Genomic DNA, 144179 nt, shown 5'->3' with positions numbered 1-144179 from the left:
ATTGCGCCAACGAGAATATGAAACGTACTTAAAAAGTGCTACATATGGCTAGCAAATGTGGTTTTCATAAACCGATCTCCGAGTGCCATTTCCGGTTCGTTATGTGACCACTTTCGTATCGATTCTCGCAATGCGGTTTCAGATGCCGGTTTTGCTACCGTATATTGAAAGTGAAAGTCGATACCAGAGCAATCCATCATTTTGCGGTTTTGAAGCATATTACATTTTATCAAAGACTAAGTATTGAACTGCTGAAAATGCGGTTAGTACTCCTGTCACGTCATGTCCGGCATATGTAACGGTACTCGATGGCAAACCTTGCTCAATCTGCACAGCTGAAGTTACTCCTATTTTTGACATGCGTTACACATACATCGCTTAACAACTTCCAAACGCGTCGTCGGCCAGTGTTCCGCCACAAGCACGAAATAGTAAAACCATCTTCGGTTTCGCATATTGACGGTGTATTGATTCTGAAACGTTTAATGGGACCTTCAGATCGCAGTAATGGAGAATGTGACTTTATGTTTCCGTTATTCCTCCGTCTCCTGCAGTCCACGGAGCTCCGTCCGTACAGCGATTCATTGTTGGTGCCAGCGCTCCAACATGTCGGCAGTTTATCGCGAGTAATGGCTGTCTGCTGACGTAAGTCGAAACAGGAAAAAATGATAATCAACGCACAACCACCAGCCAGACTATGGATTTAGCACAGTAACAAGCGAGTAAACTTGTACACGATAAATTACGTCAATGGGGCGCACATAACTGGGACTACGCTACATAAACCCACATTTAGAGTTATGCCTTCAGAGACAAACTCGCAAAAGTTATCTTTCTTCCCAAACGAAATTAGGTATCGTTTTCTTCGCTGAAAACGACACTGACTTCCACTAACCATTGCTGGCGTCATGTTTGCATGTGCTTCTTTATGCCCTCTGTCCGCATGTAAAAATAGTTCAATAATTGTAACGCCCCCCCCCCCCCCCATGAACCTTGGACCTTGCCGTTGGTGGGGAGGCTTGCGTGCCTCAGCGATACAGATGGCCGTACCGTAGGTGCAACCACAACGGAGGGGTATCTGTTGAGAGGCCAGACAAACATGTGGTTCCTGAAGAGGGGCAACAGCCTTTTCAGTAGTTGCAGGGGCAACAGTCTGGATGATTGACTCATCTGGCCTTGTAACATTAACCAAAACGGCCTTGCTGTGCTGGTACTGCGAACGGCTGAAAGCAAGGGAAAACTACAGCCGCAATTTTTCCCGAGGACATGCAGCTCTACTGTATGATTAAATGATGATGGCGTCCTCTTGGGTAAAATATTCCGGAGGTAAAATAGTCCCCCATTCGGATCTCCGGGCGGGGACTACTCAGGAGGACGTCGTTATCAGGAGAAAGAAAACTGGCGTTCTACGGATCGGAGCGTGGAATGTCAGATCCCTTAATCGGGCAGGTAGGTTAGAAAATTTAAAAAGGGAAATGGATAGGATAAAGTTAGATATGATGGGAATTAGTGAAGTTCGGTGGCAGGAGGAACAAGACTTTTGGCCAGGTGATTACAGGGTTATAAATACAAAATCAAATAGGGGTAATGCAGGAGTAGGTTTAATAATGAATAAAAAAATAGGAGTGCGGGTTAGCTACTACAAACAGTATAGTGAACGCATTATTGTAGCCAAGATAGACACAAAACCCTTGCCTACTACAGTAGTACAAGTTTATATGCCAACTAGCTCTGCAGATGATGAAGAAATAGGTGAAATGTATGACGAGATAAAAGAAATTATTCAGGTAGTGAAGGGAGACGAAAATTTAATAGTCATGGGTGACTGGAATTCGTCAGTAGGAAAAGGGAGATAAGGAAATATAGTAGGTGAATATGGATTGGGGGGAAGGAATGACAGAGGAAGCCGCCTTGTAGAATTTTGCACAGAACATTACTTAATCATAGCTAACACTTGGTTCAAGAATCATAAAAGAAGGTTGTATAACTGGAAGAATCCTGGAGATACTAAAAGGTATCAGATAGATTATATAATGGTAAGACAGAGATTTAGGAACCAGATTTTAAATTGTAAGACATTTCCTGGGGCAGATGTGGATTCTGACCACAATCTATTGGTTATGAACTGCAGATTGAAACTGAAGAAACTGCAAAAAGGTGGGAATTTAAGGAGATGGGACCTGGATAAACTGAAAGAACCAGAGGTTTTAGAGAGTTTCAGGGAGAGCATAAGGGAACAATTGACAGGAATGGGGGAAAGAAATACAGTAGAAGAAGAATGGGTAGCTCTGAGGGATGAATTAGTGAAGGCAGCAGACGATCAAGTAGGTAAAAAGACGAGGGCTAGTAGAAATCCTTGGGTAACAGAAGAAATATTGAATTTAATTGATGAAAGGAGAAAATATAAAAATGCAGTAAATGAAGCAGGCAAAAAGGAATACAAACTTCTCAAAAATGATATCAACAGGAAGTGCAAAATGGCTAAGCAGGGATGGCTAGAGGACAAATGTAAGGATGTAGAGGCTTGTCTCACTAGGGGTAAGATAGATACTGCCTACAGGAAAATTAAAGAGACCTTTGGAGAGAAGAGAACCACTTGTATGAATATCAAGAGCTCAGATGGCAAAGCAAAGAAGGGAAGGCAGAAAGGTGGAAGGAGTATATAGAGGATTTATACAAGGGCGATGTACTTGAGGACAATATTATGGAAATGGAAGAGGATGTAGATGAAGACGAAACGGGAGATAAGATACTGCGTGAAGAGTTTGACAGAGCACTGAAAGACCTGAGTCGAAACAAGTCCCCGGCAGTAGACAACATTCCATGAGAACTACTGATGGCCTAGGGAGAGCCAGTCATGACAAAACTCTACCATCTGGTGAGCACGATGTATGAGACAGGCGAAATACCCTCAGACTTCAAGAAGAATATAATAATTCCAACCCCAAAGAAAGCAGGTGTTTACAGATGTGAAAATTACCGAACTATCAGTTTAATAAGTCACAGCTGCAAAATACTAACGCGAATTCTTTACAGACGAATGGAAAAACTGATAGAAGCCGACCTCGGGGAAGATCAGTTTGGATTCTGTAGAAATGTTGGAACACGTGAGGCAATACTGACCTTACGAATTATCTTAGAAGAAAGATTAAGAAAAGGCAAACCTACGTTTCTAGCATTTGTAGACTTAGAGAAAGCTTTTGACAATGTTAACTTGAATACTCTCTTTCAAATTCTGAAGGTGGCAGGGGTAAAATACAGGGAGCGAAAGGCTATTTATAATTTGTACAGAAACCAGATGGCAGTTATAAGAGTCGAGGGGCATGAAAGGGAAGCAGTGGTTGGGAAAGGAGTGAGACAGGGTTGTAGCCTCTCCCCGATGTTATTCAATCTGTATATTGAGCAAGCAGTGAAGGAAACAAAAGAAAAATTCGGAGTAGGTATTAAAATTCATGGAGAAGAAGTATAAACTTTGAGGTTCGCCGATGACATTGTAATTCTGTCAGAGACAGCAAAGGACTTGGAAGAGCAGTTGAACGGAATGGACAGTGTCTTGAAAGGAGGATATAAGATGAACATCAACAAAAGCAAATCGAGGATAATGGAATGTAGTCAAATTAAGTCGGGTGATGCTGAAGGAATTAGGTTACGAAATGAGACACTTAAAGTAGTAAAGGAGTTTTGCTATTTAGGGAGTAAAATAACCGATGATGGTCGAAGTAGAGAGGATATAAAATGTAGACTGGCAATAGCAAGGAAAGCGTTTCTCAAGAAGAGAAATTTGTTAACATCAAGTATAGATTTAAGTGTCAGGAAGTCGTTTCTGAAAGTATTTGTATGGAGTGTAGCCATGTATGGAAGTGAAACATGGACGATAACTAGTTTGGACAAGAAGAGAATAGAAGCTTTCGAAATGTGGTGCTACAGAAGAATGCTGAAGATAAGGTGGGTGGATCACGTAACTAATGAGGAGGTACTGAATAGGATTGGGGAGAAGAGAAGTTTGTGGCACAACTTGACTAGAAGAGGGGATCGGTTGGTAGGACATGTTTTGAGGCATCAAGGGATCACAAATTTAGCATTGGAGGGCAGCGTGGAGGGTGAAAATCGTAGAGGGAGACCAAGAGATGAATACACTAAGCAGATTCAGAAGGATGTAGGTTGCAGTAGGTACTGGGAGATGAAGAAGCTTGCACAAGATAGATTAGCATGGAGAGCTGCATCAAACCAGTCTCAGGACTGAAGACCACAACAACAACAATTGTAACGGTAGAGATATAAAAAATATCAGCCTCTGGCTTCATAATTATCATGTCTGTATGCACACATGTCATGTGACGGTCGACCACCGGTTTCTTCACATGGCAGCGAAAACGATTTATTGCCATGAGACAGTGTGTAAATCTTGTACGGAGACATGGAAAGCGAATCGCGAAGGTGACCATTCATCTCTACAGAAAGTAACCGTCGTATTCGTCACTGAAAAATGATATAAGTGATAATATTTTCCATAATCGATCATTCTCGGAAGCTAAACGTTTTGTCGACCCATCACCGGAACTACATTTCTCCTCAGTTCTTAGGTTTTCAGGCCACCAGCGAAATATATGCGTACAATTACAAAGACGTGCAATTTATAAAATGCTGCGAAAAGAGTTGTGGACCGAACGTTCCGTTACAACTGGGAACGGAGTTTCTCACAGCGAAATTCTTGTGACACACGCTCTCGGTGTTCTTGCCGCGTTAGATCTGAATAGCAAATTTATCCAGCCGACTGCAACCGTGCTGCGAAAGAAGGTGTCGATGTCGGCATGCCGAAAACGTAAACAAATGTCCGATATCCTCCGCGGTCTCTCAACGCTAAGACAACAGCCGCCGTGCCGGTACAAGTTACTGCTGGACGTTCTCGTCTCTACGGCCTGTCTTCTGACAGAACTGATGTCCCTTAGTTTTAAGTGAATACACATAATGTAGCTAATTTTGGCTAGTAGCGATCGTAGTTTATTTACGACGCTATGGCAGCATGAAAGCGGTGGTCAGATTCAACAGTAACTACGACATACTTACCTTAATTAAGAGGTAGCTCATTTTCGTTTACTTTGACGTTTTTAACACATGAAACATGATCATGTGATTGTTTTCATTTCGAAAGAAGTGCAGTCTGGTACGTCAGTTAAGTACGATACATGGAAATGAGATGCTTTAAGTTTATCTTGTTCTCACCGTGAAGACTGGTTGGTCCAAAGACTGTGTTTAGGTATTCATTTTCTGTGAATTACCTTTCATTTTGAGTAAAGACGTCCATATGACAGATTTCGGTTACGTTCCTGTAGAGCCTATAATACGCTGTTGCGACCCTCAGTTGCTAAAATTCCTATGTTTCACACTATCTATTCGTCCTACACCTTTGGTCAAACGCTTTTTCCTAATCCTGTATAACGCTGCTGGATGGCAAACCTCGCTCAACCAGCACTGCTCAAATTATTCATTTTTTTACGTACGTTACATATACGTTGTTGGATGACTCCCAACCCGGTCGTCCGCCTACATTCGGCGATGTCACTGAAGGCCAGCACGCTATCCACAAAATCACGAAACTAGTACCATAGTTGCATATTGGCGCATTACTGATTGTGAGTACATTCACAAATCCAGATGGTAGTGACGTAGAAGCTGCGTTGACTTTTACGTTAATTCTCCGTCTCTTGCAGCCGTAAGACCTTTGTCGCTCCCTCAGCGAATGATTGTTGCCGCTAGCGCCGTGGAAAGCTGGAATTTTAAACTCTCCCGCGAATAATGGCGGTGGTGTGAAGTGAATGTGAACGATTAAAAAATTTACACGCAAGAGTTCGTTATCAAAATAAGAGTGAATCCTTGCTTGGCTCAGCGACGTAATGTTTAAAATTTTCTCATAGCAGAACCTCGCATAGTCCTCCAGTTGCGAAGTGCGTGTCCATTCAAACACGTGAATCACAGCCCTAGTCGCTGGCCAGTTGTACCACTGTAACGCATCTGGACTGTGCTGTTTCGCACTCCACACATTCACGGGTGGCCTTCTGTCACAGTTGCCTCCAGCTGATGTTATCCTAAACTCCTGAGAATCAGGATATTGTGTGAGAAAATCTTCCGGAAAACAGGTACAGAAATCGTAAAAGCATAACGCCAAAACTTTTTTTATCCACGCCAGTTAACCCATGTGATACTGTTATATTATGCTCACCTGGGTCACACGCATTGTGGAGAATGGGCGAAGCGATAAGACGACGTGGAACGTATGTACACTCCAGGGCTCCTAACACATAGAAGGGCTACAATAATTCCTATCGCATCAAGGTAAAACCTTAATCATATACGTAAAACTGGCGGATACGTTGTCACCAGCCATCGATTGTGAAGATGTAATAAAGGAAGTTGACAGCATTGTCTGTTCCGTATTGATGGGGATTTTAAGAACAGTGTGAGACACGGTTTCGCTTCCTGCCAATGTTTTCAACTGTTGGCCTTCTGTTTCGACAGATTGCATTCGCGCCTCCAAACAGACAAAAAGAAAAGATCTAGCGAGGGCCTTTACACACTGCACGTGAGAGGAAGAGGACCGCATTAATGTTAACAATTAATTGATTGGAAAAGGCTATAAAAAGATAAAAAACCATGTGTCACCGTTAATATTCTGTCGTCCATCTGGGCAGCATCGATCGCGGGAACGAAAGCCACCAAAGCATTATTTTACGGTGCCTGACTGCGTTATAACCCGCTCGTTTGCGTGGTGAAACTGTGGACACACATCTCCCTTACCTTTGACCGTAGAGACACACATATAGACGGCGCATGCCTCTATCACTGCCGTGTTGATGTTTGCAAACAAATGGATTAGACAATTAAGTATCTGTAGCTGGAATTAAGCACTCCTTTTTACAACTGAAGTACTAGTTCTGCTAGTGTCACACATGAAGTAATTCAGTTAACCTTAGTTCCCTAAGACTCGCATTCTTAATGCGATACGTATCCCTGTCCATTTGGCTACGCGAAATGACAGCAAGCGTCTCAAACACTGTCCCGACAATTCCGTATTTTGAAGAACGACAGAATTACTCATTCGATGAATTCCTGCTCTTGTTGGACTTGGCTCATGAACCTGGCCGCTTCCACGAAAGATCAAATGTTTCCTGGTCATTTCCTCATCAGTATGCGTGATAAGTTTTACAGTACTTTATAGATGAAATAACATCCGTAATGTCTGCTTAATCCAGTACAGATACCGACAGCATATCGAGATAAGAGGCGTGATGTACCAGAAAATGTTACTGGTGGAGGACACTAATATAGTGAGTTACAGATTAAGATAATGTCGACCGACGTTCATCCCCTCTTTCAACGCTTGAAAGGATTTTTAACAATTTTGCTCCGTAGCTTGTGCAAGCAGTAATTTGGCTTGAAATTCTCCCTTTTGAAAGAACGTGTCCAAACATTCCTCAGTACTCCGTCACTGTGTATAATGTAACGACTTTGGTTTCATGTGTGTTTGTAATGGTCGGCAAGTACCTGCTTCTTAAGCAGTGCCGACAACTCACCGCCGTCTACCCAGCCCTGAAAACGCACATTCAGATGTAGACACCTACTTTAGAAAATTTTCTAACGTTCTATACACCGCGGCAGACCTCGTTCCATGATACACAATCGTGTCGTCATAACATGGGCACTCGCGTCTTACTCTGCAACGCCACATATGCCGCCCCTACGATCGACAAGAGCTTAGGCCTTATACTCTTCTATCTAGCATGATACATTTAGTATTCCAAAAGAATCGTCCTATTATCAAGTTTATGAATTTAAACAGAGTACCTTTTTGTCCTGCTACAGCTGTAAAAACTCTTAAAACATAACAGTGGCGTAGAACTAACCAATCTTTTGGCGCACCAATTACCATCGCTTTGTTTTCTGCCCCCACAATCGAATTGTGCAACCTCTGTCACCAAAGTGTTAACGTTGTAGTTCCAGCCATCTGGGCAAAGAAGTGCTGTGATTTCTTAAACGTCCGACCACGTATCAAATCCGTATCAGAGTTGCCTTGATAATGACAGAGAAGAAATTTGCGATTAATAGGTACTTGTACGAAATTTGGTGTCCGGTCTCCGACATGTCTGAATAGTCCATACTAGAAAGCTGTATTAGAAATTTGCGCGAATCGTATCTGTACCTAGTCTTTGAAACCATGTTCCAATTATGGCAAACAAATTCGGCCGATTGTTCTGTGGTCTTTCGGCGCTAAGACAACAGTCGCTGTTGCGACATCTGATCTGTGAGGCCTCTCTGATGACAGAAAATGTAAAACCTTTTTATGATGCAAAAAAATATCTGTATTCCTCGGTTTTGCGTAGATAACAGTATTGTAAATATTTTCGTCAAAAACACTGGTTTGAAATATTATAGTTATATGAGCCATGTACAAAACGAGGGAAAATGTTGGAAATATGGCGCGCTTCTCAGAATTAACTGTTCCCTTCGCTTCAGTTGCGTAACATATATTCAAGTCTCGGGGGCGTCCCTTGCTGATACACTGTGGTGACGTCACAACAACGACACTCGCGACTCATTCACTGCGAAAGATCCTGCACTGTCGCATATGCTTCCCCTGTAACCGAGTGTGTCTGGCCTGACATTCTTCTTACTACACTAATACACTGAGTACTCGTAAGTCTCGTGCGTTTATGATGAAACATTTTTTTTTTTTTACGTTTTGTTGTAATGTATGTCTAATACACTTTGAAAACGCAAACGGCGGAGATCTTTGCGATCGGTTTTATCTCTCTTGGTTATGGCGTCCAAGTATATAATTATTTATCGCTTTATCTCCTGATTCAGCAAAAGGATCGCACGAGTCGTGTAGTCGACATGTTTACGTCGCTGTGACATCTTCTTTCCCGAAATGGTGCTGTGGTCTCCTCCACATTACGGTCATATATAAGAACAGGCCCGTACTCGTATTGTTGACAATGTGGAAACGCGTAAAGTTATCATTTTTATAGCCCCCTGTCAAGGATGCTGTGCATTCTCCATCGAATTTGAATAGTGCATACCAAGAAGCTGTGTGAGAAATAGGTGCGCAACCTATATCTACACTCTTATCAAAACCAAGCCCCAAAAAGGCTTCCAAAAATGTAACTTAATGTGAACAACGTTATTTCATGCGGTCTGAAGCTATCGGTATGAAGGTATATGACTGTTGCATTGGACAGGGAGTTATTTTTTGTATGCATTCAACCAAAAGAATTTCGCTTAATGTTTTATTAAATGGAAAAATACAGACACGGTTATGTCTACATCTATATCTACATCCATACTGCGCAAGCCACCTGACGGTATGTGGGGGAGGGCACCTTGAGTACCTCTATCGGTTCTCCCTTCTATTCCAGGCTCGTATTGTTCACGGAAAGAAAGATTGTCGGTATGCCTCTGTGTGGGCTCTAATCTCTCTGATTTTATCCTCATGGTCTGCTTGACTCCTTGGTGAGCTGGCCAGATTGGCCGAGAGGATCTACGCGCTTCAGTCTGGAACCGCGCGACCGCTACGGTCTCAAGTTCGAATCCTGCATCGGGCATGGATGTGTGTGATGTCCTTAGGTTAGTTAGGTTTAAGTAGTTTTGTCTAGGGGACTGATGACCTGAGATGTTAAGTCCCATAGTGCTCAGAGCCATTTGACTCCTTGGTGAAGGTATATTCTCGAAACTTCAACAAAAGCCCGTACCGAGCTAATGAGTTTATCTATCATCTCCGTAACGCTTTCGCGATTACTAAATGATCCTGTAACGAAGAGCGCTGCTCTCCGTTGGATCTTCTCTATATCTTCTATCAACACTATCTGGTACGGATCCCACACCAGTTAGCAGTATTCAAGCAGTGGGCGAACAAGTGTACTGTAACCTACTTCGCCGGCCGTTGGTGGCCAAGCGGTTCTAGGCGCTTCAGTCCGGAACCGCGCGGCTGCTACGGTTGCAGGTTCGAATCCTACCTCGGGCATGGATGTGTGTGATGTCCTTAGGTTAGTTAGGTTTAAGTAGTTCTAAGTTCTAGGGGACTGATGACCTGAGATGTTAAATCCCGTAGTGCTCAGAGCCATTTGAACCATCTGTAACCTACTTCCTTTGTTTTCGGACTGCATTTTCTTAGGATTCTTCCAATGAATCTCAGTCTGGCATCTGCTTTACCGACGATTCATTTTATATGGTCATTCCATTTTACATTAAACTAATTAACCTAAGGACATCACACACATTCATGCCCGAGGCAGTATTCGAACCTGTGACCGTAGCGGTCGCTCGGTTCCAGACTGTAGCGTCCTGAACCGTACGGCCACTCCGGCAGCTCGCACCGGCCAGACCGACGTCGTGGGTTGACTCCTGTTGGTCTCGTGTCGGCTGCGAAGCCACTACCCCTCGCTATACGGCGCGGCCCACTGGACTCGCGTGGCGACCTCACATGCGCCGACGCTCAAGACGGACAAGTCATCTTGGAGCTCATAGCGCCCTTTAAATCCACATGAACAGGCAACTTTTCCCCTTTCCCACCAGAGGGAGACACAAAAGCTACGATTGCCACAGCGGCGCCACCGCTAGAAAAGGACGGAGACTGCTTTACACTACTCGCTGCGGCGCGCTCTTCAAACCAGCAATTTTTTTCCACGGCTTGTACATGTTGAGCACTTCACGTCTTACAACATCTTTGTCGAATTTATCTCAATTGGTTACAGCCCTCTCACGAGTGCGATATTTCCCTGGCGATCTGAAAAGTGGGCTTCCACCGGTCTCAGTGGATAATTTTCCTTCATTGGCAATCCGCTCAACGGTTCTCAAGCCAACGCCTGTCGCTTCTGCAGTGCGTTCCTGAGATCTGGCGACGTCTGTGATAGGTCTACCGCTCTCAGCTCCGCGCTTGAAAAAAACATGTATCCTGTGCATAACGTCCCTCACCTGTTTATGGAGAGTTTGTCGTTTACCACCATCATCAGCCATGACAAGTTGCAACAACGCACTCGCCAAGACATTCACAGCAGACCGCTCAGAAAACTGCTGAACACACATTGGCTGTGAGCGGATGCGTGACGTCAGGTGCGTAGAACGAGCCATAAATAGACCGCAGTCGTTCATGGTTCCAACTATACAGAGTGTTCATTTATATTGGAGACATTGAAATATCCGAAAATCTACACATCGGATCAAACATGTTGTTGTTGTTGTTGTTGTTGTGGTCTTCAGTCCTGAGACTGGTTTGATGCAGCTCTCCATGCTAATCTATCCTGTGCAAGCTTCTTCATCTCCCAGTACCTACTGCAACCTACATCCTTCTGAAACTGCTTAGTGTATTCATCTCTTGGTCTCCCTCTACGATTTTTACCCTCCACGCTCCCCTCCAATACAAAATTGGTGATCCCTTGATGCCTCAGAACATGCCCTACCAACCGATCCCTTCTTCTGGTCAAGTTGCGCCACAAACTTCTCTTCTCCCCAATCCTATTCAATACTTCCTCATTAGTTATGTGATCTACCCATGTAATCTTCAGCATTCTTCTGTAGCACCACATTTCGAAAGCTTCTATTCTCTTCTTGTCCAAACTATTTACCATCCATGTTTCACTTCCATACATGGCTACACTCCATACAAATACTTTCAGAAATGACTTCCTGACACTTAAATCTATACTCGATGTTAACAAATTTCTCTTCTTGAGAAACGCTTTCCTTGCCATTGCCAGTCTACATTTTATATCTTCTCTACTACTCCCCAAATAGCAAAACTCCTTTACTACTTTAAGTGTCTCATTTACTAATCTAATACCCTTAACATCACCCGACTTAATTCGACTACATTCCATTATCCTCGTTTTGCTTTTGTTGATCTTCATCTTATATCCTCCCTTCAAGACACCATCCATTCCGTTCAACTGCTCTTCCAAGTCCTTTGCTGTCTCTGACAGAATTACAATGTCATCGGCGAACCTCAAAGTTTTTATTTCTTCTCCATGGATTTTAATACCTACTCCGAATTTTTCTTTTGTTTCCTTCACTGCTTGCTCAATATACAGATTGAATAGCATCGGGGAGAGGCTACAACCCTGTCTCACTCCCTTCCCAACCACTGCTTCCCTTTCATGTCCCTCGACTCTTATAACTGCCATCTGGTTTCTGTACAAATTGTAAATAGCCTTTCGCTCCCTGTATTTTACCCCTGCCACCTTTAGAATTTGAAAGAGCGTATTCCAATCAACATTGTCAAAAGCTTTCTCTAAGTCTACAAATGTTAGAAACATAGGTTTGCCTTTCCTTAATCTTTCTTCTAAGATAAGTCGTAAGGTCAGTATTGCCTCACGTGTTCCAGTATTTCTAGGGAATCCAAACTGATCTTCCCCGAGGTCGGCTTCTACTAGTTTTTCCATTCGTCTGTAAAGAATTCGTGTTAGTATTTTGCAGCTGTGGCTTATTAAACTGATTGTTCGGTAATTTTCACATCTGTCGACAACTGCTTTCTTTGGGATTGGAATTATTATATTCTTCTTGAAGTATGAGGGTATTTCGCCTGTCTCATACATCTTGCTCACCAGATGGTAGAGTTTTGTCAGGACTGGCTCTCCCAAGGCTGTCAGTAGTTCCAATGGAATGTTGTCGACTCAGGTCTTTCAGTGACTGGTTTGTAAGACTGGTTTGTAAGGTTGAAGAAATTCACAGAATTGCATCCAGTACGGTAATAGATTTTCCAAGTTCATATCCAGGTTCAACGCCGTGGATTCGAGACGAAATGTGTCTCAGCACTTTCTGCCTGGAAAACGCTTTGAAGTTCTGAACAATCCCCTGGTCCAGTGGCTGGCTACGTGCACTTGGATTTGGCGGCAAGGAGATTGTATTCATATTTTTTAGTGCAGCATTTCAGTGGGAAGTGGCATTATCCAAAAACTTGCTTACCTTCTTTGTCTGTCCATCCTCCCATCAAATGCCAGCAACCAGTCAGTCAGTTATTGCTCAAATCATCCGAGAGCATGTTGAGTTTACTCAAGTCAGTACCCTTAGCGGTGTCGGCAGTAATTAAAGGCTCGTCACATTCGCCTGTTTCATTAACACGCAGTAGAGCAGTGAGTCGTTCTTTTGAAATTTTACTTCCTGAACAGTTTTCACCTTTAGCAGCCACGTTTTACTCTGTAGAGTTCTGAAGGAAAGACCAATCTTGTCACAGTTGAAAACACCTCTTTCTTCATAACCCTCACAAATTCCTGTTATCCTTTTTTGCCAGTCTGACGCGGTGTTTTCGTCCACTGGACTGGACTCGCCACACACGGTTAGAGAAGAGATGATGTGTCTACTCCTAAATTTGTCAAGGCACCCTACAGATGCCTTAAAATCGTTAAGACCCAACTCCTTGGCGATTCCGAGTGCTTTTTCGCGGATCAGAAGTCCACAAACTTGAGAGGTATTGCTGCGAGCGCGTCAGAACCATTCGGCTGCCGACTTTTAAGCCTGCTGTGTCGGGGAAACCGCGCTTACTGGTGAGGTCATCGTTGCCAGTCCACGATTCCAGAATGCCACTTTTGTATCTTAAAATGTCACTAATCGGTGTTTTTCCAGGTCTGGGTGGACTTTTAAGTGCGCTTTTGGCCGCTATTGGGTACTACTTTTAAGTCTCTTTTGAATGAAGTGTTACAGGGTAGAGTAGTGCAGACCTCGTTCAAAATGCGAAAAATTGTTTTAATCTAGAAACGCCCTGGACCGGCTTCCCCTGATAGCTTTCGCCCAATTACTTTGTTAAACTTTGATTATAAGACTGAAGTGAGGATGTCGGCTCTGATGGAGATGATCGTTGCCAAACATCAAGCTGCGTATCTGGTCGTACCATTCTTACTCCTATAGTCGAGTGTCGTGACCTGGTTTCGGTTGCTGCTGTAACGTTCGTCCCTCGTGTCCTTGATTTCCTAGGCATTGATAAGGCATTTGGTCGTGTTAATCACGACCTCCTGCTTCGGATTCTGGAGGCAGTTGGTTTTACTGCTGACACACGGCGAGTGCTCTCAACTTTGTTTACAGGTATTTCAGCGTCGGTGGTTGTTAATGGCCAACTGACACCCCCCATAAATATCCGTCGGGGAGTGCCCCAAGGAAGCCCGCTTTCAATGACTTTGTGTTGTCTCTGGAGCCCCTACTTCGGAGCTTAGCATCCCAGTTGAAAGGTTGGACGCTTTCCGGAGGGACTATAGGTGTTGGTGCATACGTAGATGATGTGATGGTTCTACTCCGCAATTCTGCAGAGATATCTCGACGGAAGGCTGTAAGGGAAGATTATTGTCGGAGTTCAGGTGCACTACTTAATGAAGGTAAATGCAGGCTTCTTACTTTGCGAGGTTTTGATGACGCAGTTGTTGCATGTGCTACTGCGGTGGATCGGCATACGTCTCTCGTTATCATAATTGATCGTTGTCCACTCAAAGTGGCGACGCTCAACCTGTAGTCTGATACGGGAAAAATTCAGGGCGCGATACTAGAGCATGAAAGGCGTTCTCTTACTCTGCTCCAGAAAGTCCGAATACTGGATACATACGTTTTATGCAAAACTTATTGCGTGGCACAAGTTTATCCGCTTCCCTCGATGATGGCGAAGAAACTACAGCTACTGTCTGGTCGTTTCTTATGCAACAGACAATCTTTCGCCTACGGTATGAAATGGTTACAAAGCCTCGTTCTTTTGGGGGGGGGTTGGGCCTGGCTGACATACGACGGAAGACGCACATGCTATATGTGCGACGCACTGTTTTAACGATAACTCAAGAAACTCACGCATTCACGTCTCGTTTGTAAAAGTTAAACGAATAATTTAATAACAAGGGTTCTGTTCTCAAGCCTGTAATTGATGTAGACGACAGAGAATTGTACTGAATAACTGTTATTCAAGAAAGAACATCTCAGGTAAACGGGAAGTGGTCCAACGATATGCACTTGAAATACAGACAAAAATTACCCTCATCAAATGCAGTATTGTTTTTTTTTTAGAGCGTTACGATAATGGTAGCCACATCCACGAACTAAACTGTAATCAAAGATAAGCGATACAGGATATACTCACCAGCTCAAAACAGTTCAGAGTCCAAGATGATGATCTACAGATTATCAGGCACGATTCAAAGGATAGTAACTCATACTCTGTCTATCCTCAGTTACGTAAACGAGTGGAAAAAGCAGCAGTCCCACTCTGGAGCACGTTCAGACCTCTCGACACATAAAGTCCGTTGAGAAGTTTAAGTATGGGAGGGGCCATACAGCGCCCAGAATCAAACACCTGCATCATCGAATACCGCTCGTTACCACATCCACGTCTCTCTCCTTCCAGAACTCGCTCCATTAAGCTCTTCGCTCGAAATGTCCCGATCTCCACTTGACTCCCGTAGTGCTCCGCAACTGTCCCCTCTTCGATTGGCCGAAAGATGTACAAAAATACATCATTATTTGACTCAAATTCGCCACTTCCCGGACTAAAGTAATACACTGTAGCGCCAAAGAAACTGGTGTAGGTACGTGTATTCAAATATAGAGATATGTAAACGGGTACAATACGGCGCTTCGGTCGGCAACGTCCGTATAAGAAAACAAGTATCTGGCGGAGTTGTTACATCGGTTACTGCCGCTACAACGGCAGGTTATCAAGATTTAAGTGAGTTAGGACGTGGTGTTATAGATGGCGCACGAGCGATGGGACACAGCATATCCGATGTAGCGATGAAGTGGGGCTTTTCCCGTACGACCATTTCACGAGTTTACCGTGATAATCAGGAATCCAGTAAAGCATCAAATCTCCGACATGGACGAGTCCGGAAAAAAGATTTTGCAAGAACGGGACCAACGACGACTGAAAAGAATCGTTCAACGCGATAGAATTGCAAGGCTTCCGCAAATTGCTGCAGATTTCAATGCTGGGCCAGCAACAACTGTCAACGTGCGAACCATTGAACGAAACATCATCGATGTGAGCTTTCAGAATCGAAAGCCCACTCGAGTACCCCTGATGACTGCACGACACAATGATTTACGCCTCGCCTGGGCCCGTCAACACCGACTTGGTCAATTCCAGCAGCACAATGCGGCACCCCACACGTCCGGAATTGCTACAGAGTGGCTCGAGGAGCACTCTTCTGAGTTTAAACACTTCCGCTGGCCACCAGATTGACGAGACACGAACATCACTGAGCATATGCTGGATGCCTTGCAACGTACTGTTCAGAAGAGATCTCAACCCGTCGTACTGTTAAGAATTTATGGACAGCCCAGCAAGTTTCAGCCGGCCGGAGTGGCCGAGCGGTTCTAGGCGCTACAGTCTGGAACCGCGCGACCGCTACGGTCGCAGGTTCGAATCCTGCCTCGGGCATGAATGTGTGTGGTGTCCTTAGGTTAGTTAGGTTTAGGTAGTTCTAAGTTCTAGGTGACTGATGACGTCAGAAGTTAAGTCTCATAGTCCTCAGAGCCATTTGAACCATTTTTTGCCAGATTCATGATTTCAGTTCCCTCCAGCACTACTTGAGACATTAGTCCAGTCAATGCCACGTCGTGCTGCGGTTCTTCTGCGTGTTACCAGTTTGGCTCTTCAGTGTATATTACAACAATATTCGATATAGAAATGTAATAAACATTCGGTCACACTCAGACCATTCACAATGCCCGGGATTATCCGAGCGGTCTAAGGCGCTGCAGTCATGGACTGTGCGGCTGGTCCCGGCGGAGGTTCGAGTCCTCCCTCGGGCATGGGTGTGTGTGTGTTTGTCCTTAGGATAATTTAGTTTAAGTACTGTGTAAGCTTAGGGACTGATGACCTTAGCAGATAAGTCCCATAAGATTTCACACACATTTGGACCATTCAATATAAACAAAGGTTTGTAGAGACATAAGTAATCCAGTGTTGTTGCGCAAGTACTTTCCCGATAAATGACAACAGATTGTCGTTGGATATTTTTGAAACAATTATTTAGACCTCTTTGTGAGAAGAGTCTTTTGGCAGCATTTTACAAAGTTGATGCCAGCTAACACATCCGTCTGATCACTTCCTACATTACCACTGTGTTGTATTTGTTATTGTAGCTCCGTTACGGAATACGAGGCGAGAATCGGTGACGTACCTCGGATTACCTGCACGTGTGGGGAATTTCATCTGTGAGGGGACGGATGTTTTTTTTTCCTCAGTCTGCGTTTCGGTCGCTTTTAAGCGGCGGCTGCACTCGGCCGAGACAGGGCAAGTCTGGGACCTTCCCGGAAGGAGGCGAGGGCAGTGAGTGAGAGCGGCAGAGGGCCCCACGGTCGCACACGGTCCGCCTCTTTAAGTTTCCCCCGCTCCGCGACGGCCAGACCGCTTCACAGGCCTCTCCCCGCGTTGCTGGCGGCCTCTGTGTGTCTCGGCGGGGCGGAGCGCCGGGCTGCGCTGCTGGCTGTGCCAGAGTTGGCAGAAACCGCCCGCCGGAGGCGCACCCGCAGACCCACTCGTCCAGGGCGACACCGGCTGGCGGCCTGCCACGCCTGCCCACGTCCGGGGCCGCCTCTCGGTTTTGGAGGGAACAGTGCCGCTTTTCAGAATGAGATTTTCACTCTGCAGCGGAGTGTGCGCTGATATGAAACTTCCTGGCAGATTAAAACTGTGTGCCGGACCGAGACTCGAACTCGGGACCTTTGCCTTTTGCGGGCAAGTGCTCTGCCAACTGAGCTAACCAAGCACGACTCACGTCCCGTCCTCACAGCTTTACTTGTGCAAGTACCTCGTCTCCTACCTTCCAAACTTTACACAAGCTCTCCTGCGAACCTTGCAGAACTAGCACTCCTGAAAGTAAGGATATTGTGGAGACGTGGCTTAGCCACAGCCTGGAGGACGTTTCCAGAATGAGATTTTCACTCTGGAGCGGAGTGTGCGCTTCTGTAAAGTTTGGAAGATAGGAGACGAGATACTGGCAGAAGTAAAGCTGTGAGAACGGGGTGTGTCGTGCTTTGGGAGCTCAGTTGGTAGAGCACTTGCCCGCAAAAGGCAAAGGTCCCGAGTTCGAGTCTCCGTCCGGTAGACAGTTTTAATCTGCTACAAAGTTTCGTGCCGGTTTTGTTGCTACGGCAGGACTGGCCATTTGCGAGTCAAACCTGGCGTTCTAGTATCCTGTGTCAAGATCCTAGTTTTAATTTTGTCCTGACACCAACACTGAAGTGTCAAAGAAAGTTGTATTCCTACGTAACATCGTATAGGGTGGCTCAGAGCACGCAGAAGTGCCGCAACACGACGTGCCGTGGACTCGACTAACGTCGTAAGTAGTGCTGGAGGGAATTGACGCCGTCAATCCTGCTGGGCTCTCCGTAAATCCGTAAGAGGTGGCGATCCCTTGTGAACAGCACGTCGCAAGGCATCCCTGATAGTTTCGATAATGATCATGTGTGGGAAGTTTGGTGGCCAGCGGAAGTGCTTAAACTCAGAAGAGTCGCTCTGTAGCAATTCTGGACGTGTGGGGTGCCGCATTATCCTTATGGAATTGGCCAAGTCCGTCGGAATGCACCATGGACACGAATGGGTGCAGGTGATCAGACAGGGTGCTTACAGACGTGTCAGGGTCGTATGTAGACGTATCAGGGGTCCCATATTACTCCATCAGGACCCCCCCCCCCCCCACGGTATTACAGAACCTCCATCAGCTTGCACAATCTCCTGACGACATGTACAAACGTCTCTTCCAGCCTTCAACAGTCAAATGTCGGTGTCGACGGGCCCAGATGAGGCCCAAAGTTTTGTGTCGTGCAGTCATCAAGGGCACACGCGTCGTCCTTCGGCCCCAAAAGCCCATATCCATGATTTTCCGTTGAATGGTTCGCACACTGACACTTGTTGATGACCTAGTTTTGAAATCTGCAGCAATTTCCCGGGTGGTTGCACTTCTGTCACGATGAACGATTCTGTTCAATCGTCGTCGGTCCTGTCCTTGCAGAATCTTTTGCCAGATGCAGTGATGTCGGAGATTTGATGTTTTACTGCATTCCTGATATTCACGGTACACTCGCGAAATGGTCGAAGGGGAAAATCTGCACTTCATCGCTACCTCGGAGATGCTGTGTCTCATCGATCGTGGGCCGACTATAACACCACGTTCATACTCACTTAAATCTTGATAACCTGCCATTGTGGCAGCAGTAACCGGTTCAAATGGCTCTGAGCACTATGGGACTCAACTGCTGTGGTCATGAGTCCCCTAGAACTTAGAACTACTTAAACCTAACTAACCTAAGGACATCACACACATCCATGCCCGAGGCAGGATTCGAACCTGCGACCGTAGCGGTCGTGCGGTTCCAGACTGTAGCGCCTTTAACCGCTCGGCCACTCCGGCCAGCTAGCAGTAACCGGTGTAAGAACTGCACCGGGTATTTGTTGTCTTATGTAGGCGTTACCGATAGCTGCGCCGTATTCTGCCTGTTTGCATATCGCTGTATTTGAATACGCATCCGTGTACCAGTTTCTTTTGCGCTTCAGTGTATTTTGGAGGGATTGTCTCACAATTTCTGTAGCAATTGTATTTATGAGAAATTTGTCACCTCATCAGTGTATGTACGACAGCCAGAGAAACTATCGTTCGGCGCTCCTTGTGCCTCCGTATCAGCGTGCATCCTCTCGAGGGTGGTGGATATCACAATTGTTCCCTTTTTAATAATGACGGATATAAGTAAGTCAGCGCCAAATAAGACGCACCACATGCTAACTTCCGACTTCTAAACAAAATATTCCGTGACAGGCGGATACATACAGGTGGACCGGTTCCTCGGCGTGCACGCTCTCCAGACGTACCCCCACAAGTCTTTCAGCTGTGGGGGCATTGGAAAGCTCTTCTGTACGGCACCCCGGTACGAGACGTACAGAGTCTCCGTGAACGTACTGTGCACGGCTGTGAAACAATTTGGAGTTGTCTGGGGCAGCGTCAGCGTTTCAGGGATTGCGCGCGACAGCGGGTTGATGAATGTATCCCTGTTCACGGTGGGCATTTTGAACACTTAATTTAGGAGAGTGCTTCATACTGTGGCAGTGTGTTCTTTTTGCGAGTGTTTCGAATAATTAATGTGCTGAAAAGCTCTATAAACTGAGCTCTGACTTGAAGCGCTTCCGGGCCAACGTGTGAGGAAAGCTTCCTGAAAGTTTGGCCATGCGATTCTGCGACGCCCTGCAGAGTTGGGCGTCGTCGCCACCTGCCGGAACGAGACGACAGCTGTGGCCGCCAGAGCGCCGCCCCGCTGCTCCCCCGAGCTGCGCCACTGAGGGCCGCCGCTGGCCCCGCCCCCAACCCAAGTCTGCTGTCGTTTGAGACGCAGCACAACTCGAGCAATATCGGAGATACACAACCAATACACGCTGACATGATATACACGATGAGTATAATTTTTATTAAACACTAAACGTATGTTCGTAAGTGCTGTGTATACAATCGCACTGCACGTTGTACGAGATAATACCGGTGGAATTCGAGTGAACGGTTGTTCTCGGCTTATTTGGTTGAATAAGAGTGCGCAGTGCTATACGAACGTCTATCCTCGAGGACTATCTTGGGCTGCGTCTCGGGTGCAGTGTTATCCTGTTTTATGGTGCCTGTAAACATTCGAGGAAATTATACAGACTGCGACATGTCACTGCACAGATAGCGTGAATTGTCCCCACGCAGAGGACATGAACATAAATACTACTTACCGTAATACAGAGTCTGCAAATGCTTCATTTGTTGGGCAAAAGCCAGTGCTCGTCATTTGGATTTTTGGTGCCTACTCTTACCGTGGAAACAATAAACTACTGAGATAAGTTTGTTACTACAAGTTAGAGAATATGAAATTTGATTACTTAGTTTCCAGTATTAAAATTGATAACATTGTTTTTTTACCAAATTGCGGGAAGACAGCTTTCCTAATTACTGAACTGACACTGAAAGTAAAATTTCCTGCCTCCAGTATGCAATTTTTTTCCCAGCACATTTTCTGCGTTCACATTCCTGCTCTCCACACACATTTCGCACGTTTTCATTCAGAATCTATTTAGGTTGAGATAGCTACAAATGTAACATTTATAAATGTATAGGTCAAAGTAAACAGCGGCTTCAGTTATTGTCATCGCTTCTCAGTTTTGGTTATTGATAACTTGATACCAGTGTCTGAGTTTAATTTGTACATATTAGGTATGTTCTTTCCAACACTTGGTTTATACTCAGGTGTATTTGAGGTTTTTTTGATTTTACTCACTGATCGCTATGTAAAAAATTTTTAACTTCCAGAAATGAAGATGATCACTATGTGATCGAAAATCGATTCTGCCATCAATAAAACATCAATATTACGGCCAACACTGACCTTCCTTTTAATTTATAAATGTGGTTGCAATTTTCTTTATATTTAAATATAATGGCGGGAAAAATCAGAACATAATTAATGTAGAGTAATGAAACTTCGAAATCAGATGGCTCTGAGCACTATGGGACTTAGCTTCTGAGGTCATCAGTCGCCTAGAACTTAGAACTAATTAAACCTAACTAACCTAAGGACATCACACACATCCATGCCCGAGGCAGGATTCGAACCTGCGACAGTAGCAGTCCCGCGGTTCCGGACTGAAGCGCCTAGAACCGCTCGGCCACTCTGGCCTGCAATGAAATTTCGGGAATACGTTTGTCTGGGTAAGATATTTAAGTGATTAATCCTGCAAGCTCACAGGTTGATGTAAGTGCGAGATAAGCCATTGCGAATGTGGAGTGCTGATACATCAATGACCGGTGTAACCGCCAGAATGTTAAATGCAAGCGTGAAAACGTGCATTCGTTGTGTTGTACAGGTGCGGGACGCCAGTTTGTGGGCTGGAGTTGCATGCCTGCTGCACCTGCTCGGTCAGTGCAGGGACGGTTGATGCTATCTGTGGATAACGCCGCCGTCGGATCCTGCAGGTGTAGGTCCGGTGTGTTGAGCACGCAGACGAGCTGGTCGGAGGTGCTCGACTGCCGCCTCCTAAGCAGCACCCAGCCGTCAGCAGTGCAGGGGCAGAACCAGCCGTCACAGGGAAACGGAACAGTCCTCCATCTTGCTCTCGCTCCAGGCCTCTGAAGTCGCAAATGGCGGTGGTTTGTGGAACGTGCCGTACAGGGCGTCTGGCTCGGAGCTGTCCTCGAAGTAGCCGACGTCTGACGGTTAGGCTGGCCGCAAGGTGAGACGCAGGCCCGTGAGGTGACGCAGGGTGACTCACGGTGAGTTTTTGCGAACCACACAAGTGAATGGTGCTGCCTCCGCAAGTTAGAGCGCAGCGTGACGTGACGCAGTTGCTGCGCTCGGTGACCCTGCGGACCGCAGTCTCCTGTACGCAGTTTACTGCGAGGCTCACGGTGCTTCTGGCTGTTGGTAGTTCGAAATGGAGGAAAAGCTAACTGAAGCCGTACGTGTTCGCAAAGTTCTGTATGATACAAGCCATGAAGATTACTTGAAAACGAAGCTGAAAGAAAGCTGAGAAGTGGGAGGAAGTGGCCAAGGAAACGGACACACGAAATGGCAAGTTGCATTGTAATTCGTTGTTAACATTCGACATTGACATTGTTAAAACTCTGTAGCAATTTTTCGTGATGTGCTCTGTCCTGGTTAAATGTTTATCCAAAAAAAAAAAAATGCCTAGGTTCCTCACAATATCATTCCTTACTAGCGTGTAGCCCTCCATATCTACCAGTGAAAACGGAATAGATGGATTTAACCACGTTTTTGATATCAATATAGAACGAAACTATCGTCCGAGTACATTTCTATATATACAAATTTTATAATGGGGAAACATAGTTACGAAAAATCGTCAAAAATTACATGCATATAGGATATATAAAATATATTAAAGAAATAGGTACCTAAAAACCATCCTGTATTAGAATGCAACGTTGTGTCAAAATTTCAGAGCAATCGGTCAAGAGCTTTCGGAGGTTAGTACCTATACACAAACGAACAGAACATTTTTATATATAGAGATACATGTTCATCATAATAGCTTACCTTAAAAACCCATCTAGTTTCTCCTTGGTTCCAATGGGCCTTGTAGCGTTGCATCCATGTCTGTCAATTTCAGTCTTGATGAGACCATGCACTTATTGGAATTGATCACGTTTTAATCTAAAATAGTTCGTGAATTTTTCATCATCAAGTTCCTTAGTTAAAGTGAATTCCCCATGACCTAGTCTTCTTTTCATGTACGCACTTTTTTCTGCGTTTTGTTTCATCAATACGATGATGATGATGATGAGCGTTTGGCGTCATTGGCCGGGAGGCCCCTCGCGGGGCAGGTCCGGCCGCCATATCGCAGGTCTTATTACATTCGGCGCCACATTGGGCGACCTGCACGCCGGATGGGGATGAAATGATGATGAACACAACACAACACCCAGTCCCTGAGCGGAGAAAATCTCCGACCCAGCCGGGAATCGAACCCGGGCCCAGAGGACGGCAATCCGTCACGCTGACCACTCAGCTACTGGGGCGGACATCAATACGATGTAACACACCGTTTCGAACTCAAACTCAGAATCGGAATCCGATTCTGAACTTACATCTATTAACACAGCAGAAGTAGTCGCCATCTCTGCCAGAGCCAAAGTTCCTCAGCAAACTGCGTATTGAAACTGCGATCCAGCTTGCCATGACTGTCGCCGTGACTCACGCTGCCGTGAGGAATTCGGCGTGAGCCCCCCTGCGCCACCTCACGGGCCTGCGCCTCTCCTCAGCGCCAGCTGCTGCTCAGATTATTGCCGCAGCTGCAGTGCGAGCCAGCAGAGCCGCACGCCGAACGGCGAGTCTAATACGGCCGCCCGGAGCGCCGTCTTCCTCCAGCCGCACATTCCCGTGGCCGCCGCTGCCAGCAGTCAGCCACGCACAGTGGCTGCATCCCCGGCACGCTTTTCTGCAGCATCGCAGCTTCTCGCCGTCCTCTTACGAGACCTCGTACAAACTCACTGACGTGTCGATAATGGCGCCTTTATCGCCTTAAAAGCATTCTTCCCTGACGTCGACCCACCACCTCTTGTATGGACGACACTAAACCAAACCTGACTCACATCCTCATAGTGGGCTACTACCGCCCCTCTTATGCGATTGGCGTGGAATTTGAACAGACGTCATCTTTCAAATGTATAAACACTCGCACTAACTTTTCTTTCTGTCCCACAACTCCTTCTCGGCGTTGGGACTTTTTCGTTCTGTGTACAGTAATTTCGCAGTAAGAAAGCAGTTTGCAGCACACATGCGTGACTCGCCGTCGCCAAGATCGCGCTCTGAACTCCACACTTGTTCTGCAGGAGAAGACCTTCCAGCACTTTTATTACGACGTACAGTTTCATTCGTCCCAGTACAAGTTCCAATCGACGCATTACTGGACATTGCTTTATCAAGAAAAATGTTTAATTCCACGCCGTCTGTTATTTCTGAAAATTATAAATAGTTGTCACGATACACCTCGCGTAACGTTCTATTACAATTAAAATCAATTGGACTGTAGAGAAACAAAACTTGTCGTAATCCATGTCTCCAATATCCCACGCATCCACACCAATCAGGCGAATCACGAGTGAGTGTGCCAAAGTTAAATACGAGTATATCGAGAAAGAATACCAGCGCCGTGACTCTTTCGTGGAGAACGAGACTGAATCAGTAGTGATAGGTACTGATTTGAAAAGTAGTGATGAAGACAATTATCTGGAATCAAAGAACACCACAGCTAGGGAAGTGGATGGCAGCTCGACGGAAACCTGCACAGCAACAGAAAAAGCTGATACGGTTGATGAACTTCCGACTTTGACTTGAGCAGCTACACAGTAACGAATTACTGTAATACGTTCGTACCCCTCATTTAATTTTATTTCTTAGATTGCTATAACTTACTTTGGCTTCACTTTACAACAAGAGGCTGAGTATTACACATTGAGGAAATGTGCGGTGCCAGTGTGTCTGCCGTGTGGAGTGCTGTGTGCCCGCTCGCTCCCTGGCATGCCCACACATTTCAGTAAACAGACGGACACCAGCGCACTCGCCGTGTGTTGTGCAGCAGGCAGCTCACTGTAGCGCACTCGCCTGTAGCACTGTCAGTGGCGCTTTGCGAGCCTTTCGTTCAGCACATATTTGAATCACCCTATCAAAGTCTAGCGGCCTTGCCAAAGTATGTTCAGTTGGCGCGGTCCCCAGATCTGAGAGACGTTGCTGGTGTGTGGTGGGTCTGACACAGTCTTTAACACGAGCCAGAGTGCTCACAGACTTTAATGCTTCAGCTGCAGCCATGGAAGAGGGTACGAGATGCGCACAGCTACACATACATTCGGAAATGAACTTGGAATTTTAAGCTCGTGCAACTTATTCGAGAGGTGTAATTGTTTCAAAGGAAGTATAAGCAGTTGGCACTCTGATAGTTTTCAAATATTTAACTTCTTCCTCTACATCTGTCCTGACATCGTTATGGTATTCATTGATAAATAACTTGCATGCCTCGGTGAACTGATCATCAGCCACCTTTGCGTATTTCTATAAAAACCCAAATGCTTCATCTGTAATCTTCACTGTTTCACATTGGGTTTTCAAGTTATACTCTAGACTGTCAATTACGACATGAAAACGTTTTATCCTGAATAAATCTTCTGAATTTTCACCTGTCACTTCGTACCTGGCTTCATCACGAGATGAGTTTCTGTTCTTAGTGCGTACCTCCGAAAATTTAGGACCGGTATTAATTGCGCTGGTAACAACTTTAGATTCGGGGAGAATGGTGTCCCAATTAAAGGTTACGTAATAAGCTGCCAAGGCGTAGTGTCTCAATGTCCGTGGTAGTATTTCGAGCTCGTAGTAATTTGAGTCTGTAGTCAACTCGATGTCACGATTAATCACTTGAAAGATGTTCCGTAACCTAAAGAACCCTCTGCCACAGAGTGTGTTTCAGCTGACAGATTCAACTCGACTTTCCGGGGTTTCAGCAGCAACGGCAGCCTCGCCCACGTCAGCTGCAGCCGGCGCCACAGCTTCAAGCCGAGCACGCCAGACGTGGAGTACGGACAAGTCCCAGCACTCTGTTCCGGAGTGTCCCATCGTCGTGGACAGCAACTGAACAGCTCGTATAGAAGCTGAACCACTGCGAGAAACGTATCTGCTTCGTGACAGCTCTCACTTGCAATAGCAACTCCTGTTTTCTGGTTACAATCTACGAATTCCAAAGCCGTTCATTTATTTCTTGTACATACTCGTAAATTTCCTTACTGAAGCAAATATAACGCAGGATGAATGTCGCCTGCTCCCCATCATTTGAATCAGGAGCTGCATCGACAATAATTGAGTAATACTTCACATTTCTCCTCTGTTTCAAGATGACAGTTCTGACGCAATGGGCACAACTACACTCCTGGAAATGGAAAAAAGAACACATTGATACCGGTGTGTCAGACCCACCATACTTGCTCCGGACACTGCGAGAGGGCTGTACAAGCAATGATCACACGCACGGCACAGCGGACACACCAGTAACCGCGGTGTTGGCCGTCGAATGGCGCTAGCTGCGCAGCATTTGTGCACCGCCGCCGTCAGTGTCAGCCAGTTTGCCGTGGCATACGGAGCTCCATCGCAGTCTTTAACACTGGTAGCATGCCGCGACAGCGTGGACGTGAACCGTATGTGCAGTTGACGGACTTTGAGCGAGGGCGTATAGTGGGCATGCGGGAGGCCGGGTGGACGTACCGCCGAATTGCTCAACACGTGGGGCGTGAGGTCTCCACAGTACATCGATGTTGTCGCCAGTGGTCGGCGGAAGGTGCACGTGCCCGTTGACCTGGGACCGGACCGCAGCGACGCACGGATGCACGCCAAGACCGTAGGATCCTACGCAGTGCCGTAGGGGACCGCACCGCCACTTCCCAGCAAATTAGGGACACTGTTGCTCCTGGGGTATCGGCGAGGACCATTCGCAACCGTCTCCATGAAGCTGGGCTACGGTCCCGCACACCGTTAGGCCGTCTTCCGCTCACGCCCCAACATCGTGCAGCCCGCCTCCAGTGGTGTCGCGACAGGCGTGAATGGAGGGACGAATGGAGACGTGTCGTCTTCAGCGATGAGAGTCGCTTCTGCCTTGGTGCCAATGATGGTCGTATGCGTGTTTGGCGCCGTGCAGGTGAGCGCCACAATCAGGACTGCATACGACCGAGGCACACAGGGCCAACACCCGGCATCATGGTGTGGGGAGCGATCTCCTACACTGGCCGTACACCACTGATGATCGTCGAGGGGACACTGAATAGTGTACGGTACATCCAAACCGTCATCGAACCCATCGTTCTACCATTCCTAGACCGGCATGGGAACTTGCTGTTCCAACAGGACAATGCACGTCCGCATGTATCCCGTGCCACCCAACGTGCTCTAGAAGGTGTAAGTCAACTACCCTGGCCAGCAAGATCTCCGGATCTGTCCCCCATTGAGCATGTTTGGGACTGGATGAAGCGTCGTCTCACGCGGTCTGCACGTCCAGCACGAACGCTGGTCCAACTGAGGCGCCAGGTGGAAATGGCATGGCAAGCCGTTCCACAGGACTACATCCAGCATCTCTACGATCGTCTCCATGGGAGAATAGCAGCCTGCATTGCTGCGAAAGGTGGATATACACTGTACTAGTGCCGAGATTGTGCATGCTCTGTTGCCTGTGTCTATGTGCCTGTGGTTCTGTCAGTGTGATCATGTGATGTATCTGACCCCAGGAATGTGTCAATAAAGTTTCCCCTTCCTTGGACAATGAATTCACGGTGTTCTTATTTCAATTTCCAGGAGTGTAGAAATAAATTCATTTTGAGTATCATTTGACAGATAACGCACTTGTAGCGCTTTCCAGCTCTTGTGGTCTCTGACCTGCCAATGTATTTCCGATAAATGAATCGTAGTAGTGACTCAAGAACACTAATATTCCGAGGAAATTTCCATTATGTGGACCTCCAATTTTCTGTGATCAATCTCTGAAAGCCAAACTTCTTTGACCAAGAAATAGTTTCACATCAAGTAACGCAAAGCTTCCCATGTAAGACGGCTCTTCTGCAAACGAACAAAAGAAGAACATTACCCCTTTACTTCCCACCATTAGCTTGGTCACTGTACCTGTTTTATTTCATTTCATTTCTTCACTTTTAGGGTTCTTCCAGGAGGACAGATATACAGTAAAAATCGCTCAAAACGGAATCACGTGGGACTAAAATACTTTTCCAAATTGGGCAAGTTTCCGGATTACACAAAACTCACTAGGCTACATAAAATTTGTCACGTATCATGCACAAAGGTATAAATTTATGAACTTATTTACGCAGTACGTGCACTCCTGCACAATAGATGTTTGTTTACTGTATATTGTACAACAGAACAGTAGACTATTACACTAATTGATAAATTATACGGCATTTTGGTATTTTTACTCCGACTTTCGGGTGGCAGGTTGCATTGTCTGGGAAAAGGAAAACTTGGCAATTTCGTGTTTTCACTATAGCGTTGAAGATCCCAACCATTCTTCCGTAAGGTCGCACATTATCCATGCCTTTATATTGCTTTGCCCTGTGACTAGAAGGCTACTGGGGCTATAGTTTCGAAACAACGCAGTTTTGCTTCCTTTCCAGTCACAGCTGGCGTCTCCTTTTCACGTAATATATTTCCACATAGTAGTACAGTGAGTCTTTCCTGGGACATTTTTCCACCGGTGCACTTTTCACCTCAAATTGCTAGAGATTCTGAAGGCAGTGCGCGACGAAACAGACCCGTTTTATCGGCTCCGAACACGTCTTTCCGATAATAATCCGCAGTTAGGTCGCACAATATTGCCTTCCGTTCTGTTGCTACACTTTGCTGCACATCCTTAGCTTCCCTACACACTTCATTCCACACGATGTTGTGCCTAGCTCTGGAACTGTACAGCCTTCCCGTGTATGCATAAACCCGGTGTTTCCAAGCTCTTTGGCTCACTATGCAACGTGGGTCCAGAAAAAGGTAAGTTATTTTCCCACGCACTTACGAACCATACCCACATTATTCCGTTAATTTCTTCATCTCCCGTCTTCTTCGCCTTTCTTTTCATGTGCCCCATCCCAATCATCCATTCATCCAGTATCTTCTTCTTGTTTCTGCACCGTAAATTTGTTTTTTACCGCATTTGAAACGCAGCATTATTTCGTGTACAGAGAGTTGTCTTTCTCACTCGCCTCGATTATCTTAATGTTTTCATTAAGTGTAAGTGTTTGCGACTTGTCTTTGTCCTTCGAATCATTTTATCACTTACGGCGCTATTGCTCAAATGAAACGGATAGAAAATAATGCAGTTAGTGCGTCATCGGAACAACACTCGTCTCCTTCACTGCACCGACTGCAGCAGCGTCCATAGCTGCGCTACAGTGTTCCAGCGTGCGCCTCCCCCCCCCCCTCCCCCCCTTTGCATCAATAATAATGGAAAACCAGAGACCCCGCCAAACCGAGCGCTCACGAACGAAACATTTCCTTTGATGCACCGACACTACTCGCTAACCTGTTCGTTGTTGCACAGAGCGATGCAATCTGGTGTCCACGCCCGCAGCACATATGCTCTTTTCTCGTTTTGCGCCGCCGAGCAGACAGTCAGGCATGTATTGTCTTTGTGTCAAAATTAACTTTCGGCATTACACACTAAATTCTTAATAAAGTCGTAGAATTAGCGATCCGCTTTAGACACGTTCCGCTGTGTATATTTAAAAAAAAAAGTTAGCTTGTAGAAGTGTATTGAATGTTTCGGGACTGAAATACATCTACGGTTTGGGCAGTTCTGCATTGATCAAATTTTACTGTACTTTATTTTGTGTCCATTCTCGAATGAAAATATTTTCTGCATATTTCGTGTAAAATCACCTTGTGATGCAATCAGATTACCTTAGATTTTAATGTTGCTGGCAATCGTAACAGATCATAGCGACATTCTACAGCTGTTGCTATGTACATTTGTTACGCACATGCCTTGGCAGTTTTTCCGACAGCATTTAAAGGAAGCACACTTCAGATTCCATCACAAGTAGCGCGGTTTCAATGTACAGTGTCTAAAGGAAAAGTCGTGCTTTCAAGATCAAGCAAGAAATAGAATTGCGTGCAATTCACCTGCAAGAATGGTAAAAGTGACAAGAAAGAGCTGGATGGGGCACGCTGTTGCAGGATGAAGAAATTGTTTTACAAAAGCAGCGTCATATTTGCCAGCTTTGTATTCTAGGGCCGCCGAAGCCTTGAGAGACGTGGGGCCCCCATGACGCCTGATGCCCGGGGTTTATGCCCACACCCTGTTCCCCCCGCCTTCTATCTCTTCTGGCTTTCCCTTCACCTCTTCTGCGGTAGTGCTTCTCTCCATAGTTTTGAAAGTTTGCTAGTTTCATAATTAAAAATTGCTTTCCCCGTAATAATGAACCCATCTTAAAACCGTTTTACTTGCAGCACGGGTAATCTACTGAAGTTATATTTCCCGAAACTTTTACACAGCAAATCGTGGCCAAATCTGTACACTTTGGGGAGATCTCTGATTCTGCCCGTGAGTTACGCTGCACGTTTTCGTATGGCGTACGTATAACTGCTGAGACTATCAGATTCGCAATTCATCCTTAAAAGCACCTAAAGGCCCGCTACACAATCAAATAGTGGCACCAAATTTTACTCTGTGTGCCAAATATTTGAACGTGTAGGGTTTTGTTTGACACGGGGCGTGTTTGACGCGTTTGAGCGAAATTTTGATTGATGGAAAATTTGAAAACGTGGCTGACTTGTGTGCTGATGTTTTGCCACACATGCTTAGTGAAATACTTTTGTTAGAATTTATATATGAGTGTATCGTGAGTCACCACAACCCGTGCAAGCTACGATCAAGCAAGAAAGCAAAATAGCACTGGCAGTTACCAAAACAGTAGACGTGTCGCATCATTCCCAGCCATAGTTTATGCAGGATAAGGTTAAGAAGAAAATCACCATTCTACGCACAACACGCAGTAAAATAAAAAGTCGAAATTCTTCCAAGGGCGATGTACGCTTCATGTTCCCACATTGTGGTACCTTAATAATCTGTCATAGAATACCAAGTAGAAGAGAATAAATTTTCTCATACTTGTGTCTTCTTTTTAAATGTGAGTGGGAAGGTGCTCCAAACAAGTTATTCGAAGTTTCCCTGTCCATTCGCAGAAAGCTGACGTAGCCGTCACGTTCCGAGTGTAACATTTCCCTTTAACGGGTTACAGCTCGTGTATTTCTCATTCTAAATCACCTCTGGACCAGCACCTTGTTTTCGTCTTCTTTAAAGACAGTGCCAGGGTATGTTAGAAATGTTTTACCTGCATTTGGAGCATAGACAAACAGCGTCTGCTCCAAAAGCGAGGTTAAATTAACAGACTCGTTGGTTCACGATTGACAAATAAGTGCGCGGACCTTATATCGACACGGCAGCCGCTTCCTGTTCTCCTGTCGGCCGGTCACAGCACGGGACACGTGACGCCACACGGACGTGCTTCTGGCGGTACGACACGGCACCGAGGACGCTCACCGCAGTATTCGTGCGGTATTATTTTCACTGTTCTGTCAAATGAAGTTTCTGGTGACGGCCTGATGTGTGGCAAACCGCGGCTGGCTGAAAGAAGCAAAGCGACGAGCCGCCACGTTTGTTTACGTGTTTGCAAAGGTAAAGTACCTTATTTGGTGGACCTATACGTGCATACTACGAAAATATGCAGTTTAATTAATGCACCGCACTAGAGACCTGTCCAGAACGCGACGTTTTTTCTGCGATTTGTCGTACAGTAGAGTGAGGAAAGTTTGTTCAGCAGTTGTCGCCACATCACTTTTTTAAACAGAAAATGAAAATCACTTTAATCGCAAAATTTAAAGTGTTCGTCTTATGATCCATCAAATTCGAATGACGTGGGACCACTACGGAACGTTTAGACTCGCTCTCAATTTTAAATATGCAACAGTCTTGTAGTAATAAAGTAGACACTGTTGACTAACGTGCGGTGTTGTGTGCACTGCTTACTATTATTGTCGAGAAAAATGTGCGAAAAGTCCGCACCTTGACGTTTTAGCGGGCCGCTATCAACTTTTCTGTCACGTCTGCTATGCATTGACGCATTTCATAATATTTTCTTTTATAAGGTGTAATCTGTTAATTATAATGTCTCAAACAGAAAACCGTCCCCAGTTGTCGGAAGAGAGCGCAGGTAAGGTGGGCAGCAGAAGTCATTCATAAAACTGCCGCCAACTATCCTCCACATCGATTTGTTGTGCAATTTTAGCAGATAATCTGTGTTAAAACATAGTGAGGTGCCTCGAACAGAATGAGGTCCTCTATGTCAAGTAGCACGCATTTCGGAAACGTCAATCTCGTGAAACCCAACTCACTTATTTCTCTCACGGCATACTAAAAGCTACGAGTGGAGGCAGTCAGGTAGACCCAGTACTTCTCGATTTCCGAAAGTCATTTGAATCAGTACCACATCTACGCTTATTATCAAAAGTAGAATTGTACGGTGTATCGAGCGAAATTTGTGACCTGATCGAGCATTTTTTGATAGGGAAGACGAAGAAAATTGTCACGCATCGAAGATTCATCGGCGGATGTAGAAGTAACTTCTTGCCTTAGGGAACTGTGTTGAGATCGTAGCTGTTCGTGTTGGTGATGTCCCGTTAATGACCATGCAGACAGTATTAATAGTAACCTCAAACATTTTGCAGATGATGCAATTCTCTGTATGGAAGTAGTGTTTGACAAAAGATGCATAAAATACTCAGTCAGGTTTTTAAAAGATTTCAAGGTGTACAAAAATCGGTAACTTGCTTGAAATGTTCGGAAATGCAGTATTATGCACTTCACAAAACGAAAAAAAAAACGTAGTATCCTGTGGCTCTATTATCGATGAGTCACAGCTGGAGTCGTTTACAAATGGCTGCGTGTCAGACGTTCTAGGGATACGGAATGGAATGAGCACGCAGGCTCTGCAGTGAGTGAAGCAGGTGGTGGGCATCGATTTGTTGGTAGAATACAGAGGAAGTGCAGCCGGTCCGGGACTGGTTTACGAATCACACGTGCGGCCCACCCTGGAGTGGGGAGTGCTACCCGCCGATCGCGAGCTCCTCCGCGAAAGGGTCGCCTCGAAGAGCGGCGTCAGCATCTCAGTCTTCAGAACAAAAATCCAGGTCTAACGTCGACATTAAGTAACTACCACTGTACAAAGTCTCTAAACTACTGGCATCCGATTTATAAGATGTTGCGCTCGAACGAGGAAAATGACAAATTTCGCCATTTTTCGTAAAAATCGCCGATTTCGCGTCATGTTGTCGTTTACGCGAAATCTCTCTGTCCACAGCCATAACATAAATGCCCATCTCTGTTACACTAAACTTAGATAATCAACACCTGCGCGTTCGCACAGGCTGTCGTTAACTCTGTCCTGAGAATAAAGGAAGCTCGGACTGAAATGTTTCGAAATGTGACATTCCGGAGCCCTGGGTGATTAGCGATGACGTTACCTGCACAGCTTTGTTAATAGAAGGGTGGTGGCACAGTAGTGCCTGGCAGGAATGGGAAAAACCGACCGGTTAAAACCGATACCGGTATTTTAGTTCCGAATAAACGGTATTTCTTGTAACAGGCGCTTTTTTAAATTTTTTACTGTATACAGAGTAAAAAACCGTAATATCAGTTCGAAATATTGCGTTATTATACAAAATGGCAAAGGCGATCAGTGCTATTTTACTAACAATGCTGACAGAAACGAGGAACAAACACACGGCGTGAGAACCGGTACGGAACAGCTGAGACAGCGACGTCCCCGGCCGTGCGGCTGCCACCACAGTGGCACCGACAACGGTCGTCAGACGCCGTCGCCAGACGTCGCCCGACAGAGTCAGCCGACAGCGTGCGCACACTGGGCCCGACCTCCTTCGTCATTTTTTGACTGGGCCAAAGGAGGTTAGGTTAGGTTAGAAACTACACTATGAATCAAGTAGGTTAGATTCTAAAGACGCCCCTCTCGTTGGATACGACTACTGCATAGCGGCTTCTGTTTTTAAGGAGACGCCGAATCCGTGGAATGAGCTTTCCTGTCTCGTAAACAACGTGACGAGTACTATACAAAAAATGGCTCTGAGCACTATAGGACTCTGAGGTCATCAGTCCCCTAGGACTTAGAACTACTTAAACCTAACTAACCTAAGGACATCACACACATCCATGCCCGAGGCAGGATTGGAACCTGCGACCGTAGCGGTCGCGCGGTTACTGACTGTAGGGCCTAGAACTGCTCGGCCACTCCGGCCGGCACTACTATACACGCTGTTGTCGGAATAACCAGACAAGTTGTACGAATATATGAGATGACGGGAGAAACGTTCCATTAATACTCGAGATAAAAGCAAGTTGTAAACACTTTGGTTCGCTGTGTTTGTTTAAAGTTGCGCAGACATGCGTCAATTAACTGTCAATGAATGTCACTGACCACACGAGTAAAACACAAACATAAGGTGTAGCGTAAGATACTGTGATAACCTACAGCACTTAAAAGTGTAGCTACACACTGTGGACCACCTTTGCAAACCACATGATATCAACACAATCACTGTGTGGACCACCTTTGCACACCACTTCATATCAACACAATCACTGTCCTACTGGCATAAAACGCCAGTAAGGAGTAATAGTAAGTTGTGCGCAACTAACGGCAGCCTGCCCAAAAAAGACCCAGTACAGTAGCTATAAGTGCATAAGATACGCCACGCTTTTGACTCGAACAAATTATTTATTGAGGTTATGGTCTATGCCTAAAATTTCCAATATACATTTTACCTACTTGAGGTTTCGAATAAACCGCCGATTTCAGTCCAAAATTCCGGATTACATCCCGATATATTTTCATCCTCAGGATGCCAGAAACGGACTTTAGTCAGTTTCCTTTCGCTCCATATTTACTGCATGAAAACATCGGTCGGTTTGATCGAAGAAAACTAACTCATCTGAACTTCACCGATTGTCGTCCGAAGTCTGTACGTTCGGGAGAGAAGAGGTGCCGTAGTGTGACGGCGCACGCAGCGGCGGACTGATTTGAAAAGATCGGCCGGCCGCCTCCGGCCGACGTCGGTCGTCGGCGGAGTCCACCGACACTGGAGCCACCGCGGGCGCCGCCTCCGGCGCACACAGCACGCAGCAGAGGCAGGGCCGCTTTTGTGGAGCACGCTTTCCAGTGGGGCGCCGCATTCTGCACGCAGCCGAGGCGCAGCCCTCTGCCCCGCGGTCCGAGCCGCACAGTTCTGCTCTGCCTGCGGCCCCAGGGGCCCGTTATCTCCGATCCCATCTCTGTCAGCGGTTCGCACCACCACAGAGGTGGTCTGTGGCACCGCGCTGAGCTCGGCCAGTAGTGACTCTCCAGCAGCTGTGTGTGCGTGTGTGACAGTACCTCACTTTCGTTCGTGTACGAAGTCTTTCAGTTATGGAACACCTCATTCAGTTAGTTCACGGCAACCTAGTGCTGTACGACTACATGCGGAGTAAATTGAAGGACGAAATATGGAAGAAGGTTGCAGAGGAATTACGTACATTACAGCAATTGTAAGTATTATTTATTAATTAATTTATTTATTTTATATGCATTTTCACAATATACATGTAATATTAATGACATAAGTCGTTCTCTTTAGTATTGGCCTCTTTTTATAGCTGCATACTGCCATTGAAAAGAACCTTCTGGTGAATTAAAACACTCATTACATTTTTCTCTCGTAAGGAAAGCTTCACTCATGCTTCTGCACCTACTTGGAGCAGGCGACGGAAGCTGGTTGGTACTCAGTGGTTCCATGTCGTCCTCCTTGGCGGGATCATTTGACGTAATGTTATCAGTCCTCAAGTAATTATGAAGTACACATGTAGCTGTCACAATTCTATCTACAGTCTCTAGTTTACACTCAAAACGCTGTTTAAACACACGAAATCGGGAACTCAAGATACCAAATGCACACTCCACAGTTTGACGGCGTGGCGTGGCGGGGCATGGTGTGACGTGGCGTGGCGTGGCGTGGCGTATCGTAGCGGGTCACGACATGGCGTAGCGTGGCGTGGCGTGGCGCAGCGTCGCGTGGCTTGGTGGGGCGTGGCGTGAAATGGAGTGGCGTGGCGCGGTGTGGCGTGGCACGGAGTTGTGCAGCGAAGCTCAGCATGGCGTAGTGCGGCTTCGCGTGTTATGGCGCTGTGCGGCGTCTTGCGGCGTGGCGTGTCGCAGGGTGGCGCAGCATGGCGTTGTGTGGCATGGCTCGGCGTGGCGTGCAGTAGCGCGTCGCGGCGCGGCGAAGCGAGGGGGGCGTGGCGCGGCGTGCTGTGGGGTAACATGGCGTGCCGTGTCATGGCGTGGCGTGGTATGTCGTGGGGTGGCGTGCTGTGGCGGGCGTGGCGCGCCGTGGCGTTACGTGTCATGGCGTGGTGTGACGTGACGCACTGTGTGGCGCGGCGCGGCGTAGCGTGGCGTGATGCAGTGTGGTGTGGAGTGGCGTGGCATGGCGTCGCGGTAAGGCATGGCGCAGCGCCGTGGTGCGCTGCGTGGCGTGGTGTGGCGTGGTGTGGCGCGGAGTGGCACTGCGTAGCGTGGCGTGGCGTGGCATGGCGAGGCATGTGCGGCGTGGCGCGGTGTGGCGCGGTGCGGTGCGGCGTGGCGTGGCGTGGCGCAATGTTGTGTGGCGGGGCGTGGCGTGGCATGGCGTTGCGGTGTGACGTGCCGCTGCGCCATGGGGCGCGGTGTGGTGTGGCTAGGCGTGGCGCGGTATGGCGTGGCGTGACATGGCGTGGTGTGGCGTCCCACGGCGCGGTTGTGCGTGGCGTGGAGTGGCGCGGCGGAGGCAGATGTGGCGTGGAGTGGCGTGGAGTGGCGTGGCGTGGCGTAGCGCGGCTTGCGTGGCGTGGCGTGGCGTGGCGTGGCGTGGAGTGTTGCAGCGAGGCATGACGTGGCGCGTCGTGGCGCACCGTGGCGCCGCCTCACCTGCTTGCCGCTGGCGGCGCTCTTCGCTCGCGTAGGGTCGCGTGGCAGCTGTACTGGCGAGGGGCCGCGATCAGAGGCAACTCTATAAATGTGTACTCGATTACAGACTGTGCCGTGCTCGCCGAACTTCTGGAAGTGCTGTTGGCTTGTTAGCAGAAGTTTTTCGCATTTTCTACGACCCTGTAAATTTACTCCCCCAAACTGTTGACAATCCGGTAATAATTTCCTGCTGCATCCACAACATAAAGTGGGATGCCTATATAGCACAAATTGGATGCTCTCTCCACGACCCAGATACTTCGCAACAGTGACTCGCAGACCATTTGATCAGTTTGGCAAGAGATCGTGGGTGTGCTAATGTTGAAGCATTTGAAGTAAGAGATTCCTTTGCTGGCAAGATCAACAAGTTAATAGAACCGACCGAAACTAATTCCGGACCCGTTATATTCTTCCTTCTATTACTATAACTGATCTCGGTTACCAACTAAATGTAGCGTATATCCCGGCTTCGAGTCCCCGTCGAGGCATACATTTTCAACTGCCCCGTTGATATTTATCGACGGCTGCATCAGCTAAAGGTCTGGATTTCAATGTAATTTCATTTGTCTTGTTATTATTATTATTCATAACTCTGTACCCGAACTGCACAATATTACATAATGTAGGTATTGAATTATTAAAACTTTGCTTATTATGCAGTGCCTTTTTGTCAACAAATTTTACACTCCAAATTATACAAGTAATTATTACTAGTAAATATTGTTATTTAGGTCACAGAGAACGACTTACTCGATCTTCCAACTTTATTGGCAGTCTCAGCCCCTATATTTTTCTCGGCGCTTTGACGCTTGTAGGACGCGTTTGACAGCTGCCACAGTGGCGAATGATTCGCCACTTCCTCGACAAGGTTTTCGCCATCTGCGTCAGAAAACGAAGGAGGCGTCACACGTGAGGCCTTCCACAACAGAAATCGCGAGCGACCGTAGGAACTATTCGAGACGAACGATCGTCGTTTAATGACCGTGTCGGCAGACGGAAGAACGAACACAGTACAATTCAGAGCAATAGCGTTCTACGATAATCGTTCCACGATCATTGTTGAACGATAATGGCAACAGTCGCAACAAGGAGAACGTACCTTAAGGAAGAACAATCGTTTACACACCGTGGGCAAGTCAATCTTCGCAACACGCTGTAATCGTCAGTTGAAAAATCAATACGAGTCGAAGAACTTGACAAAAGCGACGCCATCGGTATATTGTCATTCAGTGCGTGTTTTTCGAGACTCGCATCGTGGTCTGCGGTCTACTGACGGGAATCTAAACGCACCCGGGCATCTCGAGTTCCTCAGATGTGCTGCCGCCGCAGCTAGTGCGGGACATAAGGCAACCAATGTTTCATCATCGTGACCCCCGCTTTCTCACTTCTGGCGGCGGAGCCTCTGGAGAGAACACTTGGAGAGCACTGGAACGGTCGTTCAGAAAACGCGAAACGGTCTGCTCACTCGCCAAACCTAACACTACTATGTTTTCATCTGTGGCAAAAATTAAAACAAGCATTCTGTTAGGAAACACCCACGACTGCCAAAGGCACGAAATGCCGTATAACACGGACCTGTGCTGCCGCTAACTCCTGATGTAACTCAGCGTCCAGTATTATTTGTCGAAAATCATTTTATAGGGATGCTCGTTATCAACGTTTTGAGCACTTTGTATGACAGCCGTGGCAATAGACAGACGACAGTATGTGAGAAAATGTTTTTTTGGAAGTTTGTCGTAAGGTCTTATGGGACCAAACTGCAGAGATCATGGGTCCCTAAGCCTACGCTCTACTTAAACTAACTTTAACTTGCACTATGGAAAATACACACTGCCATGTCCGAGGGAGGATTCGAACCTCCGACGGGGGGAACCGCACGGACCGTGACAAGGCGCCCCAGACCGCGCGGCTACCCAGTGCGGCCCAGATGTGAGTTCGGGTTTGCTTACATTTGGTATAATAGGGCATACATTTGTGGAACCTGTACTCCTGACGATGGGCAGTGGTTTGCGGGTACGTATTCTGGTGAGTCACAGAGAATGTTAAGAAGACATCGAGATATTGAAGCGAGTGTGATTTTTTAAAATACGATGATATGGAGATTGTTGATTTTGGAGTTGAGCCGGCCGGAGTGGCCGCGAGGTTCTAGGCGCTACAGTGTGGAGCTGAGCGACCGCTACGGTCGCAGGTTCGAATCCTGCCTCGGGCATGAATGTGTGTGATGTCCTTAGGTTAGTTAGGTTTAATTAGTTCTAAGTTCTAGGCGACTGATGAGCTCAGAGGTTAAGTCGCATGGTGCTCAGAGCCATTTGAACCATTTGATTTTGGAGTTGAAACTTTTCGTAAAATAATCCGAGAAATGTTCTAAGAGTCAAAGTCAAGTCGGCTGGAGTCGACTATCGCGTTTAAAGAGGCTCATGGTAGGCTACTTGTTTGTGTAAGCATGTCGACTGTTTACTCGTCTGCATTGCGGGACCAGCAGGAACTGTGTCTGCTGTCGGCAGGTCATTTCCGCTGTAAGGCTCCTCGCACGCTGATGAGGAGAAGTTGGACGTGCCACTTCTGTACTGCGAATTCCGAAGAAATGCTGTCGAGACGGCAGGGACGGCCATCCCGATCGACGCTGCCCGTCGCGTGAGGCACGAGTTACGAGGCTAGCAGCGCGACCGGGCAGTTCCGGCGCCAGGCGGGGGGCGGCGACGAGGGCTGCGGCCGACGCAGCTCACCAGGGAGCCGTGCTGGCTGCGGCGGCTGTTCAGTCCGCGGGGTGTCGGGCAGAGGAACGCGGGATCGGCCAGGCGAGTGTCATCCGCATCTCGCATCGATACAAATTCCACCCTCGTCGTCTGTCACTGCATCAGCCGCCCGGAGGACGTGATTTCGAACGTCGGTGCAGAATTCTTCCGCTTTGCTCTGCGGCCCCAGGGACGCGACACTGCGATTTTCCAATGTGTTACCCATTTACCGAGGAAGCGACGCTGACGAACGGCAGTAATGTAGATTTACGTAACGTGCACTACTGGCCAGCTCAAAGTCCACGCTGGCCCCGTCACGCACAGCACCGACGACCGTGGAGCGTAAACGCCTGGTGCGGCGCCGTAGGAAACTCCACCGTGAGTTCTCACGTCATCACAGGGCTGTTGAATAGGCACCCTTCTCTACGAACACTCCGTCTCTTCTCCTGGAAGACGGACCGCTGGATAAGAGTCAGCGTACGTGGTTCCGACAAGACGGCTGCCCAGCTCGGTCATCCGATAGGAAGCAGTGCTGCACTACAGTGGAGGGCCGCTCTCGATTGCTCATCTCTGAGGGCAGCGCTGGAAGGTGCAGCCTGTCACGAAGCCCCCGTCACAGCCTGCCGTCGCATCCCCACAGTATGCTACGACGTAACATCCAGTCTACTTTTATCTGTTCATCTATCTCTCGAACGGCGGTTGCAAGTCTGCAGTCAATGGTAAACAATTCGAGCACGTAGTTAAGTAAAGTGTAAATCTACGTTTCATTAAGAAAAATATTTATTTTGTGGGTGGCATGTCGTCAGTCATTGTGAATAAAATGTTTATTTTAAGTGTCTTTCGACTGATTACAATTTCACGTAGTATCTGTAGACACATTTTTCAACAGCAGGCGTTTTGCCTTTAAGAAGCATTCAGGAGTCTCCTGCGAAAGACGGTCAGGTCTTGTTATTATTATTATTATTATTGCGAATAGGTCATCCGGCGATCACATTCCAATTTCAGTTATTCGTTCTTCGTTCTCTTTTTTTTCTTCAGGTATGTCTTCATCTGCGCACTATGTTTCTTCGTTCTGTCTTCAGATCCTTTTGAACCAGTCTTTTTAGCTACCCCACCTTAGGATCCTTCCATTTTCAATCCTTTCACCCTAAAGGCTTCGCTGTTGTTTATAATTTCCAATTTCATATTGTTGCATTCTAAATCCTGTTTCATTTCGTTGACCCAGCTTGTTGTGGGCATCTGAAAATCTTATTAGTTAATCTACTGTCTTTCATTCGAAACAGATGTCAAAAAATCACGAGTCTTCTTTTTCTCGTTACGTTTGAAATATATTCTATACTTTGGTATACTTCAGCATTACTTCATAATTGCCAACTTTCTGCTGTGTTTTGTGCTCCTAATATTTTCCTTGTAATTCGCCTTTCTGGTACTTCTAATTTATCTAAATTGTAGTTTAATGCCCGGTATACGTTTGCATGTAGGCATTCTGGCTTCACTACTGTGCTGTAATACCTTAGTTTTGCATTTTTCGATAGACGCTTTGTATTGTAGATGTCTTTGCCGATACCAAACGCTTTCCCCCTGTCATGCAACCTTTCCTCTATTGCAGAATTTTCCAAAGCATTTCGTTGCATTATCTCCCCTAGCTATTTGAATTTTCTTACCTTCTCTATGGGGCCAATATCTGTTCTGAGAAATTTTGGAGCATCTTTAACGTTTGTTACAAAATTTGTGTTTTCTGCAGAAATTCTTAAGCCGGTTCTGCTGGCTATTTCTTCCAAGAGATTTATTTGTGTTATAGTAGGCGCCACATTTTCGGAAAGTATAACAAAATCATCTGCAAATGCTAGACAGTTGATATCGATCTACTTACTTCCTCTTTCTAACCTTATAGGTGAGATGTTGAGTTCAATAAGTTTTTCGTTCCAAATTGTTACTCTTTTCCCTAACACACTATAAAAAGAATTGGTGAGAGGCCGTCACCTTGGAGTACGCCTGTTTTTATTTTGAAAGGCTGTGAAATTTCTCCCATAAATTTTACCTTACTCACTGTATGTTTAATTGTTTCACGGATTAGGTTTGCCAGTTTAGATTTAACGCCGAATTATCGAATTATTTTATCTATAGTTTCTCTGTCAAGAGAATCAAAAGCCTTTTTGAAATCCAAGAACATACCTACAATATCTTTTGAATTAAGTAATCTGGAGCGCCCCCCCCCCCCCCCCATGAGCCATGGAGCTTGCTGTTGCCGTTGGTGGGGAGGCTTGGGTGCCTCAGTGCTACAGACAGGTGTACCATAGGTGCAACCACAACTGAGGGGTATCTGTTGAGAGGACGGACAACGTGTGGTTCCTGAAGACGGGCAGCAGCCTTTTCAGTAGTTGCAGGGGCAACAGTCTGGATGATTGACTCATCTGGCCTTGTAACACTAACCGAAACGGCCTTGCTGTGCTGGTACTGCGAACAGCTGAAACCAAAAGGAAACGACAGCCGTAATTTTTCACAAGGGCATGCAGCATTACTGTATGGTTAAATGATGATGCGGTCCTCTTGGGTAAAATATTCTGGAGGTAAAAAAGTCCCCTGTCCGGCCTACAAAAGAGGTCGCCGTTATCAGGAGAAAGAAAACTGGCTTTCTACCGATCAGGGTGTGGAATGTCAGATTCCTTAATCGGACTGGTAGGTTAGAAAATTTAAAAAGGGAAATGGATAGGTTAAAGTTAGATATAGCGGGCATTAGTGAAGTTCAGTGGCAGGAGGAACAAGACTTTGGGTCAGGTGAATACAAGATTATAAGTACAAAATTAAGTAGGGGTTATGCAGGAGTAGGTTTAATAATGAATAAAAAGTATGAGTCCGAGTAAGCTACTATCAACAGCATATTGAACACATTATTGTAGCCAAGATAGACATGAGGCCCTTTGCCTACCACAGTAGTACAGGTTTATATGCCAACTAGCTCCGCAGATGACGAAGAGGTGGAAGAAATGTATGGTGAGATAAAGGAAATCGTTCAGATATTGAAATGAAACGAAAATTTAACAGTCATGGGGGACTGGAATTCAGTAGTAGTAAAAGGTAGAGAAGGAAAAGTAGTAGGTGAATGTGGAATGGGGGTAAGGAATGAAAGAGGAATTTTGCACAGAGCATAACTTCGGTTCAAGAATCACGAAAGAAGGTTGTTTACATGGTAGAGGCCTGGAGATACTGGAAGGTTTTAGATACATTATATAATGGTAAGACAAAGATTTAGGAACCAGGTTTTAAACTGTAATACATTTTCAGGGGTAGATGTGGACTCTAACCACAATTTATTGGTTATGAGCTGTAGATTAAAATTGAAGACACTGCAAAAAGGTAGGAATTTAAGGAGATGGGACCTGGATAAACTGAAAGAACCAGTGGTTGTAGTGAGTTTTAGGGAGAGCTTTAGGGAACGATTGACAAGAATGGGGGGAAAAATACAGTAGAAGAAGAATGGGCAGCTTTGAGGGATGAAATAGTGAAGACAGCAGAGGATCAAGTAGGTAGAAAGACGAGAGCTAGTATAAATCCTTGGGTAACAGAAGATATACTGAATTAAATTGACGACAGAAGAAAATATAAAAATGCAATAAATGAAGCAGGCAAAAAGGAATACAAACATCACAAAAATGAGACCGACAGGAAGTTCAAATTTGCTAAGCAAGGATGGCTATAGGACAACTGTAAGGATGTAGAGGCATATATCACTAGGGGTAAGATAGATACTGCCTACAGGAAGAGACCTTTGAAGAAAACAGAACCACTTGTATGAATATCAAGAGCTCAGGTGGAAAATCAGTTCCAAGCAAAGATGGGAAAGCAGAAAGGTGGAAAGAGTACGTAGAGGGTCTATACAAGGGCGATGTACTGCAGGCAATATTATGGAAACGGGAGAGCACGTGGATGAAGATGAAATGGGAGATATGATAGTGGGTGATGAGTTTGACAGAGCACTGAAAGATCTGAGTTGAAACAAGGCCCCAGGAGTAGAAAACATTCCATTACAACTACTGATAGCCTTGGGAGAGCCAGCCCTGACAAAACTCTACCATCTGGTGAGCAGGATGTACGAGACAGGCGAAATACCCTCAGGCTTCAAGAAGAATATAATAATCCCAAAGAAGGTAGGTGCTGACATGTATGAAAATTATCGAAGTATTAGTTTAATAAGTCACAGGTGCAAAATACTAACACGAGTTCTTTACAAACGAATGGAAAAACTGGTAGAAGCCGACCTTGGGGAAGATCAGTTTGGATTCCGTAGAAGTGTTGGAACACGTGAGGCTATACTGACTCTACGACTTACCTTAGATTAAGGAAAGGCGAACCTATGTTTCTAGCATATGTAGACTTAGAGAAAAGGACCTGGAAAAGCAGTTGAATGAAATGGACAGTGTCTTGAAAGGAGGATATAAGATGAACATTAACAAAGGCAAAGCGAGGGTAAGGGAATGTAGTAGAATTAAATCAGGGGTTGTTGAGGGAATTAGATTAGGGAATGAGACAAAGTTGTAAATGAGTTTTGCTGTTTGGGGAGCAAAATAACTGATGATGGTCGATATACAGAGGATATAAAATGTATACTAGCAATGGCAAGGAAAGCGTTTCTGAAGAAGAGGAATTTGTTAACATCGAGTATAGATTTAAGTGTCAGGAAGTCGTTTCTGAAAGTATTTGGATGGAGTTTAGCCATGTACGGAAGTGAAACATGGATGGTAAGTAGTTTAGAGAAGAAGAGAATAGAAGCTTTCGAAATGTGGTACTACAGAAGAATGCTGAAGATTAGATGGGTAGATCACATAACTAAAGAGGACGTACTGAATAGAATTGGGGAGAAGAGGAATTTGTGGCACAACTTGACAAGAAGAAGGGATTAGTTGCTAGAACATGTTCTGAGGCATCAAGGAATCACCAATTTTGTATTGGAAGGCAACGTGGATGGTGAAAATCGTAGAGGAAGGCCAAGAGATGAATACACTAAGCAGATTCAGAAGGATGTAGGCTGCAGTAGGTACTGGGAGATGAAGAACTTTGCATGGGATAGGGTAGCATGGAGAGCTGCATGAAACCAGTCTCTGGACTGAAGAACAAAACAACAACAACAACAACAGTTTTTTATTGATTATTTCGTTATAGTAAGCCTGTCTGTATTATACATTATTAATCTTTGTGACTTTCTATGTTCTTAATTCGGTAGGAGTTTGCCTGATTTTGGAGAGGTACTGATCAGAATCAGATTCACTATTCGGTACTGTTTTCACATTTACAGTTTCCGTTGCACTTTTTTGCGAAATAGCCACATGACCTAATTGAAATCGTCCTAACATTGGATTAGGAGATATCCACGTTTCACCTTTTCTTGGGAGTTTCCTAAATAAGATTGGTGTTAGTTTCTGATGAGACCTTTAACACGAGCTGATTAGCTCATAACATTTGTGTTGGTTATTCTATGAGCTGGGCAGTGTTCTACTACATTTCTAAATTTCTTTCCTCTGCGTATTTGTGTACTGATGTCGAGAAATAGTAATACAATGTTCATCTATGGAATTTTAGATATTTCAGTTTCTAAAAGACAGAAGAATTCCTCTGTTTTTTGGTGGATTTTTCTCGTTGTTTTCATTTATTGTATATCTTGTTTTTGCATCTTACTGACAAGAAAGATTGTGTGTCTGAGGTGGATCTAAATTCTGTAACTATTCTGATTACGTTTTTATGAACACAGAAAGCTGTACCCCATAATGGCATCGGATTCGTAATTTTTATTGCTGGTTTGCCTTTGAAGATTTTGTAGCTACAAGAATCTACTACATTTTCTTCCAGGAACCTTTGTTTCTTGAATTGCTAAAATCTGAATTTGTTTTTTTTAAGTATTTCCAGTTTTTTTTGTTTGCCATTCTTGATTAGAGAATTCGTTTTTCCGTGAACAGACTGTTTATCACGATGAAGCATGAATGGCATCTCTATTTCGGCACTGATAAGTGAGCAGCATTATGGAGGGTTTCAATGGGAAACTGCGTGACACAACTGTAGTTGTTCCTTAAAAACTGGAAACGTACATACGTCTGTAACAGTATACTTAAGACCCATCTGAAGCACCAGGAGTCGGCGTTCAGCGTAGTTCCATACACAAAGCTGACAGCTGGCCCTCTGTCTGCATGGCTACGTGGGGTTTCCCACAAGGGTGCAGCAGGTAGTGAAGCTGTCCAGAGCAACCAGTTCCGTAACGAGGTGTTTGCGAACTGAGCCTCCCCCCCTGCTTGTCTACCCCAGTCGCTCACCCTGAGTGCAGGAGTTGTCACCGTTTCTCAGACAGTGTCGTCGTCGATAGCTTTCATTCCGTGCGTTTTCCTATACGACTTCTGTTCTACGCAGTGTACATGATGGAAGTGAGGCCGTGTCTTATCAGGGATAGTCATTGCTACCGTATTCATAGGAAAAATGAAGAATATACGAACTGGATGTGCCTCAATTATGAACGGAGTAGGTGCAAAAGTTCGTTTAAAAATTGGAAATGGTGAAATTGTTGCTCAACAGCAACATTCTTGTCCAACTGACAAAACAGATGTGGAGATAAAGAAAAGACTACATAACAGCAGAAAAAGAATTCGTGAGGAAAAGACAGTGCCTGTAGCCCACATTTTTAAGCAGGAATTTCAAGATTTGAAAGATAAAGGGTTAGAATTCGTGGCAAATATGCCGAATTATGACAGCTCCAAGACTCAATTGTGTAAGGCGGGAAGAGGAGCTATTGGGACAACCCAGAACCCTGGCTCTAGTTCGGAAATTCACTTTAGCGAAGACCTTTTGAAATTAACAGAAAGTAATAGTTTTTTGAAGATTGATGATGGCTCTGTTCCAGGCAAGAGACTTCTAGTATTTGCTTGTGAAGAAGCAGAGAAAATCCTTTGTGACAATGGAACTGTGCTTATGGATGGCACATTTGACAGCTGTTTGAAACAGTTCAAACAATTGTACACAATCCATGTCGACATCGGAAGTACAGAAGAGGCAACTAAGATATTTCCTGTTTTATTTGCTTTGCTGCCAGACAAAAGTCAAAATTTATACGAAAGGCTTTTTTCTGGATTGAAATCTAAGATGCCTGAGTGGTCACCAAAAACTGCAGTGCTAGATTTTGAAATGGCTACAATTAAAGCAATGAATTCAGTGTTCCCTGAAACTCAACTTTCCGGTTGTAATTTTCACTTTAACCAGTGTCTGTGGAAAAAGATACAGGAACTGGGATTAACGGGAGACTACAGGGATATGGAGGAAATCCGATTGTTTTGTCGCATGTGTGCTGCAATGGCACATCTTCCACTTAACACTGTCGATGAAGCATGGATTTTAATAATGGAACAAATTCCCAGTGGAGAGAAGATCACAGCATTTGGAGACTATATGGTTGATCAGTGGATGGAAAATCCTAATATATCTATTGAAATGTGGAATGTTTATAACCAACGACACAGAACGACGAATGCTGTCAAATGTTGGCATAGAAAACTGAACTCCTCAATAAATCAGAAACATCCAAATGTATACTTTCTGGTTCAGAAGCTGAAGGAGGAGGCAGTGAATGCTATTCCATTGGCCTACCTCTTGAAAAAAGAAATGAAAGGTACATAGATCTTGACAAAAGATTAAAAGACATTATGAAAACATACGAAGACTCTGGAGATTTAAAAAGGCGTTTAAAATCTCTGGCTTTTTTACAAAAAATTGAATAAGAAATTACGATTGATAAGAAAAAATGTCTTTAATTTGCTACTGTAATTCTGGACAACAATAACAACAAAAACAAGAAGAAATAAATAAAAAGAAATAAAATGAAAAAACAAACATTTGAACATGCCTATGTACTACGTGCATAGCCAGTCCTAAGCCTGGATAAAATGTGAAGGGATGTTCTTATTATCATGTCAGTCGGAAAGTTCACTGTTACGATATTTATTTGTAGTCGGAAATACGAGCGTCACCACGGAGGTGGTCTAGAGACTCGAAAAGTTGGATGATAAAAAATTTACCGTGATGTTCTGTGTGAAAAATTGTGCAGCTTTCTGTGGGCCTTAAAAATATTGTTGTTTCAAAACGGTATGTGTAAATAAAGCACACATTTTACCAGCATCAATAATTTCGCAAAGTTAACTTGCCGATTCTGGAGTTTCGTCATATATGTCATACAAAACTAATTATTTGTATTTGGTGGATTTCATTCACAAAAGTACGCTTTGAACGGTATTTCTGAAGTTCTAATACAAAATCTGCTATTTATTGAATTTTTAATTCAACAAAACTGAAATTTTACTTGGTAAATTGCTTACATAACATGGTCACTCGTCCTGCGAAGCTTACAGAATTTTTGGTGAGGAAGGCGGAATGAGGACTCAGACAGCTGGTTGCCCACTTTTCTGTCACAGTCTTTTAAACACGAACATATTTGCCTTTATTGTGCTCCAACAGTAGCATTTTTCAGCTTATTGTTATGTAGTTCATTTTGTAAAGATGAAATTCCAACTAGATGAACTTTGGTGGAGTCATCTGTATTAAGCAACGAATTTTATCATATGTAGACATCAAGAACAACACTCTAGTTATCGAGACTTTAAATGCCTCATCGAACCATAGGGAAATATTGTGTAATTTCTTTAAAATGAACACGCCCGTTGTCACGTAAATCTTTATCTAATTACTAACAGAAACCCGGCGTTCCCCAGATATTTATTCACCCCAGTTTTATGTCAGTTCATCCCCTCTTCCCTCATCTCTCTTGTCCACTTAGTCCTGCCTCGTCTCTCTATCCACCTCCTCCTTCCGCCCATCCGTCTCCCTTTCCATCTCCTCCATCTGCCCCCTCGCTCACAACACATCCTCCTCCTCTCCATCCTCCTCTCCTTTTCCATCCATCTTCCCGTCTCTATCCACCTCCTCTTCCCCTTTTTCTAATAGCACATCGAATTCACAATAACACCCCTAATTTATGCATTTATTACAGTGTTCCATTAGTCATTCACCACCTTCCCCCTTTCTCTGTTTACCTACTGCTCCCTCTCTCTTGTAATCTGCTTCTCTCACTTCTCTGGATGCAACTCCTCCCCCCTCCCCGCCCCCATCACATTCTCCTCACTCCGTAAATCTCCTCCTCCGCCTGTCATGCCATCTCCTCTCTCCCTGTCTATAAAAAAATACGTATATCTGCCAACTTTCATGCTGATTGACGAAACGATGTTGAAATTATTTAAAGGTAGGCCAACCCTCCGCCATCCAGCATACGTTGGCTTTTACAAATGCCTTCCCCACGAAAACATACTTACATGAGGCAACTCCCAAGCTGATCAGTCAAACGGTGTGTAATTATGTTGTAAGGTACCCTCCATCCACCATACACCGTCTGAAATTTCACGCAGACGGTGAGGTTCCCCTTGCTTTGAAGATCAAATGTACAAAATTTCATCAAGTTCGGAGCAACACTGTGGTTTTTGTTGAAATCCGTAAGTACCCTCCACCATGCACTGAACGAAGTTTTATGTAGACAGTGACCTTCCTCTTGGCTTGGGAAATAGGGATTCATTTTTATACGCCCCGCTCCCTCTATGCCGACTTAGTTGCGAAACATAAATAATAGATTCGAACAACAGAAATCATGTAATGAATTCTGTCGTATAAGGGGCAACATAGCTATTAAATAATAGCAACGAGATTACGAGAGCAGTCACTTACAGTGTTACGTAAAATAACGTTCTACATTGTAAATTATCACGACACAAAATGAAGATGATAAGCAATGTGGGACTTACTTACGTTTGCGTTTGAAACTCTCAGAGAACTCATGTGTGGTGAGGAGGGTGGGAGGGGAAAGCAAGGGTAGCCTCAATTTGTTTTGCCGGCCCGGGCCTCTGACAGGTTTAGTGCGAAACTGCTCCTAGGAAACCCCACGGTAGGAAACCCTACGACACCGCCTGTACGACGTCCGCAGCTCGTGGTGTAGTAGCTGACGTTGCTACCTCTGGATCACTGGCCCCTGGGTTCGATTCCAGGTCGGGTTGGTGATTTTCTCTGCTCGGGGACTGGGTGTTTGTGTTCTCCTCATCATTCCATCATCATTCATGAAAGTGTGCGACACACGGGACGAAGAGTATAAAAACAAAGACAACGGGAGAGAGTCGTGGCGAGCAGTTACTGCAGCCGTTTTGGCAGAAAGGGGGATGGTGTAGTTGACAAGCAGAAATCAGATCTTGGCCAGTACTAACAGTAAAATGTTTTTCTATTATCTGCATTTATTAACTAAAGTGCCAAATGCACATTCTACATGACGACATGATCGTGACATCCTCTAACTGAAGACTTTTTGTTTATTAGTCAGGTTTTTTGTGGGATATGGTCTCATTAAGTTGTTACTCGTTGTGAGAACCTCATAAGCTACAAACACGTAACGTGTACAGATTCATGAATAAAATGCCAACAAGTGAATTGCTACACTAATAAAACTACGTCTTTGTTCGAGAATGTTACCGCAACGATCTTGCAGCGGTACAGATCGAAGCCATGATACAGAAGTAATCAGCAAAACGATCTCTGATACTTTTCCCATTATTATTCCCTTTTGTCTCATGTGCAGGAATACTTTCCATACTGCATGTCAGAGTGTCACCGAAACTGTAGCCATCATGTTTGTTAAGTGCGCAACATGCCTGAATGACAGTATCTGCCACATTCACATTGACTTCGGTTGGACGACGAAAAATTCTCCATTTATTAACTAAAGTGCCAAATGCACATTCTACATCAAACACGTGACGCATTTTCGGCCACAACGATCACTGAGAAGTGGTGAAGCAGCTGGCCAATTCAAAGTTTGATTCTAAATTTTTTAGCTAATGCAGTAGCTTTGAATATGTTAGAGTCTCCTTGATGACCAAATGACCCAGCGTTTACGAATCTGAAATAATAATTGCTGTCTGATATGGCCGTCAGTACAACAGAAAAGTACTTCTTGCAATTGTAATAATCGCTGCCTGATATGCACGGTTTAACGATTGTGACGTGTTGTCCGTCTATGGATCCCGTACAGTGAGGGAAATTTGCTGTCTTCTCATGTTGGTCGCTAATATTCTTCCACTCTTCTGTGGTGAGTTGTTTCACGTATTCCTCTTTTAACATCTGCCAAATGGTCGTGGATGTGTGCCCAATAATGCCAGCAACTGTAAATCAGCCGAGCAGAAATTGAAAATGTAGAGAACGCTTCGAATTCCCATGCCCTAGATACCTGTGAAATTTGACTTGATGCATTATAAATGGTTGGCGAAAGCCTGCGGATTTTCTTTTTACTAATTTTTTGCACTTTGGGTTTCGGGAAATCAGTCCCATTTTAAAGTGTGTTTTCTGTGCGGTATGCCGTTTATTTGTGATGATTTACATGTGTGATGTGCTAAGTGATTTGTTGTCTTTACTGTAATGCATAAAAGCACATGAAATTTTTAATTAATGATCGATCTGAATATAAAGACCAATTAAAAAATTGCACGTGTTTTTATACGTTACAGTAAAGACAACAGAACAATGGAGCACTTCACATATGCGAAACATCACGAATAACTGGCGTATCACAGAGAAAAAGCAACTGAAAATAAGAACCGTTCCCCGAAACACGTTGTGGAGAATATAAATAATGAGAACATTGTGTTTCAAGAAAGGGCGTAAGGGTGAATTACACATTATTGTCGTTGGATGTACAACTGCACTCTTTGAGCTGTAGTAGCTCGTTCATTTAACAAACGAGGTGTACAACCTAGCTTCCGCCGTTTTCCGATAGGTGGCGACAACGGTAAGCAGCGGTCGAAAGAAACAGATCGCATACGTCAGGCAGTTAGCTTGGAACTCGGTCAACATTAATCGATTTGTGTCTGCATCATAAAGTTGTTCTTGATTGAAAATGTCAGTTTACGAGCCTACTCCTCGTCCTTTTCCCTTTTGTTTCAATATGAAGGAAACAGCGGCTGAGTCTCATCGGATGCTCTCAAGCACGTATGGTAAGGACGCTATTAGTGAAAGAACGGGTCGCGAGTGGTTTCAACGCCTCAAGAACGGTGATTGTAACGTCGTAAACTGGCATAGTGGTGGAAGAGAGAATGTTTTCGAAGATGCAGAATTGGAGGCGTTGCTGAGTGAAGACTCGCGTCAAACTGAAGAAGAACTGGCACGACTAGTGGGAGTGACACAGCAAGCCATTTCAAACATCTAAAGGCTATGAGCATGAATCAGAAAGAAGGAAGTTTGGTACCGTGTGAGCTGAAGCCGAGAGACGGGATTTCTGCATCGCATTGTGACCGGGGACGAAAAATGAGCTCATTACGTTAACCCTAAACGCAAACTATCATGGGCATATCCCGGCCGTGCTTCCACGTCGACGGCCAAACCCAATATTCACGGCTCCAAGATCATGCCCTGCATTTGGTGGGACCAGCTCGGCGTCGTGTACTGTGAGGTTTTAAAACCAAGTGAAACAATGACAGGTGCTCGATATCGAACGCAATCAATGCGTTTGAGCAGAGCATTAAAAGACAAACGGCCGCAATACAGCAAGAGGCGCGATAAGGTGATTTTGCAGCAGGACAACGCTCGACCCCACGTTGCAAAAGAAGTCAAAACGTACTTGGAAACGTTAAAATGGGAAGTCCTACCCCAGCCGCCGTATTCTCCAGACATAGCTCCCTCTGACTATCACCTGTTTAGATCAATGGCGCACGGCCTGGCTGACCAACACTTCCGGTCTCATGAAGAAGTCACAAACTGGATCGGTTCGTGGATCGCTTCAAAAGATGAAATATTTTATCGATGCAGGATTCGTACACTGCCCGAAAGTGGGAGAAAGTAGTGGCCAGCGATGGAAAAACTTTGAATGATAGATGTGTAACCAATTTGTTTCATGAAAGCCTCAAAAGTTGGGGAAAAAAAGGCGGAAGCCAAGTAGTACCCCTTTTTAATATTCGTTAAATTATATAAAAAGCGTTATTTTTTCAGAACTTGTGGGAATAAGAACACCATTGCAGGTGATCTGATTACAGTGATAACTCAGTCTCCATCAGGAGGAAGTACACTCAGGCAAAAATGTAAGACAAGTGTTAAAACGATATCTCATACTATCTACACCCCCTGTACGTGACACGGACTGGATGTTTTTCATATCGCAGATCCCTGTGATTAGAATACTCAAATTGCACGTGAAACAAGACTTCCAGTTTAAATTTATTCAGCTTTTAAAATCTTATTTAGCGCTCATGCCTTCCTCTTCACTGTTATGGTGTAATGTCAACGCCAGGACGCCAGTCGGGAGTGTCAGGGAAGAGAAGACTGTGAGAAGAGGACAGCCAATCGCACGCTGACCGACCTCCCTCCAGGATGACAACGCTACAGCAGCGGCTCCTACGTGAAGGGGACATAAGCGCCGCGCCCGAATGGTGGGAGCCCACTTCGGTAGCAACTTCTATGTTAGCCACTTCGTTAGGAATCTTTATGTAGCACAAACGAAGAATATTGATTGTTTTGTATGTCTCCCTTTGCTTCCGCACATCTATCAAAGTTAAGTTTTGTATTGGCTTTGTTGTAGTAAACCTCGTTAATACGAGTTGTTTGGTTGTTTGTCTACCGAACCGAGTATGTAGGATTCCTAGACACAACATCCATCATCTTCACCAAGTGGCAGCACAGTTAAACAGCATGTGCAGTACGACACTACGAAAGCAGTGCATGAAATTGTACTGAACAAGTTGAAGAAGAAGGTTCTGTTACACTTTTAGAGCTTTAATTGCCCTTTAATTATATTCCGTAAATTCTGTGGGCTCATGGACTTTAACATTATATATTAATTAAAATAATTTTCAACAATCATAGACACAAAGAATAGAAAATAAAAAATAAGACGTACCTTAAAGTAACTGCGAGTTTTTCTTCTGCACTGATACGTCGCCTCATAGATGTAGATGTGTTCCTTTTAAATTCCGTCTCTGACCATGCTCAGAAGCATTTCAAATCAGTCAACAGGCATGCTGTAGTATTCGAAAAATTTGTCTGGATTTGCCTTCAGTTTTCTGTGTAGGAGCACAAATTTTCCCTTTGTCGATCTCTCGCTTAGCATAGGATGAATCCGGTGGTTTTTCTCATATCGTAGTTTCTGGCCCCTGTGGACAACTATCGCAGCACATCATGCGAGAACGGCATTCTTATTCAATCAGCTTCCACTCACAGTCCCGGGACATGTGTCCGCAGCCTGCACCGGCGCGGCGCACTGCTGACGGGATTTCCCCGGGCATCACACTGCGTGAGAAGTGCGCCCTGCGGCTATCACTGACAAGTGTTGCGTGAATTACGTCACAGACGCCGGCGAAAAACGCGTTTGCGAGGCTGTAGCCTTGGAGCCTCAATATTTTTCTCTCTTCTTTCTCTGGTTATTCTGCACCAATTCTTCTTCCTGATGCGTCTCAACAGCATATTCCAGTGTTTTAATTTTTCCCATTCTTTTGTCCTATACAATTTACTAATCTCAATCTCTTAGCTACAAGTACTTTGATAAACGTTGTAGGTACATATCTACACCTACGTCTATATGGATACTCTGCAAATCACATTTAAATGTGTGGCAGAGGATTCATCGATCCACCTTCACAATTCTCTTTTATTCCAATCTCATATATCGCGCGGAAAGAACGAACACCCATTTCTTTCCGTATGAGCTCTGTTGTCCCTTTTGTATTATGGTGATCGTTTCTCCCTATGTAGGTCCGCGACAACAAAATATTTTCGCATTCGGAGGAGGAAGTTGGTGATTGAAATATCGTGAGAAGATTCCGCCACAACGAAAACGCCCAAATCCTGTATGATTTGAATGACACTCTCTCCCCTATTTCGGGATAATACAAAACGTGCTGCCCTCCTTTGAACTTTTTTGATGTACTCCGACAGTCCTATTTGGTAAGGATCCCACACCGCGCAGCAGTATTCTAAAATGGGACAGACAAGCGTACTGTAGGCAGTCTCTTTAGTAGATCTGTTACATTTCGTTAGCCTTCCCCACAGTATTTTATACGTGTTCCTTCCAATTTAAGTAGTTCGTAACTAATTACTAGGTATTTGGTTGAATTTACAACCTTTAGATTCGACTGATTTATCATGTAACCGAAGTTTAACAGATTCCTTTCACCACTCATGTGCATGACCTCACACTTTTCATTATTTAGGATCAATTTTCAACTATCGCACCATACAGATATCTATTCTAAATCGTTTTGCAATTTGTTTTGATCTTCAGATGACTTTATTAGTCGATAAACGACAGCGTCGTCTGCAAACAAGACGGCTGTTCAGACTGTCTCCCAAATCCTTTTTACGTATAAGGAACAGCAAATGGCCTGTAACACTACCTTGGGGAACGCCAGAAATCACTTCTTTTGGACTCAATGACTTTCCGTCAATTACTGCAAACTGTGATCTCTCTGACAGGAAATCACGAATCCAGTCACATTACTAAGACGATATTCCATAAGCACGCAGTGTCAAAAGCCTTCTGGAAATCCAGAAATACGATATCAATTTTAAATCCCTTGTCAATAGCACTCAGCACTTCATGCGAGTAAAGAGCTAGTTGTGTTTTAATATTACTAAGAACTGCAAATAAAATGTGTCAAAAAAAGGGAAAATCAAGGAATGACAAGTTCGAAATACTAGGCAGCGGTATCATTCAGTTTTCGACCCCAATAGGGATGCGTTGGAACCTGTGGCGTGGGGAAGAGTGGAGGGAGGGTGGCAGGGAGGGGGGGGGGGTGAGATAAGCACCCGCCAAGCGCGCCGGCAGAGAGGGGGCCCAAAAGCTGACCGCCAAACATTAATACAAACAAGACTGTTTAACCGTGCAGTACTGCACATATGCGCAATCCTCCTGAACCGGGGAACAGTTAATAATTAAATATTAATGAAATGCAGTTGCAAATTGCGAATGCGATTGTAAAATTACAGTCACCTTCGTCTGCTTCGTTGCATCCACATTCGTCTCGTCCTCCAGCGTCACTTTCGTCGTCACAAAAGAGTCGGTCGAGAATCTACTTGTACGGCAATTTTTTCACAGCCATTTGCAGCAAAACTGTTTGATAAAATAAAAAAAGCTCTATTATTCACCCCTTGGACTTGTGTAGTTTATAGTTATTAAAAGTTCCTCAGTTTTTCACTTTGGACTTGTTTTCTTCCTTGCGTCCATATGTTTTTGATTTTCAAATTCATTCCTATTGAGTTCTTGGGTATGAAGTTATGTGCACTGATTTTCTTCTTGTATATTGTACAAGTAATTGTCAGGAGGGCAATACCGATTTCCTGTAAAATCACTTCGGGTGTCTACTAGGCAGCGTATTTTAGACAGTCGGATTCTGTTGACGATGTGGAGGATTTTCTTGATCAAGCGAGAGTCGTCCACTCTTGCCATATGACCGTAGAATTCCATGCGCCTTTTCCGTGCAAGTGAGGTGAACCACTCAGTCAGCGAATATAGTTCTTCCGAGCGTTTGCGCTCCCAGATATCATTTGAATTTTGGGTCTAAATATTTTCTGTTTTGCCGTTCTATTTTCTCCGTGTCTTCGACATCGGTAGGCGTCTCCGTCGCGTGGAGCACTTCTGTGAGGCCGACTGTGTGGTGGTGACAAAGGTTGGCTCTGATGGGCAGCGACTTCTTGTTGTACACATACCACGTAATTGCGCAGGCTTGCGCAGTTTCTGTACACGTGTTTTGTAAGCTACTCTTCTGTTGCTAGTGTTTCCAGCAGTTTCCTCTAGGCACTTCAACTGTTCTACTTGTGTGGTGTTACCATACTTGGTTGCAAGTGGGGAGAATTTTGGGCTCTTGCAGTCTGTGTATTGCGTTTTTTCGTAAGAGATTTGGAATCCGGTCTTGATGGCGGTCTCATGGCGTGGCTGGCTTCCTTGCTAGACCCTGCTACGGTCGCAGGTTCGAATCCTGCCTCGGGCATGGATGTGCGTGATGTCCTTAGGTTAGTTAGGTTTAAGTAGTTCTAAGTTCTAGGGGACTGATGACCACAGATGTTAAGTCCCATAGTGCTCAGAGCCATTTGTACCATTTGAACCTTGCTAGATCGTCAGCAAAAGCAAGGCACTTGATGTTCATTCGTTTACCTTCCATTCCCATACTTATCGCAGGTATTTATTTCTCCCAAGTTTGGTGATCTTATTGAGTGCTGTTGAATAGGCGTGGGGATAGTCCAGATCTAATTTGAAAAGTTTCGGAGATTTCGCCCATTAATGTTACTTTAGAGCTGTACCTGTCAGGGCCTGCTCGATTAACATAGTCGTCTCGTTCTGCACACCGCATTCACCAAGATCATTAAACAGGGTGATGCGGTCAAATGAAACGCAACGCTGTTTTGAAGTCTATAAAAGTAGAAACTTTGAAGTTTGCAGTATCGTCTTGCGGTTCCAGATCTGTTGCGCATCTGGTCGGCCAGGTCGGAAGCCTGCCTATCAAATGGCCTGTCTGCTGCTCCAGTCTGGTAAGCAGAGCATGTGAGACAATTGCTAGAAGTGAAATACCTCGGTAAATGTTTGGATCTGTACCACACGCCTTTGTGTGTAGTGGCTGGATCAAAGCAGTTTTCCAAAGCTGGTATTATGCTGTTTTCCCATATACACTCCTGGAAATTGAAATAAGAACACCGTGAATTCATTGTCCCAGGAAGGGGAAACTTTATTGACACATTCCTGGGGTCAGATACATCACATGATCACACTGACAGAACCACAGGCACATAGACACAGGCAACAGAGCATGCACAATGTCGGCACTAGTACAGTGTATATCCACCTTTCGCAGCAATGCAGGCTGCTATTCTCCCATGGAGACGATCGTAGAGATGCTGGATGTAGTCCTGTGGAACGGCTTGCCATGCTATTTCCACCTGGCGCCTCAGTTGGACCAGCGTTCGTGATGGACGTGCAGACCGCGTGAGACGACGCTTCATCCAGTCCCAAACATGCTCAATGGGGGACAGATCCGGAGATCTTGCTGGCCAGGGTAGTTGACTTACACCTTCTAGAGCACGTTGGGTGGCACGGGATACATGCGGACGTGCATTGTCCTGTTGGAACAGCAAGTTCCCTTGCCGGTCTAGGAATGGTAGAACGATGGGTTCGATGACGGTTTGGATGTACCGTGCACTATTCAGTGTCCCCTCGACGATCACCAGTGGTGTACGGCCAGTGTAGGAGATCGCTCCCCACACCATGATGCCGGGTGTTGGCCCTGTGTGCCTCGGTCGTATGCAGTCCTGATTGTGGCGCTCACCTGCACGGCGCCAAACACGCATACGACCATCATTGGCACCAAAGCAGAAGCGACTCTCATCGCTGAAGACGACACGTCTCCATTCGTCCCTCCATTCACGCCTGTCGCGACACCACTGGAGGCGGGCTGCACGATGTTGGGGCGTGAGCGGAAGACGGCCTAACGGTGTGCGGGACCGTAGCCCAGCTTCATGGAGACGGTTGCGAATGGTCCTCGCCGATACCCCAGGAGCAACAGTGTCCCTAATTTGCTGGGAAGTGGCGGTGCGGTCCCCTACGGCACTGAGTAGGATCCTACGGTCTTGGCGTGCATCCGTGCGTCGCTGCGGTCCGGTCCCAGGTCGACGGGCACGTGCACGTTCCGCCGACCACTGGCGACAACATCGATTTACTGTGGAGACCTCACGCCCCACGTGTTGAGCAATCGGCGGTACGTCCACCCGGCCTCCCGCATGCCCACTATACGCCCTCGCTCAAAGTCCGTCAACTGCACATACGGTTCACGTCCACGCTGTCGCGGCATGCTACCAGTGTTAAAGACTGCGATGGAGCTCCGTATGCCACGGCAAACTGGCTGACACTGACGGCGGCGGTGCACAAATGCTGCGCAGCTAGCGTCATTCGACGGCCAACACCGCGGATCCTGGTGTGTCCGCTGTGCCGTGCGTGTGATCATTGCTTGTACAGCCCTCTCGCAGTGTCCGGAGCAAGTATGGTGGGTCTGATACACCGGTGTCAATGTGTTCTTTTTTCCATTTCCAGGAGTGTATTAGCAATGATGGTTGGTAATTTGTAAACCAAGAGTTCACTTCCGATTGTGAGCATTTTTATTATTATTATTATTACTATTATTGACGAATTCTCCCAGAAATGGATGACGTTAAGCAAATAACTCGATCAATGTTTCTTTGAGTTCTTCTTGTTCCTTCAATAGGCTTTCACTCTTTCCGAAAATGCTTGTTTAGGCTCATCCTACCACTTAGGTCTGTACTGTTCTGATATAACTTCCCATTCGTCTACTTTGTGTCTGAAGGTGTCTCTTTCTAGAATGTCGGCTGGTCTTATGTTTGCATTATTTATGTCCTTTCGCATTTCATCTAGCCAAGGTGTGGAATTCTTAAGTGAGGTTACATAATCTATTATTCTCTTCGGTTACATAATCTACTATTCTCTTCGTCAATAGATTTTCTGGTAGTTGGCTGAGATGCCCAAGAAATTTAATTCTCCTTTTCCTAATATCACTTCCGAAATTTGAAAACTTTTCTGTTGTTTAAATTGATTGTAGCCTATAACCGTCTTGGATATGTCTTCCTCCTAGAATTTTCCTGATGATCTTTCTCTCTTATTTTTTGATGTCTTCAAGTTATTGTTTTCTGTTAGGGGTAAGTGTTTCACTTGCATAGAGGATTGCTGGTTTTATGACAGTATTGTGGTGTCGAATTTTTGCCCCTCTTCACACTGACATTTTGTTGTAGAGGTTTTGCGTTAACCATAATCCTTTTTTAATTTTTTGGAGGCGTTATTCTGAGATGTTTTCAATACCTGTCGGTTCGGTGAATTCTCCAGGGTTTTAAAGTATGGGACCCTGTTAAGTTTACTATTTTTTGTTTTCAAGCTTGCAATTTCTGTTTTTAAACAAATAAATTCTGTCTTCTCAAATGAAGTTTGTAAACCTACTTTTTCTGCACATGATTTGAGTATTTCCAGCTGTTTGAGTGCAGTCTGCTCATCCTCTGTTAGTATCGCCAGGTCGTCCGCAAATGCAAGATATGGTATGTAGAGGTTGTTTTTGGCAACGCCCAGTCGGATTGGCTCCCAAAACCCACATTTCTTGAGCTCTTTCCCCCATTCTTCCATGACTTTGTCTAGAACTACGTTGAACAGAATAGGAGAGAATCCATCACCTTGTCTCACACCTGTTTGAATGTCGAAGGATTCTGAGACGACTCTCATACATTTTTATTCGGATTTCGTGCCAATTAGTGTTTGTTTTATGATTTCTCGTGTTTTGGGATACAATCCCCTCTCTTCTAAAATTTGGAATAGTGAGGGCCTGTCTATTGAATCGCATGATTTTTTGAAATCTACAAATGTGCATACTACACCCGTTCTTGTCTGAGAGCTCGCATTTTGAGTATGGTTTTGTGGTTGAAAATTTGTCCAAGCATGATCTGTTCAGTCTGAATTCTGCTTGATATTCTGCTATTTAGGGTTTTATTTGCTGTTGTGTTGTATTCAAGAGACAAGCTGATAGAATTTTGTAGGTGACTGGTAATCGAGAGATTCGCCTATAGTTGTTTACATCTGATTTATAACTTTTTTATGTAGTGGATGAATAGAGCAATCTTCCAGTCATCCAGGATTTTTTCGGTTTGCCATTATTATTATCATTGTTATTACTATTAATTGGAAAACTAGTACAGTTTCATATTGCAGTAAAAGAACTACATAAAAACGGAAATGTGGTAAGAAACGCTTAATGGCTACACTATACTGGGATAGGTGGTGCCTGAACAATGCTGATACCTGATAGTGAAAAACACAACTATTTCAAAAAAGATTGGACCTGCTACAGGAGCGTAACTACGTACAGTCTTGAGGACCGTGGGGTGAATACCCACAGTGAGTACCCCTCTGTCTCCTGCTTGTCCACCCCAGTGCCGACAAAATAAAACGTCGCCCACACATTGTTTCTCGTCTCTGTATCACGTTTAGACCAAAAAATTTGTAGATATTTTACACCACTCATGATAAATGTTCCGTTATAGTGTTGGCCAGTCCGCAACTCGTTGTCTAATCACTAGCGTTGCTGAATGTGGATCACGGGTTCGATTCCCGGCCGGGTTGGGGATTTTCTCTGCCCGAGGACTAGGTGTTTGTGCTGTCCTCCACATTTCGTCCTCATCATCATCATTCGTGACAGCGGCTAGATTGGACTGCGTAAAAAAATGGATTGCGTAAAAATTGGGACTTTGTGCGGGCGCTGATGACCACGCACTGGAGAGCCCCACAAACCAAACATCATCATCATTGTGTTGGCCATAACACTTGCCCACGTCTGGACGCCTTTCGTTCTATATATTCAATGAACTGATGTCCGAGATCGGTTTCTGACCTGGGTAATAGAGGTAAATGATTCTGCTATATTAAGGGCACCACACCGTGGTTCAAGTAGAAAAAAAACGATTTTCGGTTTTCATCATAATTCGATAGATCACGATTTTATTCAAATACTCTGGAAATTTTTTTTCCCAGCATTTAAAGAGCATTTTCCTACCACGTGTGTTTATGAACCACGCCCACTTCTCTGTCACCCACTTTTATGCATATATTTTAGATCTTTATATCCCCTACATTGCACGTTGGGGATTTCCTTTTACTCCCAAGTGTGTTGGCTATCCTTGCAATGCAACGGCCGATATTCTTTTGTTTCGGCAGTTTGTAAAATTGTTTGTAAAACTGTTCACCGGACAGGGTTGGTTAACTAAAACTGAAATAGAAAACTTACAGGTGTACTATGGGCAGGCAATTAGGAGAAACAAAAAAAATCTGGAGGCAATGAAGAGAGATGTTTGGGCCATATTCCTCCATAAGTCCTCTACTGATGATAAGCCATGTCATGGATTGTGTTCATCAGGAGAAAATTTGTGGCGCAAATACAATAGGGCTCAGGCAACTGGAGAATCTTATTCTCACCAGGATTCTCTTCCTGCTGCTGTTATTACAGCAATTAAACTTATTTTCAGAGACTTGGCTCACCCTGACCTTCTAACTAAATGTCTGCAGGGGCAGACACAGAACCCAAATGAATGTTTCAGCAGCATAATTTGAAACTGCCTTCCTAAAACTGTATTTGTAGGCATACATACAATGTAACTAGGAGTTCATAATGCTGTTATTACATTCAGTTGTGGTAGTATTGGAAAGTGTTGGGTACTGAAAAAGCTGGGAATTAGTCCTGGTGAAAATATGATCACTGGGCTGCAACACTGCGATAAAATGAGGATAGACGATGCAGGCAGGTCTGCATCTAATATGGCCAAGAAAGCAAGACAAACATCCAGCAAGATGAAAAAGAAGGTGGAAGACCTGCTAGAGGCCAAAGAAGGGCCATCATATGCAGCAGGACAGTTTTAATTAACTGTAAGTAACAAATTTCAAAAGTTTTTTCTTTAAAGTCAATTTCCCACAAACTAAAATTTTCAGCACATATGCCGCATCATATCAGAAACTATCATAGATAAATGAATGAAGTTTTCAGAGACTCTGCATAACATAAAAAGCCGCCTTTGGTACTACATTCATTAATATTTCCCCGTTAGGAAGTTAACAAAAAGATATTTTCTGCAGAAAATACTTAATATTTTTGTTAATAAATTTAAAAAAGTATTTCTTAAAAACTATAAAATGGATATTGTAGATTTTAGTACTGTTGACTCTGTTAGCATCATGTAACATATAGTAAAATATTAAGGTCCTGCATGAATTAGTTTTTTCATTAATGGATCAAATACTTGCCTAAATTAACATGGGTTAGATAGGCCGGATGTGGTCCCCTTAACAAATGAAAGATTTCCAAAACAATATATACAATCTAACTTCTGCATCATTTTGGTGCAGTAATGTGTTCACTGTAAATAAGTATTGTTGTAGTTTGTAACCACCCCACAAAAATTTTGTAATGAATGACAATATTATTTAAGAATGCTAATGCACATTGCGCTAAGTGTAACCTCTCCACTGAAATTTTAAAGACAGAAATAATAAATGAATAGGAGCCAAATGTAACATCCCTAGCAATTAAATTTAATGACAATAAAAGTGAGAATCGCAATCTGACTCAAGTATAAGTTCTTCATAAAAAATTAAGGTCCATTCAGTGATAAGAAAATTTCAGTGATAATAATGATTCAATTAAACCGAAATATCGGTCTTTGGCCCTGTGCAAAAAATCAAAATTAAAATTCTTACCTCATTACGACACCTAATCAAATTTCTGCTCTTGTTCTTGCGCACCGCTTGGAGGAACTGCATTGCAAATAATAATATTCCCTTTTTTTTTTGTAATCTAATTGAAAACTGAAACTTTTGTTTAAGGGAAGTGGAACGAAATAGTTACTTCAATTAAATGAAAATTTTATGTAAAATTGCTTTTGAAATCAAAGTTATTATTGGGGGCACTTGTTGAAAATTAGTTACAATAGTTAAACTTTACATTATCCGATGATTATCTTAATTAACAGTATACGTCATTCAGCATCTTGACCAGTGTTGTCCCCAGACCACATCACGCAATCCCACTGGACTGCTACCACTGACCGACCGCTCTGCATGACGACTACTGGCGTACAGCACGCGATGACTACTGACAGAGTACTGCCCTCAACTAGCCAGAGCTACAGACTCGCAACGACTGACTGACAGACTGAGAACCGCTCGCAACACTCGCGCGGTCAAGAGCATACTCTCTGGTCACAGATGCTACAATGCCTCGCCATCGCTGCTATGTTAAATACGTGTTTCATAACCCTCCACTGGGGGGGCAAAAATTTGGCAGCGATGGTGAGTCATTTGGACTTGCCAAGCGCGGCAAAATTTTTCTTTCATTAACAAAATTCTACAACTTACAGAATATTTAAATGTTGTGCACGCGCACTAAGTATAAAATATATCAGACAAAGACAAAATGTGAGTACAAAACATAGTAGCAAATCAGAAAAATGTATATACAAATTATTTGACAGATAACAATGTGCACAGGCACTGAAAAAAAAATTCTTTAGCATATTCAGAACAAACAAACAGACTGGCAAAAAATATTATGTTGACAAGTGACATGAGTGCACATGCACTGCAGTTGAGAACATATCAGTAATTGATGAAATGTATGTACAATTAGTAACAAATGACATAAGTGCATACGCATTAAGGTATTGAATATACAGAATAGTAGAAATCATATTGAAAAATGAGAAAAGTGTACAGGCACCGAAGTTCAGTAGAAAACATATTAACACCTAACAGAAGTGCACATGCACTGTAGTTCAGAAAATAAAACGTATATACAATATAAAAGACAAAGTGCACATATACTGTACTTCAGGACAAATAAAAAAAAATGTCTTTAGCATTTTGGCAATAAATAAACATAATAGCAAAAAAAATCATGTCGACCAGTGACATAAGTGTACTCGCACTGGAGTTTAGCGAATTGAAAAAATGTATAGCCATGAACATAAATAATGTTAGCAAGAATGATTTTCACTATGTGACAAGAATTAGGATAGGAAAGGGAAGGATTGCATCATGGTTGTAGCACTTTAGATTGCACACAGCTGTTTTGAAAGTCCATATCTTTCCACAGAAGTACAACACCAAGTGACACAACTTGAAGTTCTTTTCCCCTCAGAATTTATCAGTGTAGCCAAGACACTGAACTGTCGTATTAATGTTTCATGTTTTCATTTTGGCAGTACATTAGGTACACCAAACAGTGGGACCATAATAACGTCTTCATCGCTCACGGTGGTGGGCAGCATGTCGTGTCAACACCACGCTCTTACACGGCACATCAACGTAGAATTAGTGCAAAACCAAATATAGTGCTCCATGATCACTAGGATAAACAGGACAAATTGACATTGCAGTAATTCAGGGTAGTTAGCTCATAAGGTGAAGGACATTAAGTCACATAATATTGTCAATTACAGTAGTAGTTTGCGGCATTCATAGCCCAGTTATTGAACATTTCTGTACCATGTATGTAGTATTACAGAAAAATGTTCATTAATTGTTTTACATAGAATCAGTAATCTTCTTTTCCTAGTTACAAAGCATTATTAAATAATCGCATTCTTTTCCAGTTACAAAGTATGGCATAGTTAATTAATCATTTGTCATTTCAATAGTAATAATCATTAGCTTTTTCCTAATTACAAAGCACTATTAAACAGTCACATTCATTTCCAATTATAAAGCATAGTTAATTAATCATTTGTCATTTCAATAGTAATAATCATTAGCTTTTTCCTAATTACAAAACATTATGAAACAATAGCATAGTTAATTAATTATGTGTCATTCCAATCTAGTAAGAATCATTAGCCTTCTTCTAATTACAAAGCATTATTAAACAGTCACATTCATTTCCAATTACAAAGTATGAACATTGAAAACAAGAGCTAATTAATGGCATAATTAATAACAATTCATTAAGTGACACTAATTATTGGCACTCAGTGGCCATCAGGTATCGAATAGTATAAAGCATTGTTCCTCATTCAGTATTATTCAGATCATTACGAAGTCATTATTAAAAATCAGTTAATTATAGTCATAGCATTAATAATCATAGGGATTATAAGTAGTCTCATTACAATAACAGTGGCAATTACTAGCCAGTTACTAAGCATTATTTTATATATATGTGTATTTTTGTTGTCTCATTAAGAAGTCATTACTCAAGTGACATACTATTCAGAGCTAATCAGTATTATTCAGAATTTTCTCAAACTGATATCACTATTTGGGACTGTTAATACATTTTTTTGTTAGCAATGCATTGCGTTGGGATCGATAATTAATTGGTGAGGCATAACACTTTTTGCTTTTGACCTATTGCTGCAAATGAGGATAGGTAACATCATTCGTCATGAGTCAGCTGTAGCAAGGTTATGTAACAAGGCAGTATATGTGATTACATTTATAAATGGTAAACACAAATGGGTAAAAAAAAAAATGCAAGTACTAGAACAGGTATAATAAGTAACAGTTTTAGTAAGTATCATGACAAGCATCTCCTGGAAAAAATACAAAATGGATTATTGACCTGAAAGAAGAAACGCACACTATGCTAAAAAGTAGTGAACTTCGAATTAACAAGTAGTGAAATGTGTATAAAATGTGTTCCATAGCTGTCCTTTCCAAAACTTTCCGTCATCCACCTATGCAATATAACACCTGCTGTCAAAACAAACTGCAACAAATACTTAAATAACTACATAGCATAAATATAAAACTCCAACATTATCCTCATCTGTAAAGAAAAAACTTCATTATCAATCACTTCATTATCCATATTATCATAACTTCACTATTATCATCACCTGTAAAGAAAAACTTCATTATTCATAATACCATATCCTTCATCATTATTCATCAGCATTCATTATCATCTGCAAAAAATCACTTCATTACTCATTATACAACTATTCCTTATCTCTAGCATATTTCATCACTAAAACTAAGATGTGTAGTTCAGTCTGACAGCCTGCATCAATCACCTTGTATTCTGAAAGAAAAAATTAGTTAAGACTGCTATTCTACGATGAGTATAGTATATTCTTGTTAATGCTTGTTAATCCTGATCCATTTACTCTTCCTCATAAAGTTATTGCATCTTCTTTCGTTTATTCCGTAGGTGAAATTCCCATTTCTGTTGAATTTATTTCTTACACGCATCATTTCTTTCTGAAATTGATGAACAGAGATTAATGTCTTGCATTTAAATCATATACCCACTAAATAATGACTGGTTTATGGCAACATAATTAACCATACAGCATAACATGACAGAAAACGTAATATGTCAAAGGCATTGACAGTGTTCAGAGGCAAAATGTACAGATAATATCACAATGCAGCAGCAAAAATGTAAAACAGTCACGATGTTGAGATGTCATAAGGCAAAAGATGTCAAAGTCAACAAGTGTGTTATATCTTAACTATTTCACAGTGCATACAAACAAAACTGGAGTACAATCATATACACAAAAAAAGTGGAAAATGTGCACGGTCTGATGAGTAACGACAAGAAAAGCGACTTGCTAACCTTACCTTGCCGGGCACTTGCCAAGAAAAAAAAATACGATAATCATCACTAATTAGTCAAGTGAAATAATTGCATTAATAAATGACATCATAGTGTGTTGAATCATAAAGTGTCTTCATTCAATAAACGGTTTAATGTTTGAGATATGGTGGTTGCCTTTCGATTTTCTAGTTCTCAAAGTTTCGACGTGTACAACATTGGGGTGAGGGATGCTGCGAATCCGATATGGACCTGCGTATAGAAGTTCAAATTTACTGCACTTACCTTTTAATTTGCTGGATAAATAGTGTGTACGCACTAATATTTTCTGTCCAACGTGAAAGTCTCGGCGTCTACAAACCTGTTTTTGCCGTCTTCTCCGGCGCTCTGCGGCACGTTTGATGTTGTTCAGCGCAATGTCAATTATTTCGTGGTGTCTTAGTCGACGACATTTAGGGAAGTTTACTAATTCTTTAATTTTGTTTGGGGGTTCAACGTTTTTCAGTATAATAGACGGAGATAGCATAGTGGATTCATTTGGAATGGAATTAATTACATCTTGTAATGAGAGTATGTGTGTATCCCAATCAATATGTCTTTTGTGGCAGTATATTCGGCACAGTTTACCAATTTCTTTCATTAATCTTTCACAGGGGTTCGAAGAAGCGTGGTACTTGGACATATAGATCGGAGAAATGTTTCTGGCTCGTAACATGCGTGTCCATACGCTACTACGAAATTGAGATCCATTGTCAGAAATTACTTTCATCACATGCCCTACATGAAATAGAAAATGTTTTACAAATGCTTTCGAAACAGTTTTAGCAGTAGCTTTACGTAACGGAGTGAAGGTAACAAATTTTGAAGTGAGTTCAACAGCGACAAAGATGTAGCAAAAACCTCTGTTAGTTCTCGGAATCGGACCAAAAATATCTACTGCGGCCATGTGTCTTAATTTAACAGGTATAATGGGATATAATGGAGGAATATGTGAAGTGGTGTCTGATTTAGCTTTCTGGCAAATTTTACAAGACGCTAAAACTCGTCGTATACGTTTCTCCATGTTAGTAAAATAAGAGTTCTGTCTCAGTATAAGAAAACATTTTCGTGCTCCGTAATGTGCGTAACTTAAATGAGTGTACCAAATTAATTTGTTAACCAGTTCGTCAGGAATGCGTAATAACCAATTGTTGCTGTCAGGATGAGAGCGGCGAAACAGAATGTCATTGCGTACAGTGTAGTGGTTCCTAATCGTAACATTTTTCCTATCTTGCCAAAGGTGTTGAATTTCTTTCCACACATTGTCTTTATTTTGCTTCTTTGCTATGTCCTGTAATGACGGTGAAATAAAGTTTTCAAATGCAACTTGCTGAATGTACATGACACTGAAATTTGTTTTGCAGAAGTTGGTTGCTACGTCTTGCTGATTGTTGCCGAGAGAACGCGATAGTGCGTCTGCCATAACATTTTGTGTGCCGGGAATGTGAACAATCGTAAAATTAAATTCTTGTAAATATAGTTTCCATCTACTTAACCTGTCGTGAGTAAATTTAGCCGAAAGTAAAAATTGTATTGCTCTGTGGTCTGTGTAGACGGTGGTATGTCTGCCGTAAAGAAAATGCCTAAATCTCGTAAAAGCCCATACAACACATAATGTTTCAAGTTCTGTAACGGAGTAATTTCGTTCAGCAGGTGACAAAATGCGACTTGCAAATGCGATGTTTTTAATTACAGTAGAACCATCTTCTTCAATTTCCTGGAAAATGTGTACGCCTAAAGCGGTGTTGGAACTGTCGGTAGCAATGGAAAAATTTCTAGTAAGATCGGGGTGCGATAACAGTGGAGCATTCAACAGAGCATGTTTCAGGTCCATGAATTCAGAATGTGCTTGCTATCCCAAGACCAAATAGTGTTTTTACCTGTTAATTGGCATAGTCTAGGCGTGTCTAAAGCGGAATAATGAATAAATTTACGAAAAAAGTTAATTAAGCCCAAAAAACTGCGTAATTGCTTCTTCGTCGTAGGAACAGTAATGTCACGTAGAGCTTGAAGTTTTTCCGGATCAGGTGCAATGCCTTCTGCTGAAATTACGTGTCCAAGAAATTTTATAGAAGTTTTGCCAGAATGCGATTTACTGAGGTTAACTGTAAGTCCTTGTGCACGAAAAGTTTGTAACAGTTGTTCAAGAATCAGATTGTGTTCAGACCAGTTAGCTTCTGCGATAAGAATGTCGTCTACATACGTCGTAATTCTGTCTTTAAGTTCTGTCGGAAGTATTGTGTTCAAACCGCGAATAAAAGCTGCAGAAGAAATAGTTAAACCGAATGGTAATTTGCAAAATTGATAACAGTCACCAAAACAAAGAAAAGCTGTGTATTTTCTGCAACTCGGATGAAGTTGAATTTGCCAAAATCCCGATTTCAAATCTAGTGTAGAATAAATAGCTGTACCATGAAATTTCTGTAAAAGTTCCTCTAATGTCTGTGGTCGATCTGTTTCGTTAATAATAATGTCATTAATGTGACGTGAATCAAGTACAAGGCGAAGTGAGCCATCTTTTTTCTTAACAATATGCAACGGGTTTATGTACGGACTAACTGCTGGTTCAATAATTCCTTGATCGAGCATATCCTGCAATTCTTTTTTAACTTGTTCTCTATGAATATACGGAATAGGATAATGCTTAGCTTTAAATGTATCGTGCTGCTTGACTTGAAATTCATACATAAATCCGGACATAGTACCAGGAACATTGTCAAAAACTGGAGCTTGCTGTAAAAGAATTTTGTGTAAGTGCGTTCGTTCGTCGTCTGTAGTTGCACTGCTCTCTTTAACCTTATCAGAAATCAATTGCATTACGTCGTAGTCAGCTTCGTCTGGAGTATTATAGTTGTGTACGTACGTATCCGTGAACAATGTGGGATTACAGTCTATGTTACGTGTTGCGGAAATGACCTCTGTGCGGTTAATTGTTTGTTCTTCCGCAGATAATGAGTGCTGAAATTCTAAAGCCAATTGTACATTTTCATCCTTTAACATTAAATAAGAATTTTGAAAATCGATAACTGCGTCGTGTTGTACCAGAAAATTCGTACCTAAAATAACGTCTGTTGTCAATAAAGGAACAATCCAAAAATTAGAGTGGAAAGTATGACCTCCAATACAAAATGATAAATGCGTCTGTAATCTAACGTGTACTCCTTTACTCGGTACTGCTCCCTTCACTTTTGTTTTGCCTAAAGGTAATGTCGGATAAGTATTCCCTTTGTTGCACTCGTTGAAAGTCTCCTCATTTATTACTGATATAGGCGAGCCGGAATCAATTACTGCTGAGAATTTCGATGAACCAATTTTAATTTCGATAACAGGATGTGAAATAGATTTCTGAACAAATGGTCTTTCCTGCAAGAGAGTGTCTCTGATATCGTCAAAAGTAATTACATTTTCGTGAACAACATTTTGCGTGTCTGAAGTAGTGCTTGTATTATTGGAAGATGCGATCTGTACAGTATCTAGTCAGATTCTATCTGACGTGTTATTATTATTAGGAGGATTCTGTGGCATTTCTACTATTTGAATAGTTCTATTACTTCTTCCAGACGTATTACGCTCTGGATGGTACCTACTGTCGGGTTCATTCATGAGAATATGTTCTTGCGTATAATTTTGCTGTTGGTGAGACCGACTGTTATTATAAGTACGCTGATAATTGTGCTCATCGTTTTTACGTCTGTCGTAATAGTCATTCCTATACGGTGCATTACGATAGCAATTGAAATACTGTCTTCTTTGTACGTAGTTGTTTCCTTGCTGACGTACGTTACTATTTGTTGTATCAGGGACTATACGTGCACGCGGCGGAACATTAAAGCCTGGTTGACCTTGTGCATTCCATTGTTGGTTAGGTATGCTAACCGGCTGGTTTTGATGTTGTTGTTGTGAAATACCTCTATTGTTACTAAAGTGTGGTTCCTGTTGCTGAAAATTTTGACGATATTGATAATTAAAATTTTGGCTGTTATTAGAGTTTTGGTAGTAGTCGTTCCTAAAGCGTCTGTTATCTTTCCTATTGAAATTACGTGTCTGATTATAATTGCCGTACTTTTGTTGACCTTGGTTATTATACGAAAAGTTTTTGTTTACAAAAGAATAATCAGATTGCTGTACTTCCAAGAGCTGTAAAAGATCTCTGAATGCTGAAATGTTTTCTTTTTGCTGGCCCGTTAGAAGTGACACTCGTAATGACCGTGGTAATTTAGAGATGCATAATTGTATAAGTGCGGATTCACTGTACGGCTCACTCAGGTATTGGTTTTGTTGTACCATGTGCTCAAAAAATTGCGTCACACTGGGAAATTTTGAGTTCTCGTAATTCGGCAAACTAATTAACTGATCTTTAATTCCGCGCTGTGTCGTCTTCGACCAGTACGCTGACAGAAAAGCATTCTGAAACTCTTCTACTGAATAGCATTGCCTCGCGATCGCTCTCATACGAGTTGCCGGTTCGCCTTCCAGAAAACTGTAAATAAATTCAAGTTTATGTGTTACAGGCCAAGTCGGTGGAAGAGCAAAGCTAAATTGTTGAATCGAATCCAGTGGGTGAATCTGCGTTCTATCGTTTTTGAAAACCTTAAACTTTCTCACTGACAGAAAATGTTTGTAGTCGAAATTATCATCTCTGTGTGATGGAACAGGTTCAGGATCGTAAGAGAATCTATTGAACTGTGGTTGATCGGAATCTAAGTCCCGTACTCTCTGTAGATTACCCAAATTATACGCGCTGCGTGAGTCTGACAAATGTTCATAAAGTGGCGTCTGTTGTGGTATGTTATTAACTGAAATGTTTTTCATCTCTGTTACTTCTTGTTGTAAATTTGACAACTTCCTACGTAACGTGTTGTTAGATGAATCGATCTCATTAATTGTCTGCTGTAAATTTTGAAATTCAGGTGTTTGGTTAAATGAAACCGGTGCAGTATCGTCTGATTTATTGTCATTAGTATTTTCGATAACATCAATACGACTGGCCAATTCATCACATTTTTCAGTCAGTATTTTAACCTGATCGTCGGTTTTAGAATCAGACGCATTAATCTGTTTTTGCAACTTACGCGTAGTTTCGCTCAGTTTTTTAATATCAGCTTTGATGACATCGCAATCCTGTGTTAGTTCTAATTGTTCGAATCTGTCTGTCACTGTTTGAATATTTACTGTGTGTGTATCTGTTTTTGATTTAAGATCAGAAATTTCATCCCGTAATTCCGCGTTCCATTGTTCTATGGTATTAATTTTGTCGGACACTGTAGTAATATTATTGTCTACATACGTCTTCGCTTTCGCGAATATTTTACGTTTGTCTTCTTGTCTTTGTGCAGAGATTGTTTCCATGACTTGTCGTTTTACTTTGTTTTGATCTTGAATAAATTTGCGGAAACGCGTATCACTGTTTTGTATGTGCTGATTAAAGCGCTCGTTCATCTGAGTGTTCTGTTGTTCAAATTTCGCGTCTATCTTTGCGTCCATTGTGCGCGAAAGTTCTACCGTCATTGCTTTAAACTCATCCCGTAATTGTGTAGCTTTTTCAGAGCATTGTTTAGCGACTCCGCTAATTTCGTCTCTGAGTGTGTCTGTTGCGGCTGTTTGCATTTCTCTTAATTCCTGCGCAACAGACTTAATTTCTTCGCTATTTTTTTTTTTGAACAAGCTTCAATTTCCACGCGCAACTGTTCCTTAGTGTCATGGCACTGCGCGGCAACGGCTCTAATTTGTTCACTAAGCTGTCTGGAATTGTCGTCTAATTTTTTATTAAGTTATTTGAGATTTTCGTCATTATTGTCAAGTTTTTCATTTAAGTGTTTGCTATCTTCCCTAAGTTGTCTGAAATTTTCATCAATTTTATTAAATTTTTTGTCCTGTTCACTAAATTGTTGTTTGAGCAATCTTGCCATAATTTGTTCAAAGCCAAAGTTAGCGTTTATACTCTCTGTGCTGTTTAGTGGTGGATCTGGAACTTTCTCGCTTACTGTAACCATTTGGTTATTCTCAGATTTAGAAAAACGTTTGTCAGTCGGATGTACACTGTCAGACATTATTTCGGAATTAAATAAATCCGTCGTACTTTCACTACACTGACCATTTTCATTCGAAAAATTTGTCTGTACATTACTTGGATTTTCTAAATCGGGTGTGTTAAGCTCGGCAGCGGTCATTACTATAGAGCGTTCTGCGTCATCAATTGTCGTCAAATTAACAGACGAGACAATTGAGTTCGTTTGTTCATTATCAGGGTAAAAGTCATCACTAGTGGTTGGAATGCACTGATTGTTAGTGAACGCAGGATTGTCATCATTACTCTGCGTGTCAAAATTATTATCAGTCACGTTGTTTAAGTCGGTAAATTCATTCACAATACCTCGCGATACACTATTCATAGTCTTTCGCGGCATTTTTACAACAGTCACAAATATTCACAAAACAATAAGCACAAATGCAAAAACAACACACAAATACAACAGAGCAACAAATTGCCGTTGACCTGTAGAAAGAAAGTCACAAGTTAATAAAAGCGTAGCGCCAAATCCTAATTATATCTAAGCAAATAAGAGCAGATATCTGACTGTTGCTCAAAAGACTCTCAACGAAATTCGATCCTGGACTGGGTGTCGCCAAGTGTAACCTCCCCACAAAAATTTTGTAGACAATATTATATGGAAATGGAGCCAAGCGGCAATATCGTCCCCTCAGAAATATTTAAATAAAAAATTATAATAATAAACGGGACCCAAGAATAATCTCCGTGCAATGAAATGTACTAACAAAGGCAACAAAAATGTGAAATTCGCAATCTGACTCTGGTGTAAGCTCCCACTAAAATAATGAAAGTCCATTCAGTGATAATGATTATTCAATTAAATCGAAATATCGGTCTTTGGCCCTGTGCAAAAAATCAAAATTAAAATTCTTACCTCATTACAACACCTAATCAAATTTCTGCTCTTGTTCTTGCGCACCGCTTGGAGGAACTGCATTGCAAATAATAATATTCCCTTTTTTTTTGTAATCTAATTGAAAACTGAAACTTTTGTTTAAGGGAAGTGGAACGAAATAGTTACTTCAATTAAATGAAAATTTTATGTAAAATTGCTTTTGAAATCAAAGTTATTATTGGGGGCACTTGTTGAAAATTAGTTACAATAGTTAAACTTTACATTATCCGATGATTATCTTAATTAACAGTATACCTCATTCAGCATCTTGACCAGTGTTGTCGCCAGACCACATCACGCAATCCCACTGGACTGCTACCACTGACCGACCGCTCTGCATGACGACTACTGGCGTACTGCACGCGACGACTACTGACAGAGTACTGCCCTCAACTAGCCAGAGCTACAGACTCGCAACGACTGACTGACAGACTGAGAACCGCTCGCAACACTCGCGCGGTCAAGAGCATACTCTCTGGTCACAGATGCTACAATGCCTCGCCATCGCTGCTATGTTACATACGTGTTTCAAGTTCTATTATATGTTTATTACCTTACATATAAAAACATTTTTTTTAATTTTAAATTCAGTGATTAATGCGATCTTAGTAAATGAGTGTTGTAAAGTGCTCGTTTCATATAGTTTCATTTCAAAAAAAAATAAAAAATAAAATGACAATCATTCCACTTGGGTCCTGTGGAAGGTATACTAGTTTATTTGTTTTAGTTGTAAATATTTGTCATGTGTTACTGCTTTTCTGAAATGTTCTACTTCCTATAGGACCTCCTCACTACGGATCAATTGGAATGAAAGTTAATCTCATCAAATCTAATCTATCGATAGATCGGGTTTTGCTAGGCACAGCCTGCGTGTCGATAGGTATGGGATGAGCGGCTGGCAAAGCTTATAGGTGACAGTGTAGTGGGGGAGGGTGGGATCGCTTATGGGAAAATTCCCGCAGTTGTTGGTGCTAGAGCTGTGCCCTTTTTGGATTGAAGTCGGCTGGCCTGCTGGGGTGGCCGAGCGGTTCTAGGCGCTTCAGTCTGGAACCGCGCGACTGCTACGGTCGCAGGTTCGAATCCTGCCTCGGGCATGGATGTGTGTGACGTCCTTAGGTTAGTTAGGTTTAAGTAGTTCTAAGTTCTAGGGGACTGATGACCTTAGTAGTCAAGTCCCATAGTGCTCAGAGCCATTTGAACCATTTTTGAAGTCGGCTGATAGGTATCTCAGCTTAAGGGAAGTCTCTCTAATCAAGAATTCACCTTTAGAAAAAGTCAGGTGTCTACATAATGAAGGAATTAGCACATTTCATCAAATGTAAGAAGTAATAGGGTTTAAATTAGTGAAATGCACATAGATGTTGATAGTGCCATTGCTGGAATATCAGAGCATCACTTAAATAATGTGAAAGTTCATAGGCGTCCTTTACCAGTTTACAGATTAGCTGGCTAGTTTTCAAGGCGCTCTTCTCGGAGTGGGGTATGGACATGTACGTGAAAAATGGTATTCTATTTCAGTCTTTTAACACAGCAAAGCACTGCGCCTTTTATGTCTACGAGTATTCTGCTGAAGCAGTCGAATTTAGTGAAATTTAAGTATTAATTACAGTTATTGATAGGTCCCCTAACTCTGATTTTAGGACATTTTCGTTCCAGCTAAGAAGAGCTCTTGGTTCACTTTACAGAAAGCACCAAAAATTACAACGTGTACAACTTTGCTTCTGCCGTTTGCCGATAGGTGGCTACAACGGTAAGTAGCGGTCGAAAGAAACAGATCGCAGACGTCAGGCAGTTAGCTTGGAACTCGTTCAGCATAACCTCATTCAAACATTAGTCTGTTTGTGTCTACATCATAAAGTTGTTCTCGATTGAAAATGTCAGTTTACGAGCATAATCATCGTCATTTGCGAGACTCGTTACTGTTTTGTTTCAGTATGAAGAAAACAGCGGCTGAGTGTCATCGACTGATCTCAAGTACGTCTGGGAGAGACGCTATTAGTGAAAGAAAGTGTCGTGAGTGGTTTCAACGGTTCAAAAAGGGCGATTTTAACGTAGACCGGCATAGTGGTGGAAGAGAGAATGTTTTCGAAGACGCAGAATTGGGAACATTGCTGAGTGAAGACTCACGTCAAACTCAAGAAGAATTGGCACAATTAGTGGGAGTGACACAGCAAGCCATTTCAAAACGTCTCAAAGCTATGGACATGATTCAGAAAGATGGAAGTTTGGTCCCGTGTGAGCTGAAACCAAGAGACGTTGAACGACGTTTGTGTGTTTGTGAACAGTTGCTTCAGAGGCAAAAACGGAAGGGATTTCTGCATCGCATTGTGACCGGGGACGAAAAATGGGTTCATTACGATACACCAAAGGCAAAAAATCATGGGCATATCCCGGCCATGCTTCCACGTCGACGGCCAAACCGAATATTCACGGCTGCAAGATCATGCCCTGCATTTGGTGGCACCAGCTCGGCGTCGTGTACTGTGAGGTTTTAAAACCAAGTGAAACAATGACAGGTGCTCGATATAGAACGCAATCAGTGTGTTTGAGCAGAGCATTAAAAGACAAACGGCCGCAATACAGCGAGAGGCACGATAAGGTGATTTTGCAGCAGGACAACGCTCGACCCCACGTTGCAAAAGAAGTCAAAACGTACCTGGAAACGTTAAAATGGGAAGTCCTACCCCAGCCGCCGTATTCTCCAGGCATTGCTCCCTCTGACTATCACCTGTTTAGATCAATGGCGCACGGCCTGGCTGACCAACACTTCCGGTCTCATGAAGAAGTCCAAACTGGATCGGTTCGTGGATCGCTTCAAAAGATGAACAATTTTTTTCGACATGGGATTCGTACACTGCCCGAAAAATGGGAGAAAGTAGTGGCCAGCGATGGAAAATACTTTGAATGATACATGCGTGACCAATTTGTTTCATGAAAGCCTCAAATGTTGGGGAAAAAGACGGCGGAAGCCAAAGTTGTACACGTGGTGACTTTAATATTAATTTTACAAGTGACTGTGCAACTAAAAGAATGCTGAAAGATATCCTAAATTCACATCATCTAATGCAGATTATATTCCTTGTGACAAGAGTGCAGGGGAACGGTAGCACAACCAAAGACAACATTCTGGTTCATTCTTCATTGCTAGACAGGCATTCTGTTTGTGAAAGGGTGAATTGCCTTCAAAACATGACACACAAATGTTAATGGTAAAAGAAATCTGTGCGTACACAAATGTTAAACATAATTGCAAACTATTTAGAAAAGTTAACCCAGCGCCAACAGACGTTTTTTCGAACCTCATTAAAGAAGAAGAGTGGCAGGACGTTTATACTGCTGGTGTCACAGACGACTGACAAATAAACGCTTTCCTTATCACATTTCTCATGGCGTTTGGAAGTCGCTTTCCATTAGAACACTGAAAACAGGATACTAGCACTAACAGGCAATCTTGGTGGCTGACTAGTGGGAATTTATAATGTTAGAAACAGCCACAATCGAGTTGCTGTAGCCCGTTACAAACAGAACTGTAAACTGCTTAAAAGTGTTATTAAGGAGGCAAAAAGCGTGATATGCAAATACAGTACCTAATCCTCTGCATAAAATTAAAACCATTTGAGCAATATAGAAGGTGAATTAAAGAAAAATTTAGTTTGTAGGGGGAATCACATAACTCTCACAGAAGACGGCTTTTCGAGACTGCTTTCTGAAACACTCGTCAGTGATACTGACAGGGGGGGGGGGGGGGGGGGTGTGGACTGAGTCAATACCTAGATCGCTGCAGACTAAGGGCTCTCGTAGATATGACGTGGTACGTAGCGGAATACTAAAGCACTGTGATGCGTATGTTATACTAGTAATTTTTCCTTTAAAAATGGTCGGTTTCCTGAACGATTTAAGTACTCAGAAGTGAAACCACTTTGTAAAAAAGAGAAAGGGGTAATGTCGACAATTTTAGACCTTTTCTATGCCATCGATGTATGCTGAAGTTATCGAAAAGACTGTACATATAAGCTTAGTTGATCATTTTAGTTCACAAAATTTGCTGTCAAGCCATCAGCTTCATGTGCTTTAACAACTGAAAATGCTGTATTCTTTTTTCTCTCTGACTCACTCGACGCGCTAAGCAAATATTCGCGAAGAGCAGGGATGTTTTTTGATTTAAATAAGGTATTTGATTGCGTTGGTCACAAAATGTAAAAAAATAGAAATGTCGTGTGGCTAGAGCCTCCTGTCGGGTAGACCGTTCGCCTGGTGCAAGTCTTCCGAGTCGACGCCACTTCGTCGACTTGCGTGTCGATGGGGATGAAATGACGATGATAACGACAAGACAACACCCAGTCCCTGAGCGGAGGAAATCTCCGACCTAGCCGGGAACCGAACCCAGGCCGTTAGGTATGACATTTCGTCGCACTGACCACTCAGCTGCTGGGGGCGGACGGTCACAAAATGTTATTGCAGAAGTTGGGCCATTATGGAATAATATGAATAAAACCCAACTAGTTCACTCATATCTTAAGAACATACAGCGAAAGATGATGTGTCCATAGTAAATAAGAACGGGCATAACACGGAGTCTGACTGGGAGACTGTTATGTAAAGCGGGGGTGGAGGGGGGGCGGGGTTGAGAGGTCGGTGCTGGGACCGTTCCCGTTTCTTATATATGTGAATGATATATGTTTATATATGACACGTGATTATAAGATATTTCTGTTTACTGATGACACTAACTTCATAGAGAAGGATGTTGAGTGCAACATAGGCAAAGTGTCAAATGGTGCAGTTCAAGACTTGTAGAAATAAAATTTATGCTAAATTACATTAAAACTCTTTTACAGTTTCCATCACTCAGTTTAAACAAAACCGTCGTTCTGATTTACACAGAAGGGGCAAATGATAAGGGAATCTGAACACTCCAAATTCGTAAGAGATAAGCTGTCAAGGAAAGCCCGTCTCCAAAAACGTGATGTTGCTGTATTTACTATTAGTACAGTATCTGCAGTAAGTGGTAGTCGAACGTGGAAATTAGTGTACTTTGTTAATTTTCATTCATTTATGCCATCTGTTATTACTTTCTCTGGGGTAACTCCACCCGTTCTCAAAGGGTATTTTTGGCTCAGAAATGGGCAGTTCGGGCAAAACGTGGTACACGATCGCGAACCTCTTCTCGACCCCTGGAATTCTGACACTGGCCTCTCAACAGGCATTTCCTTCAGTTCCGTTCGCTGTTAACAACATGAGCCTACTGTCGAGAAGCAGCAGCTTTCCGCTCGGTTAATGCCAGGCAGGAATCCAGTCTGCACTTGGCCCGCACCTCATTTACTACTGTACTCCTGTGCATCCATTTTCGGTAAGCTGCCACGAAGAAAACAGCTCAGTCCTTCTAGTGTGTCAGGGAGTTCCTGGATAAAAGAATGAAAATTAGTGTGTTATATTGTTGATTATGCTAGTTTTTGCTCATCATCGTGTAGATGTTATCTGTTGTCAACGTTTCTGATGTTAATTTCATGTACTGTCTCGTTCCATGACCACGGACATTTCCTCGTAAATTTGGTCCTAATGAACTAGACGTGTAAAATAAAAAAAAAAAAAAAATAAACTACTTGCCAGAATACAATTTTCACTCTGAGCAGAGCGAGCGTTGATGTGAAATTCCTGGCAGATTAAAACTGTGTGCCAGACCGAGAATCTAACTCGGCACCTTTGCCATTTGCGGGCGAGTGGTCTACCAGCTGAGCTACCCAAGTAGGACTCACGCCCCGCCCTCACAGCCGTACTTCCGCCAGTACCTCGGCTCCTGCCTTCCAAACTTCACAGAGGCTCTCCTGCGAAACGTGCAAGACCGGCGCTCCTGGAAGAAAGAAACTTGCGGAGGCGTTGCTTGGCTTCAGCCTGGAGCTATGCCGTGTCTCCGCAATATCCTTTCTTTCAGGACTGCCGGTCTTGCATGTTTCGCAGGAGAGTCTCTGTGATGTTCGGAAAGCGTTGGACGGGGCAGGAAGTAAGGCTGTGCGGGCGTTGTTTTCGGCGAAATTGCCCCGGACACAACACCCCATATACGCCTCCTGTAATTATATGGCGATAATTGTCCTCATACCCTCTTAGAGTAAACAACGGCAATCGCGACGTGATGCAGTTTTCAACAATACAGGAATCTCTTCGACGTCCCATGTCGTGTCTTAGCAACATTCTGAGACGAGTCGAATGTCGAGCATCACGAATGGTTCTGTCCGCGTTCAGCAAAACCTTAAAAAACCGTGAAATGCTGTAGCGGCACGGGCAACGCCAATAGCCGTCTCTGGTAAGTCTTGAACCAGCATATGTTTTCCGCCAATCCTTGGCAGCCAAAGCACAGGCGTTAAATCGCTCCAAGATTCCGCGGACGCATAACATTACTTCTCACATCACGTATGTTGGGTGAATACGGTCTTCGACACAGCAATTATATTCGAGGTAATTTAGTTTTGCAAAACAGGCGTCCAGACTTTTTATTACGGTTCGTCTAAAGCAGTTTGTGTTGGAGAACCGTTAACTTCATAAATCTTGTAATCAGAGTAAGCTCGGAATTACTACAAATTGTACATGGTGCTACGAAGATGCCCATGCGAAGTGCTTGCTGTATTCGCTCGCATAGACAACGTGACATGTTCAGTACATCACCGTGCTGCCGTGAAACACACATTTTCCATGGCAATATCGCAAGAAGTTACGTATTTTAAACACTTCCTAACTTATTTTAAATGAATTTCAGGCATTAAGTTCTATGTTGAAACAAATCTAGTGTCCGTTTCTACCTGTCAGCTTTGACCAATGACATCCCGAGTGAAGGATGCCATGAGTTTACGATGTTCAAGTGGCTTGTTATTAAATTTTATCTGTGGTTGTCTTTGCGTCTGACGTAAACTACGCTGTTTATTATAAACATATCTCGATTTACCAGGTTGTGGTTAGTCAAGAACCTAAGTGCACAGCTTAAGTTGCTGCGTGTCAATCAAGTAGCAATCGTATTCTCGTAAATATATATGGCTATTTTTTGCTAATACGGCATGATTTCCGAAGGCGGGGTTGGACAGGAACTTAAAGAGTGTAGCTGAAATTGCTGCGTGTGAGGCGATCCTCAGTTGCGTCTATAATCTTGCTTCTCACAAATATTTGGCCGTCTTTTTCCGAATGTGCCACGATTGCCGAGGGAGAGGCGTGGCAGCAACCAAAGACGACAGTTACATAGGTCAATTGTAGTTCTGCATCCCTCGGTTCGTTATTTTTCGTGGTTTTTCAAAAGTGTTTGTTGTTTCTTCTAGGATTATTTACTTATTTATTGTCTGATATACGCTAGGTTAAGTGTAGTTGTCGATTCCAAAGTTAGTAATGTTTTTCGTGCTTCCAAGAGCATAGCAAGCGATACGAAAACGTCAAACCCTTGACGAAATAATTAACAGCCAATAAAAATCATGAATGATAACAGAACGTGGAATCAACAAATGGAGTGATACCATACATGGCAATACTCAAACAATGGACAGTACACAGCTACAGCAACAATAGTAGTACCGAAAGCAACACCAAAACAGATGTTGTTGTGGTCTACAGTCCAGAGACTGGCATCGTATAACAAACCATTGCACACTCCTGCTATGCACTCTTTTAGAATTTTCAAGTCGGTGTCGCTCTCATTATTGACTCCACGTTCCTTTATTACGTCATTTTCAGGAGGCGTGAGTCCCTAGTTCTTTTAGGACTTACCTGTACTCCGTCAACTCTCTCTGGCAAGGATCCCACACCGGGCAACACTATTCTGAAAGACGGCGGACAAGCGTAGTGTAGGCAGTCTCTTTAGTAGCTCTGTTACATTTTGTGTACTGCCAATAAAACGCAGTCTTTGGTTAGCCTTCCCCACAACATTTTGTGTGTATTCCTTCCAATTTAAGTTGTTTGTAATTGTAATTCCTAGGTATTTTGTTGGATTTACGGCCCTTGGATTCGACTGATCTATCGTGTAACCGAAGTTTAACGGTTTTCCTTTAGTACTCATGTGGATGACGTCACACTTTTCGTTATTCAGGGTCAATTGCCAGTTTTCCCACCATACAGTCATTCACCATGATGACTTCGCACGGCGCCGCTAATGTTTCAGGCTGCCCTATATTGCACTTCTTGTTCTTCAACCGTTCGCTCTTCTATTTCTTTCACAGTTCAGTACAGCCTCTCCCTGTTTTCACGCTTGGTCTGTGTTCAGTTTTTGATGGGCTATCCTATCCACTGGGCCATCTTACCACTAAATACGACGGGGGTGCGATGGGGAGTTAACGTTGTAAGTAGCGACCGTGACTTAGGTCTGACGTCATTGGTGGAAGCCGACAGTTGGAAACGGAAGCGAGAATTTATCCTCTATTTTCGACAGAACGCTTATTTGCCATTTCAATCATAGCTGTCTACTTCATGGAGCGAGATGCCTTTCGAAATTGTTTTTCTGTTCAAGGGGACCACACCCTGCCTATCTAACCCATGTTAATTTAGGCAAGTATTTGACCCATTTCTGAAAAAAATTATTTGATGCAAGACGTTAATATTTTTACTGTATGTTACATGATGCTAATAGAGTGAAGTGTACTAAAATCTACTTTATACATTTTATAGTCTTCAAGATATACTTTTTAAATTTATTAACAAAGAATATAAATTTTTTTCAGCAGAAAATTCTTTTTGTTAACTTTCTAATGGGGAAATATTAATGAATGTAGTACCAGAGGTGGCTTTTTATGTTATGCAGAGTCTCTGAAAACTTCATTCATTTATCTATGACAGTTTCAGATATAAGGGGCATATGTACTGAAAATTTTAGTTTGCGGAAAATTGACTTCAAAGAAAAAACTTTTGAAATTTGTTATTTACAGCTAATTAAAACTGTCCTGCTGCAAATGATGGCCCTTCTTTGGTCTCTAGCAGGTCTTCCAGCTTCTTTTTCACCTTGCTGGATGTCTGTCTAGCTTTCTTGGCCATATTAGATGCAGACCTGTCTGCATCGGGTATCTTCATTTTATCGCAGTGTTGCAGCCCAGTGATCTTATTTTCACCAGGATTAATTGCCAGCTTTTTCAGTACTCAACACTTTCCAATATTACCACAACTGAATGCAATAACAGCATCATGAACTCCTAGTTTCATTGTATGCATGCCTACAAATACCGTTTTAGGAAGGTGGTTCCAAGTTATGCTGTTGAAACATTCATTTGGGTTCTGTGTCTGCCCCTGCAGACATTTCGTTAGAAGGTCAGGATGAGCCAAGTCTCTGAAAATATGTTTAATTGCTGTAATAACAGCAGCAGGAAGAAAATTCTGGTGAGAAAAAGATTCTCCAGTTGCCTGAGCCCTATTGTATTTGCACCACGAATTTTCTCCTGATGGACACAATCCATCACATGGCCTACCATCAGTAGAGGACTTACGGAAGAATGTGGTCCAAACATCTCTCTTCATTGCCTACAGATTTTCTTTATTTCTCCTAATTGCCTGCCCATAGTATACCTGCAAGTTTTCTATAACAACTACTCGCAATCACACTTGAACAAAACTGACCGCGTGTTTGCAAGTGTGTTGTTTACAAACAGCAGAAACAAAAGAACACCGACTGCTGCATTCCAAGGATAGCCAACACACTCGGAAGTAAAAAAAAAATCCTAACGTGCAATGTAGGGGATATAAAGATCTAAAATACACTCCTGGAAATTGAAATAAGAACACCGTAAATTCATTGTCCCAGGAAGGGGAAACTTTATTGACACATTCCTGGGGTCAGATACATCACATGATCACACTGACAGAACCACAGGCACATAGACACAGGCAACAGAGCATGCACAATGTCGGCACTAGTACAGTGTATATCCACCTTTCGCAGCAATGCAGGCTGCTGTTCTCCCATGGAGACGATCGTAGAGATGCTGGATGTAGTCCTGTGGAACGGCTTGCCATGCCATTTCCACCTGGCGCCTCAGTTGGACCAGCGTTCGTGCTGGACGTGCAGACCGCGTGAGACGACGCTTCATCCAGTCCCAAACATGCTCAGTGGGGGACAGATCCGGAGATCTTGCTGGCCAGGGTAGTTGACTTACACCTTCTAGAGCACGTTGGGTGGCACGGGATACATGCGGACGTGCATTGTCCTGTTGGAACAGCAAGTTCCCTTGCCGGTCTAGGAATGGTAGAACGATTGGTTCGATGACGGTTTGTATGTACCGTGCACTATTCAGTGTCCTCTCGACGATCACCAGTGGTGTACGGCCAGTGTAGGAGATCGCTCCCCACACCATGACGCCGGGTGTTGGCCCTGTGTGCCTCGGTCGTATGCAGTCCTGATTGTGGCGCTCACCTGCACGGCGCCAAACACGCATACGACCATCATTGGCACCAAGGCAGAAGCGACTCTCATCGCTGAAGACGACACGTCTCCATTCGTCCCTCCATTCACGCCTGTCGCGACACCACTGGAGGCGGGCTGCACGATGTTGGGGCGTGAGCGGAAGACGGCCTAACGGTGTGCGGGACCGTAGCCCAGCTTCATGGAGACGGTTGCGAATGGTCCTCGCCGATACCCCAGAAGCAACAGTGTCCCTAATTTGCTGGGAAGTGGCGGTGCGGTCCCCTACGGCACTGAGTAGGATCCTACGGTCTTGGCGTGCATCCGTGCGTCGCTGCGGTCCGGTCCCAGGTCGACGGGCACGTGCACCTTCCGCCGACCACTGGCGACAACATCGATGTACTGTGGAGACCTCACGCCCCACGTGTTGAGCAATTCGGCGTTACGTCCACCCAGCCTCCCGCATGCCCACTATACACCCTCGCTCAAAATCCGTCAACTGCACATACGGTTCACGTCCACGCTGTCGCGGCGTGCTACCAGTGTTAAAGACTGCGATGGAGCTCCGTATGCCACGGCAAACTGGCTGACACTGACGGCGGCGGTGCACAAATGCTGCGCAGCTAGCGCCATTCGACGGCTAACACCACGGTTCCTGGTGTGTCCGCTGTGCCGTGCGTGTGATCATTGCTTGTACAGCCCTCTCGCAGTGTCCGGATCAAGTATGGTGGGTCTGACACACCGGTGTCAATGTGTTCTTTTTTCCATTTCCAGGAGTGTATATGCAGAAGAGTGGGTGACAGAAAAGTGGGCGTGGCACATGAACACACGTGGTAGGAAAATGCTCGAAAAATTTTTTTTCAGCACAATCCTTTTCAGATTACTTAAATAAAACCTTAATCCGTCGAAATATGATGAAAACCTGAAATCGATTTTTTTCGACTTGAACCACGGTATGGTCCCTTTAAGTGTCGTTAAATAAGGTGGGGGTGATTTATCGCCTTTGTGCTAGTGCTGTTCGCATCCTTAATAATAGTTTAGTGCTCCCACATTTCCTTGGCTTCTCGTCTCCTTTGTAATGAAGTGGTAGCGTTCGCTCAAATTCCAGCTGCTGGTAGGTGATTCATTTCGCATTCAGGTCCTACTGTGCGCCATGTGCCAAACACCATAGTCGTCATTGCTTGTAAAAAAACAAGAGCTGAAATCTGTTAAACCTTTCTTTGAAGTCAGTACCGATATTAGACCGTTGTTTATCTGGTGTTACATTTACACTTACACGATAAATTTCGGCTTCAAAGTGCCATTATCAAGTGTTTTAAGTGTTATACAGTGCCTAAGAAGGCATACTCTCGTATTTAAAATACACTATTAGACACATTGTCTAAGGGTCGATATTTCTGGTAAAGCCTACTGGTTTGTTTCATCACTGAGTATACCATTTTGCAAATGAACGACAGTCTAATGGCGGTACTGACTTTAAGGAAATATATTATGACTGTGGCCCCGCATTATGAAAAATAAATCGGTTAAACATGCTTTGGAATGTCTCCGGTTGGAAACCGTAAAATATCAACTATGATGGTATTCAAATTTAAGTTAGTTACTCTTCTTTCTCCTGGCCTGTGTCCTATATCTTCACAGGGTCAGTATATTAATCTGTTAGTGATATAAGGTGGCAGGATTAATTAATTCTGTCAACTTATACGTCGTACAACAAATTTTATGCTGTGCTGCGATGATTGTCATTAGTTAATTTTCCTCAAAACTGCCGGAACGAAGTGCTCACGACAAGTCAAACCTCTTCATGCAAAATATGTGTTTTTGCTACCTCATGCCCTGATCCCCAGAACTCCTGAAGATAGACGTTGACTGTGGATATTGTATCACAGACACAGTCCTTTTGACTGTTCAGAGAGCTCACTAAACCCGCCCAAAGGTGTAAACAACCATGCCTATTAGACGTCGGGGGGCCGACAGCCGATCAGTTCCAGACATTCCATGAAGAAGAAGGTACACGGCTCGTGTTGTCTGTAGTTCAACCATGCGTAGACGGTCAACACCGCGGTTCGATCGCGTCCGCATTGTTACTTTGTGCCAGGAAGCGCTCTCAGCAAGGGAAGTGTCCAGGCGTCTCGGAATGAACCAAAGCAATGTGTTCGGACATGGAGGAGATACTGAGAGACAGGAACTGTCGATGTCATGCCTCGCTCAGGCCGGCCAAGGGCTACTACTGCAGTGGGTGACCGCTACCTACGGATTATGGCTCGGAGCAACCCCGACAGCAACGCCACCATGTTGAACAATGCTTTTCGTGCAGTCACAGGACGTCGTGTTACCACTCAAACTGTGCGCAATAGGCTGCATGATGCGCAACTTCACTCGCGATGTCCATGGCGAGATCCATCTTTGCAACCGCGACACCGTGCAGTGCGGTAGGGATGGGCTCAACAACATGCCGAATGGACCGCTCAGGTTTGGTATCACGTTCTCTGCACTGATGAGTGTCGCATATGCCTTCAACCACACAATTGTCAGAGACGTGTTTGGAGGCAACCCGGTCAGGCTGAACGAATTAGACACACTGTTCAGCGAGTGCAGCAAGGTGGAGGTTCCCTGATGTTTTGGGGTGGCATTATGTGGGGCCGACGTACGCCGCTGGTGGTCACGGAAGGCGCCGTAACGGCTGTACGATACGTGAATGCCATCCTCCGACCGATAGTGGAACCATATCGGCAGCATATTGGCGAGGCATTCGTCTCCACGTGTCAATTCGCGCCTCCGTCGCGCACATCTTGTGAATAACTCCCTTCAAGATAACTACAACATTTGACTAGAGTGGCCAGCATGTTCTCCACATATGAACTCTGTCGAACATGCCTGGGGTACATTGAAAAGGACTGTCTGTGGACGACGTGATCCACCAAGCACTCAGAGGCATCTACGCCGAATCACCGTTGAGGAGTGGGACAATCTGGACCGGCAGTAGCTTGATGAACATGTGGATAGTTTGCCACAACGAATACAGGAATACAGGCATGCATCAATGCAAGAGCACGTGCTACTGGGTACCGGTGTGTACAGCAATCTGGACCACCACCTCTGAAGGTCTCGCTGTATGGCGGTACAACATGCAATGTGTGGTTTTCATGAGCAATAAAACGGGCGGAAATGGTGTTTATGTTGACCTCTATTCCAGTTTTCTGTACAGGTTCCGGAACTCTCGGAACCGAGGTGATGGAAAACTTTTTTTAGATGTGTATAAATAGCGTTATATCAATGGCTGGAAAACTCGGGAGGATTATTTCTGTAAACATACAGGTTGACAGAGGGCTAGTGCAATCGGCGGTGCTATTTACAAAACTATACATTACTTCAGATAATATATTTTATTTTTAGCTCATGTCAAAACTCTGTACGACTGATGCGCATCTTTCAGTAATATTCGCTGCGAGATTGTTTTTCCCGCCACGTATTATTTACTCTCTGAGCGTTTTCCCGCGACGAATAATTGCTCTCTGAATGGCGTATTTATACGAGCAGCTGTCGGTTTGCGACACTTGTCTTGTTGCGCTGCCCTCGAGAGTTACATACGACGCGAATTCGAAGCTTGCAGAATTCTATAACAGAGTTCTGTAACAGAAGCTTTTATTTTCGGTTTCCAGCGTCCAGCAGAAAATTCTCTCGGCGAAGAGGTAAGAGATACTCAACTTTTGTAGCACAAAACGTGGCTGACGCGTAATCAATAGCGATCGTGCTCATAGGTAGTTGCGAAAATGTGTGATGTTGGTGTTCTTCTAGGATGTTAAGGTTTTTGCGTCTTTATTAGACATGTCAACGTATATGAAAAACATACGTGGTCTAACTGCACGCAGTTTCTCGTGTTCTGCAGTTTCTGCGACAGTCATTTGCTTAGTGATCACCCACAAGCAAAATCACTACGATAACTGAAATGGTGTTTCTTCTGGTTGTCAGTGGCTTGGAATAGTAAAAAACTAGCTACGTGTGTCTTTAGTGTCGCTGCTCCGTAGTAAGTTCTTGGTCAGTTTTATGTTCATGATCTACTGCCTGTCGAGTTAATGTTCGAAACTTGCAAACATTCTGTTGATGGCAATGACTGCCTTGTACGTTTAGTACCACTCAACTGGTGCTATAGTTCCGTGATGCGTTTTCTCTAGAATGCGTTCAGTCAGTCTTGGCACTATGTGCAATAATGTAAATTATTTGTTAGCAGGTTGCGTTCATTTTTGGCAGTGTATATGAGCGCGCAAGCTCGCGCATGCGCACACCTATACGCTCTCATGTGCGCGCACGGACGTGTGTGTGTGTCTCTGAAGATGGGAATTTTGCAGACACCCCCCCAAACCCCCTCTCCCCACCACACAAACAGTCACAGCCCCCTCTTCACGAAGTAACATTAGACGCAACTTCAACGGCATTTAAATGAAAAATTCGTATTCCTCTGTTACAAGTTTCAGGTCACAAATATAACGCGAGTTTCTATCAGTTACGTTGTCATAATATAATAAATGGTAGATCTCTTACGTTTCGTGATCATTTCTGAGAAGGTATTTGTTAATGTGTGGCTGCAATTGAGGTTTTCCTGTAGAGTTGTAAATTACATCATGGGGACTATTGGGACAAAAATTCTGCTTTATCTCCATCCAGACTGTCTACTCTAATCACTCTGATTTAGTGACCGTTTTTTCTCAGCAGTTGTCCGCTGAAGCGTATAACCATTCTGAATGGATATTCAAATACACCCTATCTGTGTTGGTCAGATGGAATCTTTCAATACAGATACAGCAGAGTTCGTATCTCGGCAAGAAGTGCAGAGCGCGCCTATACGCTCATTGTTAACCGCACAACGCAAAGCGTCCCTCTACAGTAATTGCTGATCACAGTCGCAGCGAAATCTTCTTTACGTGACCTGATGAACGTAGAAGAGTTTCTTCTTGATAATTCTAAACCACAGGTTATCAGAAACCTTAGGAGCTCCCGTATTTACAGCAAACGCAGCAGGGGCCTATGGAAACCAGGCGCGAAAGAAGCAGCGATCTTTCAGGTAGGAATACGTCCTCTTGGAAGTACAGTCAAAGAACTTACGCCATTGTGTAAACATCTACAATTGTAAATCTAGTTTACTGTGCGAGGGATAATTGTTTGAAACAGGGTTGTGGCAGCTGTTCCAGAGAGTGAGGACCCGATGCTCGATGGCCACCAACCACTTTTGTGGAGGCGGGTGTGCGACGCATTCGGGGAGTGAACTTCGGCGCCTTCGGTGAGTGAACTTCGTTTGATAATCGAACGTCTGTCTCGTGTAGGTCACTACGGAATACACGCCCTATTTTGTCTTTGTGCTACAAGTACCCATGCGGCGAAACGTCTCTACACCATGTGCACTATGTGATCAAAAGTATCCGGGCACCTGGCTGAAAATGACTTACAAGTACGTGGCCCCCTCCATCAGCAATGCTGGAATTCAATATGGTGTTGGCTCACCATTAGCTCTGATGACCGCTTCCACTCTCGCAGGCACACATTCAGTCAGGTGCTGGAAGGTTTCTTGGGGAATGGCAGCCCATTCTTCACGGAGTGCTGTACTGAGGAGAGGTATCGATGTCATTTGGAATGAGCTGACACGAAGTCGGCGTTCGAAAACATCCCAAAGGTGTTCTGTAGGACTCAGGTCGTGACTCTATGCAGGCCAGTCCATTACAGGGATGCTATTGTCGTGGAACCACTCCGCCACATGGCGTGCATTATGAACAGATGTTCGATCCTGTTGAAAGATACAGTCACCATCCCCAAATTTCCCTTCGACAGTGGGAAGCAAGAAGGTGCTTAAAACATCAATGTAGACCTGCGCTGTGATGGTGCCACGCGTAACCACAAAGGGTGCAAACGCCCTCAGTGAAAAACACGACACACCACAACACCACTCCCTCCGAATTTTACTGTTGGCACTACACACGCTGGCAGATGTCATTCACCGGGCATTCTCCATACCCACACCCTGCCATCAGATCGCCACATTGTGTACCGTGATTCGTCACTCCACACAAACTTTTTCCACTGTTTGATCCATCAGTGTTTACACTCCTTACACCAAGGGAGGCTTTGTTTAGTATTTACCGGCATGATGTGTGGCTTACAAGCAGCTGGTCGACCATGTAATCCAAGTTTTCTCACCTCCCGCCTAACTACCATAGCGCTTGCAGCGGATCCTGATGGAGTTTGGAATTTCTGTGTGATGGTCTGAATAGATGTCTGTCTATTACACATTATGGCACTGTTAGACTGTCGGCAGTGTCTGTCAGTCAACAGACGAGGTCGGCCTGTACGCTTTTATGCTGTACGTGTCCCTTCGCATTTCCACTTCATTATCACATCGGAAACAGTGGACCTAGGGATGTTTAGGAGTGTGGTGATCTCGCGTACAGACTTAGGACACAAATGACACCCAATCACCTGACCACATTCGAAGTCAGTGAGTTCTGCGGAGCACCCCTTTCTGGTTTAGATTAGATTAGATTAGATTACTACTAGTTCCATGGATCATGAATACGATATTTCGTAATGATGTGGAACGAGTCAAATTTTCCAATACATGACATAATTAGGTTAATTTAACAACATACTTAAGTTAATATAACAACTTTATTTTTTTGTGTTTTTTTATTTTTATTTTTTTTAAAATTTTTTTAATATTTTTTTTCTTAATTTATATCTAAAAATTCCTCTATGGAGTAGAAGGAGTTGTCATTCAGAAATTCTTTTAATTTCTTCTTAAATACTTGTTGGTTATCTGTCAGACTTTTGATACTATTTGGTAAGTGACCAAAGACTTTAGTGCCAGTATAATTCACCCCTTTCTGTGCCAAAGTTAGATTTAATCTTGAATAGTGAAGATCGTCCTTTCTCCTAGTATTGTAGTTATGCACACTGCTATTACTTTTGAATTGGGTTTGGTTGTTAATAACAAATTTCATAAGAGAGTATATATACTGAGAAGCTACTGTGAATATCCCTAGATCCTTAAATAAATGTCTGCAGGATGATCTTGGGTGGACTCCAGCTATTATTCTGATTACACGCTTCTGTGCAATAAATACTTTATTCCTCAGTGATGAATTACCCCAAAATATGATGCCATATGAAAGCAATGAGTGAAAATAGGCGTAGTAAGCTAATTTACTAAGATGTTTATCACCAAAATTTGCTATGACCCTTATTGCATAAGTAGCTGAACTCAAACGTTTCAGCAGATCATCAATGTGTTTCTTCCAATTTAATCTCTCATCAATGGACATACCTAAAAATTTGGAATATTCTACCTTAGCTATATGCTTCTGATTAAGGTCTATATTTATTAATGGTGTCATACCATTCACTGTACGGAACTGTATGTACTGTGTCTTATCAAAATTCAGTGAGAGTCCGTTTACAAGGAACCACTTAGTAATTTTCTGAAAGACAGTATTGACAATTTCATCAGTTAATTCTTGTTTCTCAGGTGTGATTACTATACTTGTATCATCAGCAAAGAGAACTAACTTTGCCTCTTCATGAATATAGAATGGCAAGTCATTAATATATAATAAGAAAAGCAAAGGACCCAAGACTGACCCTTGTGGAACCCCATTCTTGATAGTTCCCTAGTTTGAGGAATGTGCTGATGTTTGCATGTTACGAGAACTACTTATTTCAACTTTCTGTACTCTTCCAGTTAGGTACGAATTAAACCATTTGTGCACTGTTCCACTCATGCCACAATACTTGAGCTTGTCTAGCAGAATTTCATGATTTACACAATCAAAAGCCTTTGAGAGATCACAAAAAATCCCAATGGGAGGTGTTCGGTTATTCAGATCATTCAAAATTTGACTGGTGAAAGCATATATGGCATTTTCTGTTGAAAAACCTTTCTGGAAACCAAACTGACATTTTGTTAGTACTTGGTCTCTCACGATGTCTAATGACTACTGAGGTCGCTGATATGGAGTACCTGGAAGTTGGTGGCAGTACAACGCACCTAATATTAAAAACGTATATTTTGGGTATGTCCGTATATTTTTGATGACATAGCGTATGTGCGTGCATTCCAAGTCACAAAATTGCTGAATTCGTGCACAAACATCATATACTTGTTTTCTCCTCGACTAAGGCAACCCAGAAGTCTGAGTGCTAGAATTCACGCAGATTTTGGGCAGACTGTCAGGATCGTTTAATACGAGTAATGTCGGCATCACTAACTATGATCATCGTTCTACTGAGAAAGGGAAAATTTATGACTGTGACTGATGAACCTTAAACGACAGCATTTCAGACGAAAGTGAGACGTATTTATCAATTTAATCCACTAATATTATTCAGTAATAATATTGCAACAGTTTCTGTGTTGATCACACCTACATCAAATAAGATCATAGACCATCTTTTTCTTTTCTGTGCAGCAACTGCGCTTTACTTAATATCTGCGTAATCAATTTATACGTGATCGAAATTACAGAGTTACGATATCAAAAACTTCAACTCGCTAAATACACTGACGGAAAAAAATCGCACTACATCTGAAAAAAGGTTGTTGTTGTTGTGGTCTTCAGTCCTGAGACTGGTTCGATGCAGCTCTCCATGCTACTCTATCCTGTGCAAGCTTCTTCATCTCCCAGTACCTACTGCAACCTACATCCTTCTGAATCTGTTTAGTGTATTCATCTCATGGTCTCCCTCTACGAGTTTTACTCTCCACGCTGCTCTCCAATACTAAATTGGTGATCCTTTGATGCCTCAGAATATGTCCTACCAACTGATCCCTTCTTCTAGTCAAGTTGTGCCACAAAATCCTCTTCTCCCCAATTCTATTCAATACCTCGTCATTAGTTATGTGATATCCCATCTAATCTTCAGCATTCTTCTGTACCACCACATCTCGAAATCTTCCATTCTCTTCTTTTCTAAACTATTTATCGTCCACGTTTCACTTCCATACCTGGCTACACTCCATACAACTACTTTCAGAAACGACTTCCTGATATTTGAATCTATACTCGATGTTAACAAATTTCTCTTCTTCAGAAACGCTTTTCTTGCCATTGCCAGTCTACATTTTATTTCCTCTCTACTTCGACAATCCTCGGTTTTTTTGTTCCCCAAATACGAAACCTCATTTACTTCTTTAAGCGTCTCATTTCCTAGCCTTATACGCTCAGCATCCCCGATTTATTTCTACTACATTGCATTATTCTCGTTTTGCTTTTGTTTAAGTTCATCTTATATCCTCTTTTCAATACACTGTCCATTCTGTTCAACTGCTCTTCCAGGTCCTTTGCTGTCTCTGACAGAATTACAATGTCATTGGCGAACCTCAAAGTTTTTATTTCTTGTCCGTGGATTTTAATTCCTACTCCAAATTTTTCTTTTGTTTCCCTTACTGCTTGCTCAATATACAGTTTAAATAACATTGGGGACAGGCTTCAACCCTGTCTCACTCCCTTCCCAACCGCTGCTTCCCTTTCATGCCCCTCGACTTTTATAACTGCCATCTGGTTTCTGTACAAATTGTAAATAGCCTTTCGCTCCCTATATTTTACCCCTGCCACCTTCAGAATATGAAAGAGAGTATTCCAGTCGACATTGTCAAAAGCTTTCTCTAAGTCTACAAATGCTAGAAACGTAGGTTTGCCTTTCCTTAATCTTTCTTCTAAGATAAGTCGTAGGGTCAGTATTGCCTCACGTGTTCCAACATTTCTACGGAATCCAAACTGATCTTCTCCGAGGTCAGCTTCTTCCAGCTTTTCCATTCGTCTGTAAAGAATTCGTGTTAGTATTTTGCAGGCGTCGCTTATTAAACTGATAGTTCGGTAATTTTCACATCTGTCAACACCTGCTTTCTTTGGGACTGGAATTATTATATTCTTCTTGAAGGCTGAGGGTATTTCGCCTGTCTCATATATCTGGAAAATGATGTATGTTCCAATTTATTGCCAGTCGCATAGGAGTGGCGACAGCTGCGCCACTACGAGACAGCAAATCAGGTTTGCTCTAAATACGCGCTGTAACGGTCGTGAGCGTTAGTTACCTTTGAGACTGGACGTGACGAGTTGATGTTAGTCGAGAGTGCCTTTAAGGCGAGAACGATGCCATTATCAACTGCTGATGTCTGTCCAGGAGACCCTCCATACTCTTGTCCATTGCTGCCACTGTGTGGTCTCCTTGTGGATCCCGGGTCCTGTCGGCATTTCGGGAAACGGACGTGTCGACGCGCTGGACAAACGGGCTGTCGGTGCACCGGCGTCGGAGGTCGGCCTTTCGGAGAGTGACCTCGGGTTAGTTCTGTGGCAGAAGGTACTTCGCAGCTGGGGTGAAGAATGGCGCGCCCTTCCTTCACCCGACAAACTTCGGGCCACCGAGGAGGCTACCGGCGCGAGGCGAGAGATCCGCCAGGACTCTGTCGTCCTCTGCCGGCTCTGCATGGGCCACACCAGGATGACACACAGCTATTTATTGAACCGCGAGGATCAGCCTTTATGTGTCTGCGGGTCAGATTCGGCGGTGGTCCACATCTTGTCGGACTGCCCGCTTTTAACTCCGCTCGGGCTCACGTTTGCGCTGCCCGGTGCGCTTCTCGCACTTTTATCGGACGATGTTGCAATGGTAGATTTAGTTTTGAGTTTTATTCGTGCAGGGTTTTTTTATCGCTCGATCTATGCTTTTGTCCCTTTTTTTGTGTCGAGTCTGGCCTTTGGCCTACGGTTTTAGACTGGGGTTTTTAGTGCGTTTCTTGGTGGTTGGCTTTTCCTTTTTGTTTCTACGGTCGGCCAACCACTGTCACACTCGGTGTGATTTTAATTCCTTTTTTCTGGTCTCTGTCTAAGTCTTTCTTGTCCTGTGTCGTCTCTCGTCATGACCAGTGTTTGTTCTTATTCCCTGTGAGTGTTTCAAGTTCGTGGGAAAAGGGACCGATGGCCCTTGTAGTCTGGTCCCTTCAGTCCCACAAACCGACCGACCAATTTGAACGAGGTCGCGTTATTGGGCTACGAGAAGCCGGATGTTCCATCTACGGCATTGCAGAAATACTCGGCAGGAATGCAGGCACTGTACGTGACGGCGGGCAGCGTCGGTCACGAGGATGTACGGTCGCCAGAAGTCTGGGCTCTGGACGCCCACGCGGCACTGCCGAGAGCGAAGACCGTCGCGTTCAGACGTGGCTCCGTCGCATCGCTCTGCATCCGCTGCAGCAGTCTGAGCAGCGGTCGGCACCACAGTGACACAGCGAACTGCTACAAGTCGGTTACTTAAAGGACAGCTCCGAGCCAGACGCCCTGTAACGTGCATTCCACTGACCCCAAACCACCGCCGTTTACAGCTTCAGTGGTGACAGCAGGAGCGCTCTCGTGATTATCCCACGCACCCTGACTACAAATCTGGTGATCCGACACGTTGTACTTCCATTCTTGAACAGCACCGCAGTAGGTGTTTTCCAACAGGATAACGTTTTCCAACAAACCAGTGTTATAACCGGACATGCTCGTCGACACGTTGTCGTGGCCTGCTCAATCACCAGATCTGCCTCGAATGATATCGTCGGACAACAACTTCGGTGCCATCCACAAATGGCATTAACCATCCCTGTTTTGACCGACCGAGTGCAACTGGTACAGATCTTAGACCCACAAACTGACAACCAGCACCTGTACAACACAATGCGTGCACGTTTCCATATTTGCATGCAACATTCTGGCGGTTACACTGGTCACTGGAAATGGAAATGAGCGTTTGGCGTCATTGGCTGGGAGGGCCCTTACGGGGTAGGTCCGGCCGCCTCGGTGCAGGCCTTACTACATTCGGCGCCACATTGGGCGACCTGCGTGCCTAATGGGGATGAAATGATCATGAAGACAACGCAACACCCAGACCCTGAGCGGAGGAAATCCTCGACCCACCCGGGAATCGAACCCGGGCCCCTTAGGACGGCAGTCCGTCACGCTGACCATCGGGGCGGACACACTGGTCATTAATGTCCTAGCATTTCACAATTGCAATGGCTTATCTCGCACTTACATTAACGTGTGATCTCGCAATCTTAGTCACTTACATATATTACTAGACAAGTGTATTCACAAAATTTCATTACTCTACATTAGTTATTGTTTGGTGTTGCAGTTTTTTTCCTTCAGTTCATTTTCAGTAGCCCGATGAACATTTGCCCCAGATTGCAACTCTGTTCGACACAAATTTCGAATTACAAATAATCAGTACTTTTTTTTAAAAAAAATAAAAGTTTGAGGGTACTCCGACATGGGATATAATGCAGCGAAAAATAGTTATAATTGAAGCATGGGATACCACCGTCAGCTTTTAGCCATGACGTCATCAGCATGTCGAACTACGAAAACAAAAATTGGTATCGGACTCTTAAGTTGACTTTACAGCTCAAATGAAGCAGGCGATGCTGAGAAACATTCAAGAGAAAGTGGTGTCAAACACTTCAGTTTACATCACCTCAAGTGAAGCATGCGATTTGAGCGCACGCATATCCGTTTAGCACTACCATTGCCCACTATTAACGGGCGAAGGCACTACGTGCTTGTCCAACTGGCTGCCAGCGATTCAGTTGTCGAAAACGGTTGCCACAGCTTCGAAATGCTTGAAACAGTCAATGACATCGATTTTCCCACCAAAAACTGCACTGGTGTCGTTCGTATTGCAATTGCCAACACGACAAAAAGAAATAAAAAATTTACGTCCGTGAAATACATTTTTGGCACTCTTCCAAGTTCTCGACATCGTAAAAAAATTACTTTGTCGACGAAAATGTTTAGGGATACGCATCCCCCAGCGTTCCCCAGAAAAACAGCACTGCATATAGTGCTTAGAGGAACAAAGTTCAGTGAAACCCAAATATGATTAAGCCGGCATGGAACAAATATAATGCAAGGAACTTGGCGTGTTAGCGTCACAAGTCCTTTGATGAATGCCGTCACTCTCTTTATGCTGCCGAAGACGCTTTCCGAAAGTTGGAAAAAAAGAAAAGAAAACTCCGCCAAACATCACTGCGTAGATATCTGGGCCTAGTAACAAATATTAGTAGCAAAGGGCATTTTATAACATTACCTAGTGAGCAATTCTCGTAAGCATCGTATTTTATGAACAGTGTTCGTACTCTAATGAAATAATGAGATAGGTATAACTGGAAACACTGAAATCGGTTGTACACTATCTAAATTGAATTTAGGTGTAATATAATATAGAGTATACACTATGTGATCAAAAGTATCCGGATACCCCCAAAAACAAACGTTTTTCACATTAGGTGCATTGTGCTGCCACATATTGCCAGGTACTCCATATCAGCGACCTCAGTAGTCATTAGACATCGTGAGAGAGCAGAATGGGGCGCTCCGTGGAACTCACGGGCTTCAAACGTGACAGGTGATTAGGTGCCACTTGTGTCATATGTCTGTACGTGAGATTTCCATACTCCTAAACAAGCCTAGATCCACTGTTTCCGATGTGATAGTGAAGAGGACACGTACAGCACAAAAGCGTACAGGCCGACCTCGTCTGTTGACTGACAGAGACTGCTGACAGTTGAAGGGGGTCATAATGTGTTATAGGCAGACATCTATCCAGACCATCACACAGGAATTACAAACTTCATCAGGATCCACTGCAGGTACTATGACAGTCGGGGGGCAGATGAGAAAACTTGGATTTCATGATCGAGCGGCTACTCATAAGCCGGTAAATGCCAAACAATGCCTCGCTTGGTGTAAGGAGCGTGACCGAGTAGACCACATGTAGTGACGGAGGGGGACTGTCGAGTACTGTGGACGGGGTTGTAGAAAATCGCATGAAATCAGTGAAAGGAATCACTCGTGAGCTTCAAAGTGCTGACAGCAGTCCAGCTAGCAAAACAACTGCGCATAGAGAATGAAAAATGATGACATGTAATTGACAAGGTGATCCTCATAAGCTGGTCCCGGATCTAAGGCGAAACGGGAGGGGGGGGGGGGGAGGCAAACCGGGGTATCTTGGGTGACAATTTTAGGGGTGCCAAATTCATTTTTATTACACTACTGGCCATTAAAATTGCTACACCACGAAGATGACGTGCTACAGACACGAAATTTAACCGACAGGGAGAAGATGCTGTGATAAGCAAATGATTAGCTTTCAGAGCATTCACACAAGGTTGGCGCCGGTGGCGACACCTACAACGTGCTGACATGAGGAAAGTTTCCAACCGATTTGTCATACACAAACAGCAGTTGACTGGCGTAGCCTTGTGAAATGTTGTGACGCCTCGTGCAAGGAGGGGAAATGCGTACCATTACATTTCGAAAATTATATCTTCTGTGCTTGAAGGAAACCACAGACATAGGATGTGGTTAAAAATGTACACTGTGAAAGTGGGAACAGGGTTGAAAACAAGAACACAGAGGTTGTGAGGTAAAAAATCATTTATTTGTAATCCAACTTGGAAGTAATTTTACATTTTCATAAGTAGCCACATCAACAATATTTCCACACATCTTCTTGTTCTTCTTCTTGAGTCGATGGAGAGAAGGACACCTGTAGAATTCAAGGTCTTAAGTAGCAGCAAACTTAAAGATTCGATGCATCCATGAGCCCTTCTCCTTCACCTTCACGTAGATGATGGTATCCGTGTGGTCGAATAATTGAAGCGACGTCACAATATCTTTACAGGGTATGCCATGATCGTCCCAGTCAATTCTATGGTAGAAATGTGTTAACCACTTTGCACTCTTCCATGTCTTAGCACACTTCACACACTTGAAAGACCTAAGTGATGCAATGTTTACTGAGTCTTTATTATTCCTGCATCTTCTGTGTATGGTAAAAACGTAACATATTTAAATATGAACTGTCTACGCTCACCCTCATACAGACCCTGAGCATCCGCAATGATGTCCACACCTTGAGACGTCATTGTAAAATGCTCTAGGCATTTGCGCAGCTTGTTTCACAACACTGGCGCGTGGGCAGTAGTAGATCACACGGACATGTAGAACTAGAGCATACACGGCAATGTGTTCTGTGGAATTTGTCGAAGATTCAATTTCATTTCGCATGTCTATCAGTCCAGACTTAATTATTTTGTTCTGTTTCGAGCAGTCTATCACGATGATCCGTGATAGCTCTTTGAACTTCCATGGGCTGAGTAGAGAACCTCCTCCTTCTTCTTCACCACTTTCATAGTAAGAAGCGAGAAACCTTGCATATATGTCATATGGGTACAAATATGAATTCATTAGTTAACTTGCATTTGCCGGACACGGTGGAATCATTTGCTATATTTCCTCGTCTTTCAATCTGAAACGCAAGTACGATGTATATAGGTGTCTCTAACAGCGAAGAGGTTTTCCTAGCCCTTGTTTTACTGCTCGCAGTCGGTAACACTGGGTACTCGAAAAACTTCCATGACCGAAATGTCAGTGACAGAAATATACCAGAATTTAGGACTTTTAAAAGCTTCAAATGCTCCTCGTCTGATACACTGATGTGAGCCATTTTCCATATTATCTTTCTGATTGTGATAATTTTCTCCTCTTGAGCTCCTTGAATGTATGATTTATTATCTGTTGCACTCTGCACCAGAATGAGTTCCTGTTTAGCGTTCATAATAATGTGCCTCATGTCCTCAAAGTACTCCATAAGCATTTTTCGAGGTATGCATGCAGTAAATCGCTTATACCTGCAACTGCTCTGTCCTATGTATCATCTATGAATCATCTCGCAATTTCTAAACTATTCAAATCTGCACGTGAAGCAGAGTTGATGCTATGCTGACACTGAGTGTACAGTCAATCTCAGACCCACTGAGTTCATAGAGTCTCTCTTGGAACAGGAATGTCGTTCTTATTAAATGTGGTTGAAGCGTAAGGTTTACGCGAGAAGTATTCCTGAGGTATAATTCTCTCATCATTCTCTACTGGACTGATTATATTGAGTGAGGGCGTCGTTGCGGGGTTTCAAGCCAACTGACTTATGAAACTCATTGTTCTCACATGTTATCACTTAGCAGTTTGGTAACGTAGTGACATTCTGTAGATTGCGACCACTGGTTTTATGCTGTATGCCCATCTTGCCTTGGATGTAATCGTACAATGATTTCCTCACCACGAAAGTCCACAAGGTGTTTAACCTGGTGCACAATACGCAGCGTCAAATAATCCAATACCTGAGCTGTCACTGGAAGGTATACTGCATGGGCAGTAACTGCCAGGAGAGTTACCACGACACGTCACTCACAGAAGACGTGTGTCCTACAATTTCTGGCGCTATCAGGACTCTAATACACAGCACTGTGTACAACTATGTATCATGTTTCTCTTGACGTTTACAAAGAAGGAGAAGGAGACTGTATAAGGAGGAGCTTTAACCAGTCCTTCATCAGTTAAAGTTTAGATGCAATGTCGTAAACTTTGATGTTAAAAGAACGATCATCTGTATTGCATGCAAATTGCTTCCCTCCAATTGATTTGAGTATTGGTGAATGTAGTATTGCACTGAATGGACTGGAGATGTACAACAGCACCCCAAATATCACCGAGACTAACAACAAACTGCACCTGGATATTAATTGTGAAAAAGATATTGTGTAAATAGAACCGGGTGCATACGATATCGACAATTTAAATAAAGTCTGAAAACAGTCTGGAAAAGGTATTTAGCTATGTGCAGATATCAATACACTTAAGTCTGAAATAAGGACTGTAAATGCAACGATTGACTTTAACCAGAAAGGTTCTATAGGGCGCCTACTGGGTTTCACGAAAGGGCACGTTTGAAGAAGGAACGTAGTAAATTTTACAAGTCAGATCAGACTGTGGACATATTTCCCATCAGTACAGTCCTTATCAAGTGTAACATTGCAATGAACTCTTATCTCAACAACAGTCTGATTCGTACTATTTATGGATTCATCTCCTCAGTTGCAATGGGGTTTTAGATTGTTGAGACTCCTGCCGATTCAATGTGCCTTCCAGTGACAGCTCTGACATTAGATTATTTGCCACTCATTCATCAACATCTCCCACCAATTGCCCATAATCTAGCCTCACAAGTCAAAGACCACTTCCTTCGCTGAGTCTCCCGTATCCCCATCTTTTTACCTCCTGAATCCCTATTCATCACTGTTGATGCCACCTCCCTATCAACCAACATCCCTCATGCCCATGGTCTTACCACTATTGAATGCTATATTTCCCAAGCCCCCTACCTAATTCCTCACACAGCTTACTAACTATATCCTAAAACACAACTACTTCTCATTTGAAGGGGAGATACATGAACAAATCAGCAGTATAGCTATGGGCATTGCATGGCACGCTCCTATGCCCACCTTTTTATGGGGCATCTAGAGGAGATCTTCCTAGCCTCTCAAAACACTGAACCTCTAGTCTCATTCTGGTTCATTGATGATATCTTCATGATTTAGTACCAAGACACCCTATCTTCGTTCCTTCACAACCTCAACACCTTCTCTCACAACCACTTCATGTGGTCTTCCTCAACCCAGTGTGCCAACTTCCAAGATGGTGACCTCCCCTTCTATGATGCTCCATCTGTACCTCTGTCCACAATAAACCCAGCAACTAACAACAGTACCTGCATTTTGACGGCTGTCATCCCTTTCACACCAAAGAACCCCTCGCATATAGCCTGGCTACCTGAGAATAGCATACCTGCAGTGACAAAAACTCCCTTCCTCAGTATGTGGATGCTCGTTAAGGCTTTCACAGGCAGGCACTATCTCCAGACATAGTCCACAAACAGATCTCTCATGCATGTGATTTCTCCTCATAACCCCAATCCTCCCAACACCCCCCAAAAACCAGCCACAAAGGAGTGTCCCCTTTGTCATCCAGTACCATCCTGAACTGGAACAACTGAACCATATCCTTCTGTGTCCAGAAATGAGGGATATCCTACATGCAATACTTCCCACTCCTCCTAAAACGTGTTCTGTCGCCCACCCAACCACAAAATCCCAGCCCATCCCTGTGCCACTCCAAATGCCAATCCCTTGTCACAAGAGGTCACATCCCTGTGAAGTAACTAGGTGCAAAACTTGCCCAATCCCCCACCAGCACTTCCTATTCGAGACTTGTCACAGGTTTATCCTACCCCATCAGGGGCTGGGTCGCCTGTGAAAACATCCATGTCATTTACCAACTCTGCTGCAATCACTGCACAGCTTTTTATATTTGTATTACTACCAACCAGCTGTCCTTCAGGATGAGTGGCCACTGTCAAACAGAGGCCAAGTAGACCATCCTGTGGCACAATATGTAGCTGAACGTAACACACTTGATTTCAGTGGCTGCTTCACTACCTGAGCCATCTGGATATTTCCCTCCACTATCAGCTTTACTGAGCTGCACAGATGGGAGTTATTCTTACAATACATTCTGCAGTCCTGTAATCATCCTGGCCTCAACCTTTGGTAACATATTGTTTCCACATCCTCCACCCAACAGTTTCCTCTGTCCTCACATCTCCTCCCAATTTTTGTCTCCCCCACAGTTTATTTGCAGCCCTCTCCCAACGCATCTGCCCGTCTTTTTCTGCTCCTCTCCTTTTTTGTTCCTTTTTCTCCCACCTGCCTAGTCCACAGTCTCCTGATGCTGCACCTGTTAGAAGTCTAGTCCCTGCACACTCCACCAGACAGTTTTCATCTCTCTACCCACATGCCATCCTCGGGTAGCCAGGCTACATGGGAGGGATTTTTTGGTCTGAAAGGGATGACAGCTGTCAAAATTCAGGTACTGATGGTGGTGGTTTGAAGCAAAGTTGACAATTTCGCGTCGCCTGGATGTTATTTCTGGAGCATATCTTTGAATGAAACTATTCAAACGTTCCTTCACATTTTGAATAAAACCGTCCAAAGAACGCTCCAGCAAATCAGGTTTACTCAAATCGGTGAAAATGGGGGTGAAGGCATCGATAACGACTTGTGGAAAGCGGTTCTCTAACGCCGAGGCGTGCAGTGCACACTCGGATTCACACGCTCACAGAATCGTTACTTTTTAGAGTTCTAGCATAATATTGTGGGGAATAATTCTGCAATGTATATACATTCGAATTTCATAATGAAAACAAATTCGAGATTTTTCGGCCGTCAGTCTGTCGTTCCTACGGCACTCACGAAGATCTACATCTGCGTGATTACTCTGCTGTCCACAATAAAGTGCCTGGCAGAGGTTTCAATTTCAAGCTGTCTGTCTACTGTTCCATTCTCGAACGGCGCGCGGGAAAAACGAGCACTTAAATTTTTCCTTGCGAGCCCCGATTTCTGTTATTTTATTGTGATGATCATTTCTCCGTATGAGGATGTGTGCCATCGGAATGTTTTTACATACCGGAGGAGAAAACTGATAACTGAAATTTCATGAGAAGATCCCGTCGCATCGAAAAATGTCTTTGTTTTAATGATTGCCACTCCAGTTCAAATATGATGTCTGTAGCACTATCCCCCCTCTTTCGCGATGATACAAAACGACCTGTCCTTTGAACTTTTTCGATGTCACTGAAGCATACTGTAGTTACCGAACGGCTCCAGTTCTGTATTCGGACATAATGGATCGATAAGCAAAATCGACTGTGGTTTCATTGCAATTTATTGTGCATGCACATAACTCAGTGTGATTGCCAACCACATGTGTTTTAAGCACATATCTCGGAATACAAAATGTTTTCTACCTGTTTCGTTTTCGTGCCGAAAGCTCAACAGATTACGGAGTTGGTCAGGCGTAACCTATACACTAAAATCTATCTGTCTAGCTTTCGGCTTCTTTCCCATAGCCACGATCTCGCTTCTATTCAACAGCTCACCTAAGCTTTCATCGGCTCCTTCCAGTGACGAACTGGCAACATGATCTAACGCACACCCACGTGTTGCCTGTGATGGAACATGGCTGGTCACAGCCCTGCCTGTACACGATGTTCTAGTTACACACATCTTCACAATTTACATTACAACTTTTTATACTTTGCGTTTTTACACTCGTTACTGCATGTGGATGCTAAACCCTCGCAGTCCAGCTTGTATTCCTCTTCATAATAGTAACACCAGAAGTGTAATTGCGCAGGCTTTCACGCCCATAGTCAGTCGACATAAGAGTTTTCTGGGTGTGGTATCGCGCGTCATACTGTATAAAATTCTGCTGTTGTAGAGAAACCTACGTTTCGGCCACGGTTGCAGCGGCCTTCTTCTGGGTCTACTGGTGCGTTCTAACTAACAAGTGTCCCTTATATTTTGTTGTTACTGTTCACTGCGTATGCCATTACGTCATAATTTTAAAAAGATAGTTCGTTTCATTGGTCACTTAAGGAAGAAGGAGAGGGAACTTTATTTTAATAGGTCACTGCGGTGAAGGAAGAGCGTAACCTCTGTTATCTGTTGGCTCCTGTGTTATGTGCCGTGATTGGTAGTCACCGTCGAATGATGAGTTGGCTGCTGTTTACCAAATGCTGTACGTCGGCCGCGCGGCGGCAGTTACTCGGGGGCAGTGCTCGGGCCTCGTGTTGACAGCGCGCTCTGTTGGGCTCTGATTGCTGGCAGCCAAGGTGGGGCAAGCCTGAGTCCATCCGCCCTGTTCTTGTTATTGGGGTGTTTAAGCATTTCGATGGCGTCTCTGATTTTGCGTTTCGTCATAACCGGCTGCTTGGCTTCTGTGTTGGCCACACGCTCGCAGCCAGGCCCTTTAGGCAACCGGTCACTGCACCAACTCCGATAACGTCGTACACTGGGGAAGCAAAATTCCAGACAAAACTGTTAAGGGTGGACGTTGGCAAAATAGTTAAAAAAATTTATAGAAGAATTTTTGCCACCAGATAGTTCTGTAGCATGTTAGAAATACTGTCTACAATTTTCACTGATTAGTTCGAACTACAAATGATAAAAAAAACTGTCTTGTTTCAATCACTGCGCAGCGCCACGCCCACTTTTCTAGACGACACTCTCCTTGTTTGCGATGTTTTATTACTTCCTGCTGTCATAAAAGCATCGGAACAGTAAAGAACGCTGTGGACTCGTTTACGTCGTGTTACAATTGCCTTCCGCTAGCTATCTTTGGCAGCTCTTATTGTCTGTGGTGCAGAGATACTAACATTTCAGTTCTTGTGTTAGTGTGAGACTGTGTTCCGGCTTTTTTTGTGTGATTTACTGTATAAAATGCCAAGATATAGTGGCGAAGTGCTTAAGAAATTGGTCAAAGCTCACCATTTACGTGTGAATATCAGCATCTACAGGTGAGTGAACTAAGTCAGCAGAAGACAGTTGTGAAGATAAGACGACGAGCAGTTCACAGAAGAAACCTGGATCTAGTGTAGAGTTTCAGTCCACTAAAGACGAAGTGAATACTGGTTTTACGATAAGCGATTTAGAAATTATCTGTTCTATTATTAGAAATTCTTGTGGATGTGGTAACTATGGCAATAAATCTTTAAGATTATACGACATAATGACAGAGACGGTATTGTATGTATTATGCACTTGTTTTGAATTGAATGTCAATTTTACACCTTTCACAAAACATCAACTGCTAAGAATTGGGTGTACAAAGCCAATATAAGATTATGCTATGGGATGAGATATGTTGGTGTAAGAAGGGAAGGTAGCAATTTGTTTTGCACAGTAATGTATATGCCATCTCTGTCTGCCCCATACTCTGCACTAAACAATCGTCTTCTGAACTGACTGTGAAAAATATAGCCAAAAGGGCAGGCCAGAAACATCAGATAAAAGGGAAACAGGTACACGAACAGCAAGAAGACCAAATGTATGGCTATGGTCAGCATTAAGGTACTGGTTTATGGTGTAAATCTTTATAAAACTTTTATGTGCATTTCCCAGAACTTTCATTTTTCCGTGTACAAGAAACATTTTCCCCTGAACCACTGGAGATAGAAAAGTAAAGTTTTCTGCAGAATTTGTTCATAGTGTAACACAACTTGGTGTGGTACAAATTTTTTCTAGGTGTATTTCTGTCAAAATTATTTACCTTTCTGTGAAATTGGAATTACTACCAACACTCATATTGCTGACCCCAGACAAAAACCTCGAAATCGCCGGACATCTGGGTCAAATCGTATTAATTTCCTGGGAACACACATTCTGTAGACACGTTTTTATCCTGAACTCGAAAACATTTACAAAAAACTAGTTTAAGCAACACCAAATTTTACCAATTTGTCGGTGGAGGACCCCAAGTCTCCTTTTACTGAGCGATAGTCCATTCCCCCAAACCCCCTGCCCCCCTCTCCCCTTGACCAAATTCTATAATCGCCCCTGCTGCAAACAACTAATTTTATTTCTATTACGATACTTGCAGTCGTTTCTCTGATGAGTATGAACACAGTTTTTACGTTTCTAAGTCTACAGTCTCGATATGTCAGCTAAAAAGTCAGAGAGGTGTAGGAGGGTGTGCTGGAATGTAACGCTGTCGAGTCTGAATGAAATGAACTTTATACAATTCTACATCAATATATATTTCTCAAGATGGTCACTCTGGCGACGAACATATTTCTCCCAACGAGAGATCAGTTTGCTGATACCGTCACTGTAGATTGTCTGACTATGTTCAGGGAGGCACAACCACACCCACGCTTGCGCTACGTCATCACTATGAAAGTGAAGTCTGCGTAGGTGTTCTTCGAGTTTCGGAAGCAGTTGAAACTGGAATGGTGCCAAGTCATGCACGTAAGGAGGATGATGAATGTCAGTGAACCCAGACTGTTGCAGATGTCGCAGTGCTCGAGTTTGGTCAGGTATTGTCATACTGAAGAAGAGCATGCTCTGTACGAGGACGAACAGTTCGAATTTGTGCTCTGGCTTTTCTGGGAGTCTCACCGTAATCTTCTAGAGTCTGTGATGGTATGAATTCGAAGTGCACCACACGCTGAACATCCCACAAAGCTATGAGTCTCATTTGCCTACTGAAGAAAAGGTCTTGTGCTTTTTGCTGTTGGTTATCCTGTGCAGCGGAATTCCATTGATGACATAACGAAATAATTAGCAATCAGTGCCTTTCTTCAGCAGTTTATGCCTATCGTATTATTTGCGAGTGTCAACAATAACATTCACACAACAAAATGCCATTGTCATGTGGTTCACGTCCGTAAAAAATTGCGAGGGCTATTCTGAAAGTAAGGTCCTATTGCGTGCGAAATGGAAACCATAGTGGAAAGCCGATGAAGCTTTGCACAGATGTGTTGGACAGCAACTCTAGTAATCTCGTCGATCGCGTCACGTCGCTCTTTTCAGTTCTGAGCGCACAGTGGGCACGTATAGATGCCTACATCAACAGCGTCTCCCGCCAAGTATGGGGGCCTAATGAGATATTTCGCCTGATGTCACGCAACCCACACAACATAACTGTTACGCGTTTCCTTCTTCATGACAATTCTCAGCTGCACTCTGCAGGGGCAATGAAGACGCTCCAGCAGCGTTTTCGATGCGAAGTATTTGAGCACCCACAATACAGCCCGTAATTGGCTCCCACCAAGATTCATCTCCGCTCACTTGAAACGCTGGCTATGAAGACAACATTTTGGCACACACTACGAGCTGCAGAATAGCGTAGAGAATTGGCAGAGAGCAGAGGCGTCTGCCTCCTGTGATGAGGGTACTGGAAAGTTGGTACAGTGCTACAACAAATGTCTAAGTCTGAGCGGCGACTACGTAGACAAGTATTTGGAAGGTTTAGATAACTATTGAAAATAAAACATTTCTGATTTTCGCAGTGGTTTCCATTTCACGAGCGTTCGGAACTTACTTTCGAATAGGCGTCATAGTATAAAGAAGCGAAACAACATGACGTGGCGACAAGGGAGCAACATGTGAATGGTTTCGTCACGCAGATGGTCACAGTCTGGATATTTGATAAGTGAGACGGGGTGATGTGATTAAGATAACTTGCCTGTGAATCCACTTCAAAAAATCGGTGTTTCTGTTTTTCATCTTAAATCGCTATTTAGATATTTTTGAAGAAAACGTTGGTTAAAGGAACTGAATTGGACATCAGGAAGTTGTTTAAAAATCAACCTACAGATCTCTCAGTCCATGTCCGCACCCACATCCCTGCCACTTTGACACGTCAATATAGTCATCACACTCCTGTTGGGGAAACATATACTACATAACTGTTTCTCAAGTTGACAGACCTGCCAGACGATATGCTGTGCGATGCTGGTATGTTTCCATTGTGTATTTCTAGTTTATCGAACGTCGATTTTTTAAAAACTATTCTACAATTTGAGTTGCTGCTATTTTGGCATTCTCGAAAGTTATTATGCCTGTAACTCGTTTTATGGTGGGACAGTTAGCAGGTGTGGGGTTACTACAAGACAACCACTGTTGCCAATTGGTTCTGTGAGAGCTGTCAAACCTTGAAAGTCAGTCCCTAAGCCAACAACAACGCCAGAATAATGAGGAGAAAGAAGGAAGTGAAATGAGAAGATAAGAAACTTAATATTTCTAACAGAGCAGTTTTACTTTGCTGTTTGCATACGGGAGTAGTTGTTATATGTCACGAAACTGGCGGTACACTATGTGATCAAAAGTATACAGAGACCCCCCAAAAACATACTTTTTCATGTCACGTGCATTGTGCTGCCACCTTCTGCCAGGTACTACATATCAATGACCTCAGCTGTAATTAGACATCGTATGAGAGCCGAATGGGGTGTTCCGTGGAACTCATGGTCTTTGAAGGTGGTCAGGTGATTGGGTGTCACTTGTGTCATACGTCTGTACGCGGTATTGCCACACTCCTAAGCTTCCCTAGGTCCACTGTTTCCGAAGTGATAGTGGTGGAAACGTGAAGGGACACGTACAGCACAAAGCATACAGGCCGACCTCGTCTATTGACTCACAGAGACCGCCGACTACTGAAGAGGGTCGTAATGTGTGATAGGCAGACATCTATCCAGACCATCACACAGGAATTCCAAACTGAATCAGGATCCACTGCAAGTACTATGGCAGTCGGGCGGGACGTGAGGAAACTTGGATTTCATGGTCGAGCGGCCTCTCATAAGCCACACATCATGCTTGTAAATGCCACACGACGCCTCGCTCGGCATAAGGAGTGTAAACATTGGACAATTGAACAGTGGAAAAACGTTGTGTGGACTAACGAATCACGGTACACAACGTGGCGATCCGATGGCTGTAGATACAGCGAATGCCCAGTGAACGTTATCCGCCAGCGTGTGTAGTGCTAGCAGTAAATTCGGAGGCGGTGTTGTATGGTGTGGTCGTGTTTTTTATGGGAGGGCTTGCACACCTTGCTGTTTTGCGTGGCACTATAACAGCACAGGCCTACATTGATGTCTTAAGCCGGCCGCTGTGGCCGAGCGGTTCTATCCGCTTCAGTCTGGAATCTCACGACTGCTACAGTTGCAGGTTCGAATCTTGCCTCGGGCATGGATGTATGTGATGGCCTTAGCTTAGTTAGGTTTAAGTAGTTCTAAGTTCTAGGGCACTGATGACCTCAGATGTTAAGTCCAATAGTGCTCAGAGCCTTTTGAACAATTTTGATGTTTTAAGGACCTTCTTACTTTCCACTTTTGAACAATTCGGGTATGGCGATTGCAACACGATCGATCACCCGTTCATATCAGACGGCCTGTGGCGGAATGGTTACACGACAATAACATCCCTCTAGTGGACTGGCCTGCACAGAGCCTTGAGTCCTACAGAACATCTTTGGGATGTTTTGGAACGGCGCCTTCGTGCCGGGTATGACCAACGGTCATCAATACCTCTCTTCAGGGCAGCACTCCGTGAGGAGTGGGTCGCCACAATCTTGTAAGTCATTTTCAGTCAGGTGTCCGGATACTTTTGACCACAAAGTGTATATGCAACGTAGCGCAGCTCCGATGCGGGTATATAATCACCGACTTGTAGGCAAGGAATTAGTGTGACATTTGTGTTTTTCTCGGGTGCGAGAGGTAAATGCGAAATCGCCACGTTATTACAAAATGTATCCAGATAAGACCAACGTGCTGTTGCGATTCCACGCAAGACGTCAGTCGATCTGGGAAGCCAGCCCTATCCATTACGGGCAACGACCCGGCCCTGTAGTCCTGATTTCCCCCGTGCGATTCTCACGTCTTCGGCCCATTGAGAAAGGTGCTGACGTGTCGACGACTCCTGTCGGACGAGGTCGTGCGGCAGGCAGCCGCGGTCCTGCCTGCCCACTGTGGCCGTCCTCTGCCGACCTGCTGCCGTCGGCTTCTCTGACGTCACTGAGGTATTGATGTTGGCCTCTCCTGTATATCTACATATCAGACATGTTCCCTGTAAAGGCGATTAAATTTTGGGTTACCGTAATAATTAACGTTGTCTTTTTGCACAGTCGATCACCCTTCATTTGTTGCTGCGTTACCGAAGACAAGGTGGTGAATAACGGTTTTAGATATTAGTTATCTCAAATTCCTTTTTCCCGCGTTACTACTTTTCCGCACTGTTTCTGATTTCATATTATTTCTGTCCGATTTGGAAATGAAATGTTAAATAACTTTTAAGTCACAGTTTATGCTTCTTAATATTTCATAATCGAACCTTCCATCATTCAGAGATAGAGTCCGCAGCTTGCCTATCATTATCATTGACCAATACACAGGCTATTGTGGAAATCACTTCAGTTTTTTATTAACAACATTTAGTAATAATTAAATGATCATGAATAATAGCATTTTGTAAATAGAGAAAAGGAGGGTTGTCCTACAATTGCTCTCAGCAATTACAGGGCCTCAATGTCCATGATTTTTATAGTTCGTCACTCAAAGATATTATAACAAGGACTGTGGTCCCCCACTATAATACAGTTGTAGGCAACAAATTAAACACACATACAGCTTTGCACAAATTAATTAGTTTTTACAACTTGGAAAAGAAAAACTAACTCAACTAACAGTCAAAGAGTAAAAGCTTCTATCTAACGACCGCTGCACTTGCATGGAGTAAACGAAGCACACATCACTGGCTACTCCCACATTCCCACACAGCCGCCCCCTTAAGGTGCGGAGCACTCATGACCAATGGGTACATACTTGACTTGTCTTCCTGCTCTCGCATGGACGACTTGCTGCTGCCAGGATGAGGAGCCGATGGGGGCTGTTGAGCTGTGGTTCAATGTCCTCTTGCCATGGGTTCTTCTGCCATATCATGCATAGTGAGTTCCAAACACTGGTCCTTCTCCTCCTGTTGAGTGTCATCATACTCCAGTTCTGGTAAGCGCCATGTTGGTTTTACCCTCTCTGTGGACACACTAATAGTTTTGTCGTTCTGTGAGATGTCCATAGTATGGGTGTTGCGTCGTACTATTCGACAAGGTCCAGTATATGGAGGTTGTGGAGGCGCTCTGATTGAATCTGTGTGGAGCATGACGTGTGTACAGTCCGCCAACGCCTTATGCACAAAAACCGGTCGCTCACCATATCAGGATACCGAAGGCCTTCTCATTGCTTCCACATGCTCACGGATTACATGTCTCGCTCATGAGAGTCTTCTTGGCATTAGTGATGCGACTGCAGTTAGGTAATATGCCGGGATTCTCAGTGGTTCCCCATACACCAATTCCGCCACTGAGGCATCGATGTCCGTTTTGTATGCAGTCTGTAATCCAAGGATAATCTGTCCAGCTTCTGTGATGACTCATGAGAGCTGCCTTCAACGTCTGTGCCACCTCTGCACCATACCATTTCTCTCTGGATGGTAGCTTGTAGTCTGGTGGTGCTGGAACTGACATAAATTAGCTATATCGTTGAACAGACTAGATTCGAACTGGCGGCCTTGATCTGTTGTGATGTAAACGGGGCACCAAAAACGAGCTAGCCATTGAGAGAGACAAACGCCTTTCCTACCGTTTCCGCCGCTATGTCAGTGATCGGAATGTTCTCAGCCCATTTCGTGCATCTGTCTACCATTGTTAGCAAATATTTATAGCCATCCGAAACTGGGAGTGGACCCACGAAGTCCAGATGGACATGGGCAAATCATACTGGTGATCCTGTGAAGTTCACAGTTTACACATGAACGCCGTGATATATCGCACCACAACTTAAGACTTCTTCCTGGCATGACTATCAGCTGTAAGTGTAACCCTGTTGTGCGCTCTGTCAATTGTCAATTACGTCTGTAGATCCAGACCCGCTTCCAGTGATATTGCGAATTCTTCATAGTTTATTGTGCTGGTCACATCGCAAACATGAGAAAAGTAATCTGCAACCAGATTCTCTGCACCTCTGAAGTGCCTTATATCCGTGGTGAATTGACTGACAAACTGTACGTGCCGGAACTGCCCTGGCGAGCACTTATCGCTGATGTTGCTGAAAGCTGACACTATAAGTTTATGATCAGCGAAAATTGTTACTGGCCTAGCTTCAATATACTGGCGGAAATGTCTGAGGCTTTCATATAATACCAACAGCTCTCTGTCATATGCACACCATTTTGTCCGTCGGAGTTGTAGCTTCTTTGACAAGAAACTAAGATGTGGCCAATGTCCATCGACCTGTTATTGCAAGGCTGCTCCAGCTGCGACCTGACTGGTGTCTACTACAATACTCAACGGTGCAGCAGGTATGGGGTGCGCGAGTAATACTGCCTCCTCCGAGCTTCTTTGTAAGCCGCCAAAAGCTTCTGATGTCCATTGCAGTTTTCGGTTTCCTGTGGTATTCTTGCCAGTCAGTTCATTCGTAAGCGGTGCCTGTGTTTCGACGGTAATTGGTAAATGACGCCGGTAAAAATTTACCACACCGAGATAACGCCTAAGCTGTTTGTAGTCTGTAAGTTTGGGTAGGTTGCGTAACATGTCGATCTTCTTTGATAATGGCTGTACACCGTTGGCTGAGAGAATATAGCCGCGAAAAGTTCTTGACTCTTGTTCTTGACGCATTTGCGTTCATTTAACACTACTCCATATGTGTTGAGCCTCTGTCGTAGCTCCTGAATATGTCTATCATGTGACTGCATATCCTCTGAAAATACCAAAATATCATAGAATTGCATAACAGAAAGGTAATCCCTGGAGCACTTAATCAATGAATCTTTGCCAGGATTGGGCCGTATTTTCGAGTCTGAACGGCATAAACAGGAATTCGAATAGCGCAAAGAGTGTGATTACCGCCGTGTTTGCCACGTCAGCTGGAGCCGCAGAAGTCTGGTTGTATGCCTTAAGACAATTCAGTACTGGGAATACTTTCCCACCCGCTAGAGCGTACGTAAACTCTTGAATGTTTATTATTGGGTACTTGTCCGGGATCAATCGGCAGTAGTCGCCACAGGGACGTCATGTGGTGTCTTTCTTGCGTACTAGGTGGAGAGGGGACGTCCAAGAGCTGTTAGACCTCCTAATTACTCCAGCCTGGAGCACCTCCTCAAATATCGCTTTTGTCTCCCAGCTAGTCGCTCTGGGGCTAATCTGCGGACACGTCTCGATACTGGCGGACCTATTTGATCCGGTGGTAAGAGAGTTATTTGCCAAGTACACGGTGAGTGCGAAATGAGACAAGAATACTGCGTCTAAGATTGGCTGTAAAATATCTGCCACTACAAAATTCCACTTATAACGGGTAGATAAACATCTCTTCATAGCTGTACGTTTTTATACTTGAGAGTATCAACCACTTGTAACTGTGCGATGTTAGCTTACACTCCCAGGTTGACGCAGAGTGGCATAAAGGTACAGCATACGGGAAGCCTTCAGGCGCCTCACCTTTACTGTGCGTGTTGCTGCCTGCTACTGTCGGCTGGTTCCTGGTTCATATACGGCGCCGTTCGTGAGTTCCGCAACCCGTGGTGCCTAGAGCGGGCTGCCCTCGCCATTTGGCTATCCGCAAAGTTTGGCACACCTCGTAGCTTGTGGCCAGAGTCGTCTGTGATACCAGCAAAAACTGTCAGTGTGAGTTTCATCCTGCTTGGAGACTGACTTCTTGTTACTGGTGGACTCTACAGCTCCAAGCTATGTAGCCGAGTAGCCATATTTTCCATCGCGTCTTGCAGTTTCTTGATCCCGTCAGCGATGCCTTGCTTTTGTCCGTAACCTGCGGCTGCACAGCTTAACTTCGAGTCTTCTAACCATTCCGATGAGTCATCATTGGCTTCCGTTGCTGAAGTGGCAGATGACGTTGCTACGGACGCTACGAGCGCCGACTGTAGAGTAGCGGAAGCTCTGTCAGCTGTTTGCAGTTGCTTGTCGAGAGACAGTCCGTCGTATGAAATCGACGTCAGCTGAATTTGACCAGCAAGCTGCTATCGCCAGGCGTGCAGTAACAGTTCACTGGACATCAGACGATAGTGCGTAAATGTTTCAAAAATTCAGATGGCCTTCTGTCCCCGCGTTTCTCCTGATACATCACCTGGGAAGGTCGTGGTTCTGGTAATTTCTTGCAACGAGCGATCAAAACCGTTTAAAGTGTGGTGTTTATGATTGTCGGAGCGGCTGATGTGTGACCATATCAGAGACTATCGCTGTTGGCCTCTGATCCAGGTTGCTAACTGCGAGATTTTTCGCGGTCTTTGTGTATGCGTTCTTGCTCGAAGATATTCTCTGTAATCGCAAACAGTACATCTGGTTCCGCAGGCGTGAATGGAGGCGCTCTTAACTGCAACCGTGGTGCGGTTGATAGAACGGCGCGTTCGTGCGTGAAAACCCTTCAGCGTGTGAGTGTGCTCGTGGTGTCCCTGCTACTACCGGAGTTTGCAAATTCATGGATTCCGTTTTGCTATCACTCTTTGGCGTTGCAAGCTCCAAAAGCTCAATCTCTTGCTTTAGACGTCGTATCTCGTCGTTTGTTGCTTGCAGAATTTTGTTAGCTTCTTTCACCTTGGGCGAAACTGTTGCACACTATTAAGTTGCGAGAGCTTTTCTTGCTTTTCCCGGGGTCACCAATTATGTAGGAAATAAATTAAACCCACATACAGCTTTGCAGAGAATGCTTTATTTATCCAACCCAGAAAAGAAAAACTAAATCAACTAACAGTCAAAGACTAAAAATTTATAACTGACGTGCGCTGCACTTGGATGGAGTGAACGAAGCACACATCACTGACTACTCCCACTTTCCCACAAGTTTATTAAAACGTTATTTCGCAACAAACAACACGAAACACCACTCAAAACTGTTAAATTTAATAACTCTATAACACTGCACAAATAACTTCGTCAGTTGAAATGGTTCAAATGGCTCTGAGCACTATGAGACTTAACTTCTGAGGTCATCAGTCCCCTAGAACTTAGAACTACTTAAACCTAACTAACCTAAGGACATCACACACATCTATGCCCGAGGCAGGAGTCGAACCTGCGACCGCAGCGGTCGCGCGGTTCCAGACTGCAGCCCGTAGAAGCGCTCGGCCCCTCCGGCCGGCACTTCGTCAGTGATTAGCTTTATAGCCGCTACAGCTGCAACTGCAAGCTGCGAAATGTAAACACACTAGTGAGGTGTGAGGCTTGGATGAGCGACGTAAGTACATTCACGATCTCTCGAGTCAATAACATAGGAAGAAAGACTGAGATTAATGAGAATACACTAATAAGTTATTTTTGCAGCAAATACTGACACAAATAGAATAAGCAACTGAAGACAAAAACCTCATAAAATACTGACGAGCAATTTCAACAGCAGTCCAGAACAAGTGACGTCACACCTAAGAAGGTTGCATCTAGCGGGAAAGAATTGAACAGGCACAACGTTTGCAATTCTTTTTATTAAGAAGGTAAGCCACAACGAATTTCTTTGTAAGTGGATATTTGCGAATACGTATCATTATACTGAATGAAATTAAAAATATACAAGGGATCTGATGGTGCTGGTTGGTTATGTTCATGGTATCTGTAATTACGTGGATGACGTGTTACTCTTATTCTACAGATTTTTACTGACAAAAATCATTTACCTGGGACCACGCTGTCTGCCCTTAACTAACCATACAGCAGATTTTATCAAGTAGGCAGCGTGTCAGGACGTACACACATTTCACCTTTCATTAACCTTCCATCTGTCACATTTTCTTTTCCTACTCAATTTCTCTTATTTCGTCAAAAATAATTTGTCTGCGACGCAAAATAATGCTCTCGGAATATCAGAGTTCTGCACTGTGTCTAACTCTGTGGTGTTCTGTCGCGTGTGTTGATCATCACCACCAAAAAATAACGACGCAGCGTTCACAGGCTGTGGTCTGGTCGTTGTTTCGAGTCCTCTTCAGTTCCCGCGGGAATCGTGTGGTAGTGCCACTGGCGAACTGCCTACATTTTGCGTTCGCCTCCATTCGCCGTGGTGGACAGCTGCTTTAATATCGAAGCGACGGAGATGTTTTCTACTGCCAGATACAGACATGCGTGACGTCATGGGTCCTTAGCGGTGATTGGTGGAAGAAGCAAATGAGCAGACGCCGTAATGCACTACGTCTTTCTAAAGGTAAATTTCCATATTCATTAATTTCTGTAATGAAATTCGCGTGCTACGAGAACACGCTGGATCGACATAACACTGCATTGTTAATGAATCTAAATCGTGTCGTTGTTGATACGATCAGTTTTACGAAGAAAGCCGGGCGACGGTCCGCTGCCTATAATAAAGAGCTGAAATTTTCGATATTGCTGTTTCCATTCGATACTCCTTAAAAGTGTCATCACATTTACATACGTGTTGAATGGAATTCACATCAAAGTCATTGTGAGAAACAAAAAAAACACACTGAACGCTTAAGATACACCTTAACTGATTTATAAGTTCAGTTTCCATGCTCTTTACCCACAATTGACTACTCTGTCATTGGTTTGCGAGAGTCTTAGCAGCAGCCGTCTTGGCTGTTGGAAAACAGATACAGGCCAACTTCCCTGCCAAGTTCCGCACAGCTTCATGGACGACAACTTGACATTACGAATGAGTTAAATAAACTGACATCTGTATCTAAATGACTACCGGACAACATTCTTAGTTGTGAAACAATACTTTTCAAATTCTTCTAACAAGAAATACAATTCGCTATTTAGATATATCTGTTTATGTGCACCAGCTCAACTTATTTCCACAACGAAGTCTATTCAGTATATCACGTATTTTCCTGGATCCAGTAGTTACTGTTGGTTGTGTGTATTTCACAGGCTAAGTACTAATGATATGCCGTGTTGGCATCGACTTTCTCTGCATAATTATGCTGTACAAATACAGGTGATATTTTGATTTTAACTACTGACGAAGCTATTGGCACGATTGTTTTTTGTATCTGCACTGCAGGATGTGATTTTAGTGTATTTTTGTTTCTGGTGAAGGTATGTTTAGATATACTGAAACCATGGTCTAGGGTTTCAATAAATCTTTATCCTATAACTCTTTGGCTGTTATCATTTACCGTGAAGTGAATTGTCTATAAGTAACGAGAAAAATAATCTGATACTAAAAGAGCACTAACACTGGGTTGTAATTTCTTAATTTAAGCGTCATGTTAAACTTCGCTACAGCAATAAAGTGGAGACACTAAGCAGTTTCTCAACAGAATTACTCTGTTAACTGTTGAAATTAAAATTCTTCGTTTACATCACGTGCTAATTGCATTGATTACAAGAATAGTTGAAAGAGTACAGACTTTGATAAACAAAATTCGAACAGTTTGGTTGTGAGTTGGTCAAGCCAAAGATTGTAAATGCGAATCTATCATTGTCGTAAAATCTTTATCTGCTGCATAGCCTCATATCTACGTTCTCACTTTGTTTAACATACTTTTCGTTATAAATATAAAAAGTCCAGACTGAATTCAGAAAATCTATATAATACAATGAACAAGCCTCCAACGAGTATTTTGATACATATTACGTATGAGTCTTGGACATTAACTACAAAAAATGCAAGTGGAGAGGAGGCGAGGGTACACTTTTACAAAACATAGTTAACCTGCTTGTCACAAGGGATTGCAGTCGCAACCTCTTCTCCTTCTTTGTTATTTACATTTAACAGATGACCATCTATAGTTTTTTCCATCACATTAGGGACATCGACATATCGACAATGACTTCGAAAATAAGTTCGCGGCGGTATGAATCATTCTGGAACCCACACATACACAACGCTTCTTAGTCGTCATTACTGCAGCAAGGCATCTGTGACCAAACAGTAGTTATGGAGCTACTGGAATACGTAATGGGCCTCATAAGAAATTAAAATGACTTTTCGCATCGTAACGAAATGTTTGGTACGCTGTTAACATATCGCAGAACTTTGACGGATGTGTTATCTGTCGCTCTAGAGCTGTTTGAGTATGAGCGAGAGCACTGCAACTGCTGTTTGCATACCAGCTGTAACGGTGTCGTTCTGAACTTGATTCTGAGTGCTCCCTGTGGTAATCCGGTCTTCAAAACATTTTCCTCGTTTTGTTGGAAGTCTGTTTATAGCAATAATAGATTAGAAGCACAAAATATTGAAAATTTTTAGAAACTTTTCGTAACAAAAAATCTGCATGTGTAGGTGTTCATGTTTTTACACGACAATAGCAAGTGAACTGAAAGATGAGGCGATATTGGAGTTGCTCTAGGAGCACTTTCCATCTGGCACTGACACTCCTATTCCATGAACGAATTTCTGTGTAAAAACTGCTAGCATGAGTGTGGTTGAACGAGCAGGACTACAAAATAATGCGTCCATAATTCGTTCCACATCATGGCGATATGAGAATCGTTCAAATGAGCTAACTCTACATCCACACTCCGCAAACTATTGTGAGGTGCATGGTAGAGTGTACTTCCAATGTACCAGTTACTTGAGCTCCTACATACTTCTGTATGGGACACGGGAGGAATGGTTATTCAAATACCTCCATCTGTAACGTAATTAATCCACCCTAGTCCTAACGATCTCTACGGGAGCAATATGTGGGCGACTGAAAGATGTTCCTAGAGTCGTAACTATAACTTCGTTAGTAGGCTTTCTCGAGCGAATTTGTGTCTGCCAGTTCAGTTTCTGAAGAAATTCTGTGATGCTGTGCAATGGACCAAACAAATCTGTGACCATTCAAGCGGCCCTTCTCTGCATGCATTCAATATCCTCTGTTAGTGCTATTTGGAACAAGTCCCACACACTTTCACAATATTCCAGAATGGGTCACCCAAGGGATTTGTAAGCATGTCCTTTGTAGACCGATTGCATTTTCACAGTTTTTTACCAGTGATACGATGTCTGCCACCTGCTTCACAATTGAGACTATGTGATCATTGCGTTTCATATTCCTATAAATTGTAGCATCCACGTATTTCTACTAGTTGACCTATTATATCAGAGGATTATATGTTTGTACATTTGAAGCAAGTTTCCAATCATTGTATCACTTCAAAAATTTTATCAACACCTGACTGAATATTTGTGCATATTTCTTCAGACAGTACCTGATTATGTACAACTGCATTATCTATGACAAGTCTGAGGTTACTATTGATATTGTATGTAAGGTCGTTAACATACATCATGAACAGCAACGGCTCCAACGAACTTTCCTGGAGCATAGCCGAAGTTACTTCTACATGTGTCGGAGACTCTCCATCCAAGACAACTTGTTGCATCCTACCTACCAAAAAACCTCTCAATCCAGTCATAGATTTCGTTTGATAACCAATACGCTTCAACTTTTGATAACAAAAAAACAGAACTGCTGCGACTATCTGACTCCCTTGACCCATGAGTTTCAGGACGTCACGTGAGAAAAGCGTGGGTTGGCTTTCACATGCTCGATGTTTGCGGAATCCGTGCTCGCTGACAAGCTAAAAGAATTTTGCTCAAGATAACTCACTAAGTTTGAGGTCAGATTCTGCAGCAAATGGGTATCAAGGACATTTGACAGTAGTTTCGTGAATCACCTCCACTGGGTGTAGTCTGTGTTTTCTGTCAACTATTGGACACAGTTTCTTGTTTCGTGGGATCTACGACAGATTATAGTTAAAACACAGGCTAACTCTCCGAAATTTGGTATAGAATTGAGTAGGGATTCCAACGGGCTTTGGAGCCTTCCTCAACTTAGGACAACTCGAACACTAATATCTGTATCATTCATCTTAGCAATGTGTAACGCGACATCCTTCTCTAGCTTTACTTTTCCTCCATAGCAGTTGTCGATACTACAACTATTTTTCGAATTTTGGACGTGTCAGGATTATCTGAGTTGCTTTTCTGAAAACTTTCGCATAATTTTATATATAGTAATTTATATTTCAAGCTAAAATGTATGAAAATGAACTACTTTATAGAATGTTTTACTCTGTGTTATAACCCATAAGTATTAGTTCTCAACGTACAGTTAATTTTTTTTAAGAAGCATTTGAAATCACGAAGTATTGGCATACTTAAAATTTATATTATTAACTATGCAATACTGTACTGGCCATTATGTTTATTTCTGGATTCATTTATGAAATAATAACGGAAAGTAATAATGTAACAGAAATTAGTAGAAATGCGTTTATGAAGAAAACTTGTAATCTCTTTGTACTATAGTTATGCCTCTGATACGATCGGATGTATTTCTGTATTTTGTGGAACAATGTAATTTCGGCTTTGTCAATGTGACCAAAAGACTATATGATAAACCAAAATCCGAGGAAATAGTTTTACATAAAAATTAAAATTCTGCAATAAAAATCTTCAAATTTATTTACATCAATCGAACCGTGAGGACCTAAACTGTGATATTTTCAGCTTCAAATATCAGACCCCTAGACAAGAAGAACAGGAGCCAACTCTGTATGACAAGCTAAGTAAACAGAAAGTTTATAGTAATCTTCGACCCTTTCAAATTTTTCATAAAAGACTTTGCTTATTGTGGCCAATTGCTGCAAGTAAGATAGAGGGACGTAGATTACAAGTCGGGTGAGAATAAAACTGGATTTTCATTTACAAATGAACATCAGAAAGTGAAAGATTTCTGCTTTTATTTCGCTACTCTCAATTTCAGCCTCTTTATCGTGTATGAGTGGTTGGACAGAAAGTTTGGTAGCATTAACAGTCTTTACATGTACGACCAGAATTTTTTTGGGTTTTGTGAGAGATCTCTTTCAACGGTCCGCTTCAGTAGGCGTTGAAAGCTTCATCATTGCCCTCTCGGCAGAAATGTGTTTAATTTAGCAACTCCATCTCTAGCCCGAATCTTTGTTTAACGTTTATTATGCAGTAGTCTGTTTCTTTAGAAGCTTTTTGCTGGGGTTGTATGCTATGGAGTGCGTTTCCCACGATGAAACGTTTTACTAGGTACATATCTATCGAACACATGGTCAAGTAATCTTATAAACGTGAGCCAGAGTGCTTCAACATGCTTAGAGTTCCTAATTGAGATACAACGTTGCTATCCCACCAACTGCCAGAGATCGAAAAAGGACCTGAGTACTCAGGTATTAAATTCCAAAGAAGTCTGCCCTGAATGTGGTGTAACAGTGTTCATGACTAACTCTCCAGAGGACCTCAAACACTAACTGGTGGAAAAGAAATGTCACAGTGTTGAAGAGTACTTACCACATTAAATTTGGGTATATTGTTATTAGTAATGATTGATGTTAGAACATAGGGAAAAAGGTAAGGAAGTACATGATAATGAATGTTTTCTTTTTTTTTTTTTGACATAGGCTTTATTACGTATACACCTTGTAATCCTACAGGATAAAATAAAATTCGATACAATTCAGTCTAATTTACTGAATATATAAATACTTCCTTTCGTTCTAGTCGCCCTTTGTACTTTGGTAATAAATCTTGCTGTAACAACCTCATCAGGACTGATACCAGTATCTATGTGGACATCCTCAAAGAGATCCGGTCTATTTATTGTCATTAGATCTAATGTCTTTTGTGAATGGGATTCTGAACCATCACTTCACAGTTGTTTTCAGAAAAGGCACCTAGCAGTGTTTCACAGGATGTCTCGTCATTTTCGATATTAACATAACTGTAATTATCTCAGCTGATTGCTGGATGACTAATGTCTCCTCAGATGACTACAGAGTGATTGTGAAAGTCATTTAGTAGCAAACTGAGGTTTTTCCTTAACGTTTTGTTACACCATGAAGTGACTACCTGTGTTATACCCACACTTGGTATTAAGTCTTGGCTAAAGAGTCTCCCATGCATCTTTATTTTCCGTATTGACGGTTTTATGCATCTTGTCTACATCAACATTTACACCACATCCATCTCTCATTAGCCTATCCTTTCGATATACGCTTGAATTTTTTCCACAAATCTCACTGCCCTGCAGTTCGGGAGTAACCAGTTATCTGGACCTAATATTACACGTGTTTTGCCGCTTTTGAAAGGCGCATCGAACTCGGCCACTTTGTTAAGAATTCTTCGGCAATTAACCTACGTGTGTTTGAAAAGAGGAACAATACAGGTAGACAACCGAAACACAAGGAAAAGTAGATGTACCGTATGGGAAACCACACAGTAGTCAAGATACCTTAATATTAATGTCCAACAGCCTCCACACGCTAAGGCATCACAGCGGACTTATCCTCAATCGTCGTAAGTATAGAATGGCCTGAAATTCAAACAGTATGTATAGTCAGCTAGTCAGGCACCACATGTAGTGTTGCCAGAATTACATCCTTTTCTCTCATACCATGCATCGTTGCCAGATTTCCTCCTTCCCTGTCCCCCCTCCTCCTCCTCCTCATCCTACAACATAGGCAAATTGTTCCATGTATTAAATGGCGAAAAATTCAAAAAAGGGAGCTAAGCTCAAAGATGGCGAGAAATTCGAAAGTAGTGCCGTTCTGCTAGTGGGTTTGCCCATCCCTCCTCCTATGATATCATTGTGGAACTAGACCTCTTGTCCTAAGTATAAATGGGCAGGAAATCGTAGATGAGGCATTGTCTAGTGCCATTCAACATGGTTCATCTCTGATGCTGGCACCACCCATATCGTTACAACATTTCCAAAGTTCTCCCCAACACTCATGTCAGTCCTAGCCTGTGTGGGTTGCTATACACAGCCAGGACAAAAGGTGTTGGTTCCTCCTGTAGCTCGAGCCCTGCCTGTTAGACAAGACATATTTTGTCCCTGCTAGTCTGAGCCTGTTGGGTACTTCCAGGATATGTTTTTCATGCTATGGGTTGTATCCAAGGTGAACTTGTCTGCACACCAACTTTCAGTTCAGATCCAACTCAGTTCAGTTTCAACTCAACTCAAATCAACTCAGTTCAGATTGAACTCAACTGAACTCAAGTCAGTTCAGATGAAACTCAACTCAGTTCAGATTCAACTCAACTCAACTCAGTTCAGTTCAGATTCAACTCAACTCGGTTGAGTTCAGATTCAACTCAACTCAGTTCAGTTCAGATTCAACTCAACTCAGTTCAGTTCAAATTCAGCTCAACTCAACTCAGTTCAGTTCAGATTCAACTCAGTTCAGTTCAGATTCAACTCAGTTCACTTCAGATTCAACTCAACTCAACTCAGTTCAGTTCAGATTCAACTCATATCAGTTCAGTTCAGATTCAACTCAACTCAACTCAGTTCAGTTCAGATTCAACTCAACTCAACTTAGTTCAGTTCAGATTCAACTCAACTCAGTTCAGTACAGATTCAACTCAACTCAGTTCAGTTCAGATTCATCTCAGTTAAGATTCAACTCAACTCAGTTCAGTTCAGATTCACCTCAGATCAGATCAGATTCAACTCAACTCAGTTCAGTTCAGATTCAACTCAACTCAGTTCAGTTCAGATTCATCTCAGTTCAGTTCAGATTCAACTCAACTCAGTTCACTTCAGATTCATCTCAGTTCAGTTCAGATTCAACTCAACTCAGTTCAGTTGAGATTCAACTCAATTCAGTTCAGTTCAGATTCAACTCAACTCAGTTCAGTTCATATTCATCTCAGTTCAGGTCAGATTCAACTCAGTTCACTTCAGATTCATCTCAGTTCAGTTCAGATTCATCTCATTTCAGTTCACATTCATCTCAGTTCAGTTCAGATTCATCTCAGTTCAGTTCAGATTCATCTCAGTTCAGTTCAGAGTCAACTCTACTCAGTTGAATTCAGATTCAACTCAACTCAGTTCAGTTCAGATTCATCTCAGTTCAGTTCAGATTCAATTCAACTCAGTTCAGTTCAGATTCATCTCAGTTCAGTTCAAATCAATACATTTTCAGGTGAAATATACAGTGTTTCTTTCCCTAAATTTAAAAGATTCCTAGCCCAACTGACTGTAGTTGAAACAATTGAGCCTTTGATATTACCATTGAAACAATTTAACCCACTGCAATTACCTTAAGTTCAGAACCCAAGAGCTCATTTCTCCAAAGTTTTAAATGGTGAGATGATTCAAATTTCACTTGTTCTAAAATTATAATGTTGAGTAATTCACTTATCCTAAGTTAAATATGACAGGGAGCCCTCTGGTTGTCAGAACTAGATCGCTTATATCACACTGTATAGCTCGCCGGTGCAGCTAGTACAGTTGGTACATGAGACACTGTGTGTGGGATGGGAATAGGAGAGGTAGGCACTCACATCTTTGTTTAGACAGCAGGAAGGACCTCCAGGTCACAGTCTCGGGATTCATCAGAAGCCACGCTGTATCCTGTGTGCCCACTGAGTCGTGCTGCTCCACTGTTGGAACCTCCCTGACTGTCAAAGGCAGTACATGCTGCACCCCCACCTGTGAGAGGCACCACTCAGGCCAGCTGCCTCTGTGCAACTCAGAGCTGCTGCTGCCACACAGACCCTCCAGCAAGCTCTGCATGGCTTCTCATAGTCTACTGGCCAACAGGCAGGAAGGAGTCCTGTGCTAACAGGAGTATCTCTGCAGGCTGCAATGTAGGTAAGCACCTGTTTGGGGACAGGCTGAGTATAGTGCCACAGTAGACTACACAACTCAGAATTTCAGATCCAGACAGTTTCTCGCCTCTTTTTCCTCTGGAATGCATCACTTTCAGACATATTTCTGATGTCTCAACCGAGTCTCAGTTTTACAAGTAGTGTGCAACCAGATTTGAGGATTATGGCTGCACACTACAGAGCTGCAGCCAAAGAGAGAATCTTCAGCACTCAAGTGGGTCACGTGTCAAGTCGCATAACAATATGTCATCTAGGTGACTCACAGTGCCCACATTAGTACACCTATTGTGATGAAGTGGCACCACACACTAATTTAGGTGCATGCCATGCTCTTAATCCAATTACTTGTCCGAAAAGAAACTGTATCAACCTCAAAGAGATTGATTTCAAGTTTGTTTTACATTTTATTTCATACATTAAACTGTCCACCAGCGTTCCATATGTATATACCAGAAGAATTTGAATATGTAAATACACTTTAGCAACGACTTTCAAGCAGCTATAAACCATGATTTTCGATTGTGAGGCACGCTCTCCTTCACTCATTCTTCCCATACACCATTCTTGAGTGGATCAAAAGAGAGTGTTGGGGCAGTGACAGCTTCCCAACAAGTAGCCACCCTAAGTCAGCCTAAGGTTGCCTGTGGTATGCAGGTGTGGATGCAAATTCACCTGCAGTCCCTGCCTCAACCCTACCCTCCCCCCCCCCCCCCCCACCCTCCCGACTCAACTCTGCAACTGGCCATATGCTGACTCTCCCATCACTACCTTTTCTTCAGTACTACACAATGCCATAGTGCTACTGCACTGCACTGCACCTGCTTGTATTACAGGAGTTTCTGCCTGTCAATCTATTGTAGACACCCCTTTACAAAATAGGCTGTGCCATCATCTCCTAAGTATTTCTCTTTCCCTGAACAGTCCCTAAACCCGTTTCTAGCCTCAATGGTTGACAGTGTGAGAAAACTTCATCGTTCTGATGGCCTGACAGTGAAATTCATCATACTTTGCTCTCATTTCCCAGTACGTAGATGAAAAGAACACATTGAAGGCCTCTATGAGGGGTAGGAGCTGTTGGCTGATTAGGTGATAGAAGAGGAAGCAGTAGTCGATATAGAAGAGAGGGGTGATACAATATTAGATTCAGAATTTAAAAGAGCTTAGGAAGATAATCTCTAAAATCACTTCGGGAAGTGGCAACAAATCGACTGTTCACACTGGTGTGTAGGATGTATGATACGATATACAGTCTGACATTCAGAAATCGGCATCCACACCATTTCGAATTTCGCAAGAGTCAATAACTCTGAGAATTCACCTTAACAGCTCATGTGTCCAAGTTCTCAACAGGAATAGTATACAGAAGAATGGAAAAGAAAATTCAGGATCTGTTAGATGGTTTACTTTTAGGAAGGATAAAGGCACAAGGGAGGCAGTTCTGGTGCTGCAGTTGATAAGGGAAGTCATACCGAAGAAAAATCAAGACATTTTCATACGATCTGTTGGCCGAGAACAGGTATTCGACAATGGAAAATGGTGCAACATACGGTAAATTCTGCGAAAGATATGGACAAGCTACAAAGAATAACAGGTAATATACAATACGTACAAGAGCCAAGATGAAGGATAAGTCTGGAAGACCTAGAATGAAGTATACAAATTAAAAAGGATGTAGGACAGGGGTTTATTAGTATTTCATCGTTACCGTTCAATTCACAAATCGAAGAAGCAGTGATGAAATAAAAGAAAGGTTAAAGAGTGGGAGTAGAATTCAAAGTGTAAGGATAGTGATAAGATTTGCTAATAGCAGCGGTATCCTCAATGAAACTGAAGAAGAATGACAGGATCTGCTGAACAGAATAAACTGTCTACTGGAGTACAAGATATGAATTGAGACTAAATCGAAGAAACGCGAATAGAATGAGAAGTAGCACAGATGACAACAGCAAGAAGTTTTACATCAGAATTGGTTATCACAAAGTAGATGAAGTTTAGGAATCTAACGCCTAGGCAGCAAAATAACCAATGATGGGCATAAAAAGCAGACCAGCACTGGCAAAAAGGGCATTCCTGGACAAGAGAAGTCTGCTAGTATCTAAAATAGATTTCAGCTTGAGGAAGATTTCTGAGAACGTACGTTTGGAGCACAGCATTATATGGTAGTGAGACACGGACCGTTGAAAAACTAGAACAGGACAGGATCGAAGCATTTGAGATGTGGTGCTACAGAAGAATGTTGAAAATCAAGTGGACTGATAAGATAAGGAATGAGGTGGTGATCCCTAGAAAATACAAGCAAAGTAATGTATGAAAAACACTGAAAAGAAGAAGGGAAAGGATGGTAGGACATCTGTCAAGATATCGGGCAGTAATTTTCATGATACTGGAGGGAGCTGCAGAGAGTAAAATCTGTAGAGAAAGACAGACCAGACAAATCCAGCACGTAATTGGCGATGTAGGTAGCGAGTGCTACTCTGATCTGAAAAGGTTGGCACAGGATAGGAATTAGTGGTGAAATACATCAAACCAGTCAAAAAATCGATAGCTCAAAAAAATTAATAGATTCACAATAGCCACATAATAAAGTTACAGTGGCCTAAGACTGGCTGTGAAGAAATTTTTGTGTGTCTGCTGTATTACTGAGCAATGGAAACATAGTAGGTGGGGGTATCCAACCTACTATATACTCTTATTACACTGACTGAAGAGTGTATCAAGAAAATGTAACATTTTTGGGTTTTTAACATGTATGAACATGAACAAAATATTTAATCAGGTGCTGAATCACATACAGTTCAAAGACAGACTTTGTTGCGGTTTCTACCTAGTAGGTCATAGGTTTGAGGTGGGTACCACTCAGTAAGGGTGTGAAGTTTGAGTGAAACAAATCAACATTTGTGACTTTTACTATGTATAGATTTTTCTGAGAGCTTACTTCAATTATCTAGTGAACGAAGACTTCATGTGTAGGACAAGCTTACAGCAAACAGTAATGCAATTTAGGGACACGAATATTTCATTCAGTTATTTTACACTATTTTACACTATTTGATCTACTGCTCGTCGCTGTAGATCAGAAAACAGATTTGTGGAATGTAGAGGTGAGTGTCTACGAATAGAGAAAGATTAAACCATCCCACCTAGCCAGATGTTAGCTCCGACATGCCTTACAGCCCACAGTGTTCTTGTTGCACATTAAATGTTACCATTATGTGAATAAAACCATGGTTCATGTTGACTGCCAATAAAACTGTGCTAAGTGATGACTAAACCATCTAGTGTTTCCATCATTCATTTGACATGTTCATTTCCTACCCCATCCACTATTTTGGTTCATATTAGTACCTCAAATTGAATTCTATTGGGCGAGTGTCACAACAACCCACTGTAATGGACCCCATACAAGATGAACTCACACTAGCAGGGTCCAAGAAGCTGGATACAATGTTGTAGCTCCTTCGTCACTTAGCACAGTTTTATGGGCAGTCTAAGTGAACAATGGTTTTATCCACACGATGGAGAAATTGCAGGTGCTAACTGCACTCCTCTTTAATCGAAACTGCATTTTAAGACCACATTTAATAAGGAATCACCATATTACACCTTGGGATGGTTTTAACAAAGCTTTGGTTTCATAATGAGTCATGAGTTTTGACACTTTAGACGTTCACTTTACGCTGTAGAATTCAGAGTTAAGCTAATCTGATAACATTTCCATTGGTTATAGGGTTAATCAGTTTACAACTTGTATGTTGGTACATCCTACATCGTCTCTAGTCTTATGCAGTGTAATTGTCACTGTACATTGCACCAATAATGGTGTGGCTGTGTTGTCTAATAAAAGAGCCTCTATACAGCTAATTTGACCCTGAGGCATTTTCATCCCTTCTCAGAACAAAATTTTAATCGATTTCTAAGATTATTTTGCAGAATTTCTGGAAATTTCTTTACACTAACAGTGTACAAGTATAGCCAAAGAAAGTGGTTGCTTTAACTACAAAATATCACGACTCTTCTATATTTGCTGAATGTCCAATGACTGACTACATAAAGGACATCGGTGGCATGGTTGTATCTAGGCGCTGAATTAATGAAAGGCACATTAATGCTGTTGGTACTTGAGTCGATATGGAATACCTGCTCTTTTACGTAAGTGTAGAAGTTTTATTTCATCTAAAGATTTGTTTTAGTCACTGAAACTGTGCTATTACCAGCAATAAAGGAATAAACGAATTAAGTAAGGTAAGACTATTCTCTTTGGTGGAACCCCCCTCCCACACACACACACACACACACACACACACACACACACACACACACACACACAGTTATTACTGTCATTCACTTGATTTGTGAGCCAAAGTTTATGTAATTTGTTACCTGTACTTTCATGAGTTGCATTACTGCTTCCCAGTATCATTCTCTCTGGTATGTGTCAATGTCCCTGAGTGACAATGTAAAATCTGTCTTACTATGTTGTGCTCAAAGTTGACAGTCACTCTTCTGCCTCAAATATGACTAATTTGATGGTTGTAATTTTATTACAGAGAGTACACACAATGATACTAGAAACATAGAATTTTCTTTGGTTTTCTATGAGCCATTATTAATTCCTTACTATATCACTGGGCACTGTTTCAGTAGTTTGAACGTAATCAAAGAGGATTTTCGCTGTACTTAAAAATTAAGGGGTCTGCAACTAACTCCCTGTAAATCCCACAAATTTTCTACGTTCTGGCATGTTTACAGACACTTCAAAAAAAATTTGCACCAGCTCAGTTCCGAGAGTTCCAGAACCTGTACAGAAAACTGGAATAGAGATCAACATAAACATCATTTCTGCCCTTTTTATTCTTCATGAAAATCACACATTCCATATCGTACGACCATACAACGAGACCTTCAGAGGTGGTGGTCCAGATTGCTCTACACACTGGTACCTCTAATACCCAGTAGCACTTCCTTTTATATTGATGCATGCCTGTATTCATCTTGGCATACCATCCACAACTTCATCGAGGCACTGTTGGTCCAGATTGTCTCATACCTCAATGGCGATTCGGCCCAGATCCCTCAGAGTCGTTGGTGGGTCACGTCTATAAACAGCGCTTTTAAATCTATCCCAGGTATGTTCAGTAGGGTTCATGTCTGGAGAACATGCTGGCCACTCTAGTGAAGCGATGTCGTTATTCTGAAGGGAGTCATTCACAAATGGTTCAAATGGCTCTAAGCACTATGGGACTTAACATCTGAGGTCATCAGTCCCCTAGAGCTTAGAACTAGCCTACTTAAACCTAACTAACCTAAGGACATCACACACATTTATGCCTGGGGCATGATTCGAAACTATGACCATAGCCGCAGCGCGGTTCCAGACTGAAGCGCCTAAAAAGCTCGGCCACAGCGGCCGGCGAAGTCATTCACAAGATGAGCATAATGGGGGCTCGAATTGTAGTGCATGAAGACGAACGCCTCGCCAATATGCTGCTGATATGGTTGCACTATCGGTCGGAGGGTGGCATTCACGTATCTTATAGCCATTACGGCGCCTTCCATGACCACCAGTGGCGTACGCTGACCTCGTCATTGACGTCGGGAATGACGTTGCGCATCATACAGCCCATTGAACACAGTTTGAGTCATAACAAGACGTCCTGTGGCTGCACGAAAAGCATTATTCAACACGTTGGCGTTGCTGTCAGGGCTCCTCCGAGCCATAATCCGCAGGTAGCGGTCATCCACTGCAGTAGCAGCCCATGAGAGGACTGAGCGAGAGATGTCATCGACAGTTCCTGTCTCTCTGTATCTCCTCCATGTTCGAACAACATTGCTTTGGTTCACTCGGCGATGCCTGGACACTTCCTTTGTTGAGAGCCCTTCCTGGCACAAAGTAACAATGCGGACGTGATCGAACCGCAGTATTGATCGTCTAGATACGGTTGAACTGCAGAAAACACGAGCCATGGTTCTTTTACATCTTTGGGCGTGTTTAGTGACATCTCTGAACCATCAAAGGGACTGTGTCTGTGATACAATATCCACAATCAACGTCTATGTTCAGGAGTTTTGGGAACTGGGGTGATGCAAAATATTTTTTGATGTGTGTATTATGTTTCATGATATCACAACTTGCTGTGCTGCTCTCTGGTAGTCGTCTGTAAGTCCGCCCTTGGCAAATGAGACTACCGACCATATTGCTTCTCATTTTCGCAAATTGCCAAGTTCTTTCTATCAGTATAGCTATTCCATAAAATGTAACAAGCCCAATTTTCTTCGTTTCTTTTGTATTGGGGTGGCATATATATCTAATGTTAAGTGTTCCGTTTCATGACCCAATAGTCTACATAAGTACGTCACATTGTGGTATCGGCTGTAGAATTCCTGCAATTTGTAGTTACAAAGACTGCCAACTGGGGCAGTGAGGGTGCTGTCAGCAATGGCGCCTGTCTGTCCAGAGTTGCTACAAGCGCTCATCTGACGATAGCCGGATGGAGGAATGCACAGAAGGTTGAAAGAAGGGAAATGTTGAAAGTAGTGAGATTTGCCATGGCCACATGAAGGTCATGAGATTTTAGATTGTGCTTTGCTTCTCTGTAGTTAAACGTGAACTGCTTTTACAATTCCAGATGACCAGCATATAAGATAATGTGAATGATGCTACCAGTATGACATTATAATAAAGTAAACGAGCTATTCCATTATCGCAGCAGATGCAGAAGTAGATACCATGTTATATCAGAGAAACGTATTCTTATCTTTTAATCTGGAAAGTTGGCTATGTCCTTTTCTTTTATAAGAATTTGCCTTATTTTTATTCTGTTGACAATGGAACTACAGCTGCATTATCACATAGGACCATGAGCAATTATCATTCTAACAGTTGTATGATTGTGTTGCATTCTATCAAAATATAGAATTTCTTGTTTAATCATTTGTCTGTCAAGTCTGAATGTGGCAGGCACCTTGCATGAATGGCTGCTTAACCCCAATTGCCTCGCACACCACAGAATACAAAGTTTATGATAATGGTACCACTGTACGTGAGTCCTACTTAAAGGTGGGTACAAATGATGGACTGCAGAATTCACATTCGCATTCTGTATTTAGAACAATATCACAAACAGATGTAGAGAGTCATTTCAGCATCATTGCAGAGATGTTTGTTGCACTGAATCCTTCACGACAGCATCTCCACGAGCTGCTGCTTGCCGTTCTGCCTGGCGATGGCGCAGGGTTCGTGCCCGTGTGCGTCCCTGGCCTCAGTGTCAGCCCCTGCATCGAGCAGCACGGCCGCCACCTTTGTGTAGCCGCATCTTGCTGCAAAGTGCAGCGGCGTCCACCCATACTTATCCCTGGCGTCGGGGTCAGCAGAGGAGTCCAGCAATCGCCGTGTCACAGCCACGTGACCCCGGTATGCAGCCCAGTGCAGCGGCGTGTTGTGCCTGCTGTCCCTCACATCCACCTCTGCTCCACCTTCCACCAGACATGTTACTGCCTCCAGGTGTCCCCTCTCAGCTGCCCAGTGCAGAGCAGTCCACATGTCCTCGTCCCTCACCCCCACTTTCGCCCCTGTCGCGAGAAGCACCCTGAGCTCCTCCACCGCCCCCTCCTTAGCTACCTGGATCAGTCCTCGGCTACTCTCCTTTCCAGGAAGGCTCCTGCACAAAACATAAAAATTCTCACACCTTCCTGAAAACACACACTTAATAAAGAAAACATACAACCAAAAATGTATACATATGTCCAACAACGACCCTACTATATTCCCCTATTAAGGTATAGCGGTTCTGTCTTCAACCATCACCCATTAAAAGTTTCTTTATGCAACCTCTCAAGATTTTCATCTGTCAAATTCCGACACGCTTATTCCTGTAACTCACTTTCTTTCAACTTGGTGTGCTGTTTCTTAGCAGTCATTATATCCGCTAAAATAGATGCTTCAGGCAGCTTATTCTAGTTCTCTGTGAAACTATCAAAGATTACACACAAAACAATTTACATTTACATGTTAAAGACTCTCCTGACATTAAAACAAAATCCTTCAAACCTCTTATTGGTAAATTTGGTGACCTTATCAGCAAATCTAACCAGCTTCTGTTTCACATAAAAGAAATTCATCGAAACATTTTACATGTAACAATGGCATGTAATCTACTACATCTCCATTGTGTGTGTGTGTGTGTGTGTGTGTGTGTGTGTGTGTGTGTGTGTGTTGAAGCCTCTAACAGTATACAGTCTTCTACATGAACATATTTGAAAAAACAGGGAAACACCGACACACACACAAAAAGTCACTTGTATCTGACAAGTTCACTACAGTCATCCTAGAAAAGATTACATACTGTAAAATGCGTGTGGCATGTGCCAGTAACTAAAATGTGGCAACTTCTGGACAAACAAAGCAAATAAATGATATGTACTTTTCTTATTCTGCCAAGAGATTTATTACAACTTATCAACATAATATTCATCTTCCATATGCCCAGATCCATTCCGTTAAAATATCAGATGCGCACTAAAATGGTAATACGACTGTTCCAAATTAAAATAAATCCATGAAATGGAATGAAAAATTAATGAACTCTTACATACATCATGTACTCTCGATGAATAAGCTTTTTGAAAATTTATGTAACATTCCATAACCTGTCCTATTGAATAATGAGGTAGACAATGTGAATCATGAACAAGTCTACAATATTTAATAGCCTGCAAATCGTGTTGACCCCCATAGTGCTTTACTAGGTCCACCAATGGTTGTGCTGGTTGTGGTGGTGGTGGTGGTGGTTGTGGTGCTTGTGCTCCACTGCCTACCTCTGTTGTGTCCACTGGTTTACAGGGACCAACAGTGACATTTACTACATAGTAGCAATGTTGCTACTTCATTTTAGAACACAGAGTGCACAGAGATACCAAAATCAAGTTGAAGCATCATGGGACTGTGTATGAATCGACCCTGTTGTTTGGAATCTGAGGCTATGGTAAAGAGCAACTAAGTCAGTTCATCTGTGTCTACATGTATACCATAAAATGACATATCATGAGTAAGGGCAAAACGACTCATTTTTGCCTGATCAACTGATGTAATAAAACCATTTAAAATATTTACAAATACATTGCAATAGCATTACTAATACCATAAAAGAGTTGGATCCCAATTCCTACCAAATTTTTGCAGTTTGTTAAAATATTTGTCCGAAAGACTACATGCCCGTCATGGGATAAATAAGCCATGGAAAGGGCCATCAATATAGTAAACAAGAATGAAATTGGCTGATTGAGAGCAGCCAGACAATTTGGTGTATCACAGGTGACTTTCAGAAGGCATGCCACAAACGAAGGGTCAGAGGTTTCGTCTACATTTGATGAGGGGTTTATGCAGGATATAGTGTCCCAAAGGAACTAGCTTACTAAGCTGCAGAACAAAATAGTATCTCTCACAAATTTAATAAGGAGAAGAAAATTGCTGGCAGGACTGACTGAAAGGATTTATGACACACAATCCTGATTTATCTTTAAGGGAGCTGGAAGCTGCTACTTTGGCTCATGCAGTGGTATTAAATTGAGTTCAGGTTAACAGATTTTACATGGTATATGAATGTCCTCAATAAAGAAGGAATTTCACCAGCATGAATTTATCTGTACTTTCATGTGTGGACATGAGTCAAAAATTTTTTGCAATGACTGGAGAAACAAGTTGGGGTACTTACAATTGTTAAAAGGTGTTGCACATTACAACATTAGCGTACATGAATACTGCTGCTAACTTTATACCTCCAGCTTTACTCTACCCCAGAAAAAACCGAAAGAGAAATTAACTGATGGAGTACCTATAAGAACTCTAGAAATAGGGCCAGAAAGTGGATGAATGGCTGGAGAAATTTTACTAGTTTCATTAAGGTAAGCAAAGAGAATAAAGTGTTTATCACTGATGACGATAGCAAGAATCTCAAACATGTTCAAGTGCTGAAATGTGCCAATGAAAATGGAGCTTCTGTATTTTGCCTACTATCCCACTGTAATTGCCAACTTCAGCCAATACACGTTTGCATTTTTGGGCCCATGAAGACCCATTATAATGAAGGTTTCAAACGACCTAGAAACACAGCAAACGTCACCCAGTGCCAAATGCGTTAGCTCTTTGCCACTGCATAAGGCATAGAAGCATGTGTGGTTAATACTAAGTGTGGATTTCCTAAGGTTGCTTGACTCACTCTAGGTCACACTGTTGCTGCCCTCTCGTTCGCCTACAGCAGTTAGCTAGCTGGAATGTCAACACGCAAAAAGGGAGGCTAAGTCAAGGGAAAGTGATAGTACCACTCAAGCAGGGCTGGGCTTCAGTTCCTAGTCAGCAGAATCCACCCTCTTTTGCACAAGGCTAACTATGCAGGGCCTGTGGGTGCCTGGGCACCATTCTACCTCGCCGCCATCACTGAGTACCTAGCAGCTGAGTGCTTGAGCTGGATGGAATTGTAGCCTCCAACAATAAGACATACGTCACCCTGCACCACTTGGACCTGCAATCTGCAACAATAAGATGCGCAACAAGCTGCCCTCTGGCATCACCACAGAGGCTTTTGTCCTGCCCAACATCCAAGCCATCCTGTTGCCAAAGGAGAGTGAGAAGAAGGCATAAACGGCGGCCGCCTCTCTGATTCATGGGACGCACAGTGCTGCTTGCTCCCTGTATGCAATGGGCTCGGCCGGCAGCTTGGACGAAAACAATCTTCGCCTGTACATGGTGACCAAAATTCACATCCACCTAGGCGCGACAACGAATATTCCAATTTTCCTGCATGTTCACATGTTTTACAGAATATTTCACCATCTGAAGAGGAATACTTCCACAAACAGCTTTCAGACTTGTAAAAGATAGCTCTAGATGTCTCAAGGCACCATTTGATGAAGTATCTACAGTTCGAGCTGCAGTACAATGCTCATTAAAGACATGTAAAATAACTCTGGTTTCTTCTGGCTTTCTGAGCAGCTGTACCAACAACAAGCTTCTAGAAGAGAAAGTGCAACAGTGAAAATTAACTGAGGATTGACATATGTCGACAACCTTGCAAAAGAATATAGTTAAGCAGGGTGGAAGCCTATAACTCAGATCTCAGTGCAGATGAAGATGACTGTGTTTGTATGTACTGCACTATCTTCTCCCATTCAAGACCAGGGGAATCGTGCATTAAATATACTAGATGTAAGGTATGGGCTCACTGTATGCTGATATCCCAGCTACAGTTATTAATTTTGTGAGAAATCTTTTAAGACCTTAAAAACATATGCATGGATATGTATTAAACCCTCAAGACGTTTTGGCTTACGGTGTTTACTATTTCTGAAAATTGTGCACTATCATTTTGTCCCTATTGTAAGTATAAAATGACACATGGGCATAGTTTCTTGTCTTAATTTTTTCTTAATATTGTAGTTTCATGTTTAATGATTTCTAATCATTTTTGTGTATGTCCTGGATTTTGAAGTGTTTACATAATAAAAAATGATTAAATTTTTTCAATAAAAACAAAACATTAAAATAGTATGTCATTTCTGGAACTATTCCCTACAGCATTACAGGTCACTAAGGAACCAATGAAAAAGGAAGTTCTGGAAAGAAAGCAAAATGGTTGCTGGAAAAGCGTGAGCATTCAAGATCAAGAGTTAGAAAGGAATTCCGTTGTTAAAAGCAGAGCAGAGCAAGGATAGAAACAGTATAGTGAAGACCTCTATGAGTGAAGGGAACTATCAGATGAGATGACACAAGAAAAAATGGTCATCAAATAACAAAACATAGGGGACTCAGTATTAGAACTTAAGAAAAGCTTTGGAATACTTGCACACAAACAAGACAATCTGGTTGGATAATATTACTCTGGAATTTCTATGACATTTGGTGAAAGTGACTCCCATATGACTGTTCAAGTTGGTTGCACAACCTATGACAAGGGACATACAAGCAGACCTTCAGAAAAAAATGTCATCCAGATACTATAGAAGCAGGCAAAGGCCAATAAGTGAAGACTTCCACACAATCAGCTTGGCAACTCATGCATCCAAATTTATGACAAGAACAACATACAGTAGAATGGTAAGGAAAATTTAGGATCTATTATATAGTCTGATAAGTTTGGATTTAGGAAAGATAAAGGCCTCAGAGAGGCACTTGCACTTGGTAATGGAAGCAATATTTACCAAAAATAAAGGAATGTTCATTGGATTAGTCTATCTTTAGGAAGCTTCGGCAGTGTAAAATGGTGCAACTCGTAGAAAATCCTGAAAAATAGTTTAATAAATAGGGGAAATGCAGGTAATATATAGTTATATACAATAATCGACTGGGAAAAATAGGAATGGAAGAAAGAGGAACTAATTCAAAATATGCTAGAAATGGTTCACCCTAATCGTTTAAAACTAAAATCGAGGTATCACTGCTGCAACTTAAGAGAATCAGGAATAGAATTAAAATTCAGAATGAAAGGATTCGCTGATGGTGTTGTTATCATTAGCAAAAGTGAGAAAGAATTACCAGAGCGGTTGAATGGAATGAACAGTCTAATGAATACAGCATTAGGATTTACAATCAAAAGAAAGATGAATGTATTGGGTAGTAGTAGAAATAACATTGATAACAAAGTTATGAAAATTAAGGACCACACTAGCAACAAACATAGACATGAGGGACAATGAAAGTTGCTCCAGCAGGGTAATACGACATTCCTCAGAAAACTAGACTACAAATACCAAACACAGACCTTAATCTGTAGAAGAAGTATCTGAGAATGTACATCTGGAGCTGAGTAGTGAATAAAAATGAATTGTGGGCTGTGAGAAAAGCAAGAAAAGAGAATACCACATTCAGAATGGGAGGCTATAGAAAGATGTGAACTGATAAAGGAACTGTGAAAGTTCTCCACAAAACAGGTGAGGATACTCATATGTGGGAATCTGTGACAATAAGAAGGGACAGGATAATAGAATGTGAAGACATCAGTGAATAACAGCCATGGTACTACAGGGAGCCGTATTGTTACTCTCATGTGAAGAAATTCAGTTCCTCCCCCCACCCCCATATCTCCCATAAACGTAGAACTTTCTCCTCTCTCATTCTTTCCAATAATCGTATATTGTCTCTTAACTATGTCTTTTTACCTTCCCCTATTACAGCAACCCAATGATTATTAGATGTTTCTCTCTTTTTACATACAGAGATACCTATTCACTATTGTTGTATACTCTCTTCCTGTCACTTGATTTTCTGGGAGTGACAATGGCTTCCAAAACTGAATTATTGTTGCTATTGTTTTGCTAATTACGACACAAATAAATCACTGAACTCTTCAAAATTACTCATGGGTTGCTATTCAGCGTTGACCTTTTCCTCAACTTCCTCATCCTGTTGAGATCATCACATTCCTCTAACAGGCCATCCTTCTTTCCATTTCAATTCGCTGGTCACGTTAAATCTAGATTCAGGCATCATATTTTCTTTTTCATGTTTCCCAGCCCTCCTACAACTCCCCCCTTTTCCCCTCACCTCCCCAATCGAGGATCTTTGGGACTACCTCGAGTGTGCTGTTCATGCCATGGATTCTAAACTGAGAAGACTAGTGCAGCTGGCCTGTCTGTACCTTCCAGAAACTCATTGACTCTCTTCCCACATACGGTGTGCTGCCAAAGGAGCGCATTCAGGCCTTTGACAGGTTGTCACATTAATGTGATTAGATAGTATATTCATGGGTGATGTGTTTCGAAAACAGCTTCTTTAAAGAAAATGTAGAGCAATTTTAATATATTTCGTGTTTCAAACATGAATTTTCATGTCATGCTAACCAAACAAGAGAGAATTAGGCTGAATAATTAACAATAGGGGCCAGAAGATAATTATCAATGATCTAGGAAGTGCAACCAATTTAACCAAAAGAGAAATTTTCTAGTAAGTAAACATCACAAAGTATTGCATAAATATTTAAGTCTAGCCAAAAATTTTATTAGCTACCAGAAATTCAGGGGAATATATAACTAAGTGGTGTGGAACAAATGGAAGTTAAATATCAGTGACTCTTCAATGTTCTGGTTATCGGAGAAGGTACAGCAGCAGCAATGGGTAGGGTAGAGAAGGCCGTCAACAGCATCCTAACTGAAGGACATCCTGTGGTAGTTACTGGAGAGTTTTGTGAAGATACAGAAAACTTGAAAGACAGGTAGACAAATATGACACCTTTTCATCAAGGATGCAAGCAAAGCATGTTGACCACTAAACCCCTTCTGTGGTAGTGAGTGTCACATGTGCTCTGCATGATGGCTAAACAGAGAGAAACAATATGGGGACACTCCACACTGTATGGGAGCACCCAGAGCTGCCGTTAGGCCTGGGTTCTTATCCTTTGAACTGATCACAGGTTGCATGCATAATGATCAACCTCACGTGGGTGCACAGACGCTCACTTCACCTTTTCTGCGAATCTTCTATACAAGCCATTAATGAGAAACTGTTTCATCTGCTGTGCCTTAAATGTAGTTAAAAAGTTTTCCTGTACCGTCTAAAGACAATAAAGGATTGTGCTGAGAAAATTATTTTCAGAATGTAAACACCGAGTTGGGAATAGCAATTGCTCTAACTATCTACTTTAGACGAACCGATTTCCTCAGGTCTATATTAGCTACATCATCAATCGAAAACTGTAAATATATTGTTGCTCAACATGATCTGTGCTGCAGTAGGCTACTTTGTACCAGGTGTTGGTTATGAGATACACACTTAGTCCTCATCTTTTCTTGTGTTTACGCAGCGTGACACTATTGCTAGGTATTTTACTGCAAGTAGCAGTTGCAGAAGACACACTAAACCACTTTAAACTCTACTTTATGCAAACAGGATTTTAGTGACCTGCACAGTGCACAGAACGAGTCCTGAGGCACAGCTCGTCTTGGCCCCAAACTAGACACATCACTGCTTCGGCTTATGTGCTGAGCAACACATCTTTGTGCCCACAGCAAAATGACTGATGCTGTATACAAAGGGTTTGTACCTTTGTTGAGATACCTGATGCAGAAAGCCATAGGGCAACGTTTTGTACACATGCAATTTAACAGTGACAACAAATAAGGAGGGACTGTTTAAAGGACAAAATTTTTGAAGCTATGAAAACTTGGGCTATTTCTTGACATCTGCTGTTAACACTGTTAAATTTAGAGATATGTCTGAATGTGACAAAACTGCCTATTGGCTTCTGTCCCTGGTTCTTTGGCCGACGTTCGTCTGATGATTTTACTGATGTTACGGCAGCATGAGTGGCTGGCATTGTCAAAGCTTCACCCTCCATTGCCGGTGATGAACTGGAGCCGAGCTCACAGCCACAGACCATATGTACCTGTTGCACCAATGTCTGAGGGCTTTTCCGCGGTCATTTCCGGTGCAGTTGTACTCTTGCTACCTGCGACGGTCGTTCGCTGCATTACAGGAATCCAGGATCCGTTTACCTTAAGGCTTTCCGCTTTCTTGATGAAGCCATTCACATGTGTTTATATTTCTACAGCTTCTCTGAATAAGCAGCTCATTTCTCAAGCTGGCCCAACCTGCAATGTCTCTTATGTTCTTTCATCCTGGTAATGATTGATCATCCAGTCATCCCATCTGCGGCAGCGAGGTGGGCACCACTGGCAGTGGAGGGTGAAGCTTTGACAATGTCAGCCACTCGTGCTGGCGAAACGTCAGTAAAATCATCAGACGAACATCGGCCAAAGAACCCGAGATAGAAGCCAGTAGGCAGTTTGTCAACAAGTGCCGACGAAAGCCTTGACAATTCTCTTTGAATCTGCCAGGCAACAAAAGTATTCTGAGGTAGCAGCAAATGGCTGTTGTAGGCATCAATGAAGCTGCATTTTACAGGACAGAGACATCTATACAAACTCAGTGGCAAACATTATAGCCTTCAACACACACACACACACACACACACACACACACACAGATATGGGGACAGAGTTTCACACTTAAGAATGGGAAGTGCAGCTGATCATCTTGTCTCGCACTTACCTGGTTTCTGTTAGTGGCCCACCGAGCAACTGACTCACTTTGACCACCTCATCAGGGTGGTTGAGGACCGCATCGGCCCAACCCGCTGTGGCAAACACCAGCGAGTTGGCTTTTATGAAGGCGACAGCGACCTCTGCGAGGCTGGGACAGGAGTGCCTCACTGCCAGCACCGCCGTGCGCACCGCGTTCTCTGCTGACAGCTGACTGGCCAGCTGCTCCTCACACTGGACCTTCAGCCCCCACACGCCGTACCTGTCTGCAGCTGCCAGGAGTTGTGGGGCCATGCGGGACACCTCTATATGCCTCCTTATGAGTCCTAATTCCTAGCATCTTATCTTTGGGTCCTTACGCGAAATGTACGCTGGTAGCAGCAGAATCGTTCTGCTGTCAGCTGCCAAAGCCAATTCTCTACGTATTCTCAATGGTGTTCCTTGAAAGAACATCAGCTTCCCCCCAGGGATTGACATTTGAGTTTCCACAGCAGCTCTGTAACATTTTCTTAAAACCTATTGCTACCAAATGTTAGAAGCCTGCCTCAATTTCTTTGATGCCCTTCCTTCAATCCGACCCGGTGACGATCAACACTCACGCAGTACCCAAGAATGAGTCGCATTACTGTTCCATAGACATCTACTTTACAGGTTATTTACACATTCCTAAAATGTACTGAGTACACGCCTTCCCTTCTACCCTACCTACGTGCTCGTTTTATTTCATATCGCTTTGCAGCGTTACTCCAGGATATTTAATCGACGTGACTGTCAAGCAGCACACTTCTAATGCTGTAGTGGAGCACTACTGGATAGTTTTTCCTACTCATCTGCCATAGCTTAGATATTTCTACGTTTAAAGGTAGCTTTCATTCATTATACAAACAAGAAATTTCGTCTAAGTCACCTTGTACATTGCTAAGTCACTGAAAAACACCACCTTTCTGTACCTCAGCATCATCAGCAAATAGCTGCAGATTGCTGCCCACCCTGTCTGCCAGCTCATTTATGTATATGGAGGATCACAGGGGTCCTCTCACACCACCCTGCCGATACCCTTGTCACTGATGAACGCTCTTCATCAAGGACAGCATATTAGATTATATTATTGAAGAAGTCTTTCAGCCACTCACATATCTGGGAACCTTTTCTGTTGCTATCTCCATTAACAGGCTGCAGTGCGACAGTTGCAGATACTTTCCGGAAATCTAGGAGTATGGACTACCTTTTGCCCTTCAACCAGAGTTCGCAGTATAATCATGTCAAATGACAAGGCGAGATTCACACATGCAATTATTTCTGAATTTGCGCTGATTTGCACACAGAGGCTCTTAAATAAAGGAAATTTATTTTCTTTCAACTGATAACATGTTCAAGGATTCTACAGCAGACGAATGTTGAGAACATTGATCTGTAATTTTGCAGATTCGTATTTTTATTCTGGTTATATGGATGCACTTTTTTCCAGTCGCTTGGAATTTTGTGCTGGACAAGAGATTCTCGACAAATGAAAGCTAAATTAGGGGCCTATGCCGTATATCGGGTGTCTCCAAACATTTTAGCCTAACGGCCACACTGGCTGTTCTGCTAAATCCCAAGGGCAAGACCTGGCTACAGCCTCTAAGTTTTCCTGAGGCCTGATACATGTTTTGCTCTGCTCACCTCGGTACAATTCAGTTTTTGTGACGCTTATCACTGTCGTCATTCTCTACGAGCTGACAGTGGCACTGCAGTTGCCATTACGCAATGAACAGCTATTATTGCATGAAATCTGGGAGGGAAGAAAATGTGTAAGACTCTGTGAGTAATCACACTGAAGTCGGAAACGAAATATCAAGCAAAAATAGGAAACATTAACGGAAAGGAAGAAAAGCTGTTAAAAGTGTCAAAAACAATATAGCAGGTTGCCTTGGCTGGCTGACTGCAGTAATAAAAATGGATGAGCCAGCCACTGCCACACACTAAAATACCCAGCCTAAGAGCAAAAGGCAAGAGAAACACAAATGCTGAAAAGATGAATACCAAGTCGAATAGACAGCACCAGACGGGGCGGGGATGAGTTAAAATGCAGGTAGGGTGAAGGGATGGAAGACAAGGCCACATGCCAACCCTTAGACTGAATGTTAAAATCCTCCTCTCGAATAAAACTTGAAGCTAGATCGGCTGTTCAGGCACTGCCACCTAACACTGCAGGCAGTGCGCCAGGAAGGTTAAAGGTCCGTCTCAGGGCGGCTAAATCTGGACAGTCCAAAAAGATTTCAGACACTCAAGTGTGAACCACAGCGACACTTAAGTGGGTCCTCGCAACGTAGGTGAGCGTGAGCCAGCGAAGTATGTCCGATGAGGAGCCAGCAAAGGACGATGTAGTCCTTGTGAAAAGCTCGCATGGAGGAGTACCACACATTCGTCGCCTCCTTTACCATTCGTAGCTTATTCAGCAAAGTCAGGGAGCAGCATTCTGTATACCAGAGCTCGAAAACTTTGCGGCATAATACTGAACCAAACAACAGATTCCGGTAGGCCGATCTCCAGACTTTACAAGTAGTCTATCTGGCTAGACTTTCAGCAAATTCATTTCCCAGGATTCCGACGTTACCTGGGGTCCATAGATAGATAGACTGATTGTCTACGTTGTTTGAGGATGTAAACAGACTCTTGGATGACCGTTAGCAAAGGATGGCGATGATAGCACTAGTGGAGAGCTTGTGAGGTGCTCAAGGTGCTCAAGGGGTCGCTACAAATGAAGAAGGACTTCTGATGCAGGGACAGATATGCTCAAGGGCGCCAGACAAGGCTACCAGCACTGCATTGGAAACACTGTGGCCATCTTGCAAGGAGCGCTGTTCAGTATGTCGTGCATAAGCGGAAACGAACTCAACATGACCATCAACCTTCGAGCCATCCGTGTATACTACCACTGAAATGGGTACACTTCAAGAGAAACAGGCGACAGAGAGCCGCGG

At 43.2% G+C, this 144179-nt stretch overlaps 2 protein-coding genes across 2 annotated transcripts; one reads left to right on the top strand and one right to left on the bottom strand.

The window, feature by feature from the left end:
• Positions 1-35513: 35513 nt before the first annotated feature.
• LOC126426496 (uncharacterized) lies at positions 35514-124386 on the top strand. Its single transcript, XM_050088405.1, has 2 exons — positions 35514-35632; positions 123627-124386. Exons 1-2 carry the CDS (start codon positions 35514-35516, stop codon positions 124384-124386), a joined length of 879 nt encoding a protein of 292 aa, XP_049944362.1.
• A 7637-nt stretch (positions 124387-132023) lies between these two features.
• Positions 132024-141524, bottom strand: LOC126426995 (serine/threonine-protein phosphatase 6 regulatory ankyrin repeat subunit C-like). Its single transcript, XM_050089152.1, has 2 exons — positions 141227-141524; positions 132024-132848 (listed from the first exon to the last, which is right to left on the bottom strand). Exons 1-2 carry the CDS (start codon positions 141508-141510, stop codon positions 132368-132370), a joined length of 765 nt encoding a protein of 254 aa, XP_049945109.1. The 5' UTR covers positions 141511-141524; the 3' UTR covers positions 132024-132367.
• Between the last annotated feature and the right edge of the window lie 2655 nt (positions 141525-144179).

This window comes from Schistocerca serialis, chromosome 11, assembly GCF_023864345.2.
Source record: "Schistocerca serialis cubense isolate TAMUIC-IGC-003099 chromosome 11, iqSchSeri2.2, whole genome shotgun sequence".
NCBI classification, from domain to species: domain Eukaryota; kingdom Metazoa; phylum Arthropoda; class Insecta; order Orthoptera; family Acrididae; genus Schistocerca; species Schistocerca serialis.
This window is presented reverse-complemented; position numbering and strand designations above follow the sequence as displayed.

Excerpts from the sequence above, each read along its gene's own strand:
- LOC126426496 (XM_050088405.1), top strand. The coding sequence starts at position 35,514 with ATGGAACACCTCATTCAGTTAGTTCACGGCAACCTAGTGCTGTACGAC. Across the intron at positions 35,633-123,626 it reads TTACGTACATTACAGCAATT|TTCAGTTCAGATTCAACTCA; the intron begins GTAAGTATTATT and ends AACTCAACTCAG.
- LOC126426995 (XM_050089152.1), bottom strand. The coding sequence starts at position 141,510 with ATGGCCCCACAACTCCTGGCAGCTGCAGACAGGTACGGCGTGTGGGGG. Across the intron at positions 132,849-141,226 it reads GGGCCACTAACAGAAACCAG|GAGCCTTCCTGGAAAGGAGA; the intron begins GTAAGTGCGAGA and ends TGTTTTGTGCAG.